Here is a 144,179-nt window from a genome sequence, read left to right on the forward strand (position 1 = left end):
AGCATTAGAATTGTAACTTGGTGGAGGAATATGGCACTAATCAAAAGATATCAAAAAAATAAGAGTTTGAACACAATTAGAGCAGAATGAAGCTTGAATTCTAGAGACAGACTGGAAACTATTTAAAGGTGTTTCAGCTTGGTTTGACTTTCATTTATTTCTCTTTTAGTTTGGGGGCCAGGCCCCGCAGTGCTCAGGGTTTACTCCTGGATCTTTGCTCAGAGATCATTCCTGAAGGTACTTGGGAGACTATCTGGGGTGCTGGGGGACAGAGCCTTACCCACTGTACTATCCAGCCAGCCTTTTATTTTACAAATTAATTAAATGTGGGGGCTTCAGCTGGTGAGGGAGAGCACAGATCACCATGTGGTAGGACACACATGCCACAGCGAGTATCTGAATTGTCTCTTCAAAATAGTAGTCATGAGATACTTTAAAAGCAAGACTCAAAACTACAATCAGGTCCTCGATATAGATGATCCTCGGTTCTATAGTACATACGTGAAACTGAATTGGAACGAGACTGGACAAAGGGTCTTTGGTATAACAGATTTGAGAAACTGAGAGAAGCAAACACTTAAGTCATCATGTAAGTTCCAGGATCAGTTGTGTGACTGGGTTATTTAAACACGTTGTTTGAATACTCAGAGGAAACGTGAAAACAAGGCAAGAAAAGCCCGGGCCAGGTAAATAACAGCAGCTTCCAGAGAGATTTGTGCTGATTCATATAGGTAGCTGTCCTCGAAAACAGTCTTACTCAGCACCCAAATCTACCAGGCTTTAGCAAGTATGTACTGGATAAAAGCAAAACTAAAGCAACAAAGATCCCTACTACCTAAACTGGGGAATTAATAGACTGTCCCAGAAATTTATACTTGATTAAGAAAAACAGACTCCATATGGACTATGATTAAGATAAAATTGTCCCCAAAGAAATGTTTAAAAATTCATCTGGAGTAGCATTTATACCAGCAAAATGTACAAACAGGATCATTAATTGGTGTGTGCACAAAAAAATGGCATATCATTTGTAATGTGCATTAAAATTCTTAATACTTATTATTCAGTATAACTAAAGCAAAGCATGATATAAATATTCTCTAACAAACACCTCATATGTGCTATAGTAGAATCCAGTTTCAAATGTTCTGAGATAGAATAGATACTGGCATAAAAGTAAACACTTCAGAGCAAACTCAAGTATGGAACAAATTTGTTTCTAAAAATAAGTTTACTTAAGTTCTTTTAATAGTTTTAGGAGTAATCCTAGGGGTGTAGCTCTATCTTAATTTCATTTGGAGCTTTCAAATCATATACATGTGCAGCCATAAAACACAAAACAGAATTTCTATAAAAACATGAATAACTGATCAGGGGACATAAAACATTTTTAGTATTTCGAGGATTTTTAAATATCCCCTTGATTTTCAAGAACTAGAAAAATTATGCAACCACTTCCCATCTTAGAAATCTATTGTATAGTATCAAAAAATTAAGAGACTGCACATTACAAGGTTAAAGGATCAATGTGATGAGCTGTATTAAAGCTCATTTTACTCAATTTTAAGTAAGGTCATACCTATATGCAGGAGTTCAATATTTGGGAGGTGCTTTTATTATTTTACATCGATTTTCAATCTGATGCTCACTGAACATTTCAGAGGTTAGCTTTATAATTACAAAAGTCCTAACTTTTCAACTGCTTGTTATAAATCAAAATTTTTTCACCCAAATTTATTTCTCATTTTATTAATGCACTATTACTCTGTTCACACCTATTTAAGATCACATGGTAGGTATGATGGAGACATTATCAAATTTACCTATAAGTTTGTCTCTCTCTTTTCTTACCCGACTCTGTTGACTTTAATGAAAATATTTAAAGGCATTAGAAGGATTCAGAGACACTGGAATGAACTAGAAATGAGTATTATTACAATTATTTGTGAGCTCTTTTGCATAACCATATTTTTCTCTAAATTCCCAGTAGAACCTAACACAATTGTATGCAATGAGTAAATACATTGGTTAAAAAAAATCTTTAATAAGCATGATAGCCTAAAAGGTATTCTTGATTTGCTGAGAGTATATTTTATTCTTTGATGATGTTTTCAAGAGTAGCTAACAGCACAGTGTTGAAAGAATGTATAGACTTTTTTTGAATAAATGGTATTTTTTGAGACAACCTCAGAGTAAGATCTGAAAACCTCGTTGAAAATTATCAAGTATAGTAATGGTATTTTACACAAAATTTCCCAAATGTAATAACAATCAGTGTTACCCTTTCCTTAAATGGTTAATTTTCCCAATAATATAAGCTATCTAAGGTGTTATGCTTTATTTTTTATTCAATCTCTGTCAAATGCATCATTGCTAAATGACCAAGAAAGATTAGAGGGATTTGGATAAATCATGATAACAACTCAAAGTCTAAGATGAACATGGATATATTTTCAAGAATGACCACTGAATGCATGTGTAGAGTAGTTATAAATAATACTAAAGTGAAAAATTACTATTGAAATTATTTTTTAATGGACACTGAAATCCAACTCTATTTATACATCTATAATATGAAGTAGGGAGGGCTGTTCAGATTGGACAGCTATAGCAGTGCTTTTCTGTATTCTAAGTAGCAAAGATTTCACAAATACAGAGTAGTATGCTCCGTGTGTGCATGTATTCATAGGAAGACACAACTCAGACCGGAAATAGTAAAGAACAAGAGGATTTCATATAAACACACACAAGGAACGTTTGGAGATCCTTTAAAAGATAGAAGTTGTCTTCAAGGTGGGAGGAACTGAATATTCATCTCCTCCTTCATCTCCTCCTTCCTGCCATCCTCCTATTGATGGGTGCCTCCACCAGAAGGCATCCCTCATGCCTCTTGACGTTTGCAAAGCAAGTTTTGACTGACCCCCAATGAACTTAGATGAACACAAAGTGGTTTTCTTTTAAAATAAGCCTTTACTGAATATATCAACAAGGTACTGTATAGCGTAGAGTGAAATTTTAGTTAACAAAGTGTGCGACATAGTAGGTCTCGGAGGATCGTGATGTATAATTTTCCAGCCTCTTGCAGTCCCTTGTCAGAGAGAACGCACTGAATGCAAACCAAAAGCAAATCAATATATGGTTTAAACAATAACAAATCATCAGGAGTAACTTTCAGTGAATATATACTGGTCCTTTGAGGGACACACAGTGGACACAAGCCTTTACCTTGCCTCAGCCAGGTTATAAATCTTACATCCCATGGACATTTTACAAATGCCTCCGTGTGTGTTTTTGTGTGTGCACACGCAACATGTGTTTCATTTGCATTTAAAAATGCCTGTGGGATGTTCTTGCTTTGTGCTCTTCGGGGAGGTGTGCTACTAGAAAATGAGAAGAAAACAAAACTAGAGCAAAAGAATCTGGTTTGCTGCAACAAGTGTCATACTTCCCCAAACTTTCCACAATTAGTGGCAAGCATCTCCTATTGACAAAGAAATTCAAGAAAGCAAATAACAGCTTCCTACATTACTATTTCCCTTAAAAAAAAATAGAGCATCAGGCAAGGTTTCACAATTCAAAGACCTAGAAGGTGTTCTTTTTTGTTTGTTTTCTTTTGTTTTGTGCCTGGGTCTTTTTCTCTTTTGGAGTTCTGTTCACTGCTTTTACTTTTAGCATGCAGCTATAAAGGTAAGTCGTGAGAAAAACAATGACTCTCATGTATGTTTGAAAGGAAAACTTAAGGTCTCCTTGTGATAAACCAGACAAAAATATAAACAAGGAAGCTGAGAGGAAATTCACCACTTCACTGACTTCTCCGTGCATTGCTGAATGTTGCAATGGACTCTGCAAGTCCAGCTTTGATGATCAAGGACAATATTGGCTCCCTGTCAATTGTATTGCTACACTGTCGTCTTGTGTTGGAATAGATGCTCAGCTCACAATTTACACTGTTTGTCTTCTGTCCTGGGTTGGGAAGTTCTGACTCTTAGTGAAATTATTAAGACAGTGGCAATATGCAAGAGTAAAACAAGGAGCTATAGCATCAGCTACATCATTCGTACATTAGTAGAGACTAGTCACATTACATTCTTTTTTTTTTCCTTTTTAATCCTCGGATACTCTTTTTAATCATGGGGAATATGTCTAATATTTTTCCATCAACATCCAGATAATTAGGAATCTCATTATTTCTTACAGGGGAGAATGTCTTTTGCTGGACACAAGAAAAAAAAAGTGTCAGGGAGAACACTCCTTGTCAACACTGCCTGTGACTGTTCAGTGATGACTGCTAAAGCAAATGACAAGTGTCAAGAGAAGTGTAGGTCATTCCACCGTCAAACACATCTCTCCCCAAAGTAGGTGTTAATGACAACTCCAGGTATGAAGAATGATAAATGATATAAGTGTGATCATGGCTAACCGTTTTCCTTTTAGGATTTCCTTTGCACTGTGACAATTACCCAACTCTGGCCACTGTCTCCTACTTCTGAAACCACTTCACTGGGTCAGGCAGACTTTGCTTCTTATAAACTTGTGAGCAGAGTTTTGGACCTGATTTTGTTCTTTCCATAGTCTTTTGCTGCCAAGGTCAATTTTTAACTAGTTTTCTCAAGCTATCAAATAGTGGCAACAAGATTTCCCGGTACAGAGCTGATATGTCAGCAAAAGCACTTGTCATATCTGAAAGTGCCTATTGAGGCACAATCCACCACTGATGGATGTCATCAGCTGTCCTACGACACAGAAGAAACTAAAACATCCCATGATGTACTCTCCATCCTGTTCTAGCTGAGAACCCCAGACATCCTAATCGAAAAGGGAGTCTGATTTTTATTTTAGTAGTCTACATCACTTTGTATACAAGATTAAAATAAATACTGTAACTAGGTTCTATCTTAGAAAAACTCTAGTAAAGAAACCAAATTATTGAACCTTTTTTAGATGACAGGGTCTCTATTGTACCACTTAAACCCCAAATAGTTCTGTGAACCCTACAGGATATTATAGAAACCTTTCCAATCTTGGTCTTCTTGGCCCAATGCAAAGAAGTTTCAGCAGCAGAAGTTCCCAGTTGGGAGTATACACACAATAAAAATAAATGAGGATGATTGCTTTTTGGATAAAAAGAAAAAATAAAAACCTCAAAAGTCAAAGTACCATCGTTTGAACACATAGTTTTATCTATACAGCCAAAGGGGAAAAGGACAGCAGAAGGGAATTATCCAGAAATATACAAAATCCCATATCATTGTCCCACATTTTAGATGACTTAGTGCTACTACACTGATCCCCTTCATAGATTGTCTCATTCCTTTGCTGTGTAGACCTAGCTTTAAAAAAGCAAAAACCCAAACTCACTAGCTAATAGACTAAGATGGAGACCAAAGTCATTTTAAAATTCATTAAAAAAAATTATAGCTAGTTTTAGCTCAACTGCACAGTTTCGATTCTTGTTTCTACAACATTATAAGCTTTAGTTATATTTTCTGCTTATTCTGAGGGACAAAGGATATTAAAACATATAAGTTGGGGATATATTATTAAAGAAAATAAAGCTCTTACTATAAAGAAAAAACTTGCATAGCATTTTATACCTAAACTCTTACAAAGAAGACACATCACAGTTTTATTTTGTTAAGAGGAAGAGAAAGAGAAAGCAAAAAAATGATATTAACTTTGTGGGTTCCTAAAATAATGGCCATTGAACAGGAAATAAGCAACACAGGGTGAAATGCTGATGATTTATTTTAAAAATAATTTTCCAAGGATGTACTTTTAAAAAGTAATGTATGTGATCTATAGCCCTTCTACATGTAAGGGATGGGAAGGAGTAAATTACATATGCTTTTTTGAAGATTTATCAAAATATCTAAAATTAAACATAGGAAACCCTCTCTTCTCTATGCTTTCTGCTTGATGCCCTGCTTGTCTCATACAAAGAGAACAAGCCTTCATTTTCAGACTTGTTCATTTTTCATCTGTTATCTGGTTAATATAAGATTGATTATCCTTCCACATTTCCCAAAGAAGAGGAACATACGAGATTGAAAAGAAATAAATGAAATTTCAAAAATGGAACAGGATCAAAGTCAGACCAAGGTGGAAACTTGGTATTGCTTCTTCAAAAAATACATTGTTTTGGCCAGCTTTGAAGTATCCTTACAGAATTGTTAGCAGTGAAAGTTAGTATCCATTTTAAAGTGTTTAAATTTATATTGATAAATTTATTGTGCAACTAAAACTGGCATTGATGATTGTTTTTTTCAGATTTTGAGCAGAGGATGAAGCAAACAAATGTGGCATAAACAGCTAACTATGAAAATATGGGAGAGGTGATTGGAAGACAAAAATTTGCCCGGGGATAAAGGTATTAATGCAAGCTATGTCAACATGACATTAACCAAGTCAGTTGATAAAGTATAGCAGAACCACTGATCACTTGCTTTTGTTTTCTACATGGTACCAATAAGTTCTTTAAATTACATGGTGTTTGAGTATAATACAAACGTTGATCTCTGTTTGGCTTAAATATCATGTTGACATAGCCGCGAAGAATCTACCCAAATAATTCTCATTATCAAAAATAATTCCATTCAATATAATTCTTCCCATTATTTTATTAGCCTCTTCTAAAAAAAGTATTCTAGAATATAGTTCTGTCAAATGTCATTCAACCTGACATATCATTTGAATAGTAACTCTTTCAAAGTGAGTTCTCTTGCTGGGACCCCAGACCTGTCCCTTAGGATGACCAAGATTAGACTCAGATCTCTAACGCCGTTTCCCCATAGGGCCAAAGAAACATAAGGAGTGATGTCTAAGTTCCTAGTCAGAAAGCCAACCCCCAGATTTGAAGGTCTCTTCAATTTCATCTCATTTTCTTGATTCTATCGGGTTGGATTAACTTATCTCACAGGAACTGACTTCCTCGTGATGCTTCTGTATTTCCTGCTCGGGGTCAAATCAGGGTAACTACCTCCTTTCTTATATTTTGAAATTTTTTTTTAAACGTTTCTTCCAGATCAGGAAGTATAGAAATAGCACAAAGATATCTTGGCCATTTCTTGTTTCACCCATATGACTTATGCTACACTCGCGAGTCCTTTTGGAATCTGCCCTTTTAACTGAACAGCAACTCTAGCAGAGGAATTCACTGTGACAGCTTCAACAGCCAAGTGGTTAATCAGCATCATGAGGAAGAATCACTCGTTCTTTTGCCTTGGGCTTGGGTTCTCATTGTACAACCCTGTACAGTACATCAGCAACTAGGTTTTTTTTTTTTTTCAGATTTAAAAAGCAAAGAGTTACAAAATTGTTTGTAATTAACTGGAAATAGAAAAGATAGCACTTTTTTTTTTTAAATCCCATTATATAGTACACCGTATAAATTACAGAGTATTCAAATGCACAAATGCATCTGGGTAACATTTATCAAATGTAATTTGCGTGTCAGTCTGTGCGCACACGTGTGTTGTTCTCCAGAGTTTCACGGTCCACTTTGAGAACGCCGGGGGTGGGCCCCTGGCTGTCACGTATGGCAGTGCTCCAAGTCTGGCACACTGCTGTTACAGTAGCGCATATTGTTGGGGATATGGCAGTCTGTGTAATTAATGCCCCCGTTTGGGGTGTAAATGGGCTGCAGTCTGAAATCTCCTTTAAGGAGCTGATCGTTATTTAAGGAGACAATCTGAAAGCTGGTTTCCGTCATCTCCAGGATGGAATTGTCCTTCTTGGTGCCCGCCTCGCAATAATCATCTTTCCGCCGGCCCCGGTTGTATTTCCACTTCTGGGAGGTGTAGCGCCCCTTTTTGTGCATGTGCCAGCAGAAGACGCCGAGCAGGACCACCAGCACGAAGATCACCGCACCCCCGATCAGGCCCGCCAGCAGAAAGGGGGAGCCCAGGCTGTGGGAGGTGGCGTGCTCCGCCGTGTTGCTGCCGTTGTTCGAGTACGCGGCGTGCGTGGTGGCCTCGGAGCAGACGGTGTCTTCCATCGCGCGGTAGTTGAACGCGTCCAGCGGCACTAAACAAATCCGGTAGGTGGACCGGGGCTCCAAGTTCACCAGGCTCAGGTGCTGCTTCTCCCCGCTGACGATGCGCTCCTGCACGATGCCCCCCACCAGGCTGTGGCCCAGCTTCACCCACGTGAGCTTGTAGGCCATCACCGCGAAGAGAGAGAGCCAGCTGACCTGCATGGACGTGTCGTTCACGAACTGGATGGACAGCTGGATCCGCTCGGACATCGGAGGGGTGCCTCTGTCCCGGCCGTCCCAATCGGGGACGGTGGGAAGCTTCGACGGCGTGGGGGTGAGGGGTGTAGAGCCCCAGCCGCGGGGTGCGTCGGAGGGCGCGGGCACAGGTGGAGTGGTGGGAGCCGCGGTGCTCGGAGCCGGGGTGAAGACGGGCCGCCCGGGGGTCGTGGTGGGGCAGGACAAAAGATTCATGTTCAACTCTCTGACGGCCATGCCCCGGACTTGGTCAGGCCCTTGGCACATGAAACCCCGCACGTTGAGGGAGGAAGGAATGTATTTGAGCCACTCTGTCACCCACTTAATGCTGCAGTCGCAGAACCAGGGGTTGTTCCGGGCTGTGAGCTGCTTCAGGTTGGAGAGATTATCGAAGACACCCTGCGTCAACATGCGCAGCTGGTTGTTGGAGATGTCCAGCCGTTCCAGCTTGCGGAGATTGGAGAAGGCCGTCAGGGGGATGTGGTTGATCTGGTTGTCCTGCAGGCACAGCCTGATCAGATGCGTACCGGGAAGGTCAGGAGGCGGGTGGGAGAGTGAATTCCGGACGATGGAAAATTCCTTGAGTTTGGTGAGATGGCTGAAGGTGCCCTCGGCGATGCCCTTGTTGGTCAGAAGGTTCCCGTCCACAATCAGACGCTCCAAGCTCGTGAGGTTCTGAAAGGCCATGTCGGAAATGACAGCAATCCGATTTTCATCCACTCGGAGCTCTTGCAAGTCCACGGGAAGTCCCACAGGCACGCTGCTCAGGTGATTCTTGGAAAGAAACAATAACTTGAGGCTGATCGCCTCCCGGAAGGCCCCATCTTCCACCCCAACTGTGGATATAGAATTGTCATCCAGGTGCAGCTCCTCCAGCTTCAAGAGTTGGGCTAGCGCGGCTCGTGAAATGGTCTGAATGTTGTTTTCCTGCAGATGGAGAACTCGGACGTTCTTGGGAAGGTTCATGGGGAATTCATCCAGTTGGTTGCCGTAAAGGTAGACGGTGTGCACCGACTGTACATTGTGCAGTTCTGCAGGAAATCCAGCATTATTAATTTGGTTGTTGTGGAGGTAGAGTACGGTTACGCCCTCCGGGATCCCAAGAGGCACTGAGGTCAAACTTCGCTCGTTACAGTAGACAAAGTTCCTGTCACAGCGGCACACGCTAGGGCACGCCAAGACTGTTGACACTTGTGAGTAGAGCCCCAGGGAAATGAGAAGCCAAGATTTCAGGAAAAAAGCCCCACGGCTGGGCCACTGGGTGGTCTGCAGGCCCATTTCTGAAGTACAGAAATAAAATACACTGTGATGGGGGAAATCAAAAGTGACAAAACAAAATGAAAACAAAAACCAGATACCAAAACCGAAAAGGACAGAATGGGATTCTGTCAAAGTCCAAAACTGCAGCTAGAGGAAAAGTCTCGAAGGCCCACACAGTGGAAAAAAAATCTTTTGAGGCCTCTGGTTTTATCAGCCTTTATTGCCCTCTTTGCTTCTGTCCTCCATGTGCAAAAATAAAACTTGATTGTGAGAATTTTCCACACTGGTAAAGGGGTGATGCCAAAATATTAGTGGTCCATGAGGGTGCAACTGGGCTGGAGGGATTCCCTTATTCTGTTGTGGATCGTGTCCGCGTTGATCAGCCTATGAACCTCTTGATGAAGCTCAATCTGAAATCTGTTGTAGAAAAGTAGAGAAAAAAAAGTCAGTTAGTGGAGGTAACTGACAAATCAGGTAGTGCTGATTTGACTACAAGTCTTTCAACATCCATGCGTCACCCTGTCAAGAAGGTTGGCGTCTAGTGATATTTTAAGTAATAATCATTGAGTTCACGAATATTCAAGAAATGAATGACTGCAGTATCTTATCTTAGAAAGAAGATGATGCCTTTGCCTCTCACTACCATTGCTGATTCTGTGAGTTTTGCATCCCAATCAGCACCTTTTCTTAGGTAACTATTTTCACATCAAAAGAGATAGGCATAGCTGAATTCCCAGAGCCAAAGGAGGATGATCACCTCCACTTCCAAGTGGTCCTATTCTGTCTCCTCATGTCAAAATACACCAAATGATTGAACAAGTAATAAAAATGTTAGGGGCAAAAAATGTGAAACTTTTTTTTTTTAGCGGTCTTTTTTTTATTTTTTATTGAATCACCATGTGTAAAGTTACATAGCTTTCAGGTTTAAATCTCAGTTATACAATGCTCGAACACCCATCCCTTCATCAGTGCACATATTCCACCACCAAGAATCACGGTATACATCCCCCCCAACTCCCCCAGACCCCCACCCCACCTGTGTAGCTGAAAAAATTTAAAATTTAACTTTACTTTCACTTTACTTTGATTGCATTCAATATTTCAACAAAAAACTCACTATTATTGTTTGAAGTTTCTCCCCCCAAAGTCACACCTGCTGAAAAGGAAGCATTTGATAATTTGTTTTCCATTGCTGAGAATAAAGAGATATGAGGTTGAGTGGCCGCGCAGTTTTGGATTTCTGTATTTTAGTATTTTAGTAACTAAGTCCAGAGAAATTTCTGCCAGAAATTGCATCATTGCAAGCTCGTACCTCTCTGCTACTTTATATTCCACATATGAGTGAAACTTTTTATCGACTGAAAGGAACAATGGCAAGATGAAACTGAGAATGCCATCTTGAAAGAAGAATACTGCTGAACTGAAGCTGATGGCCCACCTGATTTCTCTTTCCTTTCTCATGTCTTGCCTCATCATTATCGTGCTTCAAAATCAGTCACACTCAAGTTACCAAATAGAATGGTCAATGCCGTGGCCTGTGCTTACCTATGAGACCTCCAAGTTTAGTGAGATTTACCATGGCAATTCCCTTCAGAGTGACCCAAGCTCAGGCAAAAGTTTGAAGTTGATCAAGATTTAATCTACAATTCAGTCTATGGTCCACCAAACACCATCCAATATCCTTCCTGAGAACAGAGTCAAAAATACCCCCTGAGAGCTGTCAGATGTACCCCCAAACTAAAGAAAATAAAAGAATATATATATGCATTATATATATGCATATATTATATATTTATTATAGGTATATATTTGTTACATATAAAAGTACATATAATTTTGTTTAGCGCATGATAGGGGGCTCGTCTTTCATGCAGCCGACCCGTGTTCGATTCCTCCGTCCCTCTCAGAGAGCCCGGCAAGCTACTGAGAGTATTGCGCCCGCACGGCTGAGCCTGGCAAGCTACCCGTGGTGTATTGGATATGCCAAAAACAGTAACAATAAGTCTCTCAATGAGAGACATTACTCGTACCCACTCGAACAAATTGATGAGCAATGGGGTGACAGTGACAGTGACAGTAATATATTATATGTAAGTATAAAAGTAACATGGTAGCACTGTTATCCCATTGTTCATCTATTTGCTCGAAGGACACCAGTAACATCTCAATTGTGAGAATTGTTGTTACTGTTTTGGGCATGTCAAATACGCCACAGGTAGCTTGCCAGGCCCTACCATGCAGGCAGAATACTCTTGGTAGCTTGCCAGGCTCTCCGAGAGGGGTGGAGGAGTCGAACCTGGGTCAGCTGCATGCAACACAAACTCCCTACCCGCTGTCCTATATATATAATTTTGTTGATATGAATATAAATTATATAATCAATTATATATATAAATGTATTATATAGTTATATATTATTAAAGATATATAATTCTATTTTATATATGTATTATATATAAAACATGAGTTCAACAAGGTTATGCTTGTGAATATACCTCTTCAAAATGAAAATTGTTTTTGCCTGTCTCTATCCAGGATCATATTTACATTCTGCATTCCAATATGCACCTCTTATATATTTACTTCACACCAATGGCCCTTTTCCCATCTGTGAGCCATTTTTTCTGTTTTTAAAGGACTTTCAGCAAACTTTTAAGACAGAATACATGGTTGGGGAAGTAAAGGCAATCTGAGATAGTAATCGTGCCTTATTCCCAAATGTATTTTCCATCAGGTTTTAGATTGGGGAGGTAAAGAAGTTAATTGAAAGGTGCCAAATTTGATTTCCCTGCAAAATAAGCTAACATGATAGGACATGACAAGCTTCAAGTCTCCTAATTCTCACCAATACACAGAGATCGAAATAACTCATATCTAAAATCACAGAGGAATCATTTGAAATTGTTCTCTTAACTATTTTTAGAAACATAATTAAAAGAGAAAAGGAAAAAACAACATATGTGATATTTAAGTGTGGAAACTGTTGTAAATTTGTTCTACAATTCAAAAGACTGTAAACCATCTAAGAAACAACTTTGATGACAGACATGGTGAAGTTCATTTTTTAGTGTTTAGAGATGCTTTTGTTTTGAGAAGCAGGAGAATGTATCTTCATAGACAAAATGAGAACAACAGAGGAAAAAATAGATATATTTGCACAAAAAGTAACTTAATTTTCAAAAATTAAAAAATATTGTTGGTCACTGAAGCCATTCCTGCATAAAAATTTGCTTTTGAGCTTAAAATAATAATTTATAATTCAACAATGGATAGTACAAAAATGAGTTTAGTATCACCAGCTTGATACTATTCTAAGCCCTCCTTTCAAATTTTCAAATCATCTGAAAACTCTCATACTTGTCTACGCAAGTGTGGTCCTTGTTTTGTCAGCATGAGCTTAACCTAGGAAGTTGCTAGAAATACAGACTGCATGTCAGCAGAGCATCAGGTGTGTACATTAAAATTTGAGAGGCATGTGCTGAACACAGTGCCATCTCATTAAATCATTTGAATGTTTTCATTTATTAAATGTAAGGATAGCACAGCTGGCAGGGAGTTTGCCTTGCACACCGCCGACCCAGGTTCGAGTCCTCCATCCCTCTCAGAGATCTTGGCAAGCTACCAAGAGTATCTCATCCACATGGTAGAGGTTGGCAAACTATCTGTGGCGTATTCGGTATGCGAAAAATAGTAACAACAAGTCTGAGAATGGAGAAGTTACTGGTGTCCACTCAGGCAAATTAATGAGCAACGGGATGAGAGTGCTACAGACAGTGCCGCAGCGCTACAAAATAGAGGCAAGTGAAGTCAAAGGACCCTTTTGAACAGAGTAAAGGCATGAGGCATTCGAATCACATTTGTTCCCCAGGAGAGAGTCTCAAATTGCATCTTCTATATAAATCACTTCTTACAGTGCAATGATCACTTGCACTTGGCCTCAACGGACTCTTGAAGAATGTCTGCCTGAGTGACATGCACTCATGTCTGGTGAGAGTTTCAAGAGATATTTATAATGAGAGGGGCACAACGTTTATAGAGTATGATTCATTAAAAAACAAAAATTATTTGGTTCTAGTAGCATTTACTTTTCAGAGGAGACCAAAAGGAGAGTGAACGCTAGTATCTAACACATGTTTAAAGAGTTCACAGAAATCTTCCAAGTGTGATACTCGTATATAATGAGCAGAACTTCCTCCGGGAATAAAAACAGCTGCTCTGGGTCCTCTGAATCTCCGGGTGGGGGGAAAAATGCTTTTTTTTTCTATATGTACAAGTCAAATTTCTAGGCCCTGAAAAAACAACTTCTACCTGAGGATGACAAAATTTACTTGAAAAAAGTTGATCACTTAACTCCTTCAAAGTGGTATCACTGGAAGTCAATAAAGCACGCAGGGAAGGATTTTTAGACTATTGTTATGTATATTTTCCACTCTTTGAACCGTGTCCTCTCCCTTGGAGATCAGAGTCCCTGTGAGCCATCCCTTTGCCCCAGGCCTTGCTCTTCCGCAGGTGCACTCTACTTAGGAGAGGTTTTTATACTTCTGCAAGTGCAGGAAATGATTCTGAAGAAAGCCCCTAATAGGATTACATGGGACAGACTGTCACTGTTTATCCACCTTAATTGAAGAAAAGGCCTATCTAGCTCACGGTGTGTTGATCAGCTATGACAGTTTGACTGTGAATGAAAACATACGGTGCGCAGGCCTGTGTGAGCTTCTTAGGAATACCACAACATAAAGGCAGAATAGATTTTAACAATATCCTACATATTATGTCAGTTAATATACTGTATCTGTGTTTAAATTCATGCAAATCTGACTGCTGGACATTAATCCTAAATGTTTTAGGCTTCATCAGTGACTTGCCCCTTTTCCTCCTCCCAGAGAAGCTTACAGTGCTCTTACGAGCATCCCTAATTCCTCAAGTTAGTCCTTAACCTATCTTTTGTGCTTTACTTTTTTACATTCCCCAAGTTGGTCTTGGCTGCGTATAAACCAAAACTTCTGATGATTCTAGACTTCATAATTGAAGTGAAAGTCTTGCTTTTTTATTTCCCCTAGAGCCTTTTCATATTTTACTATAGAGCAATGTTTTTTTTTTGCTTAAATACAAAAATACCATTAATGCTGTGCTCCTAATATCTGGGCATTGATTGACTGGACACCCATCATAATTACTTGAATCAGGCTTTGGTTGCCATAGTTCGTAACATCCCACAAAGGGAGGTCCTACCATGGGACTGGGGTGGACCCTGGGCGAGCTGCAAAGCTACCCTGGCATCCCAATGGGACCATCTAGAAAGCACAAAAGCACAGTCTTGATGCAAGCTGTTAAGACTTAAGAGACAGGTTCCCCTTGGGGAAGGACAACCTGAGGACCTCGACTGGGACTTATGGTTTAATAACCTTGGTTGCCCTCAAAGCCCAGGAATCTTTAACTCCGTTTATCCAAATAACTGCAAGTATTCATAAGAAGTAAACTTAACTGCTTAATATATACAACTAAAGGAAAAGAGAAAAGTAATATAGATGTCCCCGAGAGACAAAGTGTCTCCTTGAGTTAATCCCCCCAAGAGAATTACGTCTGCCAAAATGCTTTGCCTCTGTAAATGATCAACCACATCTCGCTGCACTCCTGTACCTTGAACCCCTACAGGTGTTCTACAGGCGTGCTAACAGCTCTGCATGAAACTGGCCACTTTGGCCATGAGTCTTTAGTTCCCTGTCTTGTGGTTCCCCTGCACGGGAAGGCCTGAGGAGGCAATTCTCGGCCACTGAGCACAGGCTTCGTGCAACCTCACATTTTGAACTCACATCTGACGTTACAAGCACCTTTGCAATAATGATTTTTATTTGAAACTATCTTTTATGGACCTAAGAGATAGGACAGTAAGGAGGGCACTTGTCTTGCACCCAGCCAACCTGGGTTCAACCCTGAGCTCCCACACAGGTTCCCTGAGCAATGACAGGAGTTATCCCCAATTACAGAGAGAAGGAGTAAACCCTGAACACTAAGTATGACCTTAAGACTAACCAAAACAGGAGCTGGAGTGATAGCACAGTGGGTAGGGTGTTTGCCTTGCAAGCGGCCGACCCGAGTTCTACTCCCAGAATCCCATATGGCCCTCTGAGCACCACCAGGAATAATTCCTGAGTGCATGAGCCAGGAGTGACCCCTGGGCATTGCGGGGTGTGACCTAAAAAGCAAAAAGAAAAAAAAAGAAAAAAAAAACCCAAACAAACAATATACATATAGAGATGTATGTGTATCCTTTATATTTCAGCTATGATTACTATTAAATATTGAAGGCAGAAATCCATGCCATAGTTGTAGTGCAGCATAGTATAAAAATCACAACTCTAAATCCTGCATTCTTATCTTACTTCTGAAATTTAACAGCTGGAAGATCTTAATAAATTATTCTTTTCGTGTTTTCTCTACATCTGAAAATTTAGAATAAAGTTTTCTAACACAACTATGTGAAGTTATTAAGTGAAAAATCTTCAATATTGCATAACTGACACATGGCAATAACATAAAAATAACTATAAATCTATTGTTTGTGCAATTAATAGTATCACTGATATCAGAATAGATAAACTTCAATATGCAGAACTAAATCAAATCACTTCTGGTCTATCAAGAAAATGCAATTTCATTTACGCAGGATTTCTCAACCCTAGCACAACTATAGCTGAGCTTTATAATTAATTTGGAAACCATGAATATAAAAAACAACTCCAGACATCATTATATAAAAAGGTGTATTTTGAGGTGCACCTTGATCACTCAGTTGAGAACCACTAGTATACACTATCTGACAAACATTTTGAAAGGTTCGTATCATTGTTCTGATTTTTTTAATTGAACACAAGAGATAAGATCCTAACCGACAGAATCTAAACATGCTTCTCACTATGGACACCAAAACATGAAAGTGCAAAAGAGCAAATTGCTTTTCATTCATTCAATTAATCAAATACTTATTTGGCACAAGAATGAGTACACAGTCTATGCACCAACGATATAGTTTATGGCTTAATGAAGCTGAAAGTTTAGTGAGGGGAGAGAAATTAATAAGCAGAAGATCATGGTACTGGGTAAAGAATTCTATCACTAAGGCAGCAGTAATCACCATATGGGTTATCAGACTCTAAGTTTAAGATATCGGATATGTAGAGTATTTGGCATATCAGGTATGTAAAGAACTCTTGGGTAGAACATCAGGAAAACACTTGCCAGAAAAGATGGTGCATGTGACCTGAAAGAGTCACATATAAACCAAAAGAAGAGATTCAAGAAATTCTTCATAAGTATCCCTGTGGGATCAAATGGAGAAACTAAGCTCCGAAGAGAGAAGCATCAAAGCTTTAGCTGCAAGTTCCTCTCCCCCAAATCTCTGCTTCTCACGAAGGTACCTTGTTTCCAGAAGATAATAAGCCACTTTGTGTCTCCAGATTGTTAAGTCGTTTTATTTATAAAACTCTGGATGTGAGACGTAAAAGTAATTTTCAGAAGGTAAATTTTCTACATTGAGAAAATTTACTTTCCCCTTTGTTCCTCCGCCACTTTCCTCTTTGCTTGAATACTGCATTGAGTATATTTCTGCTAAAAGAAACTAAAAATGATGAAGAATGACTTCAAGGCAGATGCTAGGGGAAAACAGAAATTTTCGTTTACGGGCAGAAAACAGCATTTCAAAAGCCTCCGTGTAAATCACCCTCCATCAAATGCTCATCCGAGACAGCAAGGACTTGGCCCTCTGGTCTGTTAAAGATGACAGTAACAGCGGCAGTTATTGCAGGATACTTTACCTTAATTTAACTCTTTTCACGGGAACTGAGACTCGAAGCATATAAATCATGTAAAAGCTTTCTGAAACGAGTTGCTCTCCTGCTGCTGCTGAGGATTTCTTAAAAATTAATTCCAGGAACCTGTATTCCAGGAGCGCTTAATAAACCCTGGCTATAAAAACCATAGTACAGAAAATAGGAATCGTCAATAAGTACTGCCAATTGCATAATATAATGACACGAGGACAAACTTAATAAAACCTGAATGGTTTCGGCCTTGGCTGGATTGTGACAGAACCTCATGGTGCATAAATAGATACAAATGAAATAGCACACCTGAGAAATTATCCTGGAAAAGTTTCAGTGGGCTTCGAGCTTCTGGCGTTGGGCAATTTGTGTTGAAAATCCAACCCACACAGATGTAGGATGCATAGACCACACCACACTACAATGTCACTGTTATGATGTGGAAATGCTAAAGCAATTTAGAGATCTGTGCACATTTCCACATTCCTGAAGGTAGGTTAGAAATACTGTTTGTACAGCAATCAGGGGATTTCTATAATTAGCTGTCCAAAATGTGAGGATTAGCAAAGGAATTTGTGGGAAATACATAACAATAGCTGCCTCCAAACTTAAAAATATTTTTTCTATGTTTTTCACTAAGTCTAAACCAAGCAACCTTGAACTTTCTCATTAAACAAATATTTTTCTTCACTAAAAGAGAAAAAAAAAATAAGGTATGATGGAAAGGAAGCCAAAAGGAAGGATGGAGGGAAAGAAAGGAAACGTGTTATTTGAACAGCTGATCATCTCCTGGCTCCATTCAGTCCAGAACTAAAATCATTAAAAATGAACCAAAGAATAAAAGCTATTCTCCTGGCAAGCATACAATTCTCTAACACATTTGAAGAGTGCTCATGTTTTTAGTGCAGTAGGTTCACATAAAGAGGCATGTTTAGAACAAGCAACCAATGTTAAGAATTCAAATTCACAACCATTGAGAATGCATTCATTACCGCTACAAACTACCAATACACTCGGGAGATCCTCATGCCCCTTCCCTGAACTGATTATAATATTCATAACCTGGAATTGCAAGACGAGGCCTTCAGAGTGTTTAGAACAGTGGCGAGTAGATAAGAAAAGAGGTTGAATTTTGTTGAGAGTATACTGACAGGATTAAAGAAAAGGAAACAGTCTAGGATGAAAAAAGGAAGGGCTTCTACAACTCATATCTTTATGATTTTCAATCTATTTCAAAAAGTGAACTTTATTCATGCATTCATACATTTGCACAAACACACAGATACCAAACATGCCATGTCTGAGGTACCGAAGGCAGCTGCTTTCTTACAATTTATCTTCAATAGAGATTCCCACCACCGTTATCTGATCTCACAGTTCCCCAGGATCAAGGGCCAACACACTACAGGAATGTGGTGACATCAAAATTTTGTTTTGACCTCAGCTTAGCCGTTCATCAATAGCAGGGTTAAGGGAACTTGACTAAAACTGTCTGAATCTCACCATTTTACTCTTAAGAGAAAATCATATGCCATGGTTGTAAAATGTGCGGGGGAAGACGAGATAGAATGCAGGTACAGGGATGCTAAGTGGGCACAGCAGTCTGTGACTTACAAGTGGTAGAGAGAGTGTCATAAGCAAGAGTTGCACTCTGGGGATACTGGACCCAAGGAACTTTCCCACTAAACAGCTGTGATAAAGTGGACACAGCATATCACCTCATCTTTGATAATTTTATCCCACTGGAAAAAATGCATAAAACAACAGTATTGTTCTTGGATGCTCATAAATCACCTAGAAGATGATCTAACACATGGAAAACACACACTCATATGGGCTGGTCATTCACATTATCAGCATTAAAAGAAACAAATGATAACAAAAACCCTGCAGTTCCAGCAGCCTTTGCCCCTCATTCAGCTGTGTTAATTATTTTGCATTCGTCACATTTGACTTTCTTCTAACTTTCATGCATTGATCCCAGTTTTTGCCTTTGGAGACAGACATGTATGTTTTGCCATCCATCAACCCTGTCAATATGTTGAGACACTCATTGGGATCCCTGAGATCTTCTTTCCTATGTACATCTCCCACTGCTTTTATTTGTGCTAGTATCTCATTGGCACAAAATGTCTTCATTGGCAAGGCGTTCATGATATGTACTGCCCAGAATAGAAAACGAAACTCACAGTGGTTTGACAAGTACAGAGGGCAGGGCAGCAAATATTTAGGAGTGTCCACATGGAGCCCTGCGAGCAAGGAAACTCTGGAACCGCCCCATCTCTTTGCATGAAACTCTTTACAATTCCCAAAGCAGTTTAATATGCTTCCCTTCATTTAATCCCACAATGACCCATAGGAGATATGTACATCAACCTCATAGTTTATAGAGATGAAGTAATTTGCATGGTGTTATGTGAATGATATGAGTAGAGGGTGATACATTTAGATTTCTATAAAAAAAAATGCTGCCTTCGGGTATGACTGTATGAATGGTATTAAATTTAAGAGTATTACAATCAGAACCCACTCTCCTGGAAAAAAAAAAAAGGAGAGAGAGAGAGGAGCTGTTCCACTATTTAAATTTATAAAACTAGCAGGAGCCTAGCATTTGAAGTGCGTAACACATCCATCTGTATGGTAAGTAGGTAAAGGGAATTAATCCAGAGAACACATTATCCATCCTCTGGTCTCCCCATGTGGCTCCTGGATCCGGAAGAAGGGGAAATGAAGTGATATTCAGCATAGAAGGGCTGAGGATTGGGGATGTCCAAAGGACACAATGGGTAATGATAAGATGATAAGGAAACAAACAGCAAATTGTCCTTGCAGATTTCAGAATCCAAGGAGTCTCAGGATGTCACCATATTCTCAGCCTAGGAGTTCTTTATACTGAACCACTAAGGGAAAACTGTTGAAGAGATGAAACCAATTGCCACTGTAGGACAGACGGCTAATATCCGCATACTATTGGCTTGGATATAACTGATACAGATACCGTGAACTGCTTAAATTTCAAGTGATAATAATATCTGTAGCTGATGAGATCAGGAATCTGATAAACAGCAATTTTAGGGAAAAATATGGCTGAACCTCCTTTTTTTTCACTACATATGACTCTAATTCATTCTTAGTAGGAGTATTTGATTTCAGATCATCTCAAAAATGACTTTTGTCTAATGCTCATTTTGTCTAATGCTCTCACCCCATCTTTCCATGCACCTCAGTGCAATCTTCTACCACTTATATAGAGAGGGACTAGAGAGAGTAAAAAATCATCCTCCTTTATTTCCTCTTTCCCTTTACTTTTTCAAAAGTTATTCTGAGGTAGAACATGAGATTTGAGCCTAATGTTTAAATGACCGTTGTCAGGTCAAGAGAGGTAATAAAGAAGTGCCTATACACATAGCATTTACCTATTGGTTCCAGTATCTCTTCAAAATTGAGTTCATAGCAAGCTAAACATTCTAATAAGTATTTAGAATTAACTACTGCTTGTAATATGAATTATGCATAGCATTATGGGGACCTTATATACAATATTATAATTATATAGTAATAATGTCATTATTTCCTTAGTTTACAAATGAGTAAACAAGCTTGGGGAAATTCGCAATTTATTCAAGTTCCAATGTGTAGCAAAAACTAGAGATAGAATTTAATTTAATTTTCTGGTTAAAAAAAATTCAATGTTCTTCCCATTGTCCCACATTTCTCTCTGCATAAACTTGGGGATTATTACAAAACATCTTCATCCAGCCTGCAAGATTCTTTGGTCCTGTTATTTTGTAACATCAATCAAAAAATTACCTCCCACCTACCCATGACCAGTTTCCCTATACCCAAGGTGAATTTCAGATTCCCATTAATGAATCACTTTAATAGCTCAGACTATAGATTCTCTCTGTCCTTCTCTCTCTCTCTCTCTCTCTCTCTCTCTCTCTCTCTCTCTCTCTCTCCACACACACACACACACACACACACACACACACAACCTCAATTCTCAATCCATCTAGCAATCCTAGAAGACATTTACACACTTCTGGAAAATTCTTTTTCCTGTTCTCTTCAAACAAGATATCAACATTTTCTCTCTTCAGATCTCCAACCCTCACCTGTTACACATAATAATTTTTATCTGAGCATGAGTAATCATATAGCATCTCCCACATGTTTCTTTTACAAGAAATTTTAGTTCGCCCTTGTATGCACAAGCTTTCTTTTCTTTAAATTTGATCATACCTTCACTTCTTTAGAAACCTGAACCTATAGAACTCTCCAGAAAATATTCTATCTCCTCCCATGTGTAAGAAGCTTCTCTCTCAAACTAGATTCAGTTTTAATTATTCTCTAGTTATTTCCACTAAAAAGTAAGACCCATGAATCCAAATTTCTCTTCTAGCTATTACCATATTTCTCTAATGTTAGTAAAATTCCTAGAAAGTGCTCCATCTTGGACCTCTTAACAATCCCCCCCCAACAACTTAACCTATCATACTTCATATCTGACCCAAGCCCTATTTGAACATAAGAATATTACTGATGTAAACTATTTGTTCATCATCGGTAAATCCAAAAGGTCTTTTCCTCTCCTCTCACAGCATTATTCAGATATGTTGTTGAGACCCTTCTTGAAATTTTCTCATACCACGAGTTTTTTACATCATCATCTCATCATTTTCTTTCATTCCTCCTACTTCCTATTTTTTAGATTCTCCCTCTTCTAAGTAACTCCGCAGTGTGAGTTAAGTAAGTTTGGAAGAAAGCAATGTTCTTCTCCCTCTGTACGAAAACAACATCTAAGTGTTCATTTTAAACTGAAATCCTGATTTCTGACAGTTGTCTCAGCTTTTCAGCTGTATATCTAAACACTCAAATGACATATTCACTTTCATGTTCCAGAACCATGTCCAACGGTGTTTATAGTGCCCAACGCTTTTAAAGATCTTCACCTGCACAGCTTTATAAAACAAATACAGTCTACGCACTACAGACTCCACCGAGGGAATGACTATGCCACGTTAAGTAGCTTCTCCAAAGCTGATCAGCAGAAAAGTGACAGGGATGGGATTTGAACTGAGCGCAGACCACAGGGTTTCTGACCCATGTCTTGTATATCTGAAAGTTGCAGACAGGTAGAAGTTGTTCTGCTTCTGCTTAGTATTATTTCCCACAATGTAGATCAGTACATGGCACGCATTCAAGGCTTTGCAGAAAAAGTAAAAGAACCAAAGAATGACCTTCAGATGACAACTTAATTTGAAGACACAATCTGTATTTTATGTATTTGCTTGTTCATTTTAGGACCAGCAGTAGCACAGCGGGTCGGACATTAGCCTTGCACGTGGCCGACCCGGGTTCGATTCCTCCATCCCTCTCGGAGAGCCCAGAGAGCTACCAAGAGTATCCTGCCCGCACGGCAGAGCTGGCAAGCTATCCATGGTATATTTGATATGCCAAAAACAGTAACAACAAGTCTCACAATGGAGGCGTTATTGGCGTCCACTTGAGCAAATCGATGAGCAACAGGATGACAGTGACAGTGATTTTTAGGACCACACCTGGCTGTGCTTAGGGCTTTCTCCCAATTCTGCACTCAAGGATCACTTCTGGTGGCTTCTGGGGACCCTATGGGAATCCTGCGGGATTGAACCAGCGTCAGCCACCTGCAAAGTAATCACCTTACTTACTGTTCTAGCTCTATGGTTTCTGAAGACACACTCTGTTAAAAACAAAACAAAACAAAACCTTTCCACATTTTCAATTCAATGTCTCATAAGAATAAATAAATACTATTTTAGAATAGCTTTCAAGGATTTCTAGCAAAGCTAGCTTATCCAAAGAAATTGTGAAATAGATGCGTGACTAGTCCCCAAACACAAAGGAACTAGACAACCGTAGAAAGAGGCAAAGGGCATGCAACTAGAAAATAATTGTGATCACTATAGCACAATACTTATTTTTACAGAGTAATGCAAAATTCTTGGCTCAGGATCAATCTTTAGTACTCCTGAAATGGGGTGAATCTGACCCATTATTAAAAACTTAACTTGATGAGAGGTATGTATTACCACAGCAGATGCCGAATGCTTCATTTCAGTGAGCATTTTGATCTGAATTCAGGTACATCTTTTTGGTTTACCACAAAAAAGTCTATTTCTACTTGTTTGTGGCCAAAAGCTTATAAATATTTACGAAAATTGAGTGTGATAGTTCTATAGAGCTTTAATTACACTATATTATCCCACATAGTTAGAATTAAAACAAAATGGGCTGGGGTCTTTAAATGTATTCTTAAAAGCTTAAACAAATACAGTGAATCCAAAAATATATGTATGACCTATTTTTCTAGCAAAATATTACACCATATGTGTAATATACATAATGAAATAAAAGTATCTTCTTCACAAGGAGAACGCAGATTTCAGTCACTGATATTGATTAGGTGCATGAAATGAAATTACATAGTGTGTATTTCCAGGTGAGTTATCTGGCTTTGAGTCTACAAAATGAAAAATTCATTGCTGAAGCCTATTTCAGTATCATAGGGATGGCTCTGCATGTAAATGGCATAAAATTTCCTTACTGAATAAATAGGTTTTACAATCATCTTCAGAACACCTGTCATGCTGAGTGCCTGGCTCTGTTCAGGGGACTATTTCCGGATTTGAGGGATGAGAGGGGACAAGAAACAAAAGAATGATGTTTATTTCTTATCCTTGAACTTATCCTGCTCGCAAGAGCATTGTCTTCCCAATTCCAAAGGGGCCAGATATAGGGGAAGATAAAAGTGATTTTTCAAGTGATTCCCAAAACTTAAAACCCAGATGAGAGAAGAAGTCAGCATCGTAACTTACAGAGTGCGCACTGGGAATAATTCAAAGCAAAATACAGGACAGATTTTAAAGGCTTCCTCTAAAAATATCTAGACCTATGGCCTGTCCATTTGAATGAGTTTTGAGACATGTTCCCCGAACAGAGGGATTTGAGCATAGGAGTGCATCCCTTTCAAATTCTCAGGATGCTGATTTCATTTATAGTCAGTGCAGGTTGCATTCTTTACTTCAAATACAAAAATGGCAGTATTTTATTAAGCATATGCTCCCAACCAATTTCAAGGATTTGATCCTTTATTTAAAAACTCTCCTAGACTGGAGTGATAGGATAGCAGATAGGGACCTTCCTTTGCCTGCAGGGACCAGGTTTTAATCCTCAGCACTATATATAATGCCCCTGACCCCTACCAGGAATGATCCCAGATGCAGACTAAGAGGTAAGTCCTGGGCACTGCTGGGTGTGGCCCACAAGAACCCCCAAATTTAAAATAAATAAATAAAAAGAAGACCTCGCTTCCAAAGTCCTTCACTGTCCTACATACATGTTTCAGAACATGATGACTTTTGATTTTCATTCTAAATACAAGTAAACGAGAGACTAGAACACAAGCACTGCAAGTAAACCCTGCATGTAGCCAACCCAGATTTGAATTCTTGGCACCACATATGATACCCATACGCTGCCAGGGGTCACTCCTGACTACATACCCAAGAGTAAACCTTGAGCAGAGCCCAGAGAAAGCTTTGAGCAAACCAGGTGTGGCCCCAACAAAACCAAAGGAAACAAAAAAGCAGAGCAAACTTAAGTTTGATCCAGTGCATGCCATATGCACAAAGCAGCCACCAGAGGGAGGTAACATAATTGAAGGATGGTCCCAGGAAGAAATGAAAATAATGGCAAAAAAGCAGTTCTGCACATCTCTCAAATGAATGCTGTTTAAATTAGCTAGTCTCTGTTAGTGCTCAATGGTTGATCTAAAGAGTTCTAGACCTTCATGGTTCTAAATCTAAAACCCCCACTCTGGACACTTTGTGATTGGGCTGGTTTACTCAAGAAGTACATTTAAATGGCAGGTCTAGGGCCAAAGGTATAGATGGTCTAAAAGCAGAGAACTTGTGGGAGGTCCTGGTTTCATTCACCAGCACTGTAACACTGTAGCACTGTCATCCCATTGTAACGTCTCCATTGTGAGACTTGTTGTTACTGTTTTTGGCATATTGAAGATGCCATGGGTAGCTTGCCAGGCTCTGCAAGAGGGACGGAGGAATTGAACCTGGGTCAGCTGCATGCCAGGCAAACGCCCTACCCGCACTACCAAAATAAAATGCAAATTAATCTTTGAAGCAAGAGAGACAGTACAGGAGACAATGCACTTGCCTTGCATGCAGCTGACCCTGGTTCAAATACATGGCACCACCTACAGTCCCCCAAGTAAGGTCAGGGGCCCACCCTGAGCATCGCTGAGTATTGGCCAATGCAAATAACAAAATGTTAGGTCAGCTTTCTGGGACAAGATAGTCAAGGGAAAAGACATGAGTGGGGAAGCATTGAAGGTGATGCTGTTTCCCAAAGGGGCTGTTTCCTGAAAACTCTTTTCTTATCGATTCCCAGATACGTAAGACTTTGTAATTATACACCCATTCCTTTGCAATGGAGCACAACCATTTCCAGAAACGCAAATATGCTTGGCAGACATTCTCAGTCAAGTGAAGTGTATCAAACCTCTTCCGGAAGCTAGAGTTTCTTATTCACTCAGGGGCCAAACCATTGTTGAGTGGCTGCTCTGTGTTGGATTCTGCATGAAGTCCTGAGACACACAGGTGCACAGGACATAAGTCCCCAGTCAGGAAGATGCTATGTTTAGTTAAGCAAGAAAAAATGTAATAAAGCAAATAAAAGCAAATATCGGACTAGAATGAGAAAATGGAAATTAACGGCCTATAGGAATTAGCGAAGTATAATCATGAATTGGGCCATGAGTGTAGGTTTAGAAATAGAAGTCATGGAGAAGAGGGTCTCAAAAAAGAAGGAGGAGGGTAAGGGATGAGGATTTGGAACAAATCGAGGCAATCCCTGCAAAAAAAGGCTCTATGCCAAAAACAAGGGAAGGAGAGCTGAGATTTTCCAGGAATTAAAAGCTCAGTGAGGATGGGATGGAATGAGTTATGTAAGGATCGGAGAGACTAGAGGATGCAGCGATGTGGCTGGTAACATAGTCCAATTGGATTTTATTCTCAGGCCAATGAAAAGCTATCACTAGATGGATTTAGTTAGAGATGAAAGATGAATCCATTAGATATAAGAGTAAGTAAAGCTCAAACGCTGCCACCTGAATCTGTGCAGCAAAAAGAGTAGAGAGAAGAGGCGAGGGACGGTGGAAGCGGGTAGGGATGAAGGAAGAGCAGCAAATTCCATCAAGTAAAGAAGGGTGCTGAGTGAACCGAGTCAGAGGGAGAGGGGCACACACAGAATGGCAGATACTCACATGCAGGATGCAGAGAAACACAGGAGGGCCATCACTAATGCAAAAGACAGCAGGAGCAAGAGCAAGAGAACTGGTCCTTAGCAAACACTCTGCCACTGTTCTGAGGAGGAGAGTAAGGATGGATCAGGGAAGGGACCACTAGGACAAGGACAGGGGGAAATGATCACTCTGGACAGGACAGGGTGCTGGTAGGAGTTAAAGAGATTTGAATGACATCCTATTAGTGGCAGTATTATGAATCACACTGCCCTGAAAGGAAAAAGAAAAAGTTAAAAAAAAAAAGTGCCGGGACTGGAGCAATAGCACAGCGGGTAGGGCGTTTGCCTTGCAAGCAGCCGACCCACGTTCAATTCCCAGCATCTGATATGGTCCCCTGAGCACCCCCAGGAGTAATTCCTGAGTGCAGAGCCAGGAATAACCCATGTGCATCGCCGGGTATGATTCAAAAGAAAAAAAAAATAGTGCCTGCCATCGCAGCAGTCAGATGGCAGGAGGGAAGCTTGGAAACTGGTGGGGAGAAGTAGACTTGGTGAAGCGATCAGTGTTGGAACACTGAACTCCTGAAACTCAATCATGTAGAACTTTGTAACTTTGCCATGCATGGTGATGAAATTTTTTAAAAAAAAAGGAAAAAGAAAAGAAATGTGAGGAAGAAAAGCAAGTTCTGAACTTCTGCGGAGAGCAATTCTCTACAAATGTCCTCTTTTGCAGAGCTTCCCGGGTACCTTCACATCTTTTTTTGGCTGTCTCAAATTCTCTTTGGCAACAGAGATGAAGTATTAATAATAAATAAACTTAAGAAAAAAAAAACAGAGCTTTGACTAAACAAGGACTTTGATGGCAAAATGAAGTACCCATGCTGGGTAAAGTCAGCCGTGCAATTAATTAGCAGGGTCTCTTCCCCTCTGTCGGGCGCCCGGAAGGCCCCTCCCTGCATAGCCTCATGGGCTGCATCCGCCTGCTGTGCCCTTGCAAGCAAATTGGTCTCTACATATAAATTATTTTATCTAGTGAAGAAAAACATTGGCTTTTTCTTCTATTTTTTAATACACCCTCCTCTTTTTATTTTTTTGAAGCTATGAGCACAATCTAAAAAGCAGCACAGATCATTTGAAAACAGTGACTTAGTAAAAAAACAAAAAACAAAAAACTCCAGCAACAGAGCAAAAATGTTGCTAGTGTGGCCCAGGGTTTGGCATGTTTCCAGAGGGGAAATGGGGCTGCTTCATCCACAGGATGCTATGCTACCTGAGCACGAGTCGGTGGGGAGGTGGTGGGGGCGGGACACGGTGATGGGTCCATGAGTCTTCGTATTCTGTTTCTAGCTGAAACCTCCTTCCAAAGGGCTGTGGACTACAGGGACATCAAAGATTTAGACATCTTGGGTTCAGGGGCCAGATGCAATGAAGTGAACTCTTAGCTGTGAGACTTTCATTTCTGTTGATGTGGCTAAGCCACAATCCTGCTGTGTTCTAGCAATTTTTTCCCCTCCTCACTCCCCATGCTGGTGCTCACTTGTCAGGCCATTTTGAGTACAGAAATAATCTCAGCATAAGTGTCAGCTGCAGAAGGAACTAACCAGAGTACCATTCTTAGCCCGGAAACAAACCATCAAGACAAGCCATTCATTGGACCAAAGTGTATGATTAGCTCAAGCCTAGGTGACTCCTTCCGGGCTTGGTTTGAGTAACCAAGTTTCAGAATTTCCTACACAAGTGTCCAAGTCCAAAAAGTGAGTTTATTCTCCTGAGGTGGTTATTGAGGGCTGCCAGCCTCCAGGGAGAACTTGGTGGAGTTAGAGAATTCTAAAGTCAAATGTCCTTGGACTTCAAGGACATTCCACAGGTAGATCAATCAGAGCATAACATAAATATTTAAACAACTTTCGATGAGATTTTTAAGGTCATAAAGATTAAATCTGTGGCAGGATTTTGCCTAACTCTTGTCCAAGATCCTGCAAATGTTTGAGGCAAATCGGTTGATGGCATGGCTCTTCATATTTTGAGGGGCTCTTCCTACACGGAGAGAATAGTTATTAATTTTGAATAAATAGGAATGTTTTCCAGGGAAATGTATCCCTTATGTATTTTCTAAGGAAAAGAAACAAACACTCCCAGAAACTTACTAATAACTCATAAATCACTGGGATTGTTGGCAAAAATATAATAAAATCTAATCTATCCATTGATTTATCCATTGATTTATCCATTGATTTATCCATTATTGAATTTCCATCCCATGATAGATAGAAAGTTGCTATGGACTGAAATGCATCCTTCAAAGATAATTTGTTGAAGTTCTAAGCCTTGGTAACCTAAAATGTGAATGTCTGTAAAGATAGGGTCTTTTAAGGGGTAAAAGTAAAAGTGGGGTAATTATGATGCAGCATGACTCAATATGCAGAGTTCTCATAAGAGGAAGTTGGGACACAGACACAGACAGTGGGAAGACCATGGAACAGCAGAAGGAAAAGGTGAGTATCTAATGCCCTAGAGAAAGTGCTCAGAGACATGCTGATATCTCAAGTTTGGATTTCTTACTGTAGGATCAGGAAAAAATTAATTTTTATTACATAAGCACCTGATATAAGCTACATTGTTCTGTCTATTGAAGCAACTTAACACAGATATAAAATCACTTCAATAATTCCTGACATAGTAGGAAAAAAATGTGCTACTACTAATAATATAACAGGGTGATGGCTGACCCAGGTTCAATTCTTCCATCCCTCTTGAAGAGCACGGCGAGGTACTGAGAGTATCCCTATCCAGCCCAGATGGCAGAGCCTGTCAAGCTCCCCGTGGCCTATTCGATATGCCAAAAACAGTGACAACAAGTCTCACAATGGAGACATTACTGGTGCCCGCTTGAGCAAATCGTTGAATGATGAAACAGATGTGTCCCTTTCAACACTCACAGGACGGGATAGCCAGCTTGTACTTAAACTAGTGAAACATCTGTTTGTCCACTGTCCTATTTGACCCTAATTTCAGCTTCAAGATCTCCCCATAGATATTTCTCATTCTTAACGCTGAATTCTTTTCCGTTGCCAGGTGTTGTGGTCATATCTCCAGTAGATTCAAGAATCCACCCACCCCATGCTTTCAGGCCAGTAAATGATGGCTTCAAATATACAATAAATTAATTAACAAAAGCTAAAAAGAAAAAAAAGAGAGAGAAAAGAAAGAAAAGAAAAACAACAACCAAAAAAAAAAAAACTAAACAATTATTAAGTAAGATGGCTTGACTCTAATTGCTTTTGCAGATTCTAACTGACATGGACAGGTATCAATTATTGACAGGATTCTCCACACCAACTGCTCCCACGTCTAAGAATCTATCTCTGAGGGAAACATCCAGGAGAAAAGAGAAGAGAACACGTCGGCTCCAAGGTCAGAACTTGCTTGATCTTATCTCATAAAAGGTTAGTCTCATGGACCATCATGCCTCAGTGCCCTGGGTTGGAGGAGAGTTCAATCATCTGAAATGCAATCATTTTGGCATCCTCACCAGGAGCTAGCTCCTCCTGGAGGGGTTTAAAAACAGGCGGTTGGGAATAAAATAGAACTTCAGCTATTATAATAGTTTGTGACCCTCCGTGAGGCCACAGGGCACAGCAGTTATATAGTATATGCAGAAAATATGCCTATGTTCTTCAGTAATAAAATGCTAGCGGGAAGTGGATGTTCAGAACTAAAGGACTGAAACAATCTCCTTAGGGGCAACAATAATAAAAGAACAGAAAATTGCGAAGCATTGCTATGGGCTAGCAAGCATGGATGGAAGAACAGGAAGGGCTAATGTGTGTGTGTGTATGTGTGTGTGTGTGTGTGTGTGTGTGTGTGTGTGTGTGTGTGTGCTGAGGGTCAGCTGAAAGAGGAACATGCACAAGGCTGGTGAACTGACAACGCCATTAATTCTTGAATCAAAGCTTTGAGAGAGTAAAAATTATGATGCTGGCTGTCACCATTCACACTTTCACACTTACGCTGCAATTTGTGTTCAATCACACTCAGGTGTGAGCTCCCAATGGTGTGTGCTGGTGTCAATGTGTTAAGTAATTGTCCCAAGATTCCACAGTTTAGAACTGACAGAAGAGGAATGGAGTGATAGGACAGCAGGGAGGGCACTTGCCTTGCAGGCAATTGAGAGGGGTTGATCCCTGGCATCACCCCATTTGGTCCCAGCTGCAAACCTTGGGCACCTCCAGGTGGGATCTCAAAAAATAAAAACAAACAAACAAAAAGCACTGGAGGCAGAGACATAGAAGAGTTTCTCACCAGGATCCCAAATAATCTCCATACCAGAAGTCACTATGCCTCCTTTTCTTCCAGAAGCTTCCTGATCTCTACTCAGGATGCCCTGGGTGTTAGCATCATCCCAGCACTTCCCTGACCGCCCCCCACCCCCCGTGCCCCCGCCAGCTCCACTAAGTGATCTATATTACAACATAAGGCGCACAACATTCTTGTTATACTTACACACTGCAGTTGTCCATAAGAAATATTAATAAACAAGTTTGGGGGTCGACAGATAGTACAGTAAGCAGGGCACCTGCCTTGCATGTGGCTTGATCCCTACTATTCCCTGAGCCTTGACACTAGTGAGCAGAGCCAGGAATAAACCACAGGGTGTGGCCAAAAAAACAAAGAGAGAGAGAGAGAGAGAGAGAGAGAGAGAGAGAGAGAGAGAGAGAGAGAGAGAGGGTCCTACAACAGCACCTAAGGATTTGGCCAGCTATGGAGTAGCCCAAGAGGCATGAAGAACACTTCTCTTTGAGATGCAAAACCTGACCTCTTAGGACTTGAGTTGAGGCACCACCCAGAGGCAGAAATCCAAAGTCCCACCCAGAGAAGGGTGGAGGCCTCAGAAAAGGAGAACTACAAGAAGAATCTGAAGGTCCAAAAGAGATTATAAAAGGGCCATCAACAATGCAAGGCTTTCCCTGTGACTATGCCCAGACTAACTTTTAAGTGCTTGGAGCATTCCAAGCAGAGACTTTTAGGGAGACTAGGACAGAACTTCCCTCTCCACAGCCACTTAAGGATGGATTGCTGTTTCAAGCCCCTGTTCTCTTTTGAATGCTTATCTCTATTTCTTTCCACTGCAAAAGCTGAATGTGATTCTTCTCTTTTCCCTTATATCTTTCTAAGCAATTTTTTTTTCAATAAAAACTAGTTTGCTTGACTAAAAAAAGTAAAAAAAGAAAAAGAAAATCAGAAAGAAAATCTAAGGAGAAAGAAAGAAAGAAAAAAAGAGAGAGAAAGAAGAAAGAAAGAAAGAAAGAAAGAAAGAAAGAAAGAAAGAAAGAAAGAAAGAAAGAAAGAAAGAAAGAAAGAAAGAAAGAAAGAGAGAGGGGGGAGAAAGAAAGAAAGAAAGAAAGAAAGAAAGAAAGAAAGAAAGAAAGAAAGAAAGAAAGAAAGAAAGAAAGAAAGAAAGAAAGAAAGAAAGAGAAAGAAAGAAAGAAAGAAAGAAAGAAAGAAAGAAAGAAAGAAAGAAAGAAAGAAAGAAAGAAAGAAAGAAAGAAAGAAAGAGAAAGAAAGAAAGAAAGAAAGAAAGAAAGAAAGAAAGAAAGAAAGAAAGAAAGAAAAAGAGAAAGAAAGAAGAAGAGAAAGAAAGAAGAAGAGAAATAAAGAGAAAGGGAAAAACGGGAAGAAAGAAAAGAAAGAGAAAACTGGAAATCACTATTGATGCACTTGGGGAAGAAAACAGTTTAGATTCAATAGGTGATTCCAAATGCAGTCTAAAACCTGGGCACATCATTATAAGATTATTAGCGTACAGAGATATGTCTTCTACGTGATTAAGTTATTAATCATTTTTATGACTTATTGTCAACAAAAACTGGTTCTGATTATTTCTTATATTAGCACTATGTAAAATTCCAAATGCATAATCATGTTTTTATTCTTGTGACCTATTACTGATGTCAAAACTTAAGCAACAGTGTTCAGCATCATCTGATGCAAAGAGTTGCCATGATGGAAATAAATATTGTTCCTAATTTCCAGTGAAGCCTGTGAGTCACTGGAAATAAAATGTAGCTTAGAGATAATACAAAGCTATGCTCCTAAATGGGATTATAGCATAAAAGAGAAATGGAGAGAAAGGTGATGGAAAGAGAAAGAAAAGAAGGGGCTGGGGGAAGGGAAGAGAAGGGGAGGAAGAGAGGGAGAGTAAGGGGAGAGAAACTTAGGGAAAGGGGAAGGCTGAGAGTTTCAATGAGATGGAAGGGCCTGGCATAATAAAGGAAAAGATGCTGACGTACAATTAAAATCTTCCAAACCCAGGCAATTCTGACAACCTGAATTAGTTATCAGGTGCACTGCAGTTAGGATCCAAGGGACTGTAAATTCTTAGTGGTGTCTTCTTTACGTCTTGTGACCCCGCTGGACCTGCCATGTCAGAGTTCTGTCTCTGCTCAAGGGCACTGATAAGAAAAGCAGTGGGAGCACCCTGTGGTCCTCCCCCACTCCCCCCCCCCAATTCCTTCCCACTTTCTAGCCCTCTCTGAAGGTATTTTTCTACCACTGCTATAAAGTGCTGCTATTTAGAGCAATTTAGTTGATCTGTATCCTTTCTCCCACTCTATCATTAGAACAATTTCAAATACAGTAATAACAACCCCCTCCCCGCCTCCCCTCCAAAAAACACTCTGAGTTTTATAAGCAATCCTGTGGCTCATTAGGCTCATTAATCTTGCTTCCTGTTTTTTTTTTCTTCTTTTCTAGTGGAATTACCCCCATCTCTCAATTTCTTCACCCACAGTAATTTGTGCAAACAAAGGCTGCCCAGAGAAATCATTAATCCTGAATGGGTGACCTACTGTGAATAATAATGTTCAGAGACTTGGTAGAGGCCAAAAGAAATCAGATATGATCTGAGTTCTTGGTTCTTAGAATATTTACAATTTAGCTACGAAATAAAATACGCACATTAGAGAAGATTACCAGGCAACCAATAACTATGCTAAAAAAAAAAAAGACACAAAAACACAAATGAAACAAGGGATAACTTTAGGCGGCTCTGAAGAATTTGAAAATCATGACTTTACTGAATGTTCCACAGGCACATTACTTAACTTTCCTGGGCATCACCTCAGGCATCTTTATGGAAAGTGAAGGCTCAGTTTTATCTATTGTCCCTTCTGATTTTTTTTAAGAAATAATTTTCCATTCCCAAGTCAGCAAAACTGCGCGCGCACGCACACACACACACACAAACACACACACACACACACACACACGAGATGGTTTTGAAAAATGGTACAGTTGGATTTATTTAAGCAGAATCATTTTTTAAGTTCTTGAGTTCATAGAAATAATATTAAAGAAAGCAATAAATATAAGTGTCTCTAAACCAGGCCATTTTGTTTTGGGGCCACACCAGGCAGAGATCAGGGCTTACTCCTGGCTCAAAGCTTAGGATCACTCCGACCAGGGATCCATAGATCATATGTGGTGTGAAGGACTGAACCAGTTAGGATGCATTCAAGGCAAGCCCTTACCTATGGTATTATCTCTGCAACCCTAAACCAGTACTTTTCTTTTTCCTTTGGTTGGGGCCACAGATGACTGTGTTCAGGGCATGCTGTGAGTTCTGCACTGAGGAATCATTTCTGGTTGGGGCTCAGGGAACCATCTGGATGCCTGGGATTGCATCCCACTCACTATACACTCTCTGATTCCCAACCAGTATATGTGAACTATCAAAATGGTCCCTTTGAGATGCAATAAAAAGCTACTCCTTTTGTTTCCCAGAAATAAGTACAATTTTGATCTCTTGCCCTTAAACCTCTTAACCTAGGACTCAATAAAGTACTTGCCAAGATTTAACCAAATAATAATAAAAAAGAAAATTAAATTTAAAAACTCCTTAGTTTTCTCACAGAAGTTATTTATCTCTCCCTATCTTGTCCTAAGCAGACAGCATTTCAAAAGAACTGTAAGAAGTGTCATTCTTTATATGCCAGTTTTGAGTTTATCAGTTTAGTCAGTTCTGTTCTTCAAGAAAGAATTATGACATGAGTCTTTTTTTTTCCTTACCCTTAATAATCGAAGTGCAGGCCCTTAACTTTCTACTTTCTTACAGACAAAAAAGCAAAGAGCCTCTCTATACTGTTCTCTGTACTTTTATAAGTGAGCACCTACTATATCAGAGCTGTATTCTAATTGCCTTCAAAGAACCAAGATATAACACAGTCAGATTATTTGCTTACAGTTTATTTAGTAAAGTCAAAGAAGAGCGATAAACAAAAAATGAAGACAGATGGTCATACATGCCATAAGTAGATGTACCAACCAAATTATATTCAGCAGAAAAGAGAGGGAACATCTGACTGGAATATTGTGAAAGGCTTATAAAGGGTGTGACATTTGGGAGAAGTTCATTTTCAACTCCCTGAGGAAGGAAATTACCACAATTCTCCCCACCCAGACATACAACCATAGTCCCAATATAATACAACAACAATAATAATGTCTTTTTTGAAAAGGGGCCATTCCTCCTTAAAGACCAGGAAGCCTAATGTAGACTAGGATTCAAAAATAACTTGCAGGAGTGAAGGACAATTCTTCCATTTATGACCACTCTAGGTTCAATAAAGAACAATCTTTCTAAAAGTACTTTTCCTTAGTCATGCCCATCTCTGTGCCTTTAGCAACAATAATGCAAATTATTAAGAGCTAAATTTCTTACTGAATTTACAAATCATAAATGATAATCTGTAGCTCACTTCCTATTAAGAGCTCATTTAATATTCACATCTCTTTAAGACAAGTTTATCACTAGTCCTATTTTATGAATGACAAAACTGAGGCACGGGAAGTTCCAGAGGTTCACTCAAGTGGGTCAAAGTCATGTGCTATAGTGCTGTGCCCTTTTCTTTGGATTGGGAAAATTTTTAGGGCTTTTCTCCCCAGGCCATTAATCCATTGCATCTTGCCATTCACCAGCTGCTGAGACAGGCTGCTGCCTTCTATTATCCAGAGGCCTGAAGTCTCTCAGGGAATTGGTGATGTGGGGTATAATTTTAGTCCTGGCAGCCTGGCTGAGCTCCACGATCTCTTTACTAAGATCATGCGGTGGCATTTAAAGTTCAAAGGGGATTGTAATCAATGCTGAAAAAAAAATGGCTTAACAAGAGCCTTAAGTCCATGGTTAGGTCAACCCAGTACCAATGGGTATGGACGGCCAATTTGGTGCCTTCTCTGGGTCACAATCTGTCTTTGAGCCTTTTTTCATGTTTTGCGTTTCTTCTATCTTTCCTGTACCCCACTCTGCACTCTGTTGTGTCTCCTTGACCCTCACTGCCTTTCTGTATCTTTGCCGCTGCCTGGCCATCATTTCTTTGAAATTCACTTTATGGTCTTCCTCCAACCTCTTCCCCTACCCTCCCTGCCTCCTGGAGAAAATGGTTTCCATTTGTTACTTGACTTTCCAACATTTGAAAGTACATAAAACAAGAATCATGTTTTTCTCTATGATTTTAGAAAAGGCCAAACAATTCATTTAACAGATAACAAAGCACCCAGAACAAATACAACACTGTGCAACATGATGTATAAGTCAAAGATTGTACCTCAAACTCATCCTTTTCTGATGCCAAACAAGAAGGTCAGGTTTTCATTATTCCAGAAGCGTTCCCAGAACTGGAGATCCACCACACTCCCATTCCGTCTTTCTCCTTGCATTCATGCAAATTGTACTCTTTCCAATTTTTTTCCTCTGGTTCTATAGAGTCCAGATCACACTATACTGAAATACTTTGAAGACTGTCTTCTTTTAAAGCTCACATTATACTACAAAACATCATATCACACGACAAACATCTCCTAGGTCGCTTTCAGTCTTCCTTTATCCTCATCTATGCAGGACAGACGTCCTGACCACTTTTTTTTCCACTTGTTTCTTTGCTTTTCAGTTTATCTTCCTCTTCAGTTTTCTTTTCAGCAAATCAATATAGATCATCTTAGTCCTCCTACTTCTGCCCCTGGCACCTCTCTGACTCACAGTTCAATGGTACTGCTTGGATTTTTTTTTAATCTTAAATTTCTTTTAATCTTAAAACTTTGGTCCTAAATCTTCAACGGAATTTCAGCGTAGTTTAGAAAGTTCAGCTCTACCTTCCCATCATATTAGCAGGCATTATTAATCTGAAACCTCAAGTCAAATTTCTTAGCTCTTCTGACATCCATTTTGACCAATGCCATTGATGTCCTGTCACTTATATAGAGTAAGAAGAGGTCATCACTGCCCCTAACCCACCATGAGTCACTGGTGGCGTCAATTCTCTCTTTACAACTACCTCTTCATGTATTTACTGCTTTTGGCATAAATGAGTCATACTGTTCTTGCCTCATTTCCTTGCTTCCAATCTTTGCAAACTACACTGAACAACTTGTAAATGAACATCCTGAAAATACCATTGTTTTAGCCTATTCAAAACTTGGTTTTACTGCCTATAAAAATAAGATCACTTAAACATTTCCATAGGTGCAGTTATCCTTTTATGGATTTCAGTTAATGGTCTACCACCTCTGATTTATGTAACCTTAAATATGTTCATAATCTTCTTGTGAGTTGATTTCCCAATTGTAAAATTTATAATTTTTCCCAATTGTAAAATTCACGTATTTATTTATTCACCAATGAGATAAAAATGGGCATGTGAATTACAAAATGAAACGATCGAGGTACAATTTATGAAGCAGAAATTATCTCTGCTATATGTGGCACTGTTGCACCCCTATCATCATATTGTCACCTACACTTAGTCCAGGTGACAAAAAGGGAAAGTTGTAAGCTTAACAGAAAACCCAGTATTTAATTGTTGACCACTGCAATGAGTAGTGGTATGACATTGTGGAAATCATTTAACTTCATTGAACTACAGTTTTCCCCCAATTAATTAGAATTAGGGTACCTATCTTCCAGGAATATTTTTTTCTTTTTGGGTCATACCTGGAGATGCACAGGGATTACTCCTGGCTCTGCACTCAGGAATTACTCTTTGTGATGTTGAGGGGACCATATGGGATTCTGGGAATCGAGTCCGGGTTGGCCGCATGCAAGACAAATGCCCTACCCACTGTGCTATCGCTCCAGCCCCCCAGGAATACTTTTAGAATGAGAAATACCAATATTTTGTGCCGATGGTAGCTATTTAATACTGTTCTGGAGAACAGTGAACGGCAGTAGAACCCAGAACACAGCTATCTCTGAGTCTAAAGACTGTTTTCAACACACGAATTCAAAACGGTTTATGGAGTCAAAAAGCTGCTTTCATTGATAGTCTGAAATGTTTTAAATATCTATTTTCCGTATACTAATGCACAGCTGTATAAAACATGTTGCTAAGATTACATGTGTTGCTCAATATTCTCTTCTAAAATGAGAGACTGTCGAAAAAGCAGAGAACAAAGCTATGGATTTTAGAGTTCTGGGGTTTTGTGTTAAGTCTTGTCATTAACTCAATTCATGGCCTAAGGAAAGTCATTTTATTTTTCTGGGCTTGCATATTAAAACCATCATAGGAATAGGGTTGTATTTTTTTTAAAAAAATAATATTCAACAACTCTTTATGATTGAAAATCCCATAAGTACTGTTGCTCTGAGAAGTTACTTTAAAATGTGAAGAACTCATCCAAGCATCTGAACAGCATTATCAAAATCTAAGCCCTCCAATGAAGAAAGTGAATAGAAATGAGAATAACAGAGGGACTCAGCTTTCTTCATCTGCTCCCAGATTTTTGTTTCTAGTATCTCATAGGTACTTCAACCTAACAGCACTGGAAAATCAAAGGAAGTTGAGAATTTCAGAATAACATCTTTTACCAGTCCAGATGCTTCTTAAATTCTGGAACATATAAATGCACATGACAGGTTTGTGTACCCAAACACTTTCTCTGTTATTAGTGAGCTGGGAACAAATCTGCATGCATTCATTCAGTTCTCTTTTCCAAAATTACCTGACAACAACGTTGTAAAGATGAAACAAGAACATATACGCAAAGCCTTTACTTAGTCAATAGCTTGGATTGATTACATGTTCAATAAACCGTATTTAGTGTTTTCATCGTTGGCTGGTGTCTGTGTCTACATAAAGTGACGAGAGTAACAGCTTTGGATAAGGCAGTTCATTTGAAACAGGGATGGCTTTAGACAAGTCACTAAAGTGGGTCAAAAACTGAGGTGGGGGGGGAGCTGGAAAGATAGTACAGTGGGTAGGGCATTTGCCTTGCACGAAGCTGACCTGGGTTCAATCCCTGGCATCCCATATGGTACCCAAAGCATCTCCAGTGAATCTTGAGTGCAGAGCCAGGAGTAAACCCTGAGCATTGCGGGGTGTGACCCAAAAGCAATAAATAAATAAATAAACAAACAAACAAACAAATAAATAAATAAATAAAAAGTAATGGAGGTGGTTGGTCAATGGTTTGTTTCCCTAGAAACAATGGTTGAGAGAACCATGGTTGTGAGAGTAAATGAGACCATTTTTGCTGAGGTGGAAGAAATGTTCCTAAGGCATCTCATTGCTCTACTCCCAATCAGTACAGTCCTCCTTACTGGGATACCTTACTGTTTCACAACAGAGTTCACCAGCCCTTTGGAATTCCGTAGAACCAAAAATGCTGGAATGCAGAGAAGCGTCAAGTCTTTATGAATAGACTGGACTTCTCACAAATTGTTTAAATACCCTACAGCTCTTAAAGGTGTTTTCTTATTGCTGTTATTAATGGCACTGTTTTAGAGGCAATAACCTCAGAGACTTTTGTCTTTTGCCTGGAAATAGCAGCCAGAAAAAAAAAATCCAGTGAAAGAAAATAAAACAGACTTTAATAAGCTCCTCTATGTTGTCTTTCCTCAAAAAGAAATCAAATATCTCTAAATGATTCATCCCATTTATTCACATTTTTCTTCGTTATGAAAGAATGCATATTGAGTACAACTCATATACACTTTAGAAGTATATATATATTTAAATTTATATATTTATGCATATATATATTTCAAGCCTAAATAGCCAATATTTCTCTTCATCTTGCTTTCATGCCCTGACACATTTTCTCTCATTTTCCAGCTCCTTGAACTATATTTTTCCTTATTATATTTTAATTGACTTTTCATATTAAATTTTGCTTGAAAGAATGAATTGAGTTAGTTCAAAAGCAACCAAGTAGTCATACCTTTTGGGCCAGAGTCTTATGTCATATTTAATTTAATCCAAACTTTGAGAGCAAATATTCATTTCCTACTTTACTTTTTTTTATATCCACACAACAAAATATAATAAAGGCATGACTAAAAATAATAAAGAGGGAAGAAATAGTTTCTGTCATTCAAAAGCTCTGATTTCACCTTGACTTTCACTATCATGAAACTCTTTCATTTTTAAGTGTTTGCTTGTTTTCTGACAATCAAATCGTTAAAGCCATATGCTATCTCCCAGCTCGGCATTCTCATTACCATTTAAAGTGTGCTTAAAATCAATTGAAAGTCAACACATCACAGAACGAGGAACAGTTAGCGTGTTCTGATCTGTGCGGGTGCATGGTAACTGCTCGGCCATGAAACATCTGAATTCTCTCCAGTACTATGGTGAGTGGCAGGAAAAGTTAAAACAGTAACAATTTTGAAAATCTTTTGAAAGATGATTGGTTCAGTCTCGTTAGAATTTCTAAATCTAAATTCCTTTCATTTAATACTGCCTTGGACATAGCTAGAAAATAAATTCTCACAAGACCAAAGTTCTTTCCTCACATCAGGAAAAATAAAAAATAAAAAAAAAAACTGTTACTTTAAAATAACTGTCTTGTTTTGGATCAAATCTCTAAATTGATCCATCTATAAGGTATGAGCATGACAACCAGCAAACAAATGTGCTGGAGTTTATCAAAGAAAGGGGGGAAACACCTACATGAAATGCTTGTGTCCCGCTGTTTTATTATTTACAGAAATGCTTGGTTCAGTTTAAGTTTCTTGTAAAGATGAGGGCTGGTACTTATTTAACTGACCCCACCTAAATCCTTGAGGACAGGCTCTATGTCAGTGTCCAGATCTGGAAGAGAAGATAACAAGTGAAAACAAACAACTGCACAAGTTCAGAGGAGCCTATTTCCTGCCCCTGGGTGAGATGCAGCCTCCCTGCCCTGTGCAGGGAAAGATCATTTGTTTGCTGGACTTCACTATTTTACAGGGCCCTTCCTGAACAGTCAAAAAAAGAAAAAAAAAAGAAATGTAATTTCCTGAGAGATGCAGCCACAAGTCAATCCAAAAATGAATGAAAACAAATCCTGTTCCAAAGCAGAAATCTCAAAGCCCTCTAAAAGCACCCCAGGAGGCTTGAACAGACTGAGTTTAAGTGATAAACAAAGCAAGGAACACATGTCTGGGGAGTCAATGGAGCCACGCGAAGCCTTCATCCTAACACCAAAAAAAAAAAAAAATCGGTATGAGAAGAGAGGGGAAAGTAGGAACCGGAAATGGCCTACTTTCCCCACTGAGCCTATAACTGGATATTGAGAACTTATCCCCCTATAGAAATAAGTATGAGTTTTCCTCCAAGCCCTTCTGTATTCGTACTTCAAAGAAAATTCTGAATATTAATCCTATTGATGTGCTTTGAGCATGGTAGATACTGATGCCTCGGATAAAAGCAGGACATTAATTCTTAAGCTCCTTTTTTATATAGACATCAAAAGTTTCTTTCGCCCATATCTCTGAAATAAATCCATCATTTCTCCTAGCAATTTACCTATACACGTAAACGGGCAGGCTGATCGAGTCAATGGGTGTGGACCAATGGAGCTTATTCTCAATACCTTGCAGGCCGTTGTGAACACCACATCACTAATTCTCACTAAACTCAGGTAGGTCATTATTACCAACTGATTTTGAGATTTTTTTTTAAATCAAGAAAGATGAAATATTAATTTTCTCAAATTCAATTGCAATTCATAATGACAATTATAAATAGCAGCTTTTAAACCTAGGATTATGTGTTCTCCAAATCAAGGTCATTCTATCATAAACATTCACTTATTAGCTAATTAGTATAAGTCTGCATGGAATTAGTAATAGTCAAAGTTCTTAAAAACTTTAAGTTCTTTACAAGAGTCTATGAAAAATGAATAGGATAAAGACTTGTAATTAGAAATACCCCAAATTAAAAGCAAAGCTTGTGAATATTTATCAACTGAAAACAGAGGAGTTCTGGAGCACTTTAAACCCAACTTTTTTCCAGGATATTGGGAGAAAATTCCCAAATGTTTACTGGGAACCTAAAGAATATGAGGGATTTAGGTTGTGTGTAAAGAGCAGAGTTGAATTTTAGATAGAACATTCCAGCTGGGGACTTTGGGAAAAAAACTGGTCACATACATCCCTGGGCAAGCTGGTCAGTGAAGTTCTGCTTTCACATAAACCACTCTCCTAGACAGACACACAGACACACACCTTACATACAACATCAAACCCTAACTCATCCTTACATTAGTGATTAGCACTGTAGCACTGAAGTGGGCACCAGTAACATTTCCATCGTGAGATTTGCTGTTAGTTTTTGGCATATCCAATACGCCATGGATAGGTTGCCAGGCTCTACCAGGTGGGCAGGATATTCTCAGTAGCTTGCCCAGCTCTCCGAGAGGGGCGGAGGAATCGAGCCTGGGTCGGCTGCGTGCAAGGCAAACACCCTACCTGCTGTGCTATCGCTAACAAGTCTCACAATGGAGACGTTACTGGTGCCTACTCTAACAAATCGATGAACAATGGGAGGACAGTGCTACATTAGTATAGCACTATAATTCTCTTCCTCTCTCTTTAACTGTTGACATACTACAAGTATATGGAGCCCAATCAAGAGAATTTCTTCCACTCTTAATTTCTCCATTCTCCATCACTGCATATGTTTCCAATCTCTAAATAAAATGCCATTTCCATTGACAGACTTGTAACTTTCCTTAGGATTAAGATTCTTCTATTTGACACATGCAGGAAGTTCCTGTGGAATGTCTTCTCTTTATCCTTCACGGTCTCCTTGAGTCTGCTGGCTTCTTCTATGCATACCCTGCCAGGAATTCCAGGGACACATTTCTTGAGTTCATTCAGGTCTCACTAACAAATCAACACTGAACCATTTTAGTGATACATTGCTATTAGGGGACCTTTTCTATTTTTTTTTCTCTTTTGGGCCACATCCAGCGATGCTCAGGGGTTACTCCTGGCTTTGCACTCAGGAATTGCTCCTGGAAGTGCTTGGGGGACCATATAGGATGCCGGGAATCAAACCTGGGTTGGCTGTATGCAAGGCAAACACCCTACCCGCTGTGCTATTGCTTCAGCCCCAACAGGACCTTTTCTCATCAAGATACCTTCTTATTTGTTTTTTGTTTTGTTTTGGTTTTTTGGGTCACACCTGGCGATGCACAGGGGTTATTCCTGGCTCAGGAATCACTTCTGGCAGTGCTCAGGGGACCATATGGGATGCTGGGAATCGAACCCGTGTCGGCCACGTGCAAGCACAGCATTACCCGCTGTGTTAATGCTCCAGCCCCAAGATGCCTTCTTATTTGAAAGTGCATGCTTCTCTACAGCAAGCTTCGGAGCACACAAAGGATACAAAGGTCAGAAGTCAGTCTATGGGTGACAGGCAGTACATGGCAAATGTTGGACGCGCACCCAGTTCCACATGACTCTTTCCACTAGCCCAGATACATGCTATTAAAGGAATATTTATATTTGTAATCATAAAATTTTATATTTTAGTTTTCTCTTGGAGCCTGTCTTCTCCACCCCCCTTTTTAAATAGTGCATTAAATTTTATCTTATACTTGAATATCATTATGGTGATAATCATGTCTTACCTGTTATTAAGAAAACTTTTAAAGCATTTTTATGTCAATATATTATGGAGTTTATATGAAATAGGTAAGGCCCACATATATAAATTTTCCCCTTATACCTTATATATCATGGCAGAGCCTGGCAAGCTCCCCACAGTGTATTCAATATGCAAAAAACAGTAACAATAATGGGTCTCATTCCCCTGACCCTGAAAGAGCCTCCAATACGACACCTTTGGGAAGGACAGGTAAGGAGAGCCTGCTAAAATCTCAGGGCTGCGATTCTTAGCAGAGACATTACTGGTGCCTGCTTTAGCAAATTGATGAACAATGGCATGATAGTGATAGTGATAGTGATAGTGATACGTGCTATTAGCCCTAGGAATCTGAGGCTTTTCTTGGTAAGAGACTACCTACCTGTTTTTCACTTGCCCGATGAACTACCTGAGAATACCAACTGCAATTTAAGTTTCCAGAGTAACTAAGTAGCTGATGTGACAAGTGGGTTCATTAAAATGTGGTTTTCAACCACCAGTCTGCAGATTGATATCAATCTCCAGAAATTTCCTACCTGTTTAAAAGAAGGTACTGTAGTTGCTACACAATCCAGGCATATCATATGCTAGGCATCAGGTAACTCTGGGCTGATGTGCATACAGTTGCTTTAAACCACCACCAACTGGCAGCTGAAAACCAATCCATCAAAATGTTAAGAGAAAACACAACTGAGTTCACATCTCACTACCATTAAAATTACTAATTGTATTCTTCATTATAATTTATGCAAATAGTTCTGATATAAAGATCACGGATCCATTTGGGATTGATTTTTTGTATACGGTGTGAGACAGGGATCTAAGTTCCATTTTTTGAATGTGGCTGATCAAGATTTCTAGCATTATTTGTAAATGTTGTATCTACATCCTCTATCAAAGATTAGCTGTTCATATACTTGAGGGCCTGTCTCTGAATTCTAAGTTCTATTTCATTCTGTTGAGAGTCTGATTTTATTCCAGTACCACATTGTCTTGGTCATTACAGCTTTTTAGTATAATGTAAAGTTGGGGAAAGAACTTCCTTTTCTTCCTAAGATTGCTTTAGCTATTCACAGGTGTCATTGTTGCTTGCAAATTATAACAGCATTTGGTCTATGTCTCTGAAAAAGGCCAAGGATATTTTTATGGAAGATGCTTTAAATCCTTATGCACTTCAAGGATGATCATTTTAATATTAATACATTTTAATTTTATGAGCATGAAATGTATTTCCATTTCCTGGTGTTTATAAAAAAATATTTTTATAAAACTTCCACTTCTTTCGTTAAGCTTATTCCAAGGTATTTAATTTTTCTTTTTAGGCAGAATATCAAATATATTTTTCTGCTTCTCCCTCTTCTACTTCATTGTTTGCATACAAAAAAAATGCCATACATTTTTGTACACAATTTTTTAGCACACCACTTTACTGTACAGGTATTCTAAAGGTATTTTAATGACTCAGTGTCATTGGTCAACACCAAGAACCAAAAACGAACAAACAGCTGTGGCCTGAGAGATCCTACAAAGGTTTAGGTACTTGCCTTGCATTCTAGCTAACTCTAGTTAGATTCCCTGTACTGTATATGTTCCCCCAGCACCACCAGGAATGACACATAAGCAGAGAGTCAGTAGTGAGGCCCTCAAACAGGAAAGAAAGTAGGAAGAAGGAAGGAAAGAAGGAATGAAGGAAGGACGGAAACTTGGAAATAAGGAAGTAAGGAAATAAGGAAAATGGGAAAATGATCACATCAAATTTAAAAAAACTTCCGCATTGAAAAAGAAGTGATGATTGGAATAAAAAGGAACTCCATAGACTCAGGAAAAACAACAAAACATTTGCTCACCATTCATCTGACAAAGAGTTAACATCTAAGATCAATAAAACACAAAAATTAACAACTACAACAATAAAACAAAACATGCACACACACACTCACACACATATACCATCAGGAAAAAAACGGAAGAAGACCTGAACAGACACTTACTCAAGGAAGATATACAGATGGCCAATAGGTATAGAATACGAGAAAACATGCTTCATGCCTCATCACTTACTATAAGAGAAATTTAAATCAAAATAAGGTATTATCTCATACAAGTGAAAGTGCACAAGTGAAAAATAATAGGAACAGTCAGTGCTGGTAGGTGTGTGTTGGGGGGAGAAAATTTTATCCACTTTTGGGGGGAATTCTAATGGCCAGCCCCTATGAAAAAAAATAGTACGGACACTTCTGAAAGAACTAAGAATAGAATTCCCATACAATCCAGCTATTTCACTTCCTAGCACCTATGAAAGATCCCCAAACACTATTTTGAAAAGACATCTGTGCTCCTATGTTCACTGCTGCTTTATTAACAATATCCAAGTACTGGAAACAATGTAAGTATCTGAGAACAGATGAGGGGATTTAAAAAGTATGGTATATGCACACAATGGAATACTACTCAGGTATAAGAAAAGAAAATAAACATAAAAATTGCAACTATGTGGATGAAACAGAAGATATTATGCTCAGTGAAGTCAGAAGCCAAATACAGTAACGAGTCTCACAATGGAGACCTTACTGGTGCCTGCTTGAGCAAATCTATGAACAATGGGAGGATAGTGCTACAGTACTACAGAAGTCAGAAGGAGAGAAACAAAAACAGAATGATTTCTCTCATATATTAGTAAAGCAGTAAAAAATGGTCAAAGGCAACAGAACCTAGGAACTGGCCCTCAGAACTGAGTTTACCAAGGAGGGGTAGATGGGAAAACTGGCTGGCCATCTGTAAGGTAATTTCATGCAAGAAACTTTGTCATTAACAGTATTGTAAATAGGATGCAAAAGAATCCTTATTTTGTTTTTAGATATATCTGAAAAGAAATGATTATAAGATCCTTGTGATCTGAATATTATACAAGATCAAATGATGGATCCACAGATAAAATGGTAAATAGGGGATTTAATATATGCACATTTTAAAATATCAGATGTTGAAACCCTCAAATTCACAGAGTCTGGTGTAAAATTATTTCTATTCAAGAAAACAAAACAGCAAAATCCATTGAACAACCAAAAGAAATAGGTCTGGCAATGACATAGTTCAGAATTAATTAATAAATAGTTATTAATTAGTTCTTAGGGAAAACACAGATTCTCTACAATATTCAGATTCAAGTCATTAGAATGCACAATATTCAGAATCACGGTTTTTAGAAAGTCCTTAGAAAGTACATGACAAATTTAAATTTATTCTGTCAACTTATTTATTTAGATACAAAACAATTGTATCAGACAAACACAATTTGGACTGTATTTAAGAAAGGGTCACATCAAAGGAGTTAAGTCTTAAATTTGCCTAGTGCTCCTGCATTCAGAAGTAGAAGTAAGCATCTGCGCGCTTGCACACACACACACACACACACACACACACACAATCATGAGGAAGAGGCAGTAGTAAGCATCACAATTTCAAATGCAACACAGAGCCACACAAATATTTTTTAAAAAGCAGTTTTAGGAAATAAAATATCCTTGGCTGATCATTTGGCAGTCATGCTCAAATAAATGAATGAATCCTCTGATGGTAGGTGCAGTATTAGAACAATGTACCCCTGAAGCTCGATTACGGACAGAATTGTAAATCTTAATGTCTAAGTGTAAAAGGGGGAAAATGAGAAAGCAGAAAGGATGGAATATGAGCAAATGCTAAAAAGGAATGCGGTCTTGTTCTTCACAATTGGGAAAGTACCAATTTTTACTGTAAAGGTTTAGTTATGGGTTTATTTAGAGTGCCAGGAAGTTATTAAGGCTTTCTTTCATTTATTTATTAATTTATCTATTTATTTATTTATGTTTGTTTGTTTGAGGGCTACAATCAGCAGTACTCAAGGTTTACTTCAGGCTCTGTGCTCAGGGATCACCCCAGCAGTCCTAGGAACCACCAGTATGAGGGATGGATCTGGGGTTCTATCTCATGAAAAGCAAGGACCTTACCCTTGAAGAGTCTCTTGGCCCTAAAGCTTAGGAAGAAAGAAAGAAAGAAAGAAAGAAAGAAAGAAAGAAAGAAAGAAAGAAAGAAAGAAAGAAAGAAAGAAAGAAAGAAAGAAAGAAAGAAAGAAAGAAAGAAAGAAAGAAAGAAAGAAAGAAAGGAAAAGAAAGAAAGAAAGAAAGAAAGAAAGAAAGAAAGAAAGAAAGAAAGAAAGAAAGAAAGAAAGAAAGAAAGAAAGAAAGAAAGAAAGAAAGAAAGAAAGAAAGAAAGAAGAAAGAGAAACGTTAATCTAGAGATACTATAAAGAGACCATGTTAAATAACGGTTTTTCCATCTTCTGAAGTTAACCTAAATGTTTTAATTAAAGACACAGTGTGACCAGTGATAATTATGTTCATAAAGGGGGGGGAATAAAAAGTTACCCACATCAGATGTGAAACTAAGATTCAGTGGTAGGGGGAGGATGCATTAGGCATATTTTTCATCCACGGATTTGGAAATACTATGCAAAATATTAAGTAACCTGAAATATTATGGAATGACTACATGGAAAAACAATGCACCCTGTTCCCTCATGGCACTCTGCAGAGTTTATCCCCTTTAAAAATTGGGGGAATGCATTCGTTCACTGACGGACTATTCCTGGTACCATGTTCAGAGTGACCCTCAAAGGTGCCTGGGGTACCTTGCAGTGCTAAGAACTGAACTGGGCCAGGATGAATGCAAGGTAAGGCCCTTGACTTGTGTATGCAATCTTTGGCCTTTAAACTGCACACTGCCTGGTCATGATGGAATAGCGATGCCAATACGTCTTTGCACAAGGTAGACCTATTCATTATCAGAGGTGATGCACACCAATCACTGTAAGGGAAAGGGCTGACCTATTTTTCTTACCTGATAAATGAAAGGAAGGTGGAGTTCTGCTTACTATGTACTCCACAACTTACAGGTCAATTGCGTCAAATTGGAAGAGAAATCTCAATGTAGTAAATGTACATTCCCTTGACTGAAATGTAAAGAGCAGAGAATAGGAGGAGCCGCCTCCTTTCTCTGGAGTCACATCCTTCCTTCTCTATTTTGTTTTGTTAGAACCGAACATTATGCTGAGTATGTTAAAAGGCATCTTTTTATTCCTTTTTGGAAAAAAAACAATCTTACATAAGATTTTTGATTTCCTTGGGTCTCATGTATTTTAAGGACCAATTTCAAGTGGGAAATCAACTACTAGAAATATTTAAGAAGCACTTTAAAATATCTGTAGTTTTCTATTTTATTCAAACTTAATATTTACATATTTCTTGACTGTTATATGTGTTTTAAACAATAGGATACATGTATACTAAATTTGTATACATAACATTTTATGTAAGCATAAGGTGCCTTTCTCCATTCCCACTCACCATATAAATAAAAGTATGGTTAGCTCAAAAATACTTTAAGCAGTAAAAACATTACATATTTACCAGATGAATTTATTTATTAACCATGCATACTTATCACTCATTAGATCAAGAACAATTAAGAAGTGTTTAGTTGCTTATTAACATAAATATATGTATATATGTGTATGTATATATATAATTTATTCTTATATATTATTGGCAAAAAATAGCTACTTTTTAGACTTGTAAAATATATGATCACCCAAGCATTCACTTATTCCAACTGCATAATAAGAACCTGCTCCATAATATCCCTGAAAAAGGGACCAAAATTTTATTCCACTTTCTACTAGGGACCCTAAGACTTTTTTCCAGTGTCCATAAAAACTGCACTTCAAACACACTGGAAAAGCAAAAAAAAAAAAAAAAGAAACTGTGTGTGCGACCCCTGTGATATTAATAAATGAAACCCACACCAAGACACAATTGATATAGGCTTTCATTCCATTGTCCTCAAATGGCTTTGTGCTTACCCAAATTTTCAGTGACTAAAAAACCTAAGTATCTAACCAGAGAAAACCAAAAGCAAATCGACCATGGAGAAGCTGATGCACTGGCCGGCCAGTGGCGTTCCTCTCCCTGTATTTTGTACATTGAGAGTTAACAAAGGGACTATTTCATCTCGAAAATGAATGTGAACAAAAGATTCTTCTTCACTCCAAAATTACATTTACAGTTTAATGGATTAGATGTCTCGGAGTTCCTTTCACAAGCTTTCACTGCTAACATCAATACCACCCGCCAAAGTCAAAGGTAAGAGACATTATTTTCAAAGAATGTTTTCATTTTCTCAAAAGGGCAAAAAAAGAGGGTAAGGCCAGAGAGAGAAAAAGGAAGCGGGGTGAGGGTGGGGGAAAGACATAGAGAGAGACAGAGACAGAGACAGAGAGACAGAGACAGAGACAGAGAGACAGAGAGAGAGATAGAGACAGAAACACAGAGACACAGAGACAAAAACACAGAGACACAGAGACAGAGACACAGAGACACAGAGAAAAAGACATTGCATTCTTGGGGAATGAGGAAGAAGGGAGAAGGCATTGTTAGCTATAGCAATGCCTATATCACAAGGAGTTGCAACAAAGCACAAGATTTAAGAGGAAGGTAATTGGACAAGACATTCCTGGGCTTTTCCTCATTACAAGGACAGAAGTTATCAATGGGGCCATTAAACCCCTTTCCAGCCCAGGGGATACTTATCAATGGCACAGGTATTTTTAATAGTCATTACAGGAGATGGTGCTGGCTTTTTAGTAGGTAATAGATACTACCACAAGGCACAGCACAGCATCCCACACAAAAAAAGTTCATTTTAACTGTTGATGGTGCTGCAAATGAGAAATTCTGAAGAGTGAAGTAATACCAACTAAGTTACTGAACTTCTAAAAGCCTGTTCAGCATAAAATTATAGAGCAGCACCTAAGTTAAAGAAAGTCTGAGAACGCATGGAAAATAGCAGAAGCAAAATACTTGACTCTGTTCCTGGAATTCTGATCAAAATGAAATCATTTTAAATGATTTTTATTACTAATGATACCTATGGAGTTCAAGTAACACGAGCACATGAAGAAAGGGATGGAGAACATGAAGCCACTAGAAAAAAAATCACTCATTTTACATTCACAATGGTAGCACTGTAGCACCGTCCTCCCTTTGTTCATCAATTTGCTCGAGCGGGCACCAGTAATGTCACCATTGTGAAACTTATTGTTACTGTTTTTGGCATAATGAATGCACCATGGGGAAGTTGCCGGGCTCTGCCATGTGAGCGGGATACTCTCAGTAGCTTGCCAGGCTCTCCAAGAGGGACGGAGGAATTGAACCTGGGTCGGCTGCACGTAAGGCAAATACCCTACCCTCTGTGCTATAGCTCCAGTCCATTCACAATGGTATTTTTTTTAAATAGGATTCAGAATTCCCATGATAACTTTTGTTCATTCTCAAACATTTGAATCTCATCCCACCAGCACCCATAAAAAGGGAAGTGAAAATGCAAGCAATTCGCCGGAACATTCCCCAATCATACACCACCACCACGGGGCAGTGCCAGAGATCTCACTGCAAGTGTGAATAAGACAATGTCGCTGGTGTGGGCAGCAATTCAGCGGAAGAAATGTATGCTAAAAGAGAATGTGAAAAAGTATCCTCATTTGAATATCGTCTTTGAAATATGAGCTCTCATGCCAAGGATGAGACTTTAATTTCCGCCCTTGAGGGTTTGATTTCCTTCTTTTGAACCGTCAACTGAGACCACATCTAAAGAGCCAGTTTGCGTCCGTCGGCTGTGGCAGGGCTTGCGGGAGCTCAATCTGCTCCCTTCAAAAATTTCAGTCAAGTCCTTTCCTTTGTTGCAATAGCCTGAACTTGAAGAGCAAGTTCCAGTTAGAAACCACCTAAGCCCTGAGTGTGTTATTCTGTTTCTGCTGGTAAAGGGGGCCAAGCGGCCGCAAGATTATACATCAAACAAGCAAACAAAGCAAGGGGGAGAACTGTCGGCAGCCCGGGGAAGTCTTCCGCAGGATTCTATGGAACAGTTGGCACACTGGTGTCGGCTGTCGGTGCCAATTAGAGTGACCAGGATGAGCTTCGCTTTGTGTTCACTCCTTGGCCACTTACAAACAGATGACAAAGCAGTTTCAGGGCTAAAATCTACTTGCTCCCGTTTCCTGAAATGCTGACAGAATGTAAAAGTGGTTTTTAGTTTATTTGAAGTGGCATTTGGAACCCTAAGCTTCTGCATTTGGTGTTCAAACTGGAAATTACAACACCTCATCTATGACATAACCAGGGGTCAAGTGTCAAGGGACAGACTGATTCGGGAAAGAAGAGCGTAGCTTTCTAAGGGCTCAAGCAGAATATACTGATCTATAAGAAAACTCCAAAACCAAAACACAACCTGTTATCCTACATCCATTTTTTTTTCTATATATTCACCATTTTCTTTTTCTAGATTCATTTGCTACCTGGGAATTTCTTTGGCCCATTTAAAACCCAGAACAATGAATTTAGCATCCTCGATCACTTTCTTCTGAGTCTGGGAAACATTACTGCCCCATGGTACTAAGGATGGGATTCGAAGTAGTCAAGAAATTGATTCCATGCCTATACCAGGAGACTTTCTCTGATTCTATTTTTCTATTGTTTAACCTATTTAATTTATGACTATTTCTTACTTTAACTGCTTATAAATGTATATAATCTGAGGTTTTTTTCCCACTTTATTCACTCTGACTATAAGACCACACACTCTGTTCTCAATTCCTAAACTGTAGAACTGGTGCGTGCCCGATGCCCCCGATGTGTGCTCAGTCACGCAGCTGCAGACACGCATAGCGACTCAGTAATGCTCACAGAGCAGCTTTAGAGCCCTGAGTCCGCGGGCATCTGCAGGGGCGGCAGCCAGCGCCTGTACAGTGAGGGCATTCTCTGCCCAAGGCAGGCAGCACTGTCGCTGCCCTGTGAGTAGAGACATGGGCACGGCAGCCCAAAGAAGAATGTCTGTCCTCTGGGACTCTGGAGGGCATATTGTCATGTGCTGAAAAACACGAAGTAGAGAAAGAGATGCAGAAAGGCCTAAAGAAGAAATCTAAGGGCCTGGGGGTCACTGCACCGAGGCACTCGGTGTCTACTGCTTTACCCAAGCACGGGGCCCAGGCATCATCAAAGCTCTGGCCACTGTCACCCATTTGTTCAGTGGGCACCAGTAACGTCTCTCATGGAGAGACTTATTGTTACTGTTTTTGGCATATCCAATACGCACGGGCAGCTTGCCAGGCTCTGCCGTGCAGCGGGCTCGATGCTCTCGGTAGCTTGCCGGGCTCTCTGAGAGGGGCAGAGGAATTGAACTCATGAAAGGCAAACGCCCAACCGCTGTGCTATCGCTCCAGCCCACCAAAGCTCTGGCAAGGCTTTTATTTGCTCTCCCATGTTTCTCCTTTAGATCTTTCAGCAACACTCCCTCTCCCCCAGTAATTCTTCTGCTCATTATTTAAACAAGGAAAGGAGTACAATGGCCTGAATCAACACTCTAGAGTGGGGTATATCCTGATCTCACTCAGAAAGGCATTTTTCTAGTCCTGTGCAAATATTAATCAACTATTGCTCTGTGTGTGTGTGTGTGTGTGTGTGTGTGTGTGTGTGTTTGTGTGTGTCTGGCAAGTAGGTAAGGAGCCCTAGTTCACCAGAGTTTAAATAGACAGGTTAAAACAACTGAGAAATTTTAATTGGGGAAACTTGCTGAGACCAAGAATCCATCAGTGAGGAAATGGTAGCCAGATGAGCTGAGGGGTAAGTACATAAATGCTGCTGTATGCTAAAGGCGCTAAAGGCGCTAAAGGCGGGGCATGGTACCACCACCAGAGCCAATCAGTATGAGAAAACTAATGCCAATCATCACCTATTTGTCAAACGTCCTGACATTCACTGTCAGATTCTGAGCTGCTTAAAAAAAAAAGAAAAAGGCTACTTTTCTCTTCTCCCTGATTTTCAGGAGGAAACTGCTACCAGAGCTTTACAAACAGCGTGCACCACTTGTGCCAAATAAAGTTTAAATTATATTTTTTTCTTGCACAGTGTCTTGGGAAAAAAGTCTTCAAGTGGGCCAGGAGCTTTAAGTTTGACTTTCAACCTGAAGGACTCCTGAGATATACTTGGAACCTCTCCCCAATGAAATCTACTGCCGGATTTGAGTTTATCTGGGGCTTCCAGAATTTCTTGCCAAAACGGGAGTGCTCTGCTCCCAAAAGTCATTTCTCTCACCCACATTTGAATCAGTTTCTCGATAGATTAACTCCTAGGTGACTGCTGGGAAAATCTATCCGCTCCAGCACTTGAATGGTGTTAAAAGTTTTCCACCATAAATTTCTTAGTTAAGAATATGGGTGATCGTTAAACATTCCTTTTCTGCCCCTATGCATAGTGTGACAGAGCTTGCATATTAAAATAATCAAAGTTACTTTATTATACATAAATGAAAGTCCCCTCAATATATACTATGAGTTTTGAGAGGGACACGCTAACCTTCAGTTTGTCCCTCTGGGTAATTTTCAGCATCATACAAAGATTATCTTGAGATGATTTTTCTGAAGAGTTCCTAGAGAACTAACTCTTCACAAGGACAATTTCGTTCCTCACATGGGAATATTTTGCAGGATCTTTTCTTTCAGATGGCTTTCTATTTTAGATAAGGGCAGGGAGAGGAAAGCGTAGAGGAAGCTTAGTTTTAACCTTCATACTTGTGCAGTGCAAAGATGAGATTTTTTTTTTACCTTGAAAATTAGACAGAGAATGACAGAAATATATAGCAAACAATTGCAGTGTACCTAACACATGCAGGATCCTCATGACAGTCTTTTTCAGAACATTTCTTAAAAATTTCCCCATATTATGTACTTTTGTCTTACATTAAAATTAAAAATAGGCACACTTTAATGAGCATTCCCTTTGAAGGACAAATCTATATATTACCATCTATGTAGTCCCCACAATGAGTGCATAAGCTAGGGCTATTATACTGGTATACAAATCATATTGATGCTTATAACAGCAACAATACATGTGCTTTATTTATTGAGCACATGGCAATGTGTCTGACATTTTAATTAAGATGCCTTTATTTCTTCCCTGCAGTAATATTAAGAAGTTGTGCGTCTACTTACTCCCATTCTGTATCACTGTATCACTGTCATCCCATTGTTCATCGATTTGCTCGACCGGGCATCAGTAATGTCTCCATTGTGAGACTTGTTGTTACTGTTGTTTGGCATATTATATACGCCACGAGTAGCTTGCCAGGCTCTGCTGTGCAGGCGAGATACTCTTGGCAGCATGCCAGGCTCTCTGAGAGGACTCCCATTCTATTGATGAAAAAACTCAAGGATGCCAGTTAAGTTTCTTATCCCTGAGTAGTAACTCAGGTTTAAATTTGGGTTTAAACCCAAATTGGCCTGATTTTATAACTTTTATATATTTTGTCACACTGCCTCAAACACTAAGTGTAAGTGAACATCAGTACATAGGTTTGAAAATAAAGTTATTCAGTAAGCAATTCCTATCTCTTCCTTAGGTACCTAATTCAACCATTTTATTGCTTTGAGCAGGTTAATAAATGCAAATAAATCATGATTATCCCTTTTACATGCACACAATTGTATCATTATGTTTAGTACATATATATCAAATTAATGCTCATCTGGATATTGAACGGATTTGATATAAAACTGTTTATTTTGCCTAACTACCAACCCTTAGCTCTACGAAGAGGACATGAAGTATGCTTTAAACCAAACATCTTTCACTCAGAGTTACTATTCCCTTTCAGTATTCTCTCATTTATATTTCCTGTGAACATGCCAGAAAAACTGCTAATGTCCAATCTGGAGGCATGGAAACTTCAATTCTAAAAATAATGGTCCTAAACAGATTCTTTTTGTAAAAACTGAATCTTCCCACAAATAAACTGCAACAAACGATATCCTTCTCTATGATATGGAAATCCTCACATCAAGAAAAATATAATCAACCTTTACATAGGGGCTTAATGTTTCCATCGTGAGATATAACAATATTTACAAATTTTCTTTTACTGAAATAATTTTTGATAATCCCAACTGAGTGGTACCCCCACCCCCGGTGCCATGTAATTCCACCAATGGCCCACGCCCAGAGAGACTTAAAACCAAGCTCCTGGAAGACATTTTCTAGCCTAATTCTTCCTCTGGGAGAACCTGGCTAGCTACTGAGAGTTTCCTGCCCACATGGGAGAGCCTTGCAAACTCCCTATGGTGTATTCATATGCCAAAAACAGTAACAATACTGGGTCTTATCCCCCTGACCCTGGAAGAGCCTCCAATGTGGCATGGTTGGGAAGACTGAGTAAAGAGAGGTTTCTAAAATCTCAGGGCTAGGACGAATGGAGACACTACTGAGACTGCTCGAGAAATTCGATGATCAAAGGGGTAATGATGATGATGATGATGATGAGTGGTACCAAGCAATACGAGATAAATTATTTGGGCCTGCTATGGGGGCAGGCTTAAAGGGTGGTTGGGAAAATGGGGACAATGTGGGTGGGAAGGTCACGGTGATGATGGAATGGGGATTGAAACTGCAAAGGTCTGTAACAAGTGCATCAGGAACAACTTTGTAAACCATGGTCTCTCAGTAAAATGGAAAAAAAAAATTACAACCACTGAAACTGTGAACTCCATAAAAAGAAAACTGTGACCCACACTGTAGGGAAACATCAAAGTGAATAACAATCTGCTCTTTGGCCACAGGTACAACTACTGTCATTCCCTCCAAGACTACAGCCCACATGGAAATTGCAGAATCCCATCTGTCACACAGTCCCACATCCTGGGACTAACAAACACTGCAAAATGACCCTGGGCATCAGACTGTTTTTCCACTCACCTGAAACAGGAATCATCTTCCTAAACCTGCCCACCCACGATAAATATACATTTTTTTTCCAAATTAAAACATCATTTCATTAACTGAAAAACCTATGTTTAAACTTTTTTTAAAAGAAAGAACAACGTTAAAATAAATAAAACCATACTGTAGATGTGTATAGCATTCTGAACACCTAAGAAGAATTTAATCTTCAGTTTCAGAAAAAAAAAGTGGCTATCTTCTGCCCACTGAAAAGAATACAAGAAAGAATACACAGCTGAGGCTTTGAATCAAAAGGAACAAATCCGAGAGCATTTTGTTCCAAGAAGTGAAGATGCGGTGGTTCACTACATTGTGTGAACCCAGGATTCTTTGGCACTGTAAAATGACTGACTTCTTTCCTTCGACCACCAACCAGAGTCAGTCTTCTCTGATGGTGTGTGCCTTCCTTCAGTGAGCCATGGGAAGTCCAATGACCTTTTGACATTCAGAGCACTGAATACTCTCTTCTAGAATCCTGGATTACTCCAGTGCTAGGACCATATCCAAAGCAAATAGGAAGCTACTTTGCATAAGCCTCATTTTGATTTTATTCATCTTCTGCCCACATCTAGTTGAGGATGCTTAATATGGCCCCTCTGTGCATAAATTCAGGGAAAGTACAGGGCCGCCACTACTGATCAACCATTAGGAAACACAGGTTTCAAGGGCTCGAGCAATAATACAAGGGGGGGGGGGCAGGCATTTGACTTGCATGCAGCCTTCATGGGTTCCATCCCTGGCACCACATGGGGTCCTCAGAACACTGCCAAGAGTTAACCCTGAGTGCAGTGCCAGGATTAAGCCCTGAACACTGCCAGATGTTGCCCCAAAAAACACTAAATAAATAAATAAATAAATAGAAAACATGGGTTATTTGAAATTAAAATCTGAAATAAAAGAAAATAGGTTGTGAGACAGAGAATTAGAAAAACAAAGAGACCAGCCAAACCATAGTCATAAAAGAAATAAAGAAACTCCAAGAAATTGAATCACTGCTATGACCTTCTCTTTCTACTGCTGAGCTAGAAAATCAATCAGTTTGGCTGAATCCAATACACATACCAGAAGCTTCTCTTGCATTTCCACACTTAACTCTGATAGGAGTAAATACGCAGAGGTATGAGTAAAGTGTCCAAAGACAAGTGGTATTCTCAATATTTAAATGGTATATCCTCCCAGCGGGCTGGAGCGATAGCACAGAAGTAGGGCATTTGCCTTGTACGTGGATGACTCAGGTTCGATACCTCCGCCCCTCTCAGAGAGCCTGGCAAGCTACCGAGAGTATCTCGCCCGAAAGGCAGAGCCTGGCAAGCTACCCGTGGCATATTCAATATGCCAAAAACAGTGACAACTAGTCTCAAAAATGGAGACATTACTGGTGCCCGCTCAAACAAATCGATGAGCAACGGGATCACAGTGACAGTAACAGTGATCCTCCCAGCAGCAGAACTATGATCGGAACACAGTGGTGTTTGAGTCTAACCCTATTTCCATTATCCACCACAGGTGACTTTCTGTTGGCCTAACACTGGCCCAAGATGACAGAAATGTGCATTTATACATGTAAACAGAAATATGAATGATTCACTCAGCATTTGAGTATTTTCTTTCACCTTGAATTCAACATAGTGTGAGACACTCTACCCCTATTCAAATTCATGATCCAGATTTTTCAAGATTTCATGCTCATGTTCCAAAAATTAATCACTTCAATGCATAATAAGCATACACATGAATTCACATGCTCCTACATCCAGGGGCACCTATTTCTTGAGTAGACATGAGGTAACATGAGAAGAAGGGAACAAATGAATTTGGGAAACAGCAAAATCCTAGCAAAACCAACAGCACCTTCCCTGGCTAATTAATTCTGGCCTATATTTGCAACTGTCAGGAAATTCAGTCAGCACACTGCCCAGAAGACACCCACCTGCTATTAGGCTGAATGTACTTGGCATCTTGGCATTCTACCGATTCCAATCCAAAATGAATGGTGTGGGGGTTTTTGTTGTTTGTTGTTTTTTTTTTTTTTATCCCCTTCTCTTTTAGGCAGCTCAGAGTCCAACAGGAATTTTAGTCACAAATACTTTGGCATAAATCCAAACAACTAAAAACAGAATGACAAGATGCAAATCTGAGAGAAAAAACTGGGACAACCTCAACCGAACTGGTGAACATTCAAGGACATCCAGACAGCCCTTTTTTTTTTTCTATCTAATTATTTAAGGAAACTCCAATGTCGTCTAAACAAGAATGACCACCTGCTCCTCATCGGGATGCCTGGTGTATACATCCCCAGGAATGTTCATTCGGATTCCACTGTGGCTGCTTTTAAAAGAGGACCCTGTCAATTTTTGACCTCTAAACCTTTATCAGTATTCAGTAGAAATATGCTGCAGTACAGACACTGTGATGAAAAGGAAAAAAGAAATAAAAGGGTTCATATTGTTGAGCATTTAATATTAATCAGAAACGAAGTCTAGTATTTATGCATACTGTGTCCTTTAATGCTCAAAATAGTTTTTGGAGGCAAAAGTCTTATTTCCATATTAAAGATAAAATAGATCGGGGGTGGGGGAGGAAGAGAAGTAATTTTTTTCTATATATCTGGGAAATAAGACAAAGAAAGTGGGAGAGTCAGTATTTATAAATTTTCTGATATCTCTTGGTTTTTCTCTACCCTCCAAGCAGTCCTAAGTCTTCATGACATGGAGATACACGCAATTTCTAAATTCTGACTCTCATATCCTGGGGACAACTGCTTGTCATAGTCATTTCTTCCTACACACACTTGCTCTGGGCATTTTTTAAAAACTAGACCAATTCTCTCTTTTTTAACCAAGAGAAGTTACACACTGCAAAATAAAACACACTCCGGATTTTATTTTAAAGTGACATTGCAGTGGCGTTCATGGCCACTTCAATCAGCTTAATCAGTGGCTGAATAAATAGCAGTACTCCTACATTTAAAATTAAAAAAAATAGATAGAAATAAAGTGACCTTGCAGATAGATGGGTAGATAGGCAGACAGACAGCAAAGTTGGAAGCTGCATTCATATGGAGAAGCAGAGACTGCACGCTACTCCCTGATAACTCAGCTCCCAGCAGCCACTACCTAGCTCCCACTGACTTCAAAGACAGCTCCAAGGGGAAGAAGAACACGAGGGTCTCAAGTCTAGCTGGAAGAAGGATCTTATACTCAGGAGAGCAGAAAAAGAGGAGTAGAGATTCACTACTGATGTCAGTCATCTCCATAAAAAGAATTCAAAGACCAACTTCTATCAAGGCTTCTGGGGACAATCAGAAGCTTTCAGGTTCCAACAGGAGGACTATTTCTGTGCGGCCCTGATAAGTCCTAGGTTTGCAAAATGGGTCCAGGTTTCTGAGCGCTATTATGAGTCTGAGGAGCAGGGATGGTCAACCAGATGTCTCTTCTCCAAGCATCCCTGCCAGGACCAACCAGATTTCACCCACTAACAGAGCACTCTGTGACCCTGCATTGCTTGGATGGGAAGACACATTCTTTCCATAAAACAATGCTTCTGAATTGAGTTACAAATTGTAAATACCTAGGGCTAACCAAAAACTTTCCCTAAAACGAATTTATTCTATTCCTCCACACTTTCCTCCTTGTGTGTGTGTGGTATCTATTCTCTTTTCTTTTACAAAATGTTTTATTTAATTAAAGAACCATGATTTGCAAAATAATTGATACTGTGATAGTCATAGGCATGTCCTATTCTAACACCAATCCCACCACCAGTGTTACTTTCCTTCCTGCAGTGTTCACATGCTCCCACCCAACCCACCCCCACCCCCACCAGTCACCGGGACAAGCGCGTTTCAAAGTTTCCTGGTTAGAGTCTAGATCTCATGTTTTCACTGCTGTTGAGTCTCTGCTTTGTGGCATCTATTTTCTGAGCCTGTGTCAGGAGGTCTCAGGAGGTAGGGGCTTTGCCCTCAGGCCATTTCAAAGCACAGGCTACTCTTTTCTGCCTCTGATTTCCTTCAAGACCTTTCAGACACAGCCACTCCACCAACTATTCTTGGTTTATTAGCCGCCCGTCATCATTGTTACAGCTGCCATTATTATCCAGAATGATTATAGACTTATAAAGATGCTCTCATCTGATAATCATGTTTGCAATGTGCTATTACAATGCCCAGTTAATCTAAAATGCCTGTGACTTTTGTTCTGGCTCTGCTCACCAAAAACACTGCAGTGGAATGCTTAGCAGCTTTCTGAATTGTTAGACAGAGACTGGGTGGAAAAAAAAAAGAAAGAGAGAAAGAAGGAAAACAGGTGACAACTCCTGTTATTAAGGAAGAAATTAGCTGTCCATTCCCACAGAGTTGACAACAAAAACACAGCTCTACATACAGTACTGAAAATTCCCAGAGATTCCCACCTAAGTGTAAAGTCTGATACATTCATTAAAGGGAGTGAATGGTCATAGTTTGTTGAAGAACACTCAGCTCTATGTGTGACCTTCTCATTGAAGTCTATTGACAGTAAGGGAATTAGAACACACAGTGAAGGCAGGTCAGAGCCCTCAGAGCCTAAGAGAGCAACCAAAACTGAAAACAAGTATACTGTCTTTAAAACAGAATAGCAAAGGGGAGGGGTCCTGCAAAAAACTTAGTAAGAATCTGTGCATCTCCTTTCAGAGAAACCTGTGGTGAGCTTGTAACTAGAATTATCTCTGTGCAGACACTCAACTTCCCTTTGTGTCGACCAGACGTTTACAAAAAACGCTGCAGGAAAAAAATGGATTCACAAATCAGTGAGAAGGAATCATTTCCCATCCTTTTCTCCACTTACATATACATATTGACAAAATAGAAAAATATATTGAAAAAAATCAATTCCGTTTGTTTTCTAGCCCAACAGCAACAGTAGATATCAAAATTATAGGACATGATAGATCCTGAATAGTTCTTTAAGTGGGTCACACAAAATGGAATTCTACAGGCCTCAGATTTGCCAACCCCAAAATGCAACATGCAAGTGGCAAGGCACGCGTTACAAATTGCTCCTTATTTATTTTGAGATTTGGATTTCCATTTTATTTTTAACAAGAGCTTCACAGTTCGCTGACAAATGTCCCAAGCTATATTTAGAGGAATAACAATTCAGGAGCACACATGGGTAGATCTGGGTTTCTCCTTGCTCTAAACAGAAATGCAGGGCATATATACATATATACATATATATGCATGCTATGGGAATTTCACGTCAAGGATTTGGATCAGCCAACAGAATCTTTTGCCTCCTGAGTTCAGTGTGCTTTAACATGTATATCTGGGATATTCTCAAGGTGTATCTATAATACCCTTTCTCCAGTGTGACAGAATATTTCCAACACCAAGAAAATAAGTCGTTTTAATACAAAGTCAAAATCTGAAATGCATTCGTAAACCAAAAGAACAAATGGCTTAGTAACTTACCACCAAAAGTAGAAAGATACTCTGTGCAGCCATTGCTTTATAATTTTCAGAAATTATAAAATATAGTTCTTGGCTTTCTTTGGAAGAATGCTAGAGGCAAACAATATGCTGATTATTTCTCAAAGGAGGAAAAGAAGGTGTTGAAAGCTCTTTAATAACATGCAAAGTTCTGAGTTTGCAAGCACCAACAATAAACAATATTAATGTTTTAGCATTTTCTAAGTGTAAGTTACTGTCTAGTTTGGAGACAGAAAATACTTTTACTTAGATTTTAGTATTGCTTCTCCTATGCTCAAATAGAGGAAGTCAGCCCCAAACTTTGTGGCATGAGGAGATAACCGTGTTGATGAAAATATACAGCTGTTGTCTTGAAATAAAAATAAGAAATCTCATCTAATTCAAATACTAGTGAATCTGAAAAAAAAAGAAAGCACAGAGTATGTGCAAAGGAAGATGATTTGATTCATAGATGATTTGATTTATAGATTTTTAATCAGATAAAGTGCTGCATATAAACAATAAAGTTTGAAAATAATCTTTATAAGAGTGTGTACAATAAACACCCTTTCCGACTCTCGAAGATGCCCCCACAAATAGAATCTTAAAATCATATGGGAATTAAGGTTTCCTGAACTCCTTAAAAGTTATGTTCCTCCCAGAAATTGTGCTAAAGCACTTAACATATCAGACTTGCCTTAATCTTCTAAAGTGCCCAGTCAAGTGGGTAGTATTATCACTTCTTTACATATAAAAAAAATGGTTCTCAGAGATGAAGGCATCTCTGACCACATAGGAATGAAGGGATGTAATGGTGACTCCATTCTCTCCTTCCCTCCAAACATATTCTTGCTCTATGTTTTTAACAGAAAATATAACATGTTTCTGCATAGTGCCCATCCATGACCCCATTTTCAATGGAGAAAATACAGTCAAGCAGAGAAGGAATGTTTGCTTCAGGGCCTCTGGGATCCACACTGCTCATCTCTGCCTTCTCCATTAATCTACCTTTTACCTAGCATTACCACTGTGAGGGCGAAGTGCTATTCTCAAAGCACTGAACTATGTTCTGTTCCCTGTTACAACCACCCTTACACTGACCCAAAAAGGTGAACTGGAAGCGGCCCTCTTTCCTTTTTTGAGCTGCAGAAACTCTTACTGCATTCTAAAAACAAAAATTTTTCATCAGGAAACAGAGATAGTAGTACATAGTTTTGAATTTGAAGCAGTATTTCCAGTTAGAACCAAATGACCACTATTCCCAGAAACTAGAAAAAAAGAGCATCTCAGTTGCATTCACTAAAAGGGACTAGAGTTTCAGATATCCAAGTCACTATATACCTTCAATATATAATTACCTTGCTTTAGACATAAAGATTGTTTAAAGCAATGTGAGCACAGTGTCCAAATTTCAGTGAGACAGTAAAGATCCAGGAGCAAAATTTTGGAATAATATGATTCTGATATTGGAATCCAGACAATAGAACTTTTTCAGCTCTAAGGTATCCCTTATAGTCACAAGGTAGCTGCACCTGTTATATTCATAAAAAAATTGTTTCTGATAACTTATTATGTAAAAGCCAAAGGAAAAAATATTTTTTAGCCTAGAATAAACATCTGGTTTACCAAAGATCAGTTTCAATTGAAATAAATACAGATATCAATTGACCTGATATGCTCTTTAAGTGATGCCAGTGCCTTTGTTTTTACTATCTTACCCACTAAGACTTGATTATCCCTTTTTTTTTCCAAAGTAGAACAGAGAGATGCAATTTGACCAAAGGAGAAAATATTCCCTTTGGAAGAAGAACTATTTGGGAAAACAACAGATTAGCCAATGGGGAGGTCTTAAATTTCTCAAAAATATGACATTGAAATTAAGTCCTGCCTTTAAGAGAAGGTGGTTGTACGCACATGAGAAAAGCTATAACAAATTTCTACAAGAAGTGACCACTTACGAGGAGCCACATGACAAAGTTATTCTCTAATTTACAAAAAAATACCGTGAATTTATTTAAGAAATTTAAGTGAATAAACAACTATCACAGGGCAGCAAAAAGGAGAGACAGTAAGTAAAAATAGCAAAATATCTTCTGTTTTTCCTAATATAATGATCTCTAAAGGATCAAGAGTCAACTGAACAGGCAACCAATCCCTCCACAAGTCATCCCCTTCTTTGTCTTAAAACTCTCTGTGGTCCCTTAGTACTTATATTAGGGAATGAACCAACTACTGGCAAGAAAGTTTGCCAGATAAAATGAAAGAAAACACAAATACACACAGGGCATAAGCATGCATATTCTAGCAGAAATTACATTTCAGTGGGCATACCATATGTTTACTTTTTAAATATATCAACCCCATAAAAGAATTAGCAAAGAGTCATGAGCCAAATTGGGAATTTCTGAGTTGGTAAGCGGTGAAACTGGAGGTCCTTAATTATAAGTATATTTTATACTTTCCTGGGAAACTCTTCAGAAATTCAGACTCCACAGAACTTCCTATGGGCCAACACTATATTTACAAACACCCAAGTGACTTTTGATGCAAATGCACTGAGTACAAATGCATTAATACAGATGGCAGATGGAAGAAAGGAAGAAAGAAAGGAAGGAAGAAAAAAAGAAAGAAAGAAAGAAAGAAAGAAAGAAAGAAAGAAAGAGAGAGAGAAAGAAAGAAAGAAAGAAAGAAAGAAAGAAAGAAAGAAAGAAAGAAAGAAAGAAAGAAAGAAAGAAAGAAAGAAAGAAAGAAAGAAAGAGAGAGAGAGAGAGAGAGAGAAAGAGAGAGAAAAGAAATTCCATTACAGCTTCAAAGGTTGTTCAGATACCTTAAAGTTTAGGGGCAGAGGTAACTTGGGATTGTCAAATCAATAAACCCAATTACTGAGTATGGAACTATTTCTTCGTTATCCAGATGAGGACACTGAGGGAAAAATACTGACTCCAAATCAGCAAATCAAAAGCACACCAAAAATAGAAATCCTAACACCTGATGCCAAAATTTACCCCATGCTGTCATTTCTAAACAATCCTTCCCTCCATCCTGTTCCTCGAACAGCTGAAAGAGTTCTCACACCCAGCAGAAGGAACGGAGACGTTTTTTCTACCCTTAAGCAACGTGCAAAGTCCTTTGCTGCAAAGTAACTTTCTGATCATAATGTAACATAAAATAATCCACATTTGGAACAAGAATTATCTCAACAAATGTAATCTCAACAAAATATGATTCTTTTCCATATTATTGCAAATGTCAACATAGCAGTAAGAGTGAGGAACACTGTAGTACTGTCGTCCCATTGTTCATTGATCTGCTCTTGCGGGCACCAGTAACATCTCCATTGTAAGACTTGTTGTTACTGTTTTTGGCGTATAGAATACGCCATGGGGAGCTTGCCAGGTTCTGCTATGTGGGCAGGATACTCTCGATAGATTACCAGGCTCTCTGAGAGGATGGAGGAATCGAACCCAGGTCGGCTGCATATAAGGCAAACGTCCTACCTGCTGTGCTATCACTCCAGTCCAAGAGTCAGTAAAGAAAAATAATAAATAAAAAAAATAATTGTTCTTTATTAAATATAACTCGCTTATTTTTTCCAAAGATGTGTGTGTAAGTATCTACTATTTACTTGTGTCAAAATAGAAAGTTAGTCAAGTTGCTCAAGCCCAAGTTCTACCTTTAGTGACCACAAAACTGAGTCAATTATTCAAACTCTTATCCCCAAATCACCTATAAACTGTAACATCAGCAAAACCAAAGAACTACTTTGCTGATTATACAAATGTCGTAGTACCTATTCTAATGCATTGAACATTACTCGATAGGAGGAAGAATAAGAAGCAAAGGCATACATTTCTGTAGGTCCAATAGGATGGCCCAGAATCTTATATTTTCAAGTGCACAGGACAAACATACTTTGTGCTCTCGATATGCAGCTTAAGTAAGTTATAAAATATAGAGACCTATTTACTGCCTGCAGGTACTTGTATTATAATCAACCAACCAGCACATAACAGTAACTTTCATGGGAAAGGATCTGATTAATTGAGGTGAATAATGCAAAAGTCTAAGATATATGGCTTTATTCACCCTGCCACACACACACACACACACACACACACACACACACACACACACACACACACACCCCATTTCATTGACTACAAGAGAGTTTTTTTAAAGATGATTTCTGACCCTTGTCTAAAAAATAAGAGCCATTAAGAACTTTCAGAAGCTTAATGAGGACACGGTTTGTAAGGAAAGGAGGTTCAAACTGTTTTATGAACATCAAATGAAGCAAAAAGAGTCCTTATACGACTCTGTGCCCATGGTGAGCACCACAGCTCATACTTACTACAAGTTCTCCTACTCCACCATGGCAAAAAATATCTAGGAACTATTGAATATTGAACCAACAGTGGCTACTTTCATTCGAATCAAGCATCGATGGTCTTTGATTATAGACATGCCAATGGAACGCAAGAGTCCAGAGAGTTAGAAAATACATTTCTACTAAATTATGCCCACATCAACTACCCTGTACATTGCATGATGCTGAGTTTAGACTATTTTATGTTAACCAATAAATGAAAGCGTCATGCTAAGCAATATTTGGCATAATGGTCCCAAATCCTCTCCACACCACAATGTCCCTTTTGGGGAATCTCTTTTAGGTGTCCTCAGGGGGTCCAGGGTTTACTTCTGCTGATTCATGGCCAGTAAGATCAATGGTTGAATGTGTAGATCTGATTCGACATAGATCTTAGCTACATAGCCACCCTGGTGGTGCTCAGCTGTCACAGGTCCACTTAGCATTGCTTGAGAGACACCAGGGTTATACCCAGGATGCTCTGAAGTGGCCATGAAGTGTCCAGGGTTAAACTGGAGCTGGGTGCACACAAGGTCTGTGCACATGGGTCTGTGCACTAACCTTCCTGCCTCCTCCCACGATGTGCTTTAATGCTGACGGTTTCTCAAGTTTCCTAAACTAGTACACAAGTGTGACATTTGCATCTAAAGTATTTTATTTTTTCTCTAAATAAATATTTCACAGAAAATTTATATACTTATAGAAATTTCCCATATGTGAAAGAATATAAAAATGTCGCAGCAGAAACAAATACAAAGTCACTTTATAGTCAATCCTGAGCTGACTCTTAAGAGGATGTACTCTTTAGAAAAGCATCAACATACAGCATCCTTTGCTAAAGGAAAGTGTATTGATTTTAGAGTGCCAAAGTCTTGAGCAAAACTGACATACACAAAGGATAAAAAAAAAAGTCCAAGGTTCCAAATCCTCAGAATGTCACAAGGACACATTATAATTCCTTATACCAATGCTAACTGAGAAACAAGCAGATACTTTCTGAAGAGACAGGTCTTACAAATACTTGAGGCAACAAATGCTTTAAAAATCTATGCTCATAACTCAGTGTAGAGTGCACTGAAAAAGAAAAAAACATAATGGAATACATTAAGCTACCAATGGTGTTTTCAAAGAAGCAAGAGGATTAAAGATAAAAACACAAAGAATGCTTTAAAATCACACGTTACCCTGCTGTTCTACTAAATGCATGAATTAAAGTATACCTGAACAACAGTTAAAGAAAAATAATTAACCTCTAAATATTAATTAATTTAGCAGCTTCCAATACTATATCAGGTTGAGGAAAGACAGTAAAACTGTGAATGTTAATGCCTAAAATGAAAAAAGTGTTAAATTATTACATGTTCAATTTTTGTTTATGAACTGAGTTATAAACAATATACTCACACAGATTCTAATCAAAATTTAAAACGAGCAGCCTCTAAATGCTGTAAAAAACAAAGCATTTTTCCTTAATACTAAAACAAACTTTAAAAGGGAATAAGACAGTATCCTTCAAGGAATCAGGGTGCAATTTTTGTACCAAAATGCCAATTCTACTTGGGCAATGGATATCAATATTGGAAACTGAAGAAATAAGGATGGTGGAAATACAGAACTTTTTTGGCATGTATGTGTGCTAAGTTGTCACTTTCTCTTCTTGATTAATTTATCTAAGTAAATTAATGGAAGATGATATTTCTATTTTGAGAAAGACTGTTTTTTAAAAAAACTCTAGTTGATGGGCATCTTATGAACACCACTAAGACTCATTGTTACATTAAATCTGCATGATCCTAGAGGTAAAATGGTCAAACATTTGAAAAGGAAACATCTTGACAATGACATTTGCAATCATGTCCTTGAACATCATTTGGGGGAGTGGGCGGGCATAACCAGGGGTGCTCAAGAATCACTCCTATTCTGCACTCGGGGACCACTCATGGGGTCATGGGCAACTCTATGTGTTGTAGAGGATGAAACCTGGGTATGCCCCATGCAAGGCAAGTGCACTTCCTTTGTACTAGTGCCCTACCTCCCTTATTTTAAATGCAAAACGACTCTGAACACAAGGGGGGGAAATGTTTCACTAACATTACTTCAGGATAGGTTCTCTATCACTGTCTCACTATGTTTAGTGAGATAAATGGATAATTTTGGTAGTTTTAATCCAACCTACACCAACCATGAGAACCAAAGGGCTCAGGGATGAAATAAAGCTCAGCTGAAATTCTTACAGCATGGTCCTTCTTGTGCCTGCAGATTTTTCTAAGAATTCTCAAGTGTTCTAATAATGCACTGGTTCCTTCAGTTTCCTTGTAATTAGCTTTATTTTATTTTTTCCCCCGAGGATGAGCTGAATACCTCTAGTGACATTTTTTTTTCCAGGAAATTATACCCTGATACTGCCATCTTTGACCTATCCTGGTTCCACAGTTTCAGTACAGTCAACTCTGTCTGCCCTGGTTTCCTCGGTCTTTGCGACTCTCAAAAATGGTACCATTTTTGAGGAGCATTGGAGACCAAAGAAGCTCATATTTCCTCTTAACTCCATTCCAGGATTGAAAGAAAGGAAGGAAGGAAGGAAGGAAGGAAGGAAGGAAGGAAGGAAGGAAGGAAGGAAGGAAGGAAGGAAGGAAGGAAGGAAGGAAGGAAGGAAGGAAGGAAGGAGAAAGGAACCTGAATTGACTATGATAACAACATATGGTAAGTTTCAAAGTTGTGGGATAATAACAGAGCAGCTTTGGGCAGACACACGCTCTATTTTTCGGAGGGAAAATTCCAGAACAGCATTCAAAGGTAAAATGATGAAATGATGTAGTGGCTATTGGGTTCTCAGAACTCTCACTAGGTTGCCACCATGCCCCAAAGGTCTTTTGTGAAGGATTGTTACTAGCTAGAAAATTATTGCTACAACATTAATCAGTAAAGGGTTTAATTATTATTTAGTCATACAGCTGGGATATCTAAGATAACAGACCTGAAATCTGAGTGGAGAAGATTTGGGCAAAAGAGAGATGGAACACATGTGAAACTGAGACAGTTAGCTAATCCCCATCAGACACGGTGCTAAATGGGTTAAAAACATACCATACCCTACCATTCATGATGCAAGCAATGGCTTCTTCATTGGGTGAGACAGGTAAAGATTCAGAAATAGGAGTAGAGAATGGCCACTGGGGTTCCACCCTGAGGTACTCTCTTGAACCTAGAGGCAGCAGCAAGATCAGGATACCGGTTTTCACTGAGGAAGTTCAAGGACATAAATAACAAGGGAGGGAAGAGAGCAGCTGATAAATTAGGTGTGATGTTTAAATGTCTTTTGGGCTACGTGCCCCAGAGCTGGTCTGAGATTCCTGAACATGAGGATATTTTAAGGAATTGTACACCAGAAGGAAAAGGAAGCACATTTTGAATGATGTCTAGTAACGATCATTATCTTGGCCCTAATATTTCACATCCAGTCCTTAAGTTTTTCCAATCTTCGTTTCATGTCAGCAGCAGGGACTGGCTAGAATTGAGGCTGAATTAGCTGTAAGGATTCTTACCCTCACCCCAATCTATGGTTTTACTTTCCTAGTTTCAATAATACCCACCGTCAAGAATGATCCCCAAATACTGCCTACACAAAGACAGCTGGAGAGAGTTAGTCAATTACATAAAATAGTTATTTTATTGCTATTTTAAATAAATAGCATATTTATAAATAGTTATTTTATTGCTATTTTAAGTAAATAGCAATAAAATAAAATAATTTATTTTATTGCTAGCTTTGTTGTTGATCTCCTTCTACGTCCAATTTATAAATAAACTTTATCAAAGTTTATCAAAGGCATGCATGTATAGGAAGACCCATACTGCCTACAGGGATTGGTCCTATCTGTAATTTCAAGCATATATTAGGGAAAAACTAGTGCTGGGAAATGTGCACTGGTGGAGGGATGGGTGTTGGAACACTGTATGACTGAAACCTCATCATGAACAGCTTTGTAAAGATCTATCTCACAGTGATTCAATAAAAAAAGAGGGGTGGGGAACTATTGCAGTGGTTCTGCACAGGTCTTGAGCTCATTTGCTGAGAAGAGGCTCAGGAATGTTGACCACAGAAGTTAATCAAGCTAAGATGCCCGTGATCTCCACAACTAAAGGAAACATACTTACAAGTGATATATTCACTCCATAGTAGATTCCGTGCCAATCTCTTTACCAGCACTTATTCACCAACTCTCCAAACTGCCCAGTGAGTAGCTTCTGTAATTATTTGTGCCATACAGAAAAAGATACTGCACAGAAGCATAGTGAAAATTCCCCCAAATCCCAGAGTCAATAAGTGGCAGAACTGAGATAGGAGATTAAGCATTCTGGCTCTGGAATTTAATCCACAGAAGATGGCAATAAGGCCACTGCACACATGGTATAAACAAACCATGTTTTCCTAGAAAGATCCACCCAGTCTATAGAAAGACGTGAGCAGAGAGAAGATCTGAGGTTTCAATATCTTTGGGTTTTCTATTATCATCCACGGGCACCAGGCAGTGTTGGGAATGGGGGGATGCTCATGATACTGTCAGGGCACTGAGCTCTGAGCCCCAGAACATGCCATCTTCTCCCTGCTTCTGCATAAAGCAAAGCTTCTCTTGTGCACCTAGTGGATATGTCTGCCTCTTCCTTCTCCAACCCGAGGTTCCCTGACAAATGTGATCACGGAGCAAAAACATAAACATATTTTTTATTTAAGTGGGTTCTAATGAATGTGTTCACCTTCTGCCTCTCTGGAACATTATTGAATCATGAGAAGGGTGTTACCTGTGACAGGTTCTTTACATGTTGGTCACAATGCAGCTACTGATACTGCTGGAAGTTCTGCTCTCACTCCCATCTGGTATTAATGGACTATTTTTTTCCATCCCGACTAATTCACAAAAACACCACAATGAAAAATATGCATACATGCTTTATACCTGAGAAGCAGATACACAGAAGGAGTATGTTTCATTTTATTCTACCCAAGATTTGATAGTACCCAATTTTAAAACAATTTTTCTGCTATAAAAAGATATTTTTTTTTACCACTGCAACTAGGCCAGGAATAGAAACCATGTAGATTTCATGGTATATATTTTAATCAACTAAAAAAAAACCCACATACTACAACTTTCCCAACTTCTCTCACCAAAATAGCAATGTTTCCCTGTGTACTTCCACACACAACACACAGATAGGCTTCAGCGTCTTTGTGTATGCACATAACACTGGTAATGTTGAGAATGATTCTTTGAAAATAAAACTCAAGAATTCATTGTGTTACTCTATGAATTGAAAAAAAAATCTAGATGATTTTCTGAATTCTGCTAAGAAGTTATTTTATTGTTAGAGAAAAGCCCTTGCGTTTAGCCTTGTATGAAATAATAATGGACCACATTCGAATAGTTCTTGGGACTGGGTCGATAGCACCTCAGGTAGGGCATTTGCCTTGCATACAGCCGACCTGGGTTTGATTCCTCCGTCCCTCTCGAAGAGCCCGGCAAGCTACTGAGAGTATCCCGCCCACACAGCAGAGCCTGGCAAGCTCCCCATGGTGTATTCGATATGCCAAAAACAGTTATAGCAAGTCTCACAATGGAGACGTTAATGGTGCCCATTGGAGCAAATCAATGAACAACAGGATGACAGTGTTAGAGTGCTACAATCATTTCTCAATGAAAATTTCTTTGCAGCTCTCAACAATTATCCAGTGAATGCCTTCTCCCCTAACCCCTCTGTGCATGGCCCATCAGGCTCTTGCAAGCCACAATTCTTTGACTTTCTCCATCGAACACAGCCGGGAATTATCTGCATGACACTCTTAAGGTCCTCACATAGAGTGAACTGAGGATGTAAAAGGACGGAAGTGCAGAGCGATCCAGGTCTGTGCTCTCTTGTCCTCCACTCGCCATTGCATGGATTCCAGGGAGAAGACGAGAGGACTGCTGGTTTATTACCACTGGCAAATTTCCCTGAATTGTGTCACTTTCTATAATGATTTACTTGTCAGCATAGCCTAGACTTGGAAGAGGACAAAGAACCATCTCTCTTCATCGAAGAATTGAGAGTGGGGCAGAGTCTAGCAAAAACCTGTACATTTTGCTATCCATCCTCTACTGAAAGCTCCCCAAGGGATGCAGTTTCCATCTGGAACAATAACAAAGCATTGGCTTTCGTATAAGATATAGCCTGTGAGTAGGCATTTGGTAATAAATGTCATTAGGGGCTCTAAACCTTTCCATGGCCCCGTGGATTCAATAGGGAGGAATACATCAGTGTCACGTCTAGCGCATTTTCCCTCATGACTTGCAACGGCTCTTTCAAACCAGAAATCTCTTTATGCTATTTCCAACTCTCTTTTAACATGACATTCGAAAATAACAACTCTATTTTGAAGACTAACAATGTGCATTTTAGACAAACAGCCTCAGCACATGAACTCACACAAATATACATTTGAAAACATGTCCATGTGTTCCTGACATATATATTTTTTGAAATAATACATAGGAGCTGAGAAATTGCTCAATGGGATGAAGCATGATCCTTGCATGTGCAAGAACATAGATTTAATTCAAGTTCAGAAAATGTATGATTCCCAAAGCATAGTGGTGTGTTTCTCTGGAGGTTCCTAAGCACTCCTGGAAGGCAGACAGACATGTACCCCTACACTTATCAGTCATACAAGCACTGGAAAGGTGGTAACAATCTTGTTAATAAAACAAAGAAATTATCAAGGTTCCAAATTCTATGTAATATTCTTGAAAAAGTTCATGAAGGTCACTTTTTTTATACCTAGTCTATGAAAACAACTGTAAAATCTACTTGTCTCCTCTATTCATTTCAACAGAAAATAAATGTGACAGATTTCTCAGGAGAAAAAAGTATCAACACACGTGATGTCACAGGAAAAGCTATTTTCGTGACTCCATACATAATGAGTATATTAACATAACTTTTTCTATGCAAAAGAGAATGTACAACACCTCAGACTGCATGCCATTTGGGTCAGGATGTTTTTCCTTACCCTCTTTCCACCAAAAAAAAAAAAGTAAAGGTTAAGGAAAGTATTTAAATTAAGCCAAATAATTCCCTTTCCTAAGTCTCTGAGAGGTATGCGATTGACAGAATGGGAAGCGTGGTTTAAAATAAAACTAAGCTTTCTGTGACTTTGTACCTTGAATGTTCTGTGTAGCTTATGAATTCTGTACCTAAGACTAGCATACAGATTCTGCCTCCATCTTTTCATGCTTTAATAGAACTGGTAAGCAAGAGACTAAATATACTGAATATGGGAGAAATGGCATACTCTCTTACTATAAAAGCATCAATGCATGTCCAACCTCTTTCAACTCCATATCACAAATGTTTAAAAAAATCGATCAATTCAGAGCTCTTTAGTCTATTTAATATTGAGAAAACAATAGATTTAAACCTAGAGATTTAATTGAATCTTACAATTAAAGTGCTGTTTTTAGGCAATTCCAGGACTAGAGGCCCTTGAGAAAGTTTTTAGGGATAAACAGTAAATATGAGTGCATTTTTTTAACACAAAAAATTAATTTAAGTTGGGTGTTAAAGAAGCCTCCCATATGATTAGATAGACAGAATAAAATATGACATTGGCCTTGCATGTGGCCTGAGTTCAATCTCCTGACACCATATATGGCTTCAGAGCCTTCACAAGAGTGATCTCTGAGCACAGAATCAGAAATATTAGCTGTACCTCACCAAGTATAGACACAAAGCCTTCCAAAACCCTTTAGATATTATAATCATCTTTAAAAAAGATAAAGAATATGATTTGGAGAAAGAATAAAGACCTACAAAAAGAATTATTACATTAAATTATATATCATTTGCTTGAATCATTATATATTAAATAGTATTTTTTCTATGACAGCACTATCCTGCCTACATAAGACATAGAATGAAAATCTTATGCATGTATCACAGAAGTTTTTACTTTGTAAAATGTTTGCTTTATATATATTAATACTCATAATCCCACATGACAGAGCCTGGCAAGCTACCCGTGGTGTACTTGATATGCCAAAAACAGTAACAATGGTCCTCATTCCTTATCCTGAAAGAGCCCCAAATTTGCCATCGGGCTACACTAGCACTCAACAGGGATGAATGGAGACGTTACTGGTGCCCGCTCAAGCAAATCGATGAACAGCAGGATGACAGTGATACAGTGAATACTCATAATCCATTTGACAAAGTTAAAATATCTTCATCTTCATATAGATTCTTTATACATATATGCATATGTGTGGAATAGTTTTGTGTTGACCATTGGAGCTGTAATAAGTTAGCTGTAAATTGCCTAAATATATTTCTAATTCAGGTTGTCATCGTATTAATGGTTTGGGGTCAGCTTTGGCAAGGTTCTTGGGGGGTATTTTTATCTTTTGAGGAAAGAAAAAAATGTTGATTCATTTTCTTAGTATTCCCTCAAGACAATTATTTTGATCTAAAGTAAGGGAAATTTTCCCCTTTGGTACAGCCATATTGTTACCCAACACAGTGTTTTTTTAAAACTAACTGAGCTAATCCTAGCCATCCAATTACAGTATTACTTATACAATAGTATACAATATGTATACAATGGTATTTGCTCTAATCAACTCATGAGATGTGAATCATGGGTCTAAAAATTCTCTGTATAAGACAGAGAAGGGCTGGAGCAAGAGCACAGCGGGTAGGGCGCTCGCCTTGCACTCGGCTGACCCGGGTTCGATTCCTCTGCCCCTCTCGGAGAGCCAGACAAGCTACTGAGAGTATGGAGCCCACACGGCAGAGCCTGGCAAGCTACCCGTGGTGTATTTGATATGCCAAAAACAATAACAACAAGTCTCACGATGCAGACATTACTGGTGCCCGCTCAAGCAAATCGATGAGCAACGGGATGACAGTGAAGACAGAGAAGAACAGTTAACCTGTTCTTTCCATATGAGCACTGACAATAAGACCCAATAGCTTCCCTACACTTCCTTTATTTATATTTATTTATTTTTATTTTTTGGCTTTTGGGGATCATGCCCAGCAGTGCTCAGGGGACCAAATGGGATGCTGGGGATTGAACCCACATTGGCCATGTGTAGGCCAAATGCCCTACCTGCTTTACTATCACTCGGGTCCCTACACTTCCTTTTATAAGGTCATCTGATATGGCATTTTGAAGAGAAGCTTAGGGGAATGACTTAAGTTATAGAGCACAAGTTCTGGAAGGGCTACCTTTGAGGCTAGCATTTCTAAATGCGTTGACACCATGTCCCTTTTAACTTTAGCATCTTCATTAAGTTCAACTGACTTCTATTAAATTGCATACAAACATCATCCAGGGACAGCAATGTTCACCATGGAGGCAATGAAGACATTCCAACTGTTCTAATAAGTCCAGTGTGTATGTTTTTGCTTTCCTTTCTCAAGATCACACAAAGTTGAGCATTTTTAAGGAAACAGAAGACCTAGACCATGTCAGTCACCAAAAGCTGTGGGGTGAAAGTGTATTCAAAGCATCTGGCCTTTGGCAAACCATATATTTTGGAGTCAGATATAGCTGACCCCATTCCAATTTCATCACTTTCTGGTTGTATGACCCTGGTGGCAGAAGTAATTGCTATGATACTGTATGGGCATAACTGTGATAAATGCATACTTTGAGAGCCTTCTGTAATGATTAAATTGCATAGGACTAGTGTCTAGAAAACTGTAATTCTCAAAAAAAAACCCAGTAAGTGCTTCTTTTTAGGAATAGTCATCCTATAGAGACTTCTGGATATCTCATGTCACATAACAGCAAAAAAGAAATAAAAGGACAAAATTTTGACTTTGGTGCCTGCATGGCTTAGGTCTTCTATTTCCTTGAAATCCCACAACTTTGTATGATCTTAAGAAAGGAAAACAAAAACATACAGACTAGACTTCTTTCTTAGAACATTTGAAATGTCTTCATTGCCTCCACGGTGGCGACCATAGCCGAGCCTGTACATAATTTTGTATTTGTATTTGTACATAATTTAATAGAAGTTAGCTGAACTGAGTCTCAGTGATGGTGCTGATAGTATTTCAATCCCTATCAGTGATTATCCTTTATACTGTGAAAACAGTCTTGGAAAAGAGGAACAAGGCTCATGGTGTCTCAACAACAGCTTTGACATCTCTGGTTCCAAGAGCTTGTCTCTTCTCTTCTGGCAGGGATCTGTTACAATTCATTGATTTGCCTTCACCGGGTAAAGTTTCCTTTGTTTCATTTTATTGGGATCTTTCTCCTGGGTTATACTATGCATCTTATTGTTTATGCCGTCCAACCCTCAATAGAAGGCATTTGAAAGAACAGAACACATTCGTGAAGTGGCATTCTTTTCCATTATTGAACAGTTGCTGCCTGCACAACGTCCTGAAGAACAGGAAAACAACTGATGCCCATGAGCATCAGAGTCTCTAGGACAATTATGAAACCAATTAGAGATCTTGTCTCTGAATTAAAAAGGGAAAAACAAAAACGTGTGAAGGAGGAGTTTGGTGCCAGCCTCAAGTAGCTAACATTATTCACCTACCTACTTTCTTCTGCTGACCAACACATAGCATCTGATTCTTAGCATAAGTCTATCGATTGACGTTATTAAGCCTAGTCGATATTTTGCTTTAGGTCTTCATAGCCACCGAATGTGAAAGTCTCATCACAGCAATACATAGTATTGGGTCTAAGCAATTCATGAGACTTGAACTAAACAGGTCATAGGTCTGCAGAAACGGTGTTGAAATTTGGTCTTCTGGGTGTCAGTTGAAAGATATCTGCCAAGAACTACACAAGAATAATTAAAGAAAGGATTTTTTGGACAAAAGGTCCAAATGGTTTTGGATTTGCATTTTACAAACATCTGTCTACATGAGAAAGAACATACGTCGGGACTGCTGCATGAATCAGAGGCCTAAAGGCACTGAGCAGGCATGTAATAAAGAATCAGAGGAGGTGATGCCTTTCCCGCCATGAGTTTGCATCCCAGTTGCTTAACTGCAGAGCCAACATTCCAGACTACGAACAACGTATGTTGAATTCAAGACTTTGCTCGTAAATTTAACGTGGCAGCAGTTTCGGAGAAGTAACGTGCACTGTGTGAGTCATGTTTATTTTAGTGGGAATGACTTCCAAATCCTCCCCCCCGCCCTCCTTTATTTGTTTATGTTTGAGTACAGAAAAGTCACATGATGACCAGGTGCTCCATGGGAGTGAAAATGGGGATTTCTAGAATTTTAGAAAAACACAGACTAAACAACACATAAAACACTGACATATCAATTGAAATGATCCTAACATTGCCAAAGCTTGGCTGTCTAAAGAATAAGTGAGGGCTGGAGCGATAGCACAGCGGGTAGGGCATTTGCCTTGCGTGTAGCCAACCCAGGGTTTGATTCCCAGCATCCCATATGGTCCCCCGAGCACTTCCAGGAATAATTCCTAAGTGCATGATCCAGCAGTAATTCCTGAGTTCATGAGCCAGGAGTAATCCCTGTGCATCACCAGGTGTGACCCAAAAAGCAATAAATAAGTAAATAAACAAACAAAATAAAGAACAAATGCGTTCCGGGGCTACAATACTGTACATTTAAAAACAGGAGACATTTGCCATTTTCTTGGGGAAAGCTTCCTCCCCGTGTTTCTGTTTTGTCTCCTTCCTACTATATCACTGCATCTTCTGCAGTCACCCTGTGCCTTTATTGGCTGTCAACAGCATCATCTGCTCTAATAGGAAAGGGATTTTCCACACAGGAAAGGCCATGTACCAAGGTACCTTCCCATCGGCCTGCCAGGGCAATGTGACTGTGAACAGTAGATATCCGGCGCTCATTCCACACACTTCAGAATGGAACAGATGGTCCCATTAAACACGTGCCCTGGTAATCAGTCTTTGGGGAAATGAAGGCAAAGAGATGCAGAACAAAATTAAGTTGGACTGGAATACCCACCCTCCTTCCTTACTGTGTATTGACAATGGTTGACAAATTTCTAGTGGATATAATCTCACAGAACATGCCAGGTAACAGTTTACAACAACATACACTGAGATTGGGAGATACCTTGGGAAATAGCTACTTTCTCACCCCAGGCAGTGCTGTTCTCTCTTTGGTTATATGCACAGCCCGCATTACCGTCAAACAGCCAGGGGAGAATTACATACTGCTCAGGAGAGAGCTGCAGGAACTGTGAGGAGAGGCTTAAAAGCTGCATTCAAATCATGGAGTGGAGGAATACAAACAGGTCATGCAGAATAGAATATCATTCTCGGAGCAAAAAAATATACACCGCGCCACAGAAAAGTAATGGGGAAAAACTTTCAATGTTCTATATAATGACAGCTGTTAACAAGGTGAAATTAGCAAATATTGGTGCAATTTGGAACTTGGATTTTCTGTTTGGGGAATTATGATAATGTGACAAGGTTATCATTATAATTAGGGGAGTGATTAAAGTAACAGAGTAATTGCTCTTCTGCATTTATTCTTGTCAAAAAAATGCATAATTGTAGAAAAGGAAAATAAAACCACATTCTTCATTTGTGTTTTTAAATTTCTCTCAAGCACCACAGGACCCAAAAGGAAATCAACTAATCATATTGATAGATACTCTTTTGATGAACAATATTTAAATATTGCTTAAGCTATGACAAATTCTTTGTCACAAAGTAGGGATCCTCTGAGCAAAGATAACCTTACCAGAACTAACCCTTTCCCTGTATAATTTCTAATTTTGATAAAATAAACTGCTTTTCTCTTTCATTCTCCCTGATTTAGGTTCAGTTTTAATTCATTATTGTATGTCACACTGTCTCACATACCAAAAAAAAAAAAAAGAGGAAAAGCAATCATTTCGCTTGTATCGGTATAAACACATACACAGTAGAAAAGTAAAAATCAAAAAGAATATAAAGGATCCCATTTTCGATGAGTTGTTTTTGAAACAGACAGGAATGTCCGGCAGAAAGACTTTGAAGTATGAAAACGAGGTAGAGCATTACAAGATTTGTTTAAATTCCCTGGGGGATGGACAGTCAAAGGTCAAGAACGTCAGCAACTTCTGTTCGAAGCCCATGGGCTCTCTTGAGGCAGATCAACCTTGTCCACGCAGAATAAAGTGAGAGAGACAGAGACAGCCCTTAGAAAGCCAGGGACTTTTTGCCACTTAATGGCAGGTGGATCCTGGGGTCAGCATCTAATCTGGTACCTGCCACCTAACTTCGGGGCAGCCTTGGAAAAAGTGATGAGCTCTCTGGAACATCCCTAGAGGCACTATGAGTCATGCCACATCCGCAAATGCTACTCCTTTCAGGAGTTTGATTTCCCTTCCCTGAAAAATAATGACTGTAAGTGATGTTAACCTGGTGAACTGGAAAGAAGGGGAAAATAAAAAGCTTTAAAAGGTTTGATCAACAGCATGTTTATATGCGCATGTATTAGCCAACACATATCATCTTAACTATGATTGTTTTGAGTCCCCCGACTCCCTTTCCTGTGGACAATGAGAACAAGATATTCCAGAAACATCTTAACTATTTGGCAACAAAGGAACTAATATTTGCTTTGTTGGAAACTTAGCCCTGGAGTGAATAATACCTACTACCTGGTTTGACCTTTTTTTGTTCATCTGCGGAACTAATCCCAGTTCCTTCATCAGTGCTTAGCTCAAAGGTAACCTGTCCCTAAAAGCTCCCTTCTCCCAAGCCAGCATTGCCTATGCCCCCTTCCCTACCAGGAGGATTAGCCCACTGATGACTTTTGCTCCTTTGTCTACTGCCAGAGGGCATCCACTTGAGATTAAGGGCTTAGTCTTCTGGCTCTCTGCTCACTTCAGCTGAGCACTGTTCAACAAGTATATGCTGACTGGGCTGAATAGGGAATTCTTCAGCTCAAATAAGAACTATGATAGGTACATATGCATATATGCATATATCTATAAAGTGTACTGTTTAAAAGGTACTGATCAGGGGCTGGAGTGATAGCACAGCAGGTAGGGCGTTTGCCTTGCACTCGACCAACCCAGGATTGAATCCCAGCATCCCATATGGTCTCCTGAGCACCGCTAGGAGTAATTCCTGAATGCAGAGCTAGGAATAATTTCTGAGTGCAGAGCTAGAAGTAACCCCTGTGCATTGCCGGGTGTGACCCAAAAAGCAAAAGAAAAAAGAAAAAAAAGGTACCGATCAACATGTGGGCATGTGCATATGTGCACACTGATCAACCTGTATAAATACATACAAATTTCCTTGAATAAGATAGTCATCTCCTCTTCGAAAGGCATAGTTAACTAACACTTGCCTGATCTGGATAAGGCACTGCAAATGCCTAGATCCGTTATTTCAAAATACATCATTTCCCCAAAGCCATTATCAACTCTGGCAATAGCATATCTCGAAGCAATCATTCTAATAAGCAATGTGTCCAACAGCAATGATACAAAAGCACTGGGAAAAACAAAATGTTGATCTAGAAAGAAATCATGTAGTGGGAACTCCCTGGTGAATAAAAACCCTTCTGAGCTGATGCTGTGGTTGCTGCTCCTGTGAGTGACTGCATCTTCCTCTCTTTTGTGATGAGATTTTAAACTGAAAGCATTAGGTAGTAAGGAGCACTGTAATTAAAGCTTCAAGCAGAAAATGATTGAAGAAACACTGAAAGAGACTTCTCCTTTGAAAGTGCATTTCAATTCTCCCCATGTCTTTAGAAGAAAAGTGCTTCTGACAGTCTATATTTTACCCCTGTTTCATTTAATAATGCATATCGACATTTATCCAGGAACACCAGGTCATTGCTTTACTTCTCATTTTAAATCAGTTATGCACCTCCCATTCCCCACGAGTCCAATTCTCCACACCCCTGCCCAGTTTGTTTTCTCTGATCCCATTTACTTAGTTCTTAAAATTTATTTCTGAAGCAAGGATACATGTTGCAGGGTGAAAATGCAATTTTCCTGAAAAATGTGTCTATAACTTACGGGACAAATGAGAACCCTTCGCTTCTCCTTCTACTAACCAAAAGGATAATGCCAACATAAACCAATTGAAACCACATTCACATACTCCTTTGGAATATGCATTCTGAATACAAAATAAGCTACATGAAACTTTACAGTCTTAATTATCTGCATGGTCTCTGCTTAGAACACCAGAAGAAAGTAAAGAGAAACTTCTCACAAGCGCTCATTCTTTACCTTGTTTCTTTAAAATGACATTGGGGGCTGGAGCAATAGCACAGCAGGTAGGACGTTTGCCTTGCATGTGGCCGACCAGGGTTTGAGTCCCCGAATTCCATATGGTCCCCGGAGCATCACCAGGAGTAATTCCTGAGTGCATGAGCCAGGAGTAACCCCTGTGCATTGCTAGGTGGGACCCAAAATGCCAAGTAATAATTTGTTCGAGCGGGCACCAGTAACATCTCTCATTGAGAGACTTATTGTCACTGTTTTTGGCATATCCAACACGCACAGGTAGCTTGCCAGGCTCTGCCTCGCGGGCTCCATACTCTCGGTAGCTTGCCGGGCTCTCCAAGAGGGGTGGAGGAGGTAATAATAAAATAAAAAAAAATAAAATGACATTGTCTTATCTGTGTCTCCAGTTACCATTTATTTCCCTTCTAGTATGAACTAGTACCACAAACAGTTCTAAGCAGTGTTTTCTTTGTTTTGCATTAGTTTTTATACCGTCTGGGTCTCTGTATAGAGATTGCCTAATCTGTTTCCTTTTTAAAAATGCATAAGACCTCATATTCAGAACACAAACTTAGGGAAGTAGTTCTAGGAGAACCATCATTATGTAATTCAATATGTGGTTAGTAGTGTGACACAAAGTGTCCCAAGATTACTATTGGATGAGACGGGGCCCATTCAGGGTGGTATGGCCCTACACACCATAATGAATATGGAACTTTGCTCTCAGTATACCAGCAAACATGTGATACTGGTACCTACATTCTTTACATTTTATAGGTTCTGGAGCTATAGACAGTACAGTCAGAAGGGCACTGGCCTCCCATGCAGCCAACCAATGCAGGTTCAACCCCTGGCACTCCATCTGGTCCCCGTGAAATCATCAGGAGTAATTCCTTACTGAAGATCCAGGGGTAACCCGGTAGCACCACTGGGTATGGTCCCAAAAAAAAAAAAAATGTAAATAGCTTTGCAAAGTAGTCCTGGCTTTATACTGGCTTTATATTTCCCATTAACCCTTTGCCGTTTGTATTTATTACTTTAAAGACAGGGGCAAAGTCAAAAGCCATTTAGTAGATCAATGACAAAAGGTACAAAACTTGAGCCAATAACTGACAGCAATTGCTAATGCCTACCGTGCACACATTTTGTGCTAGATACCACTCCAAGACACTGTTACCTGTTAACCTGTCTAAACTTCTGAAAAACTCTGTTCAGGAGGTATTTAAGTAGGCTTTGTTTCCATGCGCAAAATGAGAAGAGGAAGATACGAAGAAGAGGTACAGCGAAGAATAGCTTGTATGAGGCAGCGAGGAAGTTTAGAAAGAGAAGGGATCCTATTTCCAAGAGCCTGAGGCCAGGAATAGCACATTTCCCACAAGTGCCTGCAGCCATGGGGAAATGCCACCAAACAGAGCAGAAGTAGCTTTGCTAGGGTGACAACAGATTCTCTTCATGGGTGGTGAGAAACGTACACAGGGGTGCCGGAACACGATTTGACCAAAAACTGATCGTGAACAACTTTGTAACTGATCACACTGTTTAATTTTTTAAAAAATGAATAAAAATTACAAAAATTACAAGAGAATTCACAGAACTATATATATATATATTTTTTTCTTTTGGATCACACCCAGCGATGTACAGGAGTTACTCCTGGCTCTGCACTCAGGTATTACTCCTGGCGGTGCTCAGGGAACCATATGGGATACTGGGAATCGAACTGCTTCAGCTGTATGCAAGGCAAACTCCCTATCTGTTATGCTATTGCTCCAGCCTCTAAAAATTTTTTTTAAAAGGACAAATTTTAAGGAAAGAAATCAGGGTATTTGGGATTGATAGTATAAGCTAGCACTGCACTGTATCACTGTTGTCCCGTTGTTCATCGATTTGCTCAAGCGGGCACCAGTCACTTCTCCATTGTGAGACTTGTTACTATTTTTGGCATATCGAATATGCCACAGGTAGTTTGCCAGGCTCTGCTGTGTGGGTGGGATACTCTCAGTAGCTTGCCGGGCTCTCCGAGAGGGATGGAAGAATCAAACCTGGGTCGGCCATGTGCAAGGCAAACACCCTACCCAATAGAGTAGCAAATAAAAAAAAAAAATCTCTGAACCAGAGGTCCCATCAATGAAATTTCTGCTCAATGTTCATATCCCAAATGTTTAAATTTGAACAACACAGTAGGTATGCTCTCAGAATGGCAAATATTAAAGGTGAAATCTACTTACTGTCTCCAGGATACCAAACTTAAGAATGAAAATTAAATTCCCACACAGCACTGACTGTTATGATTGCTTTCATTTAATTTTAACAGAATAATCTGTATGTTTCAGATGATTTTGTGTAAAGCCAAGCCATCTACATCTACAAGAATGACTTATTTAATTTAACGATTTTTCTCATATTCTTATACAGATTCTATTCTTATACAGATAAATAACTGTTTGACATCTTGTTAGAAATTAGAAACATGTATACATCTAAAAAGCTTATTCCACCCTGATTATTAAGAGTGAAAACAGTAGTTTATCTCTTTGCTGGTTTCTAATAGCCAGCTCTTTTTCCATTATCTGTTCTCATTATCAGATTAATTTAATACTTCAGATAGGGAAGACATCTTTTAAAAGTAAACACATATTCCGATGTACTATACTTCTGAAATAATAGTAAAGTTAATCTGACTGCTAACAAAGTGTTAAAAATGTGCACCTTAATTCAAGATCTGAATCTGCTGTGAAATCTGAGTAGGAAAAACTTCAGTATCTTACCACTTGAGATTTCCTCTCTCTCCCTTATACACATAGAATGAAATAAAATGTCCCAACTTAAGTACAAATTCTCTAAAACAAAGTGCCACATTACCAGAATGATAGCTATCCCCATTCTCTGAGGCATGGAGCAGGCCCAAGGGGTTAGAGCTCATGTGACTGGCCCAGGACAAAGCGTCATCTCTGACACTGCAACCCCCCCCACCCCCCGTCAGCAATAAAGAACCTCAGGACCCGACTTCAGTGGGCAGCCTCCAGTGCTACAAAACCAAAACCTGTGGCCTAAACCAGGCCACCTTTATTGAAATTCATACTAGCAGCTCTCTCTCTTTCACTCTGCATGCAGAAAGGAATGGCTAAAGAGATGCACCATTCCTGACGTAAGATTAAATACCACGAAAAAAGAAAAGATTAAATACCACAATTTTATTGAGAGTATAATCGCTTTGGTCAAAATGAAAGAATAAGAATTTACAAATATAGGATCAACCACCTCAATTTGAAGAGGGGGAAACAGCTTATTTGATTTGGTGAGTTGAATTCGTTGCCGCGTTAACTGGCTTCAGTTAGAGAAGGGATGGAGGATTAAAAACAGATATTCAAACCACACAGAAGCAGTCAGATAGGATAGCAGAGTTATCTGTACAGCACAGGCACACTCAGAAAACAATGACAACATTGTGTATCTGGATTGTGATCATAGGTCAGCTAATATATCAAGGAACTAAGTGTCTGTTACTTCGACTCTATAGGAAGGGCAATGGCAGCCTAACGTCCTGCACTGACAAAGGTTTATCTTCCATAATGTCTTAGGACAAGAGGACAGTTTATTGAATCTCTCACGAAGACTCTTTGACTAGCACTTTGAACTTTCTGATACTTAGAACTTCAAGAAATATCCGCTGATTGCAGCTCAATCATATATTTCTAAATCTATATATGCATTTGTCCTTCAAAGCAAAAATAAAGCCTTTTAACAAGTTAAGCTAACTGACATGCTTTCTTTTACAGGGAAAAGGAAAGAGAAGGAAGATTTTGTTTGCATTCCTAGTGAGATGGTCTACCAAATTTTAATCTTCAAAATGACATTGGGAAATGATTTGAACTACCCAATAAATTAATGAATCAAAACACAATCTTTCTGTGCTTTTGTAGCAGTTGGGACTCTTGAACCAATTGCTTTAAAAATAGTGTCAAGTTTCAAAACTCCAAAAGTTATCTGTTAACCTATTACTTCAGTAGGTCAAAACAGCTATGTCCTGTTTCAAAACTACAATGTAAAGCAAAAACATTTATAATCACTGACTATAGGTAAGCTGAAATCTTCCATTTTGCCTTCTTCAATTTTTCCTTCCTCACTTCCTCTTCAATTTTTTTCTTTGATCCACAAATCATTGTTGAATTTCCTACAATATACCTGACAAGTGCTAGAATATGAAGGTGAAAGCATAGACCATAGGACCATTGTGCCAAAGATTTCAAGAAAGATAAATGATTTTTAGATGATCTTAATAGCCTAAGAGAGAGAAAATATTATTGGGGAGCAATCATGTAAAAGTTAATGGTTACTAAATACATACCCCAAGTTGCTCTCTAAGATTCTACTGTCATTCATGTCTTGCCCTGATTTCCATGCCTCCTATCCAATAAGCCTCCAATGCTGCAATCCACTGAATCATTTTTCTGTCTGCATGCTGCAGAGGACAGATGGGATTGCATTTCATAACAATGACAAATGCAGATTTTCAGAGGATCTCATTCCAATCAAAAGAAGTGCTAAGAGAAGGAAGGGGGTTATTTTTCCCCTGCCTTATTCACTGTTGGGTGTGAACATTTTTTCATTTACAAAAATCTCACAGTTAAGTTTTCACATTGCACTAAAAATGTCATTATCCTGATACATTCTAAAATTAGTTCTTAGAGGTTAGGATGGTCAAATTTTCAGAGACTTAATGCAGTGGCACAGCATCGACTACAAGAGCAACAAAATTCATTAGTTACAGCAGTTTAGGCCTCCAGGCATAATTTCTGGCCTCGCCAGATGTTTCACTATCTCAGACTTACAAATCCGGCCATAAACCGAAAAACCTTCCTGTCTTAGTTGTCTCCACCTACAAACTTTTGTGTCAGGAAAGAACTATTAACATTGGCTGATGTTCTAGAGAGAATCAGAGGATCCTAATTTCTCCAAAGAGTTTGTGTGACATTCAGTACTAGCCTTGGTAGTTGGGGTCCTCGGGGCTTTGAAGGAAATTACTTATCTACTTTATCAGTAAACCCTACACAGACACATATTACCTCTACTTTTTTCCTGTGATATCAGAGATTCTGACCCTTAAAAAAGTAAATTATATGCTGGAATATTGGTTAATAATTTCTAACTGTGGGCTGGAGAAATAATACAGTAGGCTGTGTTCTTGCTGTGCATGCAGCTGACCTGGGATGGATTCCCACCACCACGTATGGTCCCCACCACTCCCAGCTATGCCAAGTGATCCATGAGCACAGTCAGGATTAAGCCCACTACTGGGTTGGACCTCCAAATAAAAAATAATGTCACTGTCATCCCATTGCTCATCAATTTCTTTGAACGGGCACCAGTAATGTCTCTCATTGTGAGACTTGTTGTTACTGCTTTTGGCATATCGAATACACCACGATAGCTTGCCAGGCTCTGCCATGCAGGCACGATACTCTCAGTAGCTTGCCGGGCTCTCCTAGAGGGGCTGAGGAATCGAACACAGGTTGACTGCGTGAAAGGTGAATGCCGTAATGCTGTGCTATAGCTCCAGCCCAATAAAAAATAATAATAATAAAGTGGTAATAATAATAATATTTTTTTAGTATTGACTGTACCTGGTGTCATATCACTGTATCACTGTATCACTGTCATCCCGTTGTTCATCAATTTGCTCAAGCGGGTACCAGTAACATCTCCATTGTGAAACTTGTTGTTACTGTTTTTGGCATATCGAGTACACCATGGGTAGCTTGCCAGGCTCTGCTGTGTGGGTGGGATACTCTCGGCAACTTGCCAGTCTCTCTGAGAGGGACGAAGGAATCGAACCCAAGTGGCTGCATGCAAGGCAAATGCCCTATCCGCTGTACCTGATGTCATATATACATATTAAATCCTCTTGGTTATTTTTTAAGGTTTTCATGTTGCTAGCCCTGCCATATGGATGAGAAAAGTGAGACTGATCTAGATTTAAGCACGCTGGCTGGAGCTGTGAAGAAGTGAAGGTGATGTACAAGTCCCAACAAGGCAAAATTCAGAATCAAGCTTCCTGCGTAATTCCTACCCTCTGATAATTCTGATAATGGAATTCCTGACACTGTCCAAGTGGGTACAGATAAAGAAACTGAGGCTGGAGAAGATGGACAGTTTTGCATTCATGATTATGAAGAGAGAGAACCAGATCTAGAACTCAGTTTTTGCATATCTTGGCAATCTTTAAGGAATGCCACACTGCTTGCTCAATTCAATTCAGGGCACCAACTGTTGTAGATCAAGATGTGATTTAGTAGAGAAGGACACAAAACAGAAAGATATGGCATTCAACATTTAATTTTCTTCCCCTGGGATTTATATAAAAGGAGAAATCGCATGTCCCACTAAATATGAGAGGAAGTAAAATGATACACCCTGAATGAAAAATTATACAATGAAACAAATTTGGGCTATGAAAGTAGAAAGGATTCTGGAAAACAACCCCTATCTTAGTTTTTCACCTCATCATATACTTTCTCTCTGACAGTAATTGAATTATATCCTTAATTATCCCATTTGGGTTCACTGAAATTTTAAATTAAATAAATCTTTTGGTCAGGGCAGAGTCCCCATACATATGAATCCATTTCTTGCATCCATGCATGCATGAATGCATCGGTCCTTCCGTTTAACAAAGAACTCAGGAAAGAATGATAATTAGTCCAGCAGAAACCAACAATAATATACTAAAATTCCATTATGCATACATAATAGTTACTCTTACATTTTATTTCTTGATAAATCTATAGAGAACTAATATCTTTATTTTGTGATAGAGGCAGAAATAAAACTTATAATTTGTCCCTGGCTTCGAAGTCAGGTAATCACAGAACTGGGATTCAAACTCAAGCCCTTGTAATTCCAATACTGACCAACCAGACACTGGCTGAGATTCCATCAACTTGAAATTATATATGGAAGTGGCTATGACCACAGGGCTAAAAAGGAGAAGACAGTGAAGCTGTCAGATTTTAAATCATTAAAAGAATATGAGTTTTTCATTTATTCAAGAATTCTCAATGAATATACACTAAAAATGTGTGTTTATTATGAGGGGGAAAAAAGAAGATTCTAGAAGGCTAATTTTGCCAGTGGCCTGTCTACACACCCTTAGCAATCTCCTGATGCCTCATTTCCTAATTTGTCCAAAGAATTCCATTCTGGATAGCTTTCCAATTGCAACTCAGTGGTCCTGCTTACCACACATCCCACATACCAACTACCACCGTCCCCTTCATTGGCAATATATTCTTAATTTTGAAGAGACAAGGGACCTGAAGATTAAATTCCCTTCTGTCCCACATCCCTCAACACACCCCTTTTTTTTTCTTTAGATCAGAAGTTCTGATTAAAAGAAAACATTCAATTAAATAAAATCAGGGTTCAGGTTTTTTATTTTACTTTTTCTCACTCTCTCTAGATTTCTTTCCTTAACCACAAATCTGTACTTTCAGAATTCTCTGTTACCCACTTTCATATAAATCCCATTCCATTATTTAAAGATATAAAATCATGAAGAATCATGAAATGGAAGGGCTAATAATTATTATAAACATGCCATTAAGAAGAACAAACATTTTTTGTGGGGAGGTGGTTTTGGTCACACATGGTAGTACTCAGCATTTACTCCTGACTGTGTGATCACGGAACATTTTGGTGATGCTCAGAGGACCAAGTGCAGTGCCGGGATCAGAACCAGGGTTGACCAAATTCATGAGCAGTGCTTTAACCCCTCCACTATCGCTCTGGCCAAAGAAGAACAAACCTAAGTTAAACCATCACTTATTCTCATTCAAATAAGGTTTAATGAAAAAAATGTTAGAATTTTCCCATAAAAGTTAGCCCAGCTTTCGAAGCATTTTCAGAGAGGAATATACACATTTCTATGCAAAAAAAAAAAAAACAGACAAGGTAAGTTCCATGATGTTTGTAAAAAGAGAAAAAAATAATCATGTTCCATGGAGTCTCCTTTATCTCAAAATACTGTATTTCCAATCTGTAGATAAGCCCTTAGACAAAAATCTAGGTCAAAGCAGTGCCAACACTGATTTTTCACCAGAAAGCATCTATAAATATAATTTTGCATTACCGTTAGGTTTTGATATGAAAAACACTTTCATAACTCAGGTTGACACTAATATTATTCAGAAAAAGAAAAATATTCATTTGCCAATTATAATCGCATTGGTCATTCATGGTAATTGAAATGTGTGTCATTTTCTACAATGCAGTCTACGGTGAAATCATTCACTTGGTCTGACTTTTTTTGTTGCTTTCTTCTCTGTAGTCTTGGTTTTTGTTTACTTGTTTCCAAACAGACATTCCCTAGGGTTCTCTTCAAGTATACATGGATTCTTAGAAGTTCTTGCTTGAGAATTTCACCTCCTGGAAACACAGCATTGTGCCCTTAGAATATGCTACTTTTGTGTTGGAGCGATAGCACAGTGGGTAGGATGTTTGCCTCTCAGGCAGCAGACCTGGGTTCGATCCCTCCGACCCTCTTGGAGAGCCCGGCAAGCTCTCGAGAGTATCCCAGCCACATGGCATAGCCTGGCAAGCTCCCCATGGCATATTTGATATGCCAAAAACAGTAACAAGTCTCACAATGGAGATGTTACTGGTGCCCACTCGAGCAAATGGATGAGCAAAGGGATGACAGTGATGGTGACAAGCAGATCTTAGTTGGGGGGGGGAAACGGGGGAAGTAAAAAAAAATCCTTTTCCTTTCTATTATTATTATTATTATTATTATTATTATTATTATTATTTTGGCCTGCTAATATGACAGCATTCTGCAGACAGGTGGGGGGGGTAGGGGCGTAGGGGGGGCTAAGGGTGTGGAGGGGCGGGGTGGAGCTATGCTGTGATTCTTGGTGGTGGAATATGTGCACTGGTAAAGGGATGGGTGGTTGAGCATTGTATAACTGAGACTTAAACCTGAAAACTTTGTAACTTTCCACATGGTGACTCAATAAAAAAAAATTTTTTAAAAAAAGAGCTCTTTCCCTTGGTGGTGCCTTTCTAATAATTCAAGAGATCCATTGTTTTTGAGGTGATAAGTCTATTGGAAACATTCCTTTTTTTTTTCTCAGAAAGAAAAGTGATTTTAAAAAGATCTTCAACTCTAAGTGTCCTAGTGGAAATGTGTGATGGCAGTTTCCAGGGTTCTGTATTCTCTTCTGGGTTTCTAAAGTAAATGTTGTACAGAAAAACTGGGCAAAATGTACTGTGGCATCACATGAATACCTTCTGGGGCGGCAATGACAGAGGAGAGCTGAACTGCTCTTTCCCTGCAGGAAAATTATTTCCCTGCATTTCTATTATTTGAAGTCTGTGGGCAAAAGGGGAGGGAAGTAATACTTGCTCTGATTTGGTGTGTATCAGGCATCAGCTAATCTATTCATCATGGAACTCCTATAGTACCTATTCCTTTTGGTCTGCTTAAAAGTCGAGGAAGAAAACACCAAGATAAGAAACATATTTGAGTTATTCATGTGACTGAGACAGAAACAGGAATCAAATTCTGTCCATCAGAATCCAAACTCCATGGCTATTGTCTTACCCTCATCCTACACATTTATGCCACTCCCACTTTAGAAAAAGCACAATTATGGAGATAACAAACAGGCATGTGATTGCTATCTATCTCAAAACATCCAGATGGCTTCGAAGATCCCAGCAAGTTGGAGTCTCTGGTTTGCAATATTGCAAGCATTGCTTCCAAGTATAATACTATCACATCACTCATTTTAGCCACCAGGCTTCAGTTGTAAGAATTTGATTCAACATAATCAATTTCTGATGCATCTGATTATTTTTGTCAGCTCTTGCTCAAGGTCTGGAAAAACAAGAGCTTTTATAAAAGAGGGCTCACGATGCTGTTAGATCAGTAAACCCTGCTGCTTTCCAACCAAGACTATACTGTTTTGGTAAAGTATTCCAAAGAGGTAACAAGGGACATTTCTCCTTTAAATAATTTTAAAATGCAGGTCTGTCGGAATTATTTGTACATATCTTGTTAATATTAATGTGCTTCATATTTAAAATATGTTGGAAAGTATTATATGTAGAGGTACAGACAGAAATGTCCTGTATGTCAGAACAGAGATAGAGTCTGAATTCAATTTAGTTCCTCATAGATTTACCAGGCATTACGTGAGCTTTTGTGAGTTATAACTCTGTTATAAGCTCACAGAAAGTAGAGACAAAGCGTTTGGAAAAATGTTACATCATAATACAATGATACACATTGTATTATGTGCATATATAGCATACAAATTTAGCTCTGAAGAAAAGATGAATATTGCAGGAAAGAGTAATAGCACTGTAGCACTGTCATCCCATTGTTCATTGATTTGCTCCAGCAGGCACCAGTAACATCTCCATTGTGAGACTCGTTGTTACTGTTTTTGGCATATCCAATATACCACAGGTAGCTTGCCAGGATCTGCCGTGCAGGCAGGATACTCTTGGTAGCTTGCCAGGCTCCCTGAGAGGGATAGAGGAATCGAACTCGGGTCAGTCACGTGCAAGGCAAACGCCCTACCCGCTATGCTATCACAGGAAAAAGTAGGAAAAGTTAAAGAAGAAATATCTGAGGAGTCAAGCTAATAATCCTATAAATAATGGAAAGTAGAGCTTTCTGCCAAAAACAGTAACAATGAGTCTCACAATGAGACGTTACTGGCACCCGCTGGAGCAAATTGATGAGCAGTGGGGTGACAGTGACAGTGACAGTGCTTTCTGCAAAAATAATGAAAAGTCACTATGAGGGGCAGATCAAGAGGAAGAAAGACATGTATGGGCTTTCCTCTGATGGTCATAATAGAAACAAAGTTAACAATCAAGGGCAGACTTTTTTTTTAATTTTACTGAAAAGAAATAGTGATAGAGTAGTTAAATTGAATAAAAAGAAATAAGTTAACATTACTCAATGTGGTGGTTCTATATAGAACATATTGCATTAAGCAGAATAAAAGAATAAATTAAACAGAAATACAACTTGGGCAAAAATGGTTAGTTCAAGGTAAAAGAGATGAATAGAGCGGGTAGGGTGTTTGCATTGCATAAGGCTGACCCAGATTCAGTCCCTGGCACCACACACGGTCCCCCTAGCTCACCAGGAGTGATCCCTCAAACAGAGCCAGGAGTGAGCCCTGAGCATCGCTGTGGGTGGCCCCAAAACAGAACAAAAAAACAAATCAAAGAGTTTAGTTCATTTTCAACCATACTAATGTTGAGGTGTAAGAGAAAACACAAGTGAGTTCAGCATTCAGAGTGGAGGGACACGAGACGGGATGGTGTTACAGACTACTTCTTTATAGCTGTGTGTCACGGGTAGCCATTTCCGGTAAGAAAGAGTGACATTGGTATATTTAAATTTCTTTCATACAGCCTATTCATTTCTCAGTTGCAGACAGCATGTAGCAAATGTTTGGGTTACACCCCATAGTCATTGAAAGAAACCCCATGGAATTCACCGGAGGGCCACCCAGAGCCCGAGTTTTCATGTGGCAATGGAGCTGGCAGGCTGTGAAGACAATTAAGTACTCCCATATCTGGGCAGAGCCTGATTCCCAAGCAGTCCCATAAAGAAGCCCCGGTAGACTAACCCATGACCAAAATAATCTGTTGTTGTTCCACCATGGTTACTTCATGACAGATAATGGACAGATGTGATAGAGGAACACAAACACGACCATGGCCATGGTCTAGCTGCCCGAGGGGAAACGCAGGAATTCAGAAATGAAGTAATTAAATAGTATTAATAATATTTATGTGGAACCCACAGCAACAAAGGATCAAAGAACCTTAACTATAATCCCTGAACTCATTAAAACGAACAGAAAAACACTTTGATAGATGCAGAGGTAATCCAGCAACAGAGTAAGAAAGGGAAGGGGTTCAAAAATAAAATTCATTGGAGTAAATACTTGTAAGCACCTACTGGGCTTTGACTTTTGTTTTTCCAAATTATCAATATGAAACGGCCTCATCTAGTCCATCTCTGTATTTTTTTCTTTTCTTGCACATTGAAGTTTACCACCTGAGCAATTATGTACATGTAGAATGTGAGAGAGTCTGACCTATTTATGTAATATGGTCAGTTCTCCATTATTTCCAGACTCTGAGAAGTCATTCACTTAAAGCTATTATCTGCCCTCTGGTCATTCCATTGTCCATTATCACCTCCACAGAGGTAAAAAAAAAAGCCGAATATCCAATAATCCATCTATTTATTATAGTGCTGGTAAAGGGGCAAAGAAAAATGGTTTGTTCTATGATAAAAGTCAGAATTTACCATTAGAACACTTGCACATATCTCTCCCGTAGAACTGAAAACAGGCTAAATGCTGTCATGCTCTATTTTTAAATCAGTGATTCTTCACTCTTTCCATTTTACAGAAATACATTGAGAAACCCAAGAATCTTTTAAACTCAAAAATAATAAAAGTCAAATAATGGCTTCTTACATAGTGGTTGACTAAAAAAATCTAATATGCAAAGCCTAGTGACAACTTACTGCCTAGACAATGAGGCATCACCCTGAGCTTGATTTTTAGGTCATAGAAAAATAAATTTTGAGTTGACTTTAGAAATTATCTCATGCTAACTTATTCTATAAAAATAATTGGCAATAAGGAGAGCAACATGAGGAGGTTCTTTCTGGTGCTCCTACGTGATTAGCAATATGGTACTGAACAGAACCTACTGGAGGGTTTTGGAGAAGATTTCATTGTGATAATATGCATAGCTTCTATATCTTGTATAGCCATACTGTAAATAGGCCTTACCTATTCCTTATTAATGTTCACTAATTATTAATTAATTTATTATTAATTATTGCTATTGCTACAAAAGCTGTTGCTGCTGTTGGTCTCCATTCCCTGATGAGAAAGTGTCTCTTACATGAATCAAGAACCAGGAAGCAGATTGTTTCCAAAGGGTCCTATAAACTAACATTATAATATCTCCAGTATTTAAAGCCCTTATAGCACAGCGGGTAGGGCGTTTGCCTTGCATGCGGCCAATCCAGGTTCTGTTCCTTCGTCCCTCTCGGAGAGCCTGGCAAGCTGCCGAGAGTATCCCGCCCGTACAGCAGAATCTGGCAAACTACCGGTGGTGTATTTGATATGCCAAAAACAGTAACAACCAGTCTCAAAGTGGAGATGTTACTGGTGCCCACTCAAGCAAACTGATGAACAAAGGGATGACAGTGCTACAGTGACAGTATGAAAACACAGTGGCTGATAATAAAAAAAATCATCTCAAGAGTTATTCCATATACTTTCTAGTGGTATAGGAGAAGATGTCAAAAAGTAACACCACTTAAGGGATCAAGGATTATGGTTGGGGCAAAAAAGCTTTTTCCTGCGGGTAGGGGGTACACATGTGGTGGTGCTCAGGGCTTTCTCCTGACTCTATTTTGGGGTCACTCTTGGCGGAGCTCAGAGGACTACATGAGGTATCAGGGATTGAACTCAGGTCAGCCCACCCTGCTCTCTGTATTGTCTCTCAATGCCCAATTCTCCACCCGTTCCATCTCTGGCAATTTTACTGAAAAAGAAAAAGAAATGAATGTACTGGAGAATATGTATGTATACGCACACACCACATGTATGTGCACATAGGCCATTTCACATGTATTCAAGGCACCTATTGAGTTGAAAATCTACAACGAAGTGTTAGCATTGTGTTTGGGATAACAAAAAGACAAAGTTCAATAGCAATGATCACAATCACAATAAAGCATGTAACCTTAGAATTTATGGCAACTTTCGTATACTCTGCTATAGTCAACATACAACTCCTGAAGACCCCAGTGAGCCCTGCTTTATGCAGCTAACGATAATGATTGAGGAGCTAATAGTTCCTATACTTCTTTTCTCCTTTGGAGAATTCAGACCCCTGGGATAACTCCATTAGGAAGGAAAAAAAGTGTCTAAATAAAGTAAACAAAATAAAAAAAATAAAACAAAAATGATAATACTAGTAAAATGAGCAACTACATAAATGTTTCATAAGTTCTTCACTTTGCTCTCTATAATTATTCCAAGAAATATACATACACAAAGTTAATGCTCTGAGCTAAACTCCTTGTTCTATGGAAAAATCGCATCTGTCTGAGCAACTGTTTATCTGATGGCTTTATTTGGTGCCAAGAAAGATATCTCATTAGTGAAATTATTTCTTCTTTATAAATAGATTTTCCAACAAGACATTAAAAATGTCCTCATGTGTGGTTTTAAGAATTCGGAAATTGTTCAGGCTCAGGTTAACCAGTGAGCATTTGCCTGACAAACTTGCTTCAGGTTAGGCAGAAAGAGGATGGTTGTATTTTTCCCCTGGCATTGGGCAACCCATCTTTGGGAAGGAAAAGGTACTTCTGAGGAAACAGCCTGTCCCACTCAACTGTAAATCTTCTCTTCGAGGAGAGACCAGCAGGATTGAACATTGTCTCCTTCAATTCCATTTATGTATGAACAGTGCCCAGGGCACTATTGTTAACCCTGGGTGCGGAATGAATGAGCCAACATCCTTGGAGTGTGAAGGGAGAGGGAGACAAGAGCAAAGACAAAATACAACATGAAGAGGGAATAAATAAAGAGGGAAACAGAATGCTGTTGTTGGAGCCCAAAGAAAGGGGTGGTTCCTTTTCACTAGCAGGAAAGGCGACATTGGGGAATGTCTAAAGGAAGCAAAGTTTGGAAAATGAGAAGGGAACCATGGAATCTGCCTTAACCCCATTAGAATGTGGATTCAGGGAAAGGGTCCTTGAGGATGAGTGGCTTGAAAGCCAGACTGCTCGTGAATCTCCTGTGTCATCTAAGAAATGTAGATGGGCTTAGTCAGAGTGAGAAGGAATCCAGGAGGCAGGTGACAGGCAAAAAGAAGTGTTTTTTTTTTTTAAACAAAAGGAATACAAGAAAAGGACCTTTGATGAATGATGGCAAATCACTCAAGGGAAACCTTGGTTGCCAAGAGTTAGCCAATCCCAATGTCTGGATTCTCTCAAAGTTCAGTGGGTAAAATCAGGCAATACTTTCTATGTGGCACAAAAGACATACAAAGTACTCTCAGAAATTTACGTAACTATAAATCAGAGGATTATGAAGCCAATGGGCTTTCTGGCATTTTTAGGAAAAAAATAAATAACATTAAAATGATGTAAGTCAGTAATCTCCAATCCTGAGTGTTGCCCTTCTACATTCCCAGGTTTCATGGCAGTCTTCATGAATCAGTATCTCTAGGCTGTGGACCTATTTTTTAACCAAGTGCCCTTTCAATTGAGATTGGGTAAGTCGAATTTGGAAAAAAGGCATGTTTAGACCAAACGATCTGATTTCTTGATTTTCAGGCATGAGGTCTATTTTGCATGGGTATCCAAAACACCCAGTACAAATCATAGTTGCCTGTCACAAGGACAGGGAACCAAGCTTTATCCACATGCCACGTCCAAACCTTTGACTTAAACAGATGACTCCCTTGCATTACTTTGGAATTCAGAGATTATCGAAAATGACTTTCAAATTCCTCTGTTGTCAGCACTACTGAACTGTTTTTCACCTATTTTGATTTAAAAAATTATTTTTAAATCATTTCCCAAAGAATGTTAATCTCTCTTACATGTTCTAAAGTAGCAAAACAAGGTCTTATTGTTTCATGTTGAGTGGAATGTTGGTTCAGAAGCTACTTACTAAGATGTTAACAGCTTTCAAAATATACTCTAGTGCCTGGTTCCCTCTGCTCCAATTTGATTAATTATATGTATACATATGTAGGTATATATATATGTATATATATATAACATTATATTTTATGTGGTCTTAACAGGAAAAGCTTGTGTTTCTAGACTTAGAGACTTAAGTGTGCTAACATCTTGTTAAATATTACTTTCTACATTAGTAAGTTTACAGAGTGTAATGCAAAAACTTTCTCTGCACACATGCAATTCTAAGGACACATAAAAATAATATCAGCAGATTGCATATGTTATAGAAGCAGTGAGTAGCTCTGTTTGATTTAACTTAAAAATTCTCAAATATTTCCACACTGAACTGATAACATCATTTTGACTCTAACATCTATCTTTAAATGAGCAAGACATTACAAAATCATCTCTAAGTATAGAATAAGCATTATATAACATAACAATAGCTAACATGAGAATCTTCTAAAACAAAATATTTGTACGACTTTGCCAAGATATGTGTGTGATGAATGTGCAAAGCAAGTGTTTCAAACAGATTCTAATAAATATTCCCTTATAGTGGAAAAGATATAATAGCTACAGGCACTGTACCTAGTGTCATAATCGAGACACAGGACTTATTCTAAGCTGTAGGTACTGATCACCAATGGAACAATGCTTAGAGAGAAGTGGGGTGATTATTCCTTATTAACAAAAAGCTGTGTTATGTATGAACCCCCCAAAAACCTACTGTTAATAGAATACAGCTAATGCCACTTTCTGTTTCTCCAAACTGAGACACTTCCTCATTTCTGCCCTCCCTCCTTCTCTGTCTCCTTCCCACCATCAGCCTAATCTATACACTTCCATGAGCTCATTCTGCACTGCGTAAGTGCTTATTTCCTTTGCTGTCCTTGTCATGCCCTATTAGATGCATAAATAATAAAATTTTAGTTTGAATAAGATATTGTATCCCGTTAGAGAACAGATTTAAAGGTTCAAAAGTATTTGATAGGGTTCTAGAGAAATAAAAAGATAGCTATCTATATACCTATCTATCTATCTAGATATTATACATACGTTCATTTCCCAAAAAGTAAGGGGTATCCATAAGCATTATTCAGTCTCTGCTTTGTGCCAGAGAGCTGGATAGTCTATATCATTTTCTCATTGCTCAGAATAGATCTGTAAGAAGAAAGGATGTTGCCCCACTTGAAACGTGAGACAAAAGTAAAAGACTTTTTTTTAGTCTTTAGGGGCGCATCCAGCAGTGCTCAGGGCTTAGTCCTGGTGGGCTCAAGCAACCATAAAAGATGCCAGGGATCCAGCACAAACCAGCTGCAGGAAAGGCAAGTGCCCACCCATTGTACTATCTCTCCAGCCCAAAAGACATTTTTTTTTCTTTTTTGCTTTTTGGGTCACACCCGGCAATGCTCAGGGGTTACTCCTGGCTCTACACTCAGGAATTACCCCTGACGGTATTCGGGGGACCATATGGGATGCTGGGAATCGAACCGGGGTCCAAGCCTCCAAAATCAGCAAGTGACAGAATCAGTCTTAGAACCAGGCATAATCCATCTCCAAATGCAAGGCTCTCCTCCTGGATGCAACGCCACATGCATGGCCCATTTATCAGTGTTGAATGCCCTGACTTTAGTACCAGACAAAACTTCAGTGCAATGAGGTTTGGGATATCCCTCCCTCTCACCAGATTCAGAACTTTCCATTGGAGGCTCTACAGTCCTGTATTCGTCTCTTTAAACTTAGTCCTCATGGTTAAGTGGGAAGAATCACATGAAAGAATGGAAAGATTTTCTTCATGGTCTGGTGTATAACTTTTGCATCAGCAAGAATAGTATCTCCTTCATAAGGACCACCCGCTCACAGAAAATTATTCCCTCCGTACATGCTGTGCTTTCCTTTATAGCTAGTTGCCTTAGGACCTATCTGAGAAAGAAAATTTCCTCACTGAAAAGAACTTAGGTTACCTATATAAGGGACAGATGGGCTGGATTCGCACTAACTAGCTTAAGGGTATTACAGTTTTCCCCAGTAAAAGATCTGGCTGTGTGCACTCCAAAAAGGGCAAAATGCACACTCAGTCCCCACTCATTTACCTACAGATTCTTCTTGTTTTATTAGCAGGACTCTTCAGAGTAGTAGCAAACATTTTTCTTCTTCGAGTTATATAATGATCAGTCAGCGCTGCCAGAACAAAAGGTATTCAGATTAATTTTGCTAAACTATGAAAGTAATTCATCACGTAAAAATGTAGTTCTATGGCACTTTGGAGCTTAAAGGTCTAAGGTTCTTTACAAACTACTACTAAAACATAAATCAACTTATAAAATAAAAAGGAAGAATCAAAACTTTGGCAAAGAGCAAATCCAGAAACTGAAAAAAAAACAGAGTGTCATATATTCAAATAACTGACAAAAAAGATTCTTTCTGATCAAGAACCATGGCCTAAATACTATATACAGACAATTTCACGTAAACATGTTTTATCCAGGCTTCAGTTAAGAAAACCTTAAACAACAAAAATGTAACATTTTCAAAGCCTATGGGTATACAAATTTGAAAAATGAAATGAGTATGCTCACTCTTAGAACATTTAAAGTTAAAATGGTCTCAGATCCCACAGTTATAAAAATAGAGCTGAATAAAGCCTGAATAAACAATTTATGACACTAACAAAGTCAAAATAAGGCCAAGGTTTGGAAATTATGTTGGTGTCCTAATAAATCAGCTCTTCCTATCTACTGATAATGGGCTCAGGAGGTCTGCCAAGTTATTGAATCATTTGCCTTAGGATGCCTTATTTTGAGAAAAGTTTTAGAAATCATCAGATATTCTATTAATGACTGTGGTTTTGCATAAGGTAACTTGGATGGCCAAAGTATAAATCCAGCCAAAAAGAGAAACAACCTTACTTCAGGGAATGTTGATGGTTTCTTCCAAAAAAATACTCAGTGGAACCCATTTGCGATAAGTTCAGTTCCAACATCACGCCAAGCTGTCAAGGAAGAAAATTCTGGCCCTTGCACCTAGCTCAATCTAATTCCCCTTGATCTTGAAAAGAACACTTGTATCAAAACAGAGATAGTTCATAAAAAATAAAAATAAAGCAATGAACCTATCATAAACAGAAGAAGAGATAAAGAAGATTATCAGACAAGATCAGGCAATATCTCGAGCACCAACAAACAAACATCTCTTCAGGGCAGAATTCTTGATGTTAGTTGCCACTTACACAAAACCCAGAACTAGCACCTGACAGTCAGCCAGTGATAAATGTTACCAATTTGAATAATGTCTCTTTTTTGGGAATAAAATACCATATTGTTATCAAGGTATTTTCAAGCACATTAATCTTATCTGAGCCTACAGCAACCCTGTTGAACTCGGTGGAGAAAAAATTAAGTCTCCAGGAGATTAAGTAATTCATACAAGGCCATAAATATAGAAAGGAGTGTGTTGACATGAGAATGTAGGCTTTCTTTATATAAACACATCTCTTCTTCCCTCCAAAACAGTCTTCCTACTGCTGATATCATGCTGCTGTTAAAGTCCCAGATCAAGGGGCTTCCATCATAAAACAATGTGTATTCAGATCAGGTAAATTTCGATTGAAGATCATGTTGGAGAGAGTAAAATGCTATTTTTGGATCTAAACATATATTTAAAAACAACTTTGATCATTTGGGGGATAAGTTTATAAGGAAAATAACGTTCCAAATGTGTTTGGAGAATATATCATCTATGAAATATGTTCATCATTTCATATGACTCCAATAGATTAAAGGAACATTCTGCATATCCTACGATAGGTTTTCACTTCTTTCAAGTTTCAGATACCTAAGGAGAGATTGGGTCAGTAGGTCTCTCAAGAACTGAACGAAATCCTATATGGGAGAAGAGAAGGGCGTTAGCGGAGCCAAATGGTGGGTATGAATGTGCTTTAAAATTTATGTCATCCTTTGGGTCTAAGAGAATTTTTTGGAATCTCGATGACAAATGTTTACCCAATCTACTATCCTACCTTTCTTCACCATCTCTTTATCTAATATCCATGAGGAATAGTATAATCCCCTACATTCTTTCCTTCTACAAGATATTTCAGTCCAAGCCCTGAAGTAAAGTGGTGAGGAAACTCGGAGGCTATTTTGAAACTGGATATTCAAGAAAGTGACGCCCATAGGCAGCTGAGGCTAAGAGTGACACCAGCACGTGGACCTATTTTAGGAATGATACGGGTCTGATGTTTTCCATTCAGATTCATGACCTCTGTTGACTTCACCGGACAATATATCTGCGAACCCATTAGAGAAGCCAATGGGCTTTTCTCTAGGTTGAAGTCTTCAGTGTATTGAGGCCTAACATCATGTATGAACTTTGGGACCTGGTATTTTTCAGTGGGTTGAAATCCAAAATAGCCCTCAGGTTTTTAGAAGGTTCAAATGGAAGATTCTTTCATCTATGTCTTGAAAGGTCTAATAAAGAGAACAGAGAAATAATACTTGACCTATGAACTGAGGGGAACAGAGAACCCTTTTTCAAGTTTCTTGCCCATGCCCTAAAAGCAAACTAGAAAGAAAGTGAGAAAAACTGCACAGTTCTAATGAGTGCCTAATGGCAGTACCACCAGAGGTTTATTTTGTGAATGCTTTTGAAAGAAAAAAAAAACTGAGGTTTTTAACCAATAAACTGCCAGCAAATGTGTGGCCTTATTAAGTGTCATCAGAAGAACTGACCAGTGTTTGAAAACCATGAATGTGGCTTTTTGACTTCACAAATTATACAAGGATATTTTCTTTGACCTTCCCTTAGTATAGATCTGTACAAATGACACAGCTTTTGTTCAGGCAACCCAGGACCCAGGGTACTGACTGCTTCTGCAAAAACACATCCCACATTAAATTAAGTTAGAGGTGGTATTTCAAAAATAAATAAAGACCGGAGTTCCAATTCACTGCGAATGGTACAGGAGGCCAGTAAGTGGGTAGCCTGCAAGAGAAGGACTTCTTTTACAAAGATGTTTTACAGGACTTTTTCTGCATCATTAACTCTTCTGGAATCCTGAACATAGCATGATGAATTTCCCTAAAAAAGTAGCTACTGTTTAATTTTGAATCACTTCAAAGAGCCACAGTAGAAGGAATCAAAGAAAACCAAAAAGACCAGGAGATGTGAAATTCGCCAGGGGAAAAAAAAATCTAACAGATTTTGACCATGTACTGAAAATACCACTGATTATTTTGCTAATACAGTGTTTTACTGTTCCGTGCAACTGAAATAAGTCTCTGTATTCATCAGAACACAGGATATTTTTATTACAATATTTGTGTCATAGCTCTTTAAAAAGGAACATATATAAAACCTTGAAAAGAATTTCTGTCTTAAAACAGTTCTGGATGTGTGCATGTGAGTGTATGCTTTACTATAAACGTATATAATTAGAGGTCACATTGCTGAAAGGAGGAAAAAGATATTGATTGTATTATTCCGATCCCAATACATATATCTAAATACATATATATATATATAATTTTGAATAGGTAAAGCAACAATTTGGAGAGTGGCTGAGATATCATACCTGTTGTTTAACTTGAATAACAATAATAATAATTGATCTTTTAGTATTTTGCATAAAACCTGCTCTTGAGCCTAAAAGAAAGAACATCTACGTATGAATCCCGTGTTCCTTAAATACCATGACATCAAAACCCATCTGGAAAAGGTCAGATAATGGTATCCACTGCAGCTAAGAAATTCAGTAAACTTTGTCTTCGATTGTCATTCAGAAGAATCAACTGAAATTGGAATTTTGATTCAGAAACCCTCAGAAGACAAAGCTGGATTAAGAATAAGATGTTAAAAGCCTCCTGAAAAGACCATCTGTTTATAGACACCCTTCTTTCACCCCACCTTGCCCTTGATCTGTACCAGAAGTTCACACTAGAGGCAGAGTGACTTAAAGACATACCCTCATTGCTACTATGAAGTCTCTCTCTTTACCATATGTATGGTCTGTACATATGCTCTGAGCTTGTCTCAAGTTTCCCTTGTTATGTAAGCACTCAAGTAATGCAATTTACTTATATTCAGCAGCTTTGTGAGTCTCCAAACATGACTGTACCTTACCCTACAATCCATTTATTGGCAGTGGAGAGCGCTGGAGTTTTATTTATGGTGATCATATTGCTGATTATATATGGAATAGCCATTTACTAGACAGTCTATCATGCTTTTATTACCGCTGTTAAATATCATTGCTCGTACCGAGCCACGGATTAGAAAAATCAAGTTCAAAATTCTAACTATTCAGAAAGAGCAAGAGAGCAGTTTTGCCTTTCCCAAGCACATACACAATCTGCAGACTGTGATGAGAAGGAAAAACAATGAGTATTCACTTCTCACAGATAGAGGTCACTAATGGACTGAATTTGAATCAGTGTGGCAGAAACCACAAAGTTATTAAAGTAATCTAGTGAAAAATGAACTTGAATTGAAATTAAAGATACCAAAAGATGATTATCCAGAAAAGTCTGACTTGAGTAGAAATAAATTACATCACCTTGACCTTTTTTGGTATCTTCTACACAGAGGGAAAACCAGGAGTGGCTCATCACCCTTGATTTTTTTTTTCTTTTTTCTTTTTTTGTCCCTTAAACTTGAGACTCTGCTGATGTCAGAAGCAGCATTTGTGCCCTGTGGAGTATACAACTGAAAAATCCAACTAGATGAGATGTTCACAATGGGTCTCTACAGAATAAGGCTTGGGGACTTGCATGTACTTAAGCCTCTCTTGAAACCACAGCTTCAAACTAAAAAGCAAGAGTGCTGCTTGGGGAAAAAATGTTGAACTCTTAAATCAAACTCTCCAGTGGCTAGAATATAAGTGAAACCGGCATCAGAGGAGGTTCAAATTAGATCCAGCAGGTCAAAGTCAAACTCAGAAAAGATCACACCGTCTAAAATCTAGTCTGCAGGTAATACCGGGTTTCTAACACGGGGTCATTTGGAAATCTACTTTTTTAATCAATTAAAAGCATCTCCTGGAATTTCTAAAACTACAATGAAAATACTGAAGTGTTAAAACCTGTGCATTAAAAGAGGGGAAAAAATAGCATTCTTTTCATGCTAGGTTGGTGAAAGGTTCTGGTATAGCAAACTCACCCAGTTCTTTCCACAGTTTCTCATACCGACTAACAGAATCATGAGACAGTTTTTGAAATTTCATCTTTCAGCCTTTCAGTCCCAGACACTGGCAACTCAACATGATAGTACTGTGCTGCGTTGTCATCACTATTTAGTCAAGATCCTTAAATCCTTCCAACCTTCCTCTTTGAGTTTTTGAGTAAAGGAGGAAGGAAAGTTGTATTAGGGAGAGCTATGAACTGCAGAGGAAAAAAAACAACAACTTTGCATGGTATATATGTCACACCCTGTACCCCAATACATTTCCTTTTAACATGGTAGCCTATGGAACGTATATATCTGCTGCTTATTGAACAGTGATATTTTAAGTTCAATTCTAATACTGGAGACGCTGGCCTCAAAAATTATATCCATACAATAACCAAGTATATCTCTGGACAAATGCCAACCTGCAGTCCATTTCCCTCAAAATGTTTAGGGAATCCTTTCATTCGAGATTTCATAATATCATACAGCTTAGATCCACAAATAATATCAGCCCGGCTATGGAAGCTACCCTTCATATTACCTTTTGGCTGGGTGAAGTTAGACATAATAAATTTAGCAATAAGCCAGCAAGCCAGTGGACATGCCCCAAAGCTCCCTGAAACCCTAGGTGATTAAAGAGCCTCCCAGCTGAGTGGGGAGCAAAAGCTCCCATTTGCAAGAGGCTTTGCATAGCAAATGCAGCATGTAAAGAAATCTAATCAGCCCCTTGCACTTGGCGTGAGCATTTACACGGATTTGTGCCTTGCACTTGATTAGCTTACTGTAAGCTTTACAAGAGATTCCTTCCACTAAAAATCAATCAAAAGCTCTTGGAGTCTTCCATTTACAAGAGAACGCAGGATGAGTTTCCAGGTGAATAAATAATGATCATAATAAAGATGCGAGGACAGAGTAGCAGCAAACACCGGGTCTGCTTCAAAACTTAAAACTCTACCAGGGGAAAAAGGGGCTCAAGCGAGTTGAGGTTTTAAGCCTTCACTCACTCGGAATGCAAAGCAGGAGCGATTTTCTGAGCCCAAGAAAGGGTGCTGTGGAGAAACCTGAAGGCTATTTCTCTCCATAGCCCTGGCCTCAGCTCCTACGACACCCCACGCCACCTACGCTCCCAGCACTGAGGCTATAAGCCCACAGATGGGAAATAATGCCTCTCTACAATACCACTAAACACACATCCCCCCGCAACCTCCTCCACACACACTAAGCAAACCCATGTCACCAACAGCTAACACTTTTCATGTCACCCTTCCATCAAAATGTGACTTCTAAAGTTCCTCTATTCTGACGCCAGAAGGTGAGTGGAGAAAGCGCTGGCTCCTGAGATGTCAAAAGGAGGAAGAAGAATTTTTTTTTTTTGCTCGAAATGTTCACGCACACCCGCGCGCACACCCGCGCACACACGAGCACCCACATGGGCTTTGCCTGCAGCAGCCAAACGGAGTGGGCGCACGGGAGGGGGTTCGAATTGCTTTTACAAGGTGCAAGAGCGAGCGGGTGAGGGTGGTGGTGGGGACGGGGGGGGGGGCGGGAGGAGTGAAATTCACGCATCACTTCCCCGGGACCGAGCGGTATGAAAAGTCCCCGATAGCCACATGAAAATTGACAACGGATCACCAACGAGCTAGCGACGGGAACGGGCGTGGGGGGGGGGGGGGGTTGAAGAGGGCTCCTGCGCTGCCAGGGGAGATTCGCACCGCCACCCCCGCCCACCCCCGTGCCCACCCGGCTGCGGGCACAGTCCCCAGCCTTTCTCCCCAGGGCTGTAGGTCCATCAGAGTTAGGGACCCAGTCCTGGAACCCTGAACTTCACCTCCCAGGTAGTTTCCTCCCCAAGCCACGGGCGCGGGGATGCAGCCGGAACCGGGCCGAGGTGTGTGTGTTGGGGGGGGCGGTCTAACCCCCCCTCCCGAAAAGCCAGGGATGCGCTTTACCTGCCAAGGTGGTCCGGGTGTCCTCGCAGCCCTGCCGGTAATCCCGCTCAGCGCCGCGTCGTGCCCCACGCCCAAACTTTTGCCGGGAGCCGCGGGTGGCGGCGGCGGCGGCGGCGGGGCCGGGGGGCGCCCGCAGCAGCGTCGGGGCGCGGGGGTGCGGAGGCCGGAGCCCGCAGCCGCCCCGCTCGCCTGCCTCGCTCTGGCCGGCCTCCCCTACGGAGCCGCGGCATCCTCCTCGGCTCCCCCCGTCCGCCGCCACCTCCGCCTCCAGGACTCGGGCATGCCACTTTCTCGGGGCTCCGGCCGCCGCGGCCCCCGCGTCTGCTTCCCGGTCTCCGCCGAGCTCACTCACGGGGGGTCCCCGGAGAGTGAAGCGGGAGGGGGGTGGGGGGAGAAGGAAGGGAAGGGGAAAAAAAAAAGCAAAGAAAAAAAAAAAGAAAAGAAGGAGGGGTGGGAGAGCGAGCGGGGAAGGCGTTGGAAAGCGTCCCCGGCCCCTCGGAGGAGGGAGGCAGGAGGATGCCCGGGAGGAGAGCCGGGGCGCCCACCCCACCCCCGACGCCGGGGCTCTTGGGCGCCGGGCTCGTTCCGCGCGGGTCCCGCGGCTGCGGCGGCCGCTCTGCTGCCGGGGTCCGACGGGGCCCGGCTAATGTAGGCGCCGCGGCCCCCGCCCCCACCCCCGGGGAGCTGTTGACTGGGCTGGATTCGCAGGATCGCCCGCGCCGCTCCCGCGCTCCTCCTCGCCCCGGGTCCCCGGCGCTCTGGCGCGCTCCCCGGCTCGAGTTCTCTTTCTCTCTCCCTCCCGCCCCGAGTCCCTCCCACATTTCTGCTTTAAAGAATGCTCGGGAGGCGCGGCTGCAACCCAAAGCTTTCCAAGAGGCCAAGTCAGACTCAGCGTTTAACCCTGTGCTCCCCGCGGGCGCTTTGCGGAGCTCCGGGTCGCGCGCGCGCGCGCGCGCGGCACGGACGCCACCGCTGCCCATGCCTTGGCTTGGCATCCTGTCCCGTGCCAACCCCCCCTCACGCCCCCACACACACCTCCTACACCCCAACTCTTCAGGATAATGTCACATTCTGAGCGTTGAAACAAACAAACAGACAAAAAAAAAAAAAAAAGGATGCCCCACCCCGCCTACCCGGACTGGTACTTCCAGGCCAGAGTATCGATGATATTAGACACGGAGAAATGATGGAAACGGGAGATTAGAGGGTGCAAATATAACGCTTCTCAGCCAAGATGGCGTTATTGCAAATGGCAGGCAACCTTGGTGATCCTCACCCCTCACCCTCACCCCCCAGCCTCAGTACCAGCTCTCTGAGCCCAGACCTCTTCCAGCCATGGAATTGGGGAAAACCATACAAAGTTTAAGATTATTTTTCAACAGCCTATTTTGTTTTGTTTTTCTTTCGTGGGAGGTGCCCCCCTCCCTGGTCACTGGAAAAAAAGAGCGTTGTTCACTTTCCCCACCGATTGCCATAGACCACCGAATTCTGAGTCAGAGATTGAGGGAACGGGCTTTGACCCCTAAAGAAACCTGATCTCCAAACGGGCGTTTCCACTCGCAATCCTTCTGCCAAGGTTCAAGAACGATATAGGAAAACAAAATGCGCCTGGCTCTTACGAAATAAATAATAAATAAAATTTAAAAAAGAGGCCTCTTGGTTGCTCCTCTTATTTCACTGCCGCTCCCAGGCTCCCCGTAAGTTGCTGTCATGTTTTAACAAGTCTGAAAGGCTGAATATGAACAGAAGAGGGAGAGCGAGCTCGCGCCAAGCGCTCAGCAGCGCTGGGATGCGCCGTCGGAGGACCACACGAGAAGCAGCCTGCGAGCTCAGAGCCACCGCAGGACCAACTCTCTAGGGATTCGCTGGGCTATCGGGACAGAAACATGGGGCAAGGGGCGGTGCCGGTGACCGGCTGGGGATGATTTCCGGACGCGCCCCAGGCGCGACCACATTCCCGATCCTCACTCAGTCCAATGCCTGAGTCACTTGGCACCACTTCCCTAATTGTTTTTATTTCCTTCGCATCCCCGTTGTGTCTACCGCCTTCCCGTATTTGAGCGCTTAAGCCATGTTAAAAAGACTTGGAGAAACGCCCGATTTGCCTCCCAAGCACCAGCCACGCACAGATCCGCCCAGACGCACGCTGGCACACATGGTCACACGCGCGCGCGCAGACACACACACACACACACACACACACGAGACACGCGCACACGACCCGGGTTCCGGCGCGTGGGTCGTTATTCCTGTTGCATGATGCAAATGCGATTAGGAAAATACTTTCACTTACACGGATGCACGCGCTCTTCTTCCCCAGACTCAGTGTGTGACTAAGAGATAGATGGAGGGGAAAAGAGGGCAAAGCGGGGGCAGCCAATCGGGCTGGAACAGACAGTGCCATCTTGTTGGGACTTTCCAGGAGCAGAGCGCCAGCGAGGACGGCAGCGGGGGTCTCCACCTACCACGAGCTGCCTCCCGGAGAGCCCCAAGAGTTCCAGGGCAAGTTTCCCAGGCTGCAAGGATGTGTCCAACCCCCTGCCTCCAAAATCCCCCAGGTCACCTTCTTCCCGACCCCTTCCTTTTCCTAGTTTGTCTCCCGCCCTCAACTGGCAACCTTGATCTTGGATCTGATTGCAAATGAGAAGTGACCGCGCCGGCACTCCAAGCGCGGGAGCGAGCCCTGGATGGTGCGAGTACGGAAAAAAAGAATCTTTCCAGGAGGCTTTGAGCCTTCCCTAGCCAGGGTGGCAGCTGGCACGGTGGCTTCTGTTGCCCTCTACCCAGTCGCCTGGTTCCTACACTCAGGTTCAGGGGCAGCGGAGGCGGGTTTTCCCGCCCCCTCCCCGCGTCCCACGCACGCCGCGCAGAGTGCGACGTAACCCCAGTTCTAGTGGAAGGGCGTCCGCGCCTTCTTCACCCCCAAATGGGAGCGCCAGAGAAACTCGCTAGCTGGGGCTCAGTGCCCGGCCAGTGAGGGCTCGCAGGGCTGGGGAGGGTGGGTTTGGAGTAAAGCAACCCCCTTCTCCGACTCCAAGAGCCACATCTTCCGGGCCACTAGTCAATTCCGCTGGCGAGCGTGGCGTGGGCTGGTCCGGCGCACACACTTGACAATACCGCTGGTGACATGAACGGCAGATGGAGCCGGCTCCGGGATGCGAAGAGTGGTTGGAGCCTGTTACCTCCAAGTTAACTAATTCATTCTGGGGAGGTGAGAGGCTGGACTCGGGCAAGCATCAGGCGCTAGAGACCCCAATTTTAGGATCGACGTAGCCAGCCGGCTAGCAAACGCACCTATTGACCTAATATTTAGCTACAAAACTCCCCTAGGAGGCGGGTTCGACCTACGCCTAGACCTTCCTTCAGGGGAGCTAAGCAGCCCGTTTGCTCCCGGGATGGAAGAGTTTAAAATAACCCACCGGGGCGACCGCCCCCAGCTGCTTCAACAACCACCCCTTGCCCCCGACCAAGACACCGCGTGGAGCCGGCCGATCCGCGGCTCCGGCGGTGACCGGCCGCACCGCCGGGTCCCTGAGCGCCTTTACCTGGCAGCCACGACTCCTCCAAGCTGGCTCATCCGAATCCGACCGGGTCTGGGAGGTGGAAAGGGAAGAAGCTGGCGCGGCAGCAGCTGGGCTCCCGGGGCATGGTATTATTTTAGGGGTCGCCGCCGAGGTCCCTCCTGCCCATCGTTGAGAAGTGCCAACCTGGTTCCTGAGCTGAGTAGACAGGGCGCGGAGCTGTCCCCCTCGCTGCCTCACGATCCCCCCCCCCCAAGAGCCGAGAGGTGGAGAACGCGCCCCCGGGCAGGATCCGAACTGCACCTGGGCGCGGAGATCGCGGCCACCGGGCTTCTCCTCCGAGCGCGCCTTCTGCTGCGGCGACAATGGGAGATGCCCAACTTCCAAGTGGAGGCGACAGGTTTTGAACGTGGAACTAACTCCAAGGTACCCAGCCCGGAGACTGGATGCAGCGTCCCGCCCCCCTCCCCTTTTCCTCTCCCTCCCGCCCTGGGAGGGAACTAACTTAACCCTGTGTGCGCGCTCTCGCCTCTCCGGAGAAGCTGGAACCAACTAGGAAACCGCAGGCGGCGGCTCTCCGGGCCAACGCTTTGTTCACGTGCGTTTCCAGGGGGGCGTGTTGCTGTCTGGGGGCACTCGCGTGGCCAGATGCCAGTGGCAGGATTCCAGCGCCAGACTCCGGCATGCGAAGGAGTCGTAGCGTTTCATCAGGACCAGACCCAACCCTCGAAATCTATTTATTTATTTATTTATTTATTTATTTATTTATTTATTTATTTATTTATTTGCCTCTAGTTACCGGATTTATTGAAGTTCCCAGGGAAGTTGGGTTTTATTCCTTTATTTCTTCCTTATCCCCCGCCTCCCCCCACCCCACCCCTTCCCGCCCGTCGTATTAGTTCCTTTCCGAGCGGGGCTTTGAAGATGTGAAACTCGCCGCTCAGGCGAACTCTGGCTTTTAACTGAGCTTTGCGTGTGCGAGACGAATTAGAGCGGGCACCCACCCACCCACCCACCCACGCCACATTTAAATGAAACCACCGGGAAAGCTGCCCACACACAAGCACCCAAGTGCCCACACCACAGCGTCCACATGGCTACGTATTGAAATAAATGCAAGACACAGGAAGGTGGGGTAGGGAATTCAGGGGCTCGGGTATGTAAATCGATCCGGCGAGAGGGTGGGGGCGGGGATAGACTGACGGAGGCAGAGAACAGGAACAACTTGCAAGGAATCAAACAGGAGGACGCAAGGATGACGAAGCAGAAAACAGAACCGAGTCCCGGCATTGACGCAGATTTAGTTTTCTGTGCCTAGATTTTTATCACTGTTTCTTCCAGCTCCCTTTGAACGCGATGCTGTGCAGAGTCCTGGAGACTCTGCCTTAGCTACCCAGATGCTCTGCATTTTATTAACCGATGAAGCTTCCGCTAAGAGTTTTTTTGGACTCCAGAGCAGTTAACCGGGAGTCGGGAGCGACTCATTTGGAGGCAGAGGAGTGGAAGCTGGGGGTAGGAGAAAGGTAAGAGCAAGAAGCTTGCTGTCCGAGTTAACACCCGGGCATCTTCAAGTGATTCCTTCTCTCTCCGTCTCCATTCCACACCAACGAGAGAAATAACAGGTGGATCTTGCCGGAAACATATTTTTCAAAGAGAAAATGTGTGTCGCCACCGAATAGATGCTCTTCTCGTTTCTTTCTGCAACACGCCCAAGCCACTGGGGATCGGTAATAGCCCTTTCAAAAGCCTCGGGGAGCTTTTTGCCAGCCCACAGAGGCAGTGAGATCTCGGCTTCCTGCGCTCCCAATGCAGAATTCCCTTGTAAATCCTTCTATATTGCCAAGGTGGCAGCAAAGCACAGGGAGAGCTCACCAGCAGCAGAACGAACAGACAAGACCACGTTTTAGCAGAAATACTCATCTACCGGCTTTTAAACATTCTACTTCATGTGTGTAAGCGTACATAAGTATCCACAGAGATTCTTTCTTCAAAACCTTGATCTGAGAGATGAAAATGTCTCATTATTTAGAATGCATTTTTGTTGTTGTTGTTATTTGTGTAAAGGCAAAACAGAATCCCGTGCGGGTTTCACTTTCTGATTTATGCTTCTCATTCCTCAAAAAAAAAAAAAAAAAAAGCAGGAATGAGACCGGAAGTAAAGGAAAGATGCTCTTTGCAGAGCTAGAGAATGTTGCATATCAGATTATTGATGTTTCTAATTTATATAAAAATGTCTTGCAGAAATGCTCCTTTAGTTTCTATTAAAGGTTATTCACACGTTATTGTAATTAGGACAAGGAAAACTAAGTATGGAAAAGAATCACACTGAATGTATGAACTGAATCAAATTAACAAATGCCCTATCCATATGATTTAGGAATGTGTGATGGGACGGCTAGAAGAAGGAATATAACGATGAGTGTGGTTCTAAGGTTCCAAAATGTGATCATTTTTCAGACTCATAAAACTATGATAATCAGATCATTCTGTTTTTGTAGAGAAACTCATAAAACATAATCATGGTGAAATAGAAAAATAAAAGCAAATGTGGAAGTCTCAAAAAAAGAGAGAGAGAGAGAAAGTCCACTTATCAGTTATTATTTGGAATTCTACCCTCAACTTCAATCAGTGTTTCTACTTTGATTGCGATTTGGCTGCCACCACAAATACTTGCGCCACCAGCTCTATGTTTTCATTCAACATCCATACCTGTTTATATTGGTCCTTCTAACACTTGGTGAAAGAAAAATAAGATAAGACTCTATGGCAATAAAATTTAAGGTTAGCTATAAGCCACCACAAACTCATTTATAATACAGCATAAACTGCCTGCTGTCTCTTAGTATCCTTACACTATGAGTCCGTTTAAGTGAAAGTACTTTAGAAAGTTGTTAATGATATTACATCATACAGAAACATCATGATATCCCTTCAAACAGGAATTCTAAACATTGTTGGCCCTACTGCTATCATTTCCATTTTCCTGGAAGATTTATGAAAACTAAAAACCTAGGCCAAGGCTGTGGCTCACAGGTAAAGCACTTGTCTTGCTTATGTGAGGCCCGGGGCTTGATTCCTGAAATCACACACACACACACACACACACACACACACACACACACAATAAAAATAAAAGAAGAAAGAAATGGAAAAAAAGGGAGGGAAGCGGGGAGAGAGGGAAGATGGAAAGGAAAAAGATGGAGCCAGAGCAATAATAAATCACTCTAAGGTTATTTATCCTTTTGGTACTCTATTCTAGGGTTGAACATTTGCTTTAGATGCCAGTTCATCTAAATTCATCCCCAGCAACCCTCACATCCCCCCACCCCCATATAGCACTTGGCCAGGAGTGATCTCTTAGCTCAGAGCCAGGACTAAGTCCTGAGCACTTCTGGCTGTGGCACCAAAACAAAACAAAAACAAAAAGAAAAATAAGAAAGAAAATAGAAAATAAACCATATGGCTATATGATTATCAACTATGCTCTAAATTACATTTATTTTTCACCAGTTTTTCCACTCCTTTTTTTCTACATCAATAGGTTTCAAGATCCCACTCTTGTTGACCATTTTGTCATTTAGTCTCTGTGCTTTGTGTCACTTCCTTAGTTTTTCCTTGGTTTTCATGATTGGATTTCAGTATGGATTAGGAAGTCTGACTGCAGAGGGGGATCTGTTTCCAACACACCACACCGAGTGTTGCATGGTATCAACATGACTTCACTGACGACTGCAATATCACTCCTTAAGGGATTTCGTGACAGGTTTCTCCACTCTACAGTCATTTATCCTCTTCATGCTCTAGTCCTTTGAAAGTGAGTCATTAAAAGCAGCCCACCTTTGTGAATTTAGAATTTTAAAATGAACAAAATAAGCATTTAGTGCGACTCATAAACACCCCAAATATAACATTCATCCAGGAATAATCTCCCAGGAAATTCCTCCTATATCCTTAGAAAAGGATATATCCTCAACGATCTATTTGCCATGTTTGTGTGTGTGTGTGTGTGTGTGTGTGTGTGTGTGCGTGCGCGTGTGCTTGTGTGCCTGCACCAGGAATTGGTCCCAAGCACTCACAGGAGGCAGACATTCTTCCATTGAGACAAATCATACCTCTGGACTTTAGCTTTGTACTTGTTTGCTGGGGCACACACTTGGCAGTTTTCTGGGCTTCTTCCTGGATCTTCACTCAGGAATCACTCCTGGAGCGCTCAGGGGACTATATGCAGTGCTAGGAATCAAACCTGGATAGGTCATGTGCAAAGTGAGTGTACTACCTGCTGTCATATCATTGGGCTTCTGGCTATATATTTTGATGCCCTCTGCAACTATTTCACAGTTCACAATATATGAACCTAATAATAATTACTCAATTCCTGTTGTAGTGTCCCCTTTCATTCCCATCTTCATTACAACATTAGTTACAACTCAATTCTAACATCCATACTACAGTGACCTACATCACACTCCATCATTTTGATTTGTCAATATGAATTTTATCATTCCTTAAATTGACATGAACTATTACTTAAACGATCCTTGTTTTCATTTGCTCTCTACTTTAACTTGTCACTGACTAGATAATCTCAAAAAATTTATAAATTTATTGTTATAGAAATCATGATTAAAATCTTCAAGAATCAGTTTCATAGTCTTTCATCTAATATGAAGACCACTGTAAATAATCGATGGCTAATACTGTGTGTTCAATTTCTTTCATTAATATATTCAATAACATTGCTTTTCTGACTGTGGTTGGATTCCTGTGAATTTGTGACATTTATGAGAAGGAGGGAAGGTACTTGCCTTGCATGTGGCTGTGGCGGCTATAGCCCTAGTTCAACCTCTGTCATCACTTCTTGAGCATATAGTTTTGTGACCCACCTCCCAAAAGATAATTAAAAATCAAGAAATAAAAAAGTAAAGCATCATTCTGATTTAAAAATTACATGTTACAGCTGCAGCTCATCCATTCAGCCAACAAATATCTCTATGAAACACATAACCTTGATAACAGAAATCAATGTCCATCCTAACAAAAATCTACCTAGTGGAGATGCACAGGTAAACAAGTATATACTTGTTAGAGAGAAAGAACAATTCCGGCATGCCCAAGGTACTTTAGTGTTCTAAAATACTTTTTTTTTTTAACTAGAGGGAAAATCTCATCCAGGTGATGATAAAACTCTGTTGACAATGTACATATTTTTCTGCTTGTGGCATTATTTTTATATCAGCTTTTATACATACAGCAACCTCAGGGCCTGCTGGAGGGTCGGCCTCATGAAAAGCTCTTTGGGACAAGAATTGGAGAATAAGTGTGGAAGCAATTTCTTGAATATCCATTTCCCCCAAGTTTTGGTTCCTTTGCCTTTCCATGTGGGCTACAGGATGATTATGCATGAACAAAAACAGAAGGTACGTACTGACAGGAAACAAAAGCACGTTAAACCATGGAGATTTCCTTTTCCATAAGCCTGCCATTTGTTAAGAAGTTGCTCTGTGTTCCAAAGAGAAGCAGGCAAAAACTTGAAGCAAACATTCTCCAACAGCACTGGGTAAGAATAATGAGGAAAACACCCTTCTTAAAAGACTGTTGGGTTCATCTAAACATGTGAGTCATCTTAAGAAGAGATGAAAACTGCTGAGAGACTTAGCTTAGATGTTACCTTTGTGTAAAAAAAAAGTTATTAAACCTTCTATATATGTGACTGTGGTTTTGATGAAGGAGAAAGTGCTAGTTAGTCTGCGAATTCATACTTGATTTAATAAGTCTTGATTCAAAATTTTACATATATAATCCTTGATTCAAAATTTTACATTTCCACCCTCTATTGACATAAAGAAAAAGTAAAACTATTATGTAGAGTCAGAAAGTTCTTGATAGGGATTCTCCTTATGAGAAAAAATTAGCTGTGTGGAGTTTCAAGAACTCTGAATTTGTGCTTGGAAAATATTACTTGACATTTCCATCACTTTCTTAAGAAAATATTAAGCCTCAGCTTCCCTTGTATGAAAAAAAATCAAAGCTATCTTCCAGGCAAAATATGCAAAGAATAGGCAAGCTGAGATATTTCCAAGATAAAAGTAACAATAAATCTGGGTCTGGGAGGTAATACAAAGATTAAGATCCATGACAGGTAGTATAGTGGGTAGGATGCTTGCCTTGAATGTGGGACAACTCCAGTTCTATCCCTGTCACCCCATAAGCTTCCTTAGCACTGCCAAGAGTGATGCCTGAGCACAGAGTCAGGAATAAGTCTTGTCTGGTGTGAATCCCCCTAAAAGATGAGGACAATTGTACATAATAAAGAAGAATTTAAATCTTAATTTAAAAGGTTAAAAAAACAAAAGAAAATTTTAAAATTTTTTAAAATGTCCATGACCAATAGACTTGACCATGAACAATATTTGAAGTCCCAGAAGCACGTGGTCTCCACTGAGTTTATCCCTGCAAATCCTCAAGTATGACTGGGTATGATATGATATGATATGATATGATATGATATGATATGATACAGCTTTACATATATGTAAAGATCAAAAATAATTGAATGTATGTAGCCTCCCATTCTGTTTTTTCATATTCCACAGATGAGTGGAATCTTTCTATGTCTGTCTCTCTCTTTTTGACTCATTTCACTTAGCATGATACCTTCCATGTTGATCCACATATATATGATATATATATATATATATATATATATACTAGGACCAGGCAGGACCAGGAACCAATGGGAGTGGGTCCAGTACCCTACACATCACTGGGAACCCCTATCAATGGCACCTAGATTTATTTCACTAGGTATGAACTTAAGCCATTGATTTTTAATTGTCTTGCTTTTCTAAAATCTTGACAGTATCAAAGAGTTTCAAAAATACATAGCTAATCGATACAAAGTTGCTCTATATATCCAGCTACAAGTTTACTAAATTGTGACTTCCCTAAGAAATAAATCCTCAACATATCCATTTTTAAAAATTTTTTATTAGTGAATCACTGTAAGGTACAGTTACAGATTTACATATTTTCATGCTTGTGTTTCAGTCATACAATGCTCGAGTACCCATCGTTCCACCAGTGCCCATTCTTCACCACCGATGATTCCAGTATCCCTCCCACCCCCGCCCCATACCCCTTTCCTCACCCTGCATTTCCTTTTGTTCTCTCTCTCCTTTTGGGTGTTGTGGTTTGCAATAGAGGTATTATTGGCTATTGTGTTCAATTTATAGTCTATTTTCAGCACTCATCTCCCATCCCGAGCGGGTCCTCCAACCACACTTTACTTGGTGTTCCCTTCTCTAACTGAGCTACCTTTACCCCCAGCATGTGAGGCTGGCTTCCAAGCCATGGATCAAACCTCCTGGTACTTATCTCTACTATTCTTGGGTGTCAGCCTCCCATTCTGTTTTTTCATATTCCACAGATGAGTGCAATCTTTCTATGTCTGTCTCTCTCTTTTTGACTCATTTCACTTAGCATGATACTTTCCATATTGATTCACTTATATGCAAAGTTCAAGACTTCATCTTTTCTAACAGCTGCATAGTATTTCATTGTGTAGATATACCAAAGTTTCTTTAGCCAGTTATCTGTTCTCGGGCATTCGGGGTTTTTTTTTTCCAGATTCTGGCTATTGTAAATCGTGCTGCAATGAACATACAAGTTCAGATGTCATTTTGACTATACTTTTTTTTGTTTCTCCGGGATATATTCACAGCAGTGGTATTGCTGGGTCAAATGGAAGCTCAATTTCTAATTTTTGAGAAGCATCCATATTGTTTTCCAAAAGGACTGAACCAGTCGGCATTCCCACCAGCAGTGTAGGAGGGTCAAGAAGCTATCTTCAAAGATGACATACCACTGACCAACCAAATGGAAAGTGATAAACAAATGGAACTCTATTAAACTAAGAAGCTTTTATACCCCTGAAGATACACTGACAATCAACAAAATGGGAAAGGATAGTCACTCAATGCTCATATGATAAGGGGTTGATATCAAGGATATAGATAGATAGATAGATAGATAGATAGATAGATAGATAGATAGATAGATAGATAGATAGATATGACACTGGTTTAACTCTACAAGAAGAAAACATCCAACCCCATCAGAAAATGGGGTGAAGAAATGAACAAAAATTTTCTGAAGAAATACGAATGACCAAAAGGCACATGAAAAAGTGTTCTTCATCATTAATGATCAGGGAGATGCAGATCAAAACACTATGAGATACCACTTCACACCACAGAGACTGGCACACATCTAAAAGAACAAAAGCAACTGGTGTTGGCGGGGATATGGGGAGAAAGGGACCCTCCAACATATACATTTTTTTAAACTTCACCACTGACTTTATTGTTAAAAAATTTATAGAACTTGTTATTACATTTCTTCGATGATTTCACTACATAGGTAATACAAGTGGCTAAAGTTTTAAGCAATTATTTTTTGTTTGTTCATTTTAGGGGGGACAGGGGACACACCAACAGTGCTCTGGGTTATTCCTGGCTCTGTACTTAGGAACAACTGGCTCAGGGGACCATATGAAATGCTGGGGATCAAACCCAAGTAAGCCAAGTGCAAGGCAAAGTACTTACCTGCTGCATGATTGCTCTGGTCACTTAAGTAATTATTTTGTTTGTTTGTTTTAATCTTATTCTTTTATTTTAAATTTGAATTTTCTGGACTTAACCAGCTCTATTACTTACTTGGAACAATTATTTTTTTTATTTTTTTCTTTCTATACATGAAAGAAAACATGTAGATTAATGTATATTAGTGTACATTACATAAACATATACATTAAATAAAATCAAACCTAAGTCATGATATTAAAATTATTTTAAACTGGTAGTTTCCCATAGTTAGGTCTTATTCTCTACTTGCCTCACCTTTCAAAAATTGCATTAGTATGATATTTTATAAACAGACTAGAAAGTTCCTTATCATGAATGTAAGTGGGTTTATTACAATTTTATTTCTGCATTCGATCAATAATAGAAAAGAAGAAATTAAATTATTTATTTATTTTTTTTGCTTTTTGGGTCACACCTGGCGATGCACAGGGGTTACTCCTGGCTCTGCACTCAGGAATTACCCCTGGCGGTGCTCAGGGGACCATATGGGATGCTGGGATTCGAACCCGGGTCGGACGCGTGCAAGGCAAACGCCCTACCCGCTGTGCTATCACTCCAGCCCTAAATTATTTTTAAAAACTAAAAATCCATTGTGGATAATGAGCCTACTTTGTGCGTTGACAAACTAGGGACCTTCAAAACATTTTTTCTCTGTGGAAGAAACTGTACAGGAGAGATCATAGCACATATGGTTTAATTTATACACTGCAGAGAAAAGCAAAGTTTATAAAAAAAGAGACAGACTAGTGTTTGTAAGAGGTGAAGGAACCGGATGAGGGAAGTAAAAATGAGAATTAATAGTAAATGTGTATGTAAGATCCTACTGTGTTAATGAAAGTATTCTAATATTTGTTAACGGTGATGGATGTACAACTTGCTAAATTTAGTAAATATTGCTAAATTTACTACATATTAATTAAATTCTGCACTTGAAACATATAACTTTTTTAACTAAAAAGGATGAAAATAATATTTGTGAATATTTAATCTTGGAAATAATATTGCTAAGTCCTCCTACATAAAGCAAAAATAAATAGGACTTAAATTTTCTGAAGTGACACATGAAAATACGTAGAGTAACAGAGATAGTAAACTGAGATGCAAGTTTAATAATTACTCATGTTTCTTTACTTCTTCAAAGGAACAGATCATTTACAGGCTTATTAAATCTGCTCATGAGATCTGTAATATGTATAAGTAAAGTAAGAAAAATTCAGAACAACATATCTTTACCAGTGCCATTTACTGAAAAAGAAAGGCTTAATTTTGAAAGTTCTTTGAATCATAAGAAAAACAAATTTGTTATTTTGTATTCAGTTCTCTGTCCACTAGACCCTCTGACAGAAAATAAAGATTCTTGTCATCCATGTAACATTTTTTTGTGGTGTAAGAAAATATGAGGTTTAATTTTTAAAAATCTATCTTTGATAATATAACTATAAGTTATTTTAACATACCCTATGAGCAATTTTGTTCTTTTAGGCAACTATCCATCAGGAATCTTTTTATTGACTCAGTTTGGACAATAAGAATGTTGTTTTGTTAGGATGTCAAAATTTTCTCTCTTTTGGCCAAGCAGCAAAGAGTAAGACAGATGGGTTAAAAAGAAAGTCAGACAGAGTATCAATTGCCAAAGGGAATAAAAAAAAATAAAGACAACACCATGTCCATCAGGAAGTTCAGATCAAGAGTTATTCTTTTCTTAAATGATGACAGCTCCAGAAATGTGGGCAATGAGAAAATAAACAAGCAAAACCACCAAAGATGTTTCTCTATGGCTTTCACTGAAATGTCAAAAAAGGATAAATATGTCATTTTACTAGGGGGATTACCTGTAAAGCAAAATTAGCTATTGAGGATGAAAACAAAGAAAGAAAATCTGGTAAAGGCATGATATAGTAACACATTGTTCTTCTGCTCTTCTGGGGAAGTCCTATAAATAATCTACATTTACTGTTAACATCGTTAAAGGGTACAAATACAGATTTATAATCCTAACCTGAAGAGCATGAGGGCAACTGACAGAGTTGTCTAAGATAAAAGTTGACTGACATTCATGTTATCAAACAGAAGTTTCTTTCACCAGATCAGGTCAATGGAATCTGTGTCCTCTTTAGTGGTCTTTTAATATCCAAAAAGGCTTTTTTTTTTGGCCTTAGGAAACTGTTGATGAAATGAATGACATTAAACAAACCTGTGAATAAATCTATCAGACTGGTATTCTACCCATAACTTAGTCACAGCAATGCCCAGTGTAGAAGACTGGTGTAATGAGTACATTTAATGAAGTCAAAAATTTGAAGGTCTCAGAAACATATGTCTGAAGGGTTTAAGATGTAATTCTTAAATTAACACAAAGAAAAAACTTTTGTGATGGGAATAAATCACACTATTTTATTTTGCACATGATTTTTAGAAATTTAGGAAGTGGATAGAGATTGGATTTGAAGGTATTGAATAAAAACTGGTAATTGGCTAAGAACTTTGCCTTATGGAATATGCTTAAACATAAGAACACATTGCCGTCTGCTTCTGCTAGAATCACCGGAGTTAAGGTATCAAAGAGATTCCCAATTAGCTGTGTGTTTAGACAAATCAATTTTGTTAGGACCCAGGCGCTATAATTTCTGGAAAGCTTATTTTATGTCATAGGGTAAGCATAGAATAAATGATAAATGTAAAAGTATTTAGAAGAAAAGCATTAGTATTTAGGGGGAAAGCTTTTCCCAAAAGCAAAGGTGCCATTCGTATTAAAAAATGAGTATATGTCCACTTTAACCCCTTAGTTTACTTGAGGATGAAAGCCAGGGTAACTCCTTTAGGAAATAATTCAGGTTCTGGTTTACATTTCTTGTTATGAGGGTGATAAAGGGCTGATCCTTAGATGTGACAAGTACAAAATCCTTTGCTTGGGCTGGAGTTTGTAGAGGTTCATCAATCATGCTCCATTGTGCTATAGGTTCTGTAAACATTGCAAAAGCATAAAGCACAGCCCTTCTATTAGTGACATCTTTCCAACCTAACTGCAGGAAGCCTGGGAGATTTCCTTAAATGACGGGATTTCATTTCAGTCATTAGTTAACCCTGCCTAGTGGGTGTCTATGAATCCCACCAGGCAGAGTAAGGGGATATGTATTCAAACAGTACAGACAGAGTGTGTGGCTGGCACATAACCATTAGGAACAGTAGGGGGGCCTTCCTTTCTAAGGATAAGTCAAATCATTTATATGAATCAGACAATATTCTACTTTTTTTCAGTTTTTGGAAAATAAGGCCATAAAAAGATAAGAAGGGGAGAAAAAGCACTGACAGTTCTTCCTATGGATGCTTTTAGTGAGATTAAAAGGCAAAGACTATTTTTTACAGATTTATATACTCTATTGGGAAAGTTTTGCTTTTAAACCAAGCCACCTTCAGGATCAGATCAGTATATATTTAATAGTCACTAGAATTCATCTCATCCAATTTCCTTGTTATATTTTAGCTGCTCTCCAAATCTCTAAAATTCTATCAATAATAATAATACTTATTATTATTATTTCATTTATTCACTCATTCATTTATTATTTTCTTTCTTAGAAACATCTTAAAGCTTATGAAAAAATGGCATTATAACTTATTTTTAGCCATAGTGAAAAACTGTCCCACAGAATTAAGGCAGACAAGACAATTTAAATAATTCTTCAAAAATTTATGTAGTAATATTGATACACCATCATTTTGATGTTATTTATTTTACAATTTAAATGAGGATGAGCATAATAAATCCTAATTTTCAAATTAGGTTTTTGGGGGTTAAGTGAGGCCCATTGAGTAAAAATACTGACTTAGCTGCTTGTCTTGTCTTTAGCCGTAGACATTCACGTCTACTTCAGGAGAAGCCATAACTGGTGAGCAGGCAGTGGTGTAAGAAAGCAAATGTTGGCACTGGTCTAATGAACAAGCTCACTTCCTTCTGTTAGATAAAAGGGAAATTTCATGAGTCTTGCAGTTGGGTGACTTTTAAACTCGAGGAAAAGGATATAGAGGGATTTGAGGCATTTTATAACTGCCTCTGTGTAAACAAGTCAAGATAAAGGACACCATACCAATGCGTCACAATCATTACAATGTTTGTGAGGAATGGAACATCTGTATCCTCTATTTGTATAAACAACTTTCCTTACTTTCATCGATAATCCTAATGTCTCTTCTTTCTACCTTCTGAAAGTTTTACTTTTAGCATATAAATACTTTCCAATTAGCAATATTCAAATCAAGCTATACCTAAGAATAATAATCAAGATATACATTTTAATAATTGGAGATGGTAAATTAGAGCCAGTAACAGCGAAAGGATGGAAACTTTCAAGAAGTCTATATCAGTGGACTTATTATGGTAAACTAGAGTTATGGCATTTTTTCATTGACCTTGAATATCATATTTGGCAAACTGGTCTAGTTATTATACCATCCTTTCTGATAACTAAGGCATCTCATTTTCTAAAATTTTGCTAATTTCTTAAAAAAATTCATGTTTTTTTTCTACAACTCAGGAGCTCTGATTATCCCTTTAAATTTGGATTATTTCTTTGTGCTTTTGTAGACTAAACTTACTATGCTGACTTACATTTTTCTAGTATTCACACAATATATCATGTTTTATTACTAATGTTATTGGATATTTCTGAAACACACTCCCTGCTATGTTCTAGCAATTATATTTAATACCGGTAAATGTGCAGCATAAGGACCACTCTCAAGTAGGTTATTGCAGAGGACCCAGACAAATAAGTATAAATATAGAGTAATTATAGCACATACTAGGTTAGAGAAAATAAAGGTATATAGGAGGGAATATAGGAAAGGCATCTATTTAGGTTTTTAGAGTGGAAAATTTAGGACGTAGAATATTATGAAAACTGAAATTTGCTCGTTTAGCCAGGAGAATCTATAGTTGAGAGGGAAAAGAAAGGGACAGATGTAGTAAACTGACCGGCAAATTATGTTTAGAAAACTGAGCTTTATCTTGAGAGAAATAAGGATCACAAAGTTTTATTATCTTAACTCTTGCTCATTGTAGGGGGTCAGGCCAGTGGTCCTGGTGAAAAGTGAAAGGAGGGGTGGTCATATACAGTACTGGGGATCAAACTCAAGGCTTACATATATGATGCATGTGATTTCATACTTAAGCCGTATCCAACCCTACTGAAAGTTTTAAAATAGGGGAGTGATAAGATTAAATTTTTATTCAGCATTTGTTACTCAATTCTTCCAAAAGTATTTTGTCAAAAAAGTATGAGTGTTTTGATAAAATTATTTTCCAAATAAGACAGCTTGAAGGAGTAACTCTCAATCAAAGCTAGAAAATCTGGAGAAATGCTGAGATAAAATTGCTATCTGGACGTTCATAGCCTAGCAATAAAACATTGCTAGGTTGTCAAATTTTTGGTTTAGCTAATATGTGAGAGATAACTATGAACTATGAATCTCCTGCCAGACTGTCTTCACGGGAGACCCCTCGGAGGGGGTGGGTTGAGTTTCCCTCCCCACCCCAAGTGGAGCCCCAGCAGCCAAAAAACTCTGGAACCCCGTCACAGCCATACTCAAGATCACTCTCTGTGTGCTCGGATGGGCCTCACCCAGAAAGGAACCGAGAGAGGAATCCAGGTATGCAGAACCCGTGGCTAAGATCTTCAAGCCTGTTCCAATCAGGACTCGGTCTCCTCCACCCAGATCCCCAGTTTTCCAGTAGCTTGGCAGCTTGGCAGTCACACCCACAAACTCTTCTTCCCCTCCCCCTAACCCCCTCCCCCCCGTGTCGTGTAACCTCATCAAGGGCCAAGATCTCAAGACTATGAAACAAAGCTCCCGGAAGAGAGCAATACAATTTTCCTGGAGCGTGCAGCCACGGGAACTCTTTATTTTTATTTTAATTTATTTTTATTTTTATTTTTTCCCGCATGGCAGATCCTGGCAAACTACCTGTGACATATCTGATATGTCAAAAACTGTAACAACAATGTACTCTTCATGTTCCTGGAACGAGCAGACACCACTGGGCTACACTAGCATGAGACAGGAACAAATAATGATGTTATTGGAGCCCACTCCAGCAAACCAATGAAGAAGTGGATGACAGTGATACAATGAATTATGAAAGAATCATTCTATATTTTATAAAAACCTATGTGTTTATATAATAGATGGAATAATGTGAACAAAGACAATAACACTGTAATATAAGGATATTATTTAAACGTTTGTTGGATATCTCTAAGTGGCCTTACACACAAACACACTGAATTTGATTATGCTCAATGGGATTAGATTGTGTATCATTTAAATAATCTGTGAGGTTGTTTGGAAATTTTACACCTGCAAAATGAATACCTTTAAAAATCTTTATTGAGAAACTGGGATTTAAGAATAGTAGTTAAGAAGACTGCATCTGCTTTTAACACTACGGAGTTCTAAGAATAAAAGGTGCTAGATATAGGGAAAGTATTACAACACAGTAAAAAGTAATATTTTGAAACGCTTAACAAAGAGTCACACATAAGCCGCAGAGTGGGGGTAAATATGGAAACATTTAGAGAAAGGATGTGACTCACAGGAAGAGAGCCAATCTGAAAATTCAGAGAAACAGGGAGGAAACCAAAGAGAAATCCAGAATGAAATAAAATAACTGTTTGGGGAGCAGATGGTGCAATATCTCATTCGTAAGAGATAAGACAAGTAAAGAATCTCCCTTTTCCCTTCACAAAGTTACATTACTTATATTTTGTATTCCATTTCTTTCCTTTGGGGAGTGGTTTCATCTGTAATTTATCTTTATTGGAGATTGGAATTTTACCAATTTCCCATTTAATGTCATTGCTTTCACCTTAAAACATAATATCCAGAGGTAATTTTTTTCTTACCCTCTCCATCTTTGCTTTTACTTCCATCCTTCATATTTTGCAGATGAACATGAAGTCAGTGAGTCTTCACCAAAATATGAAGTTAAAATATTTTGGCAACTTCTAATTACTGGTTTCTGTGAGACATTTGGGAGATATTATGTCCTCTGCGTAAAGGAAATCCTCACAGTCCTCCTTTCTGGCAAACTTCTTGTGGGCTATCATAGCTGGACTATCAATGGAAGATGTAGTTTCTAAAACCTTGGCAAATATAACTTGAAACTTCAACCTTTCATTGGTTGTAGCATCTGAAATCTAGATAGCCTGCCTATTCCAACTCCCTTGACATTTCACGAATATCCATTCTCTAAAACTTTGGTGTCAATGTCTTCTGGTCTGAAAACTCTTGGCCTAGATACCACCACGAAACAATGAAACATTTCCTTTTCATGTATACTGAATCATGTCAATGTGCTTTAGATCTTGAGAACCCCTTCCAGAACTGTCTAAATGTCCCCATTTGAAAGGGAAGAATTGATACAAATGTCAAGAACCAATGACAGGAGGGTTGATGCCATCTCAACTTTTTAATTCCAACATGACAGTTCTGAGTGTGTCCAGATGTATGTGGATAAGGTTTCATTTAACTTGCCCAGACATAGAACTCGAAGGCATATAAATTGAAGGCTGTTTATTTAGAATTTATTACACACACATACACATATGCAAGCATGCGCATGCACACACAAACCTACAAAAAGTGAAGTGAAGTAAATGCATGATTTCTCCATCTTCTAAAGGCAAATTTTAAAGATTTTTATTATTTGCTAGTTTTTATTGACTTGAAAGATTCTTCTAGTTATACTAGTTTTAAAGTGAAAGTATATATACATATATATGCATATATGTACATATATATCTTAGAACTTCTGTCTTTAATAATATAATTCATTTTAATAAAATGTGGCACTGACAGAAAAGAAAGGAGTAAGTGCTAACATTCTACCAAAAATATTGTTAGGATGAGACTCTATATAGATTTAATTCCAAGTTCCCTTAAGGTGATTCACCATAAGGAATAAGATTTAGAAATATAAAGAATAATTCCATTCTACTACATGGAAAACATCATGTATTTCATGATATTCTTAGTAATTTAAGAGTTCTGAAAAATAATGTACCAACCCCTTTCATTTTCTTAACTTATATGTTCTTTAATTAATTCATGCAGATTGCGTATTTTAATTTTTTCTTAGGTAATGTCTGCAAAGAACTATTATCATATATCTTTATTAGATTCATTAAAGCCACTGAAAGGTGATATTTACAAGCAGTTGTTAAAACATATTACTTTGGCTGAAACAAATCTGGAGGAGGTGATCAAAACTGCAACTCTTCAAAATTTCATAGCCTCAAGACATGGAATACATTTTTGGAAGTTCAAAATCCAAGATCCACGTGTTTGTGTGTGTGTGTGTGTGTTTAATCCCATCACAGGAAATGTAACTATCACACTCTTTGGAGAATGTTCAGAGATTCACAACTTAAAATTTGCTTTTCAGATCTGTTTTACAATAGGATGGAACTTTCATTTTAACAAGTACTACCCCATCCCTTTTGTCTTTGCTTATTATAGCAGCCTATGGATTGAAACACAATTTTAGCAGCATCTAAACCCATCACTTTAAAAGAGGAAAATAGGAAGCATATTTTACATTTGTCCTATACTTTTTGGTCTACTTGAACATAGATCTTATGGTCTTGAAGATAACTACCAGATTACCATAAAGAAGACCGGTAAAGTTTCAGAAGTAATGTGCTTGTTGATTTGGGGGATGATCAGTTACTCACCGATGAATCAGTTAATTTATCTGCACAAATATCTGAGAAGATACCACATATGAACAATCTACGACTGGTGTTTGAGACAAAGTTGATTTAGGACATTCTCCAAATTGTGATCCTTCATAATTTGACTGAAATGTGAAGAACATTGCATTTTTTGAGTTGACCAAAATGGTATGTACAGAGCAGACAAATCCATCAATCAATGCTCAATTATAAGTTATTGGTTTTATTCAATTCGGCAACTAAATTTTTTAAAGAAAGAACCTGCTCATGTTAGCAACCACCTGACACATAACAATATGATATTACTTTTTTAGCATTTGTTTCTATTTTCCATGACTATGATTGTGAGATATCTGGCTCCTGTACTTTGCATTTCATTGTGAGTTTTTTTTAAATTTTTTTATTGAATCACCATGTGGAAACTTGCAAAGCTTTCAGGCTTAAGTCTCAGTTATACAATGCTCGAACACCCATCCCTTCACCAGTGCACATATTCCACCACCAAGAATCACAGTATACGCCCCAACCCACCACCCCACCACGCCTGTGTAGCTGCAAATTTCACTTTATTTTGATTAAATTCAATATTTCAACAAAAAAACTCACTATTACTGTGAGTTTTAAGACAAACCATTAAGTTTTCTTACAGAATCTTCCAAGAAATAATTCCCTAGTAATCAAATAAATCTCAAAACCTTTAAGGTTCAGCAGATGTAACTGCCAGGGACATGAGTGACATGGCTAGCTAGAGAGACATCTTTCCCTTAGGGATTTCCCACTTTCAGTTACTACTGACAATTTATCCCCAACACCACTGATCTCAGTTGTAAATGCTTATCTTTTTTCTTAATATTCACATGTAAACCTGAAATCTTTCCCTTTGCTGGTTGGCAAATTTGGATTACTTTGGAAGTAATTCTCAAGTTCTGAACTAGTGAATATTAATAGAATATACAAAGAAACTAAATAGATGAAAGAAAGAAGCATTTATCATGAGAGGGTAGTACTTTACCTGATTTTTTTCTTTCCTTTTCTTTCTTTCTTTCCTTTTTTTTTTTTTTTTTTTTTTAGAATTCGCAGTCCCTCATGGAAAGAAAGAAATTGAATGGGGTAGCAAGACCAGACAGACACGGGGTAAGAGGGTCAGGGGTCAGGTAGTCTCTGGCACATCAGTGGTGTAGTGGTGTAGAGATGTGGAGTATTTCTCTATTTAAACCACGGAGCCTAGCACACTGTAAGCATGGGGCCCAAACAAAAATTATCAAACTTGAAAGTGTGCCTGTTAAAGAGCCAGATTTGGGGAATGTGCGCTGGTGGAGGAATGGGTGTTTGATCATTGTGTGATGGTAACCCATAATGAAAGCTTGTAACTACCTCATGGTGATTCAATAAAATTTTTTAAAAAATGAACAAAAAAAGGAGCCAGATTTGGGAGTGGGAGGGGACCTGGGGACACTGGCAGGTGGAAATTGACACTGTTAATAGGATTGGTGTTGGAATATTATATGCCTGAAGCTCTACAATGAACAACTTTGCAAATCATGGTGCCTGATAATAAAAAAAATTAAGTAAACAGTTAAAGAAGATAATTTACTCTTCTATCTTGTTAACTAATTAGTTCTAAAAGATACTATGTGTACTTACCTTCATGGGTTAGAGATTAGAACGGGAAATGATGTGGCAGAATTTGTAGGTATGCTTAAACACTTTTTATTTCATAATTACATATATCCATATATATTGCTAGGGTACATCTTTTGATTTTTGTTTTTGAAAAAATCTAAGCTAAAATTAAAAATATAGTTGATACAAATCAAGTTGAACTAGCTACATTCTGTTCACTGTATGATAAATATGGGACCTGAATATTTTTTGTATGTTCCTTGCTTTGAATGTAAGAGCCTTTATACTTATTTAATACCTTTGGTTTTCTGGTAGAGTTTCAGAATTCTTCCCTACCAAGCATTTATATAGTTATAATAGGTCGGCACTGACACATTAATTCAAAGCCATGTTATCATCCCGTGTTGGCATTAAAAAAACAAAACAAGATAAAAACAAAACCTACTTTTTTCCTCCAGTCTATTTTCATAAGATGATACTATCTTGAAGAGTTTTTCCAAGGATATAAAATCTCTGTTCAGTGTCTTAAGATCAGAGTATCATAGCTCACTCCAGAAGATAATGGAATCTATGTATGCAACCTCCAGTGGGCAAGGTAAAATCTTTACCAAAATCTGGATGAATCACAGAAATATGGAAATCGACCTGAATTCTTTTGATCAAAACTTACAAAGCCAGGAAAAGAAGGAGAACACCCAGAGGGTTTGGAGACAGAGGGACAACCTCCTTAAGAAAGAAGAAACCCCACCACTACAGTCAGGAAGAGATTTCTAAAGTGGAGAGCCTTGCCATGGGGAACAGTATGTACAGTTACAGTGTGTACCAGGCATCCTAAACCTACATTACTACATACATGGCAGGTGTAAAGGCAAGTAACTACAGGGTAAAAATAGGGATCAGACTGTCTGGTAAGCTCCTTCTGGCGTGACCACTCGAAACTCTGCAGGTGGATGCTATATTGGATCTCAGTCTCCGTGGTAGTAAGCCCTGACTGAAGTCAGCCACTCCTGGCAAAAAATGAAGATCTCAGAAAGCAGAGGCACCATTGTCAGGAGTGCTTTCTCCTGGAAAGAGAGACAGATCTAGCTCTTCCAACTCCACATCTGACAGCTAGCAAGTAAGATGCATCCTAATCAAAAGAAAGCATCGATCTTTCAAAGAACAGTCAGTTATCAAGAGGGTAACTACCTTTGTTTTTCATTTTAGTCCTGAGTGGCACAATCTGTGGCTGAACCCCAGCTTCCTCTTACGTTCACCTCTGCACATGTTCCCCAAAGTGACCCAGTAGCTACCCAGAACTATAGATTTTTGAATCACTGCCATTCAGGCCTTATGAATCTTGTTGTCCATAATTCTCCAGGTACTCCTGATCTTAACCCTCAACTTGTTCTCCAGATCTTTCTGATCTTGGTGCATGATACCTGTTTGGCACTTGTGACTTTGGACCCCTGGCTGTTATGTTCAAATGAGATGTACAGGTGTAACTGGAAACTTGCCATCCCGAGGCTCATGTTGCCGCTTGTGCCTGTTTTCACTTGGCGCACATTTCCCAGCAGGCCCCCTCCAGGTCAAAGCACTGTTTGTTTCCCAGCTATGCTCAAATTTAGTGGGCAGGTGCCCCATGTATTTGCAACCTTGAACTTTGGGTGGCAGCCAAGAAACTTGATGTCAAAGGCTTGTCAAACTCTGGAAACATCACACCACAAGATTCTGTCCAGGTTCTTTTTCTCCTTGACATTACACCTGCCACCAGCCACTAGACAGGAGACTGCTAATCAGCAGTCACCACTCAGGCCTGCTCAGTACTAAGAATGCATTTTGGGAAACACTCCTATTGTTCTCTCTCTTTCTCTCTCTCTCTCTCTCTCTTTTATTTCCCTTTCTCTCCTCCCTCACTCTCCCTCTCTCTCCTTCTCTCCCCCTCTCCCTCTTCCTCCCCTCTCTCCCCTCTCTCTTCCTCTCTCTCCCTCCCTCCATCTCCCTCTCTCTTCCTCTCCCTCTCTTCCTCTCTCTCTCCCTCTCTCTTCCTCTCTCCCTCACTCTCTCCCCTTCTCTCTTATTTTCTCTTCCCTCCTTTTCTCTCAGTCTCTCTTCTACTCTCTCCTTCTCTCCCCTCCCTCTCTCTCTCTCTTTCCCCCCTCTCTTTCTCCTCTCTTTCTTTCTCCCTCTCTCCCCCCTCCCTTTCTCTCCCTTTTCCCCTTTCCCTCTCTCCTCTCTCTTCCACTCTCTCTTGTTCCGTCTCTCATCCTCTCTCTCCCCATCTCTCTCCTTCTCTCCGTTCCTTTTTCTCCCTCCCTCTCTCTCCTTCCTCTCTTCCTCTCTCCCTCTCTATCCCTCTTTTCTTCCTCTCTCCCTCTTTCTCTCTCTTTCTCTCTAATGCAAACCTCTACTTCCCTAAGTACATCATATTTTCCGCTTGCAGGATTATTTTTGTTAAATTATATGATAATATCATGTGCTCAAAACCTAAAATAGTTTCATATTATCCACTAAACCCCGGTTACTTGATTTTGATGCCATAGTCACTGCCAAACATTTGCAACTGTGAATGCTGGGCCACCAGGGCCTGTTGACCTCAGTGCTACGGGTACTGCAATGCAATTGTGGCCAAAAGTTTCTGGCAGTCAGCCAGGGCCGCATGAACTCAGAGCCATAACTACTGCTTGACACATGCAATCGTGAGTCCTTTGGCACACCTTAACACAGTCCCTCTCCATAGGGCCTGCAGTAATACCGGGCATGACAAGAAAATTTGGAACTGACCTACGTTGATGAATGAAGACAAAAGCCTGGGATGAAACCCAAATACATCAACGCTAATCAATGTTATATAATTCCCTGATGAAGACTTTAAAGTAATTATACTAATGATACTCACTAACGTGAGAAAATCAATGGAAGAGAATTTCAGCAAGGAGAGAGAAAGTCTGTAAAAAAATTCAACAGGTATCATTGGACTAAAAGTATAGTCGCTAGACTAAAAGTTACAAAGCGGGACTCAACAGCAGAATTACAGAAGCAGAAAATTGGATCAGTGAGCTCAAAGATAAAGTAGCAAAACCCATAATAAAAATCCATTAAAAGTTCATTTTATCCTCACAATAGCTCAGTAATCCCTGTCATTCATTCTCCCAAATTACATTTCCTATATAATGGTATTTAGAATATTATTAATGTTATATATCCCATGAAAAAATATTCCATAGACAATTATTCTTGGAAAATGCTATATATGATAACCCCATGCAAAGGATAGCTAAGGAAAAATTCTGAGAGGAGTTGTACTAGAAAACTTTAACTGATCTGGTTTAGTAGCATTTCTCAAACTAATATGATTAAAAAAAACTTATCTAATGACACCTTTTTTATAGAAATATTCTATAGTTTCATGTTTTTAAACTCAGAAGTATATTTTTTGCTATATTATTTTTTAATTTCTAACTAATTTTCTTTATTTAAATTTCTGTGAGATACACAGTTACAAAGCTGTACATGATTTGGATTCAGTCATACATATTACCTATCAAGCACCAACTTTTCTCACCATTGTCAAATGCTACTTTTTTATGGCATAGGAATGCATTTTTGGAAATATTCCAATCATCATCATGTTTTTTTTACCCAAGCCTTTATTTCCCTAAGTCCATCCTATTTTCTGCTTACATCTTATTTTTGTGAAATTATATGATTATATCATGCTTGTGCTCAACACCTTAAATATTTTTGCATTAGCTATGAATCAAATCCAAGCTCTAAACAATTATGCTTCAAGCTTGTGGTTCCCTCTGCATTTCACATTGATCATTTGGGTTGGCAAAGCTCAGAGTAGTTCCTTGCATACAGTCAGCACTTTCTGAATGAATGTGTTCTACCTTTGTTCCTGTCATTCAACCTATGTGGACAAACTCTTCACTTCTTTTTGGTAGCTGGGTTTGGGTACTAGTGACTGACCAAGGATCATATACATGTGAAGCATGTGTTCTACCACTAAGCTAAATCTCTACCCCTCAATTTTATATCTGTGTTTTATATCAGTTTATTTCCATGGTATGACAAATATATATATATATATGCACACACATATATATATTTTGATTCTCTGACTAGAAATATTTTAGAGGGAAATCTATAGAATGAGTTGAATTTTAAAGATATGAAGTAGTTCCTTTTTCAGATACGTAAAGGAACATATCACTCCATTAGATTAGGTATGTTCACATTAAAACATTTTCACTATAAAACCAAACTCCTGGAAGTAAGTGGCCACACTCTTATAGCCTTGTTCTCCCTCTTGGAGAACCTGGCAAGCTACAGAGAGTTTCCTATCCACATGGGAGAGCCTGGCAAGCTCCCCGTGGCATATTCATATGCCAAAACAGTAACAATGATGGGTTTCATTCCCCTGACCCTGAAAGAGCCTCCAATGTGGCACCATTTCGAAGGACGAGTAAAAAGAGGCTGATAAAATCTCAGGACTAGGACAAATAGAGACGTTTCTGCACCTGCTTGAGCAAATCCATGATCAACAGGATGACTGATATGATACAGTGATGTTCACATTTTTCTGCAAATCTCTCTTCCTATTTTACTCCATATACATCTACCCTTCTCTAAAAGACTAATCGGAATTTCTCAGCGAGCCTTGGCAATACAGCTATCTAGATCGGATGATGCTTTGTTACGTAGACCCATACTGTGCATTGTAGAATGTGTTGTAATAGCATTGGTTCCTACCCACAGATGCCAGTAGCAACCCAGTGATGACAGTCAAAAGTGTCTCCAGATGTTGTCACATATCTTCAGGCCCAGGAATTGCCAGTCAATAATCCTTCTGCTACATCAATTTTTTTTTTATCACCCTGGCCTGGGTCCAAATGCTCCAAATTGTTACTGAATTTGCTATAATTAATTGAATTGCTCTTATTTGCCCCTTGAGGCTTTGATTATAATTGACAAGGAGAAAAGAAAAAGACAAAAAAAGAAGAAGAAGATAGTCTCAAAATGCTGTCACTTGGGAAATCTTGTGAGCATCGTGGTTTTCTAATTTTAGATCTTTCAAAATTAAACTTGCAAGGCTGCAGGAAGTGGTCCCCCAACCCCCAACCACCAAGACTTCAACCAGACCTTCTCAATCTCTTTTTTATTTCTAGGAATTTGTTATTCAAAACTCATCTTTTGTTTCATGTGCTCTGAAGTGTTCAGATTTGGTGATGTGAATACACAATTGAGCCATTAAGACTTGTTAACTGCATTGATTTGTCTTTTTTCTTTCTGTTTCTCTTTCATTAATGATACATAGTGATTTGTCTCCAGAGACTTTTTTTTTATCTTTTAAGGGAAAAAAAAACCCTCATATTTTATTTCTTAAACAAAGAATTTGTCTTGTGGCATGAAGACTCATCAAAGTCATAATTACATTTCATTTGTCTGCATTGAACTGTCTATCATATGCATTTGTGTTTGGCACAAGATTTTCTGCATTTGTACTCCATTTTCTTTAGTTACTTACCAATCTCAGATGATTCGTTAGTGAGTATAAGCAACTCTTGGCACTTTCTGCCTTTCATTTTCCTGGCTGGATAACAAGGTTGTTTATAATCTTCTAGCTGTCCCCAAGCCAAAATAATGATGAGACTATTTATATTTTTAATTTATAAAACTTACAAAAAGACACTGTTTGCGATTAACCTTGATGTTTCCATACTCCACCTGCTCCAGCAATTCTATGCTTTATTCACAAATATCTAACTTCAACATTGGATGGAGAGGTTAAATTTAAAAGTTTCAAATGCACCAAGATGTTAGAGTCTTTATTGAAATCTTATTTAAATGATTCAAGCATTCTGAATGCCAAATATCTGAGCTGAATCAGAAAGTAACTTCTTTCCCTAGACATCTCAAGCTAGCTTTGAAAAAAAAAAACCATCTAATTTGTGGGTAATGATACATTTAGAGAACTTCTATACAAGGGGTTCTGGCGTTTAGTTAAAATTATAATAGGTGACTTGTCCCTTAGATTTATTTAGGATGATTATTTTGGATCCAGAAACATCTTAATGTCAGATCCATCTGTAGATTTTCAATGACTAATGGAGAAGTCTTGGTCAAGCTGCATTAAGGAGTCTGCATCTTTAAAAGAGAAAAATTTAAAAGACAAAGGTAGTATTTTTCTCCTCCTACTTAACTGTCCAGGCTCAAGTTGAGCTGTGCCCTTAGAGCAGCTTTATTTATCTCTTTTTGTTATTATCCAAGAAGATGTGCAGGATATGTCGGTGTCATTTTATTTATTGATTTACTTGGGGGAGGCAGGAGTTACCCTGATAGTGCTCAGCGCTTACTTCTGGCTCTGTGCTCAGGGGTCACTTATGGTTCTCAGGCCTTGAGGGACCATATATGGTGCAAGGGATCTAGCCTGTGATTGGCTACCTGCAAAGCCAGTGGCCTACCTCTTCAACCCCAACCTAAACATGGGACAATGGTGAGAAAATGAGGAGAGTCTTTGCATTCCCATCTTCCATTTCTGCCTTTATCTTAGTTTTTCTCTTGCTCATTGCTTCCATTTATAAAAACAAGTAATTACAGCTTCACAACCCTCTTTGTTCCTTATGGCTTTTACATCCACTGGAGGAAGGAAACATTAACTGTAGGTAATCATGACTTTACCTGGAGTTGGGACAGAAATAAATATGTTTTTAGATCTAATATATATTTCCCTTTGTCTTAGAACTGAAAAATGGTGCTTGTATTGGGATGCTCATTGATTTCTCAGTCGAAGCCTTTTTTTTTCTCTTTTTGGGTCACACCCAGTGAGGCACAGGGATTATTCTTGGCTCTGCACTCAGGAATTACCCCTGGGGGTGCTCAGGGGACCATATGGGATGCTGGGAATCGATCCTGGGTCAGCCATGAGCAAGGCAAATGCCCTACCCGCTGTGCTATCATTCCAGCCCCATCAGCCAAAGCCTTTACAATACAAGGTGCTAGTGGATGAGACACACAAAGTTTTTCCCTGGTTTCTTACCCTTTTTTTAGCCATTGAACTTCATAGCCTGTCTTGGAAGTTCCTCATTGCATGAATCTGGGCATATCTGCCTTATTCTAAAATAGATTTTTATTTTTCATATATGGTTCAGAGGTTTAAATTAATCATAATTCTTGGTGTGAAATTATTATTCACCCCAGTAAATTTTTTTTCCTTTAGCGTTTACCATTAATCTCCTAATTTCCTCTTCACTTCTCACTGATTTTACTCTGTAGACATTTGCTGCAACGTCTTTGACATGTCTTTAAATACCAATGCATCTTTGTTTAACAAGGTGATGCTGAGTACCAGAGATACAGTACAGTGGATAAGGTGCTTGCCTTGAATGTAGCTACCTCATTTCAATCTCCAGCACCACATATGGTCTGGTCCCCTGAGTACTATGACAAGTGATTCCTGAACTAAGAGCCAAGAGTAAGTCCTGAGCACCTCTGGTGGGGCTATTTTTGCTGAGCACAACTGAATTAAGTTGAAATAAGTGGTATTATAGTATGAGTATTTGTTCCTCCCCACCCCACCTTTTTTTCCCCCCTCCTCTCAAATGTTTTGTATGTAGAATTATTTATTTCTTCCATTTTGTACACAACAGTCCATTGAATGCATTCTATTTTTTATGATCTCTTTCCCTAGTTATATTTCTTAACTCATTACCTTAACCAGGATGTAAGGAATTTCTATGTGCTTGGATCTTTACAGACCAAGGAACAGGGTACCTGTAGGTTGTGGGGTACACGAGCAGATGATTTCACTCAGTATTGCCAAGACTGTTCTTCAGACAGACTGTTATGGTGTATCTAAGTTATCAGATTACAAAGGGAGGACATCTCTACTACTTATTTTAATACTGAAGCTGTGTTGTGATTCAAATTAATGCAAAGTAGCAGACAATCAAAATCTTGTTTCAATGGTGTCATGCAGGGGATCTCTTGGGCCACCACATCCAGCCACTATTGTGGGCCTTTGGGGCTGTACTCAGTGATGCTGAGGGGACCATATGGTGTCAGAAATCCAAGGTAGGTTGGGCACATGCCCTAAGTATCAGACTCTCTCCAGGCCACTGCAAAGATATCTATCTATCTATCTATCTATCTATCTATCTATCTATCTATCTATCTATCTATCATCTATCTATCTATCTGCATATATTTATATGTAATATAATACATATTATATATAATTTTTTACTTGTTCATGTTTTATTTATTTATTTATTTATTTTTTGCTTTTTGGGTCACACCCAACGATGCTCAGGGGTTACTCCTGGCCCTGCACTCAAGAATCAGTCCTGGAAGTGCTTGGGGGACCATATGGGATGCCGGGGATCGAATCCAGGTAGGCCGCATGCAAGGAAGGCAAATGTCCTACCAGCTGTGCTATCACTCTGGCCCTTATTTCATTTAAAAAAATTTTTTAATGAAACACTACGAGATTCAATTACAGACTTTCATACTTTTGTGATTACATTTCAGTCATACAATGATCCAGTACCCATCCCTCCACCAGTGCCAATTCTACACCACCAATGTTCCCATTATCCCTCCCACCCCTCCGCCCCCACTCCTCTGTGGCAGGCACATTCCCTCTTATTCTCTCTCCTTTTGGTGTGATGGTTTGCAATACAGGTATTAAGTGGCCGTCATGTTCGGTCTATAGTCTACTTTCAGCACGCAGCTCCCATCCCGAGTAAGCCCTCCAAGCATCCTTTGCTCAGGGGTCCCTTCTGTATCTCAACTGCCAGCCCTCGCAAAGATATATTTTAAGCATTTTTTTCCTATAAACTCCATGCTACCACTACTTCATTTTGAATAATGATTTTGCATATATTTTACATAGTTGAGACCAGGTTAAATTTTTCTTTATAGAAGCAGCCTGCTTTCAAAACACTGAATATGGAATAATTCATCTTTTGTTCTGCCTCAAAGCACCTTTCCCATCACACATTTCTTCCTATAGCACACATATCTTTCTACACGTGAATATATTTTACAAATTTTATTCCATTCAATTGTCGGTTTTATTGCTAGATTTCTACCAAACTGTTTGTGTAATCATAACTATGTAGTTAATATATCTTATAACTTGGTGAAGAAATTCAACCTAACTCAATTTGTCTTTTTTTCATTTCCCCAAATTTACAGAATTACTTATAGACCATTATCATTCACATTATTTTTAGAATTTTTGACCTATTTTCTAATGCTGGCCGGCTTCGACCACCGGTGTGGAAAGTTTGGATTGCAGCTGAATCTCAACAAGATGATGCTCATGAAAAATGAACTAGTCCCTGAAGTTTCATTAGCTCTCAATGGAACAAACATCTCCGAATGCAGCAGCTATGTGTACCTGGGTCGAGAAATCAACATGAGGAACGACTTGGCTCCAGAACTGCACAGGAGGAAGAGAGCAGTGTGGAATGCCTTCAAGAACGTTGAAGAAGTGGTTAAGAGAATGAAGGACCTCCGACTCCAGGCACATCTTTTCGATTCCACCGTTCTTCCTGCACTAAGAGACCTGGGCCCTATGCAAGCAGGATGAGAATGCTATTCGGATATCCCAAAGAGGAATCAAAACAGCTATGCTAGGAATATCAAGTCTCACTCAAGTGAGAGAAGGAATCCGGAGTTCTGACCTCTGTCGACGGTCAAGAACCAGGGACGCTGTCTTGTTTGCCAAGGCATCAAAAATCAGATGGGCCGGTCATGTAATTCGATTCAGAGACGACCGATGGACTAGAGCTGTTACCGACTGGATTCCACGGGACGTCAGAAAACCTCGTGGCCGCCCACCAACTAGATGGTCAGATTTCTTCGTCAAATCCCTGAATGAACGATTTGAGGCTCTTCCTGTTCCCGGAGCGAGCAGATATCATTGGGCTGCACTGGCACTTGACAGGGACAAATGGAGACGTTACTGGCATCCGCTCAAGCAAATCAAAGACCAATGGGTCAACAAGTGATACAAGTGATTTTCTAAAGACATCTGCTGAAATTTTTATAGTGATTGCTTTGAACTTGTGAAACAATTTAGTAAGCACTTACATAATTATGATAAATTACCTTATTCATACCAATATTTTATTCTATTTATTAAAAATGATTTTGTTAATATTTTTGACTGGTTGGTTAATAAAGTTTTATTGTTAGATATGATTTTATCTCTAGTTGGTTGTTACTACAGTTCTTATTCTTGAAGGGTGTGCACAATTTAGAATAATAGCGATGGGTAAAGAATATTCCAGTGAGAGAGACAAATGTGAGTTTGCAAATATTGGAAGATGGATTGGGAAAGGAAAGTGATTTGTTTCATCTGGATGATAACTATTGAGAACTTATCATCAGTGATAACTGAAGGTGTCTATTTTTGAATAAGAAAAAGACAAGTGGTAGGACATGTGAATTTGAAGTGAAACTCCATCAGCTGACTCTCAACTTGTTTGCTGAGTCACCTCTCGTCTTGGTGCTTCAATTTTTTCATTGAAAAATGAAGATTACGATAGTGATGATGTTGTTAGGATATAGCTAAGATGAAGTGAGTCAAGACCCCAAGACAAGTCATGGGATTGGAATAGCACTCAACAAGTGTTAACTTTTATTTTAATTGTTGCTATTATTATTAAGAAATAGAAAAAAAGTGTTAAAGACTTTTATGTTACCTTGAAAATATGTCAGCAATGTAGTGGAGAATAGAGACTTCTATCTTCTGATTCCAAGCATAGGATTTAGTTTTAAGTAATTGGTGAAAAACAGTTCTCTTAAGCGCATCCAGAAGTGTTACTTGTTACAATATTTAAAATAAGTAACTAATAGGAAAAGCATGAATGCTTTAATGTTATTAATGAGTGAACAGGAATGTTACCCACAAATGCTGCCTGTTAATATTTTTAAAACACAAATGGTATTTGTTTATTCAATAACAAAGCTTTTAAAAAGAACCATAAACATAATTTAGAACTGCTTTGTTCAGACAAGAAAAGATTATGCATATATGCTTTAAGACATATTTTTTAAAAATATGCCACCATGTATTATACTGTGAAGGAAAATAAACTTTTGTTCAAGTATTTATGCTAAACCATAGATTTCAGTGAGTATTTTAGCAACTGATGTACAATTGGAAAGTGAGATCAGAGAAAAGTATTCAAAGTGAAGTTCATTCACCTTCAAAAACATAATTGTGTCATTAAAATTAAACTTATAATAAGTATCTTTGCAGAAGGTGATTGATAAGAAAAACTGATAGGACTGATTAGTTAGAGAACAACATTTTAGTCTTTTTTATATAAGAAAATAGAAATTGCTTTCATTTTTCTGGTTGCATAAAGTGCAGACACAAATAGCTTATCTTTCAATATCATCATTCTACCTCTCATAAATGCACTGTGTTAAAATGGAAGGAAGAATGTTCAGTGTTTCTTTTGCCTTTGAAGTTAGTATCACTGTTTGTGTCATTTATGACACCTCTCAAATTCTTATTATTTCTTGTGTATTTGCTCTGTCTCTATTTTAGGGCTGTAAATTCAAACCTCTGTGATGTCAGTATTATGTTTCATCAGCCTTAGCTTCCCCCAGAAGACTCTAAACAAGATAGTTATGAGGTAAATGCTCAGTTTTGTTGAAGATTCAGTGAGTATGGAACTCTCAGAGTATAATATCCACTTAAGAAACATACGAAATGGTATTTGGGTCAGTATAGGATATAGTTAGTGACTAGTGATGCACTAATTTATCAGTTAAGGAAGGTCTTGTATAAACATCCTACTAGATCTAACATTCCCAATAAATCACTGCATGCATATAAATACCATCAAAGTCTCCTCTTTTGACTTGGAACTTTTCAAATTGTAGCTACCTTTCCCTGATATTCAGGAAAAACACATAAGTTAATCCATTTCAGGGAGCTGTCCTCTAAAATACTGAAAAACTAAAGCACTGAAAACCTGAATGGCTTGCTTTGAAGAGAATAGCACAAATTCATACACAAAAGCTGCTGCCTCAAAACTCCTCTCGGGTCTGATTAGAGGACCTCTATTCTTTAGGTAATAACTCTAATTTGGCTAATAACTGGGATAGAAACAGAAAGGGGGGAAAAAAACCAATTCAGATATAATAACCATTCCTTCAAACCTGTCTTTGAATGGCCAAGCACAACTATTTTCCTCAGACTTTTAAAATTTCTACTCCCTTTGTTCATATCTGTAGGTAATGTAAACCATTTGTACAGACAAATGCATGTAATTCTGGCCTTTATACAAAATTCACTTACCTTGGTCCAATATTTAAATTTCTGGTGAAGTAAATGTTTAGACATTTCCCCAGTCACACCATAGTATTTTATAAAAGTATAGTATTAATACTAATGGTCACATTAAATATTTTTCACTAGCAAATTTATACCCAAAATTCTAGATATTTTTGTTGCAAAAAGTTTGAATTTTTTTTATTTTAAGACTCACATTTGCTACCTACCATCATCACCACCACTACAATAAAAGAACCCCACCAATTTTGAATAAATGATTACAATTTTGAATACATTGATAAATGCCTTAGATGCAAATGGAGGAAATAAATGCTTTAGTCTGCTTTGGCTCCAGTATTAAGCAGTTGGCACCTAATTAATTAGTTATCAGGGGTGGAATCACACAGTGAAGCAATTCCCTTTTCTCCTGATTATAGATTGCATCTTGATGGTAAAATTGTTGGTTGTGATCCTCCTTAGTGACAGATTTTGTGTGATTAATGTCTGCAGTGTCTATTTTTCTTTGCCCCCTTTACACAAAGGATGCCATAAAATAATCATCACCAATCAGATGCAGTTTCTGTCCCCCTTGAAAGAAACACCTGTCTTTTCTTGCTATGGCTAATCTTTAGCTTACTATATTTGAAAACTTAGAGCAAAATGAAAGCCAACATTTTCTGTACCTCACTGACAGTTCCATTTAAATTATGACTCCGGACTTCTAAGTTTCATTCGAGTTCTCAAGTTTTACAGATATGAGGCTTTTTGCAAAAAACACGTTAACTCAACATGTTTTTTTTTTTCCTTTTTGGGTCACACCTGGCCATGCACAGGAGTTACTCCTGGCTCATGCACTCAGGAATTACTCCTGGTGGTGCTGGGGAGATCATATGGGATGCCGGGATCGAACCCAGGTCAGCCATGTGCAAGGCAAACGCCCCACCCGCTGTGCTATGGCTCCAGCCCCTGAACGTGTTTTTAACAGAATGCCCCTCAACAAAACATGGCTTTCTGCAATTGACCTAAGCATTTAGTCATTTAAGTCTAGTTCTATGTTTTGTGTTTATTGAAACTCTGAAGAAAACACACCTATTTTAACCAAGATTTACTTCTTTGCTGGAGTAAAATACTATTTTTTCATGTAGTTTATATAAATAAAATCTCATGGTGCACTGTGATGAATTTGTTAGATAAACTCATTGGCAATAGAAAGAGATCTATCATGTTACCTTAGAAATAATGATTTATAGACAGATTGTTGTGTTTAGAAAGCAAGACCTCTGGGGATCTTGTTTTATTATCACAGCTTCTGTGATCTTCTCTTGCCCTAGTTTCATTTCCCTGTAAATTAACTTCCTCTTCATTTGCATATTGTTTTCTTCTCCATGCCATCATTGTCTTATATGGTTCTTCATTGGCATCTGAGTTTTCTCTGTGAATCACTGCCAACAGAACAATGTCTCAGCATGCTAAAACTGTATGTTCAGGAGGGGATTTTCACTTTACCTAATGAGTCTGCTGTAGTAACAGGTTAGTTAATCAGACTCTGGATTTCACTAACAGAGTAGTAGTTAAGACTCCCAGTTAGGTCTGGGAGAGTATTATCAACTGATAAAAACATGATTTAAGGTAATTCTTTAGAATTATGTAGGTAGGAGAGTTTCTAAGTAGATTGATCTTATATCTAAACATCTGTGTTTCTCCCAAACCAGCTAGACCCATAAAACTTATTCCCCAGTGGATTGGAATTTGGCAGTGGATATCTGGAAGGCAATTTGATTATAAGAGTGTATGTTTTATAAATGGGATTTTGTGCCATTAAGAAATAAATGTCCAAAGAACGCTTGTGTTTTATAACTCTCATATCTGCATTTTCTATGCAGGGTTGCAATGAAGTAATGTTTATCTGTAAACATGAAAGTAGGTTTTTGTCAGACACAGGATCTGTCAATATCTTTGTCTTGACTTCGCAGACTCAGGAACTCTGAGCAATATATGTGTGTTGCTTTTCTTTCATTACTGTGCTAGTCTGTTCTCAGACATATGGTACCCTAAATTGCATACGATATAATTGGTTAGTTGTTCTATCTAGCCCAACTAAATTTACCTTACTTAAAAAAAAAAGATTTGTTTTATTTTTTGAATCAAATTTTTGGTTGAAAAAAATTGAACCAAATTCAATTTATGTTTTCAAGGTATAACTGACCTGTTTGTTCTGAGCTGTAAGTCAAGTGCAATTATCTTGGCTTGAGCAGAACTAAACTTTGATTAGACAAGAAAAGAAAAATATAGGAACAATGGGTTAGTTGGAAATTTCAAGAACAATATTTTGAAATATTATTAGACATTTGATAATAATATTTTGCAGTAAGCTGAATATTCAGATCTAGAGATTTTGAGAGAGTTCTAGATTGGTAGTGAAGGTCCAGTAGTTTTAAGCATACAGGTAGTCACTCATTTAATCTTGAGACATTGTTCTGTTGGCAGTGATAACACAGAGAAAACTCAGAAAATGACAATGAAGAACCATATAGATAACAATGATGGCAGGGAGAAGAAAAGAATATGCAAAAAGCTTAAAGACCAGTTCAGATCAATTAAGGGAATGAGATGGTAAAGCAAATGAGTTGGAGAACATGAAATGCATTGGGATATAGAAGTAGAGAAATAAGTAAGAGAATGGATAGATAGTAGGTAGGGAGTTAATAAAGTCTAGTGATTATGGTGTCCTAAGGGCCATGTTTTAAGAGAATGTTCAAGTACATAAAAACTAACTCATAAAGCGACCTGTGAATAACATAAAAAAATCACTTGTGCTCCTGTTGATCTTTGATTTGCTCGAGCGGGCACCAGTAACGTCTCCATTTGTCCCTGTCGAGAGCTAGTGTAGCCCAATGTTAACTGCTCGATCCAGGAACAGGAAGAGCCCCAACTCGTTCATTCGGAGATTTGACGAAGAAATCTGACCATCTAGTTGGTGGGCAGCCACAAGGTCTTCTGACATCCCATGGAATCTAGTCGGTAACAGCTCTAGTCCAACGGTTGTCTCTGAATCGCATTACATGACCGGCCCTATGTAAAAAATAGTAATAATAATAA

At 39.3% G+C, this 144,179-nt stretch overlaps 1 protein-coding gene across 2 annotated transcripts; it reads right to left on the minus strand.

Annotated features, from left to right (window-relative positions):
* Positions 1 to 4,812: 4,812 nt before the first annotated feature.
* On the minus strand, positions 4,813 to 110,068 carry FLRT2 (fibronectin leucine rich transmembrane protein 2). 2 transcript variants are annotated; one of them, XM_055130314.1, is made up of 2 exons: positions 109,828 to 110,068; positions 4,813 to 9,904 (listed from the first exon to the last, which is right to left on the minus strand). In XM_055130314.1, exon 2 carries the CDS (start codon positions 9,503 to 9,505, stop codon positions 7,529 to 7,531), a length of 1,977 nt encoding a protein of 658 aa, XP_054986289.1. In that variant the 5' UTR covers positions 9,506 to 9,904; positions 109,828 to 110,068; the 3' UTR covers positions 4,813 to 7,528. The 2 variants fall into 2 exon arrangements, with proteins under 2 accessions (XP_054986289.1, XP_054986288.1); XM_055130313.1 differs by lacking the exon at positions 109,828 to 110,068 and adding an exon at positions 106,283 to 106,419.
* Between the last annotated feature and the right edge of the window lie 34,111 nt (positions 110,069 to 144,179).

The sequence above is a fragment of the Sorex araneus genome, chromosome 3 (genome assembly GCF_027595985.1).
Source record: "Sorex araneus isolate mSorAra2 chromosome 3, mSorAra2.pri, whole genome shotgun sequence".
In the NCBI taxonomy this organism is placed as follows: Eukaryota; Metazoa; Chordata; class Mammalia; order Eulipotyphla; family Soricidae; genus Sorex; species Sorex araneus.

What these genes read in the sequence shown, in the direction of transcription:
- FLRT2 (XM_055130314.1), bottom strand. Translation starts at nt 9,505, where the DNA reads ATGGGCCTGCAGACCACCCAGTGGCCCAGCCGTGGGGCTTTTTTCCTG.